Here is a 144,179-nt window from a genome sequence, read left to right as displayed (position 1 = left end):
GCAAATCTGACAGCTTGGTGCTGCAATCCTCAGCTGTCAGTCTGGTTATCAAGAAGAGAGGGGTCCCCATGCCTTTTTCTTTTAATTATTTAAATATATAATTGAAAAAAAAATGACATGGGGTCCCCTCATTTTTGACAACCAGCCTTGCTAAAGCAGACAGCTGGGGGCCGGTATTTTCAGGCTGGTAAGGTGCCATTGATATTGGTACCCCCAGCCTAAAAACAGCAGCCCACAGCCACCCAGATCCAGAAAATGTGCATCTATTAGAAGCACCAATTCTGGGTCTTTGACTGGCTCTTCCCACTTGTCCTGTAGCGGTGGCAAGTGAGGTTCATAATTGTGGGGTTCATGTCACCTTTATATTGTCTGGTGACATCAAGCCCACAGATTAGTAATGGAGAAGTATCTATAAGACACAGTTGTCAGGTACCCCGTACCAGGGGCTCCTTCCATGTCCATAACACTAGGGGCACCCTAGCTCGCCCTACTCCCTGGGATACTTCTGAAGGTGAAGATGCCAGGGCCTCCACCCTTGCCTTATCTCCTGAGTTAGCCCTACATCTGTTCTCTTCCCCCACCCTGGAAAGAGGGGATCAACTGTGCAAAGTTGTACACCAACCTGACAAACAAGACAATGCAAACAAGGGTTAACAGAAAACTCCAGGCATACAAAATATTCACTCACATATAATAGATGAATGCACCAGGGCATGGAGGTAGGGGAAGAAAACAAAATAGAGAAGGATAGGGAATTACCACACATACTAACCAAGCAACAGTCACTGATAACTCCTACAACTCTCCTTCTCAAATGAACGCCTCTCCCTCTGTTATTCATGCAGCAAATGCTAGCTCTGATAAGGAATAGCAACAGAGCCCAGATTATAAAGGGGAAAGGAGTGGCTAACTGAGCTCAGCTGTGAGCTCAGAGATTTCCAACATGGCCAATTAATCCCTGTTCTTCCAGAAGGAATAAACACCATTAAAATGAAGAAGTGCTTCATTCTATTTATTTATTTATATTTATTTATATATATACATGATGCTTATGGAGACTACGATTAATGAATGCATGAACTCCAATATTGCTCGAAACATTAAAAATGTATGGCACTTAGCATGGTTTGATCAAAGAGAACAAAAGCTATCCAACCACGTCAAGGTATACATTTTAATATGAATGGTCCCTAACCACTAAATGTCCTACCTCTTCATGTGATAACCAGGCCCCAATAGACCCTCACAGTATGAGGACCACCACACAACCCCCCAGACAAAATAAGGGCCCCTGCATCCCCCTGTTCAGTATGGAAGCTCCCACTTAGTTTTGGAGTCCCTCACTCAGTATAATGACTCCAACAGCCCCTCACACAGTATTAGGGCCATTCCTAGCCGCTAGACAAAATTAGAACCCCCACAAAAAATGAGATTCCCAATAGCCCCCACACAGAATGAAGGCCCCTACTTAGCACGGGGGCCCTCACTGTCTTCAACTCAGTATGGGAGCTCTCACAGTCCCCAACTTTATATGGTAGTCCTCACAGTCCCCCTTAGTCCCTACCCAGTATTATGGCTCCTACAAGCCCCCCACTCAGTAAAATGGCCCACTTGGTATGACTGAACACCACCAACCTCTCATTCAGGATTATAACCCTCACAGTTACTGCCATAAAAAACAACTAAAAACACTACTCACCTCACCCCGTTATGCCGGCGCCCTGCTCCGTTTGTGCAGTGTCAGTATAGAGGCATCAGCATGGCAGGCACGATATAGTGATGTCATCACGCCTGCAGTGCACAAAATCTCAAACTTACAGGCACAGGCTGAATGGTGGATCAGGAAGCTTTCGACTCACTGATCCACCATTCTATTCAACAGTATCCACATCCTGAGGACGCAGATATCGCTGTAATTGTGATGACAGTGGTCACTTGGGCTGCTGCAATAGACGGTATGTCCCTGCCCTGGGGAAATTACAGTCTCTGATCCAAATTATGGCCGACAGAATTACTCTACAAAGCTACCAAGTAGGCTTCAGAATATTCCTTTTATTCTAGTTTATTCTATTAACTACTATATAATGACACAAGTTTTAATGTGAAAAATAATATTTTTCACAAACCACTTCAAGAGAATTACAACATTAGGAGGTTTAGCAATGTTTTCCACTATGATGTCTGTCTACAATGTGCAATTATAAAAAAGTGTGAAATTCCTAATAATTTTCTCACGCGTACTATATGCTGCTTCAAATTTTACAATTTCATTTTTATTCAAGGAATACATGTGATAAAAAGCATTTTATCAAAAAAATGTGCTTATTAATTTGTCATTTCAATTGTATTGGACTCTTTAACTGTTTTTAGACACATGAAATAAGATAGCAGAATTATTTTTTTCCTGTGTGCTCCTCTGCAGACGAACTACAAACAAATGGAGCATAGTCTGATCCTGCAGTCTTAATCCCTTCTATCTACCCCCTCTTCGTGCTAACCTACGAATAGTAAAAGTCATATGCCAGAGAGTTTGACTGCAGGGTCTAACTACATGGCTTTGCTTGTACTGTAGTCTGTAACCATGGTGACATATAGATCTGTATCAAAGGTATACACCTATACATTTTTTTAGTTACCAATTTGAAAGATACGACAATGGTATTTAACATCTATTGAACATTAAAATGTTGGTTACAAGTATGTAGATATCCTTGGTAGCCAAAGTATGTTTAATAGCAGGGGTTGGGTTTGGTGGTGGTGGATTGGGGGGGGGGGGCACATAGTAAGGTTCAAACAAACCTGTTGTTTGTTCCTTAGCAAAATGGCAGGGACCAACCAAGGATTGCTGTTCACTCTCGAACAGTCCCATAGGTCACATGTACACTCATTGTTAATACCTTATCCCTTAGGTGCCCATACACTATTGATAAAAGATGAATAAACTGGCCAAATTCAAGGTGACCATCTGACCCTCTAATATGTGAAGGGGCCTCACAATTCTACCCTGACTCAATCTTTCGTGATCAGTTTTGAGGTTCCCATACATCTTAGAAGGATTTGTCTTGTTAATTTTCATCATTCAACCTTTTTATCTTTCCTGGAAGATGAGCTGCTATCAGAGGTGCCTCCTTTTTCTCATTGAAAATTATGAATGTGTGACGCCCACCAGGGCCGTGGGGTACTCGGAACCAGGTCGGACAGTTCTTTGGGGAAGTCACGGGGCCGTGACCAGACTCCGTGGCCTTGGGCGTGCAATAAAAATACAAGGAGAGTAGTTATATGGGATTGATTCATGACGCCACCCGTGGTGTTCGGTTAGGGATGGCTGATGCTGCGGTTCAGGTCCACTGGGGCCGATGGTGATGCAGAAAAGATCATACAGTTCCCCACAGGTAGAGCGGGGCCCCAGGGCAGATATAACAGTTGGTTCAGGTGGTGGTGAACGTTGTGGTGAAGATAATAAGCAAGGGATGCAGAAAAGTGCAGTTTTCTTTACCTTTACTACTTGGTAGATGAACATGTAGTCCAGGGTACCAGTTACAGATGACAGCTGGAGTCCGGCTAGCATTTAGGTGCCAGGTGGATTTAGAGGCCTTCCTGCTGCGCTCTATTTTCAGGTCCTTGCTGCCTGTAGCTAGCTGCGGCCCTCTCCTGCGTGTTTGCTTCAAACTGTATGGCAGACAGCACGAGCCTATCATGGGCACTGCCTGTTCACTAGCAGCCCCGGGCTCTTGGTCTGCTGCGGTGCCTCTGGGTGTTTGGTGTGGCCAGGGAGCTTGCAATCCCCTGCCCTCCAGATTCGGCTGTTGGGGGGGTACAGCACCCGCACAGCCAAGGACTCTGGCATTCTTCTTGTCAGTGCTCTGCTCCGGGGTCAGCTCTGACGCAGCTACAATTCCCCAGAGCCCTTGTCTCCGCTTCTCTCACCTCAGACTAACTTCCCACAGACTTTTCTGTCTCCTCCTCCCGACCAGAGAGAGCAGCTGCCCAGAAGTCAGGTCTAGAGCTCCCCCTCCTGGCCTGGAGCAGGAATTGTGATGCATGCTGTGTATTACCTGGCATGGGGACCTCTTCCGGCTTCCAGGCATGACATCACCCTGCAGAGGAAGGCAATGTCACCATGGCAACCGGACTCTGGGGTGCCACAAACGCTCGACCGATGTCTATCTAAGATATATGGCCATCTTTAGTAATCCAAAAGTCCTCTTATTAGCCTTGTATCGGCACAAATTTTACATCAAGTAATAAAATACATGCACATTCCGAATTTTGCCTAAATTACTGTAGCTTCAAAGTTTGGTTTTCTATTGTGAAAAAACTGACATTTCCATATGATGTGCAGTTATGGCATCGGGGTGAGGAGCATGGTAACCACAAGAGGATACTGCTACCTTATAATCTTTTTTCTTATTTTGTGGTTTGTTAAATTACGAGTTTTGCAGTATTTTACTACTTTTCTAACTCTCCGTATTAAATTGGAGCTTTTCATTTTGTTCACTGTCTGAGAGAGATGATGTAATATAATTCCATTTTTCCTTACTATGATGACATATACTGGAAAACCAATAAAACCATTAAAAAGGAATATGTAACAATGTACCAGCAGACAGTGTATTATTAACCCCTTCAATCCTCAAGCCTGTTTTCACCATCATGACCAGACCAAATTTTACACTTGTGACCAGTGTCAATTTACGCAAAAATTAGAAATGGGTGAACCAGGTTCGGCGTCCGTACCGAACACCTACTGTTCGGGCATGGACACCGAACACAGACTTCACCAGTAAGTCCGTGTTACTGTTCTGGTTCAGCTGCCCGAACACCAGGTGTTTGTCACGCTGTCATGTGCATTGTAAGCTCCAATGAGGACAGGGCCAAACATGTTTGTAAAACGCTGTACAATTAATGGCGCCATATAAGTACCGTATATACTCGAGTATAAGCCGACCCGAGTATAAGCCGACCCCCCTAATTTTGCCACAAAAAACTGGGAAAACTTATTGACTCGAGTATAAGCCTAGGGGGAAAAATGCAGCAGGTACCGGTGAATTTCAAAATTAAAAATAGATGCTCCATACCGTTCATTATGGCCCCATAGATGCTCCACATAAAGCTGTGCCACATATAATGCTCTGCACCGTTCATTATGGCCCCATAGATGCTCCACATAAAGCTGTGCCACATATATAATGCTCTGCACCATTGCCCCATAGCTGTGCCATATAGTGCTCTGCACCGTTGCCCCATAGCTGTGCCATATATATAATGCTCTGCACCATTGCCCCATAGCTGTGCCATATAGTGCTCTGCCCCATTGCTGTGCCATATAGTGCTCTGCCCCATAGCTGTGCCATATAGTGCTCTGCCCCACAGCTGTGCCATATAGTGCTCTGCCCCACAGCTGTGCCATATAGTGCTCTGCCCCATAGCTGTGCCATATAGTGCTCTGCCCCATAGCTGTGCCATATAGTGCTCTGCCCCATAGCTGTGCCATATAGTGCTCTGCCCCATAGCTGTGCCATATAGTGCTCTGCCCCATAGCTGTGCCATATAGTGCTCTGCCCCATAGCTGTGCCATATAGTGCTCTGCCCCATAGCTGTGCCATATAGTGCTCTGCCCCATAGCTGTGCCATATAGTGCTCTGCCCCATAGCTGTACCATACAGTGCTCTGCCCCATAGCTGTACCATACAGTGCTCTGCACCGTCCATTATTGCCCCATAGCTGCTGCTGCAATAAAAAAAAATAAAACACATACTCACCTGTCTTGCTTGCAGCTTCTCGGCGCCATCTTCCCGGCGTCTCCCTGCACTGACTGATCAGGCAGAGGGCGGCGCGCACACTATATGCGTCATCGCGCCCTCTGCCTGAACAGTCAGAGCGGAGAGAGAGACGCCGGGAAGATGGCGCGACGCCGGGAAGATGGCGCGACGCCCGGCGTGTGGAACCAGGATAGGTGAATATGCGATACTTACCTGCTCCCGGCGTCCCGCTCCTTCCCCCTGCCTGTCTTCGGTGCCGCAGCCTCTTCCTCTGTCAGCGGTCACCGGCACCGCTGATTAGAGAAATGAATTATGCGGCTCCGCCCCTATGGGGGGTGGAGCAGCCTATTCATTTCTCTAATGAGCGGTCCCACGTGACCGCTCAGGGGAAGAGGCTGCAGCACCCGGAGACCGTGTAACAGGCAGGGGGAGCGCCAGGATCGCCGGGACTAGGTAAGTATATGACAGTGCTCACCCGCCGACCCCACCACCGATCATGACTCGAGTATAAGCCGAGGGGGCACTTTCAGCCCAAAAATTTGGGCTGAAAATCTCGGCTTATACTCGAGTATATACGGTAAGTAAAATAAGTAAACACAACCTCATGCTACCTTCAAATGACATAACAAAAGCTTGCTGACAGATTTACTTTACATGTACTTGTATGTGATATTTAGAGAATATATATTTTTTATTTTAAAGCATATGTCCTGCACAGTAAAAGGATTGTCAAACTGATAAGCATTCAGTCTGTTAGATCATGCAAATATATCACATTTTTAACGTTCTGGCACCTAGATATTGCTGTTTCGTCACAAAAAGAACTAAAAAGAACAAAGACAAAAGCTAAAAGCTAAAAGAACTAAAAGAACAAGACATAGTATATTGTACTATTTTTTTTAGGCAAAATGCCAGGCCCCATAATGGAAACAAGACAGACCTCAGTTATAGTCATTGGATTCTATTGGGCACTGTTTATTCAGGCATCAAATATACAATGTCATTCCATCTCTCCTGTAATCCACCTGTAGCAGCAGAGGTTCCGAGACAAATTACGTGAAGTGGTGGGTGATCTTTTATGTAATGTGACACAGGGCAATAGCCTTGGCGAGGTACTTGTGTTTCATGCCCTGACACGCTATAAGAAAGTGGAGATTCTGGCTGGGTGTGTGGACTTTAAGTATTGGGAACTTTGCCCTTGAAGGCAGCATTGTGCTGGTTACATTTGCTGGCCAGGACCGGATGTTCTATAGTGCAATGAGGGAGACCACCATTTAAAAATAAACTGTCCTTCACTGAACCATAATGTGGGGACGGCTATGTACCGTGGATAGTGGGAGAAAATCTTCATGGACATTTCTCTTAATACATGGAACATTTTTATGCACATTCTTTCTTTGCTTCCTAAATTCACACGATTCTGCCTCAGTTAGTTCCTCTGCCTTCACCACAACGTAGCACAATGATTCAGGAGCTTCCCTTGTTCCCAATAACGACACTACAGTTCAGTAAGTGAGAGTCCTATTTCTCAACCTTTGTTTCCCCATTCTTTTCTCCTTAGTGGAGCTATTTTTGCCACCATGGCCTGTATTTAACTTCACTGCTTGCCAACGCCTTGGGACTACCACACGGGGCACTCTTTTCAGCTCACATTCCATGTTCTGATTCGTCCCGTTACCTCTTCGGCTGGCAAACTCAGGACCGCCCTGCTACACCTCCTGCCCCAGATCCTGTCTCCGGAGAATCACTATTTCCTTCTATCTCTTTTCCTCTTCACTATTCTGAATTATGCTATCCGTTGCCTTGCTCTTCCTCTCACTTCAGAGACACCCACTTTATGTGGCTCTGCTCGCTCGCTGCCGCATGCCGGGCCCTATCTCTGTTTCTGACAGGAAACTGTCTCTGTCCCTTCACTTTATCCCTTCCTACTCTGGGCTAGTACCAACTATTAACCCTATCCGTCCCTATTAATTCCCTGTTGCTGGGCAGAACACAGCATATCACTAATAACACAGATTGTTAAAAATGTCGCACATACAATACATTGCAATTATACACGTCTTACAGGGGAAACATGGGCAATATTTCCACCTTTTTACATCAGCTCAATAAATTCACTTTTACAAAAAGTTCTGGATTCAACAATCATCTATATTTTGAAAGACGTGTCACTTTTTTTGCTTTTGATAAACTGATGCTTCAGTGCTGAGATTGACATGATTTATTATTAGGTACAACTCAAGTCTTTTAGTAGGTAGGCCAGTTTTATTGTAATCATAACTATTGATCTGTCTAATGATACATATTTAAGTTACTTGTTAAATTTAACACTGGTACATCTGTATCTGTATTTGTATTTTCGAGGATGTCACTGAAATGTACTGAATTCAATTACCGTAAATGTACTTACTCTTAAAACCATACTTTCTGTGGTCTTTCAAGATGAAAGGGCATGCAGCCTTTTAATGCGACAAGAATTTGTTCTTAGAAGTTTATTTCTGTTCAGCAGATTTTATATTGTATCTTGTATGTCCTGAGAGAGAATAAACCACATGGAAATGAGTTTTGAACAATTAGCTTTTCTTTAAAATACTTTATCAGGCCACAAAAAAGTTATGACTTCTAATTTCATGTACTACAGTACAAATTAATGTGTTTCTACTACGCAAAGTGTGATTTACAAATCTTCAAAATCACTTCTACATTTGTAATATTCTATTTGATTTTAAGATGTGAGCAGACAGATGAGAAAATAAAACGTCACAATCCAGTTTTGTGCAGCTCAATTCACTGCATTTTCTCTCCTCTGTGTTGATATGATTGAAAATCCTCAACAATTGATATTTTGCAGAGTCCGCACCATAGGTCTGTACAGAAAACGTCCACAGTATGCAGATGAAATACGTTCAAATCTAATCCACAAATCTGGTACTGTAATCGATGGTAGATCTTTCATACACAACTACACACAGAAAATGTGGACTATTTATGTCCATATATAAAAAGATTGAGGTGAGTTCTGTTTGAAAACCTCACGCAATAATGGTGCAGGAGCGCAGAAGTACTCAATCATAAAGTGAACCTTTCATGTCCCAAAATGCTATTAACCTGCAGATATGGGGATACTCTGCAGTATAATAATGTTCTAATCCATGGGGCCAGCCACTGGAAAGCCCAGCTGCCAAGAACAAATTAACTTTTTTTCCTTCTTTCAGCCACGGAGATGCAGCCAGTGTGGTTTCAGTCACCACTCAGTACATAGTGAGCGGCAGCTGTAACCATGCTCTAGCACTGACGGACAGTCGACTACGCTGTGCATCAGTGCAGACCGGCTGTCAGTCCTGGAGTGTGGTTACAGTTGCTGCTCACTGTTTACTTAGTGGTAACGGTACCCGTACTGGCCACAAATCTATCACTGAAAGCCAGAGGCAAAGTTCATTTCATCCAATAATCAGGGTCTTCAGTGCAGCGGCAGCTTCAGATTAACCCCATATCTGCAAATTAATAATGTTTTTTTTTATATGACAGGTTCTCTTAAACTTTACTCCACATAGACTACAAATCATAGTGATTACAAGCAAATGCACTGCTCCCAGTTCTGTCAGAAAGGTTCTGCGAGTTCACAGCCAATGAACTCAGTTCAACTCACTGACATCAGTGTGAGAGCCGTGAGAAAAGATTTAACAGCGCTCACGCTGATGTTAGTGAGCTGGACTAAGTTTAGAAGCTCTGAATTCAGTGGCTCACAAGACATTTCTGATGGTACCGGAAGTGTGTGAACTTTGACGGTGATATCAGTGAGGTGAAAAAAGTTCACCGCGAGGCACTGAACTGACCAAGGATGCACAGCTCAGTGTCTCTGCTGGATGGCAGGCTGTATAGTCGCATCATGCTACCATGCAGCCTGCCATCTGTAGATGTAGCAGAGGTAGACCCATCGCAGGACAAATGGATTATTATCTTCTCGGCTGACCGGTGAGGAATATTGCTGTTTATTATTTTACAGGAAACATTGGCTTCAGTGGACTGGGTGATGCCGTGAGTATGATTTAATTTAGATATAATAAAGGAGTCTGTGTCATTTTTTTAATGAAATTACTTTATTCTGGGTGTGTGTGTTTTTATACAATATCACTATGGGGTTAGTAATGGGGGTATCTTATAGACGCCTCTCCATTACTAACATCTGTGCTTGATGTCAGCTGACAATACAAAGGTGAAATCAACCCCAAGAGGTTGATTTCATTAGTTTTTTTAAATACATTAAAAAAAGTTTCAAAAGTTTACATTCTTTTTAAAATTGCAAAGGATGGATGTTTGAAATTGAAAGTGTTAAGAATACGGCACTACTTTATCTGGCTTCTTACTGATAATGTGAATATACTCTACACCCAATCTTCTTGATGGCCAGCCAAAAATTAAACAAGAAAAAAAATAATTTCGGAATTAAACGTTTGAATTTGTTTCAAGGCATTTTCAGATGCCAGAGCATCTGCAACAGACATATCATGCAATCTACATTATAGAATTGTAGAAGCTTTGTTTATGCTAACATTTATAATATCGTATTCCTTATAGGATAGAACATATGTTGGTCAAGAATAATCAAAATTCCTGTAGAAGGATGACAAGACCATATCCATACTTCACAATAATGTTCCTTTATTATCATTAAAACCTAAACTGTTCTATCTCTTGTGTTACTGTTAACAGAACATAGATACAATTTCAAAATATCATGACTCACAAGTAGGAACAGCTGCAAATATTTATGACCCTCGGATTCACGCTCTGCTAGGAGGGTTGAAAATATTTCGCAATTTGAATTTCCTCCAGCTAAAAAATAAATGTGTCTCCTCTGCACAATCCCAAGACATCTCCTAGGCATGGTTTCAATATAACAGAGAAAACCTTTATAAGGACACAAAGTTGTTACCCTATTGAGTGCCAAATGTTTGATATAAGTGGTGCTTCTGTTCAATTACACATTCTTTAGGCAACTCCCAGAAGAAAAAAGATATGTAGAAAAACTGTAAAATAATAAATTTTTCTAAGAAAGGCTATTTTTTATTTGTATGGCAATGAGAACTACTAAATCTAATTTAAAAACTTTCCTACAGTATTAGTTGACCCCACTTTTTTCTTTACGTTATATGAGTATTATAAGTGACACACATATGGAGTCCATTTTACTGGGCTCAAAAAATGGAATCTGCCTGCCATCTTTTTTTTTAATACCATGAATGGTTGAGTTTGAGCCGCAAAATGGATCAAAATAGAACATACACTGAGTGTAAAGGACTGGGCACAAACATCAATAAAAAAATGGATATGAATGCTAAAACCTGATGTTGGAATGCTCCCGTAATGATGGTCTTCCTACCAGCTTTCTAAAATAGCCAATAGGCCTCCTTTACAAGTGCCCATAAAAACACGTTGGTATGGTACGTTCCGTTTTGACCAACCATGCTTTTTTATCATCAGTGTGTATGTTTTTTTCAATTCATGCGTCCGTGTGCGGAATTCATGTGCCATCCGTGTAACACGTACCGCAATATAATGCATTCAAGAAATTACTGATTTTTAATTGTTAAAAATGTGCAAAGATAATATATTAGATAGATAGATACTAGACAGATAGATAGATAGATAGATACTAGATAGATAGATAGATAGATACTAGATAGATAGATAGATAGATAGATAGATAGATAGATAGATAGATAGATAGATAATTACTTTTAGAGCTTTATATTTAGGCAAATAAATAATTAAATGAAAAAAAATGACATGGGGTCATTTTTTTACATCTGGGTAAGAAAAACAAAAATTATGTCTACAGAATGGGAGGAATAGAACTAACGAACAGCACATATGAAAAAGACTGTAGAGACAGTCAACAGTGTGATGTAGCAGCCAAAAAGGCAAACACAGTACTAGGATGTTTTAAGAGAATCATAGAGTCTAGATCACGTAAAGTAATTATCCCCCTCTACTCCTCCTTGGTCAGGCCTCATCTGGAATTCTATGTTCAGTTCTGGGCACCATATTTTAAAAAAAGACATTGAAAAACTGGACCAAGTTCAAAAAAGAGCTACCAGGATGGTGAGCGAACTGCAAAGTATGTCCTACAAGGAATAGTTAAAGGATCTGGGAATGTTTAGCATGCAAAAAAAGAAAGCTAAGAGGAGGCTTAATTGCGGTCTACAAATATCTGAAGGGATGTCACAGTGTAGGATCATCTGTTGTGAAATTGGATTCTGGGCTCCCCCGGTGGCCACTGGTGGAATTGAACTTGTGTGCATCATCCTCTCTGTTCACCTGTTCCCATCAGGATGTGGGAGTCTCTATATAACCTTGCTCCTCTGTCAGTTTCATGCCGGTCAACAATGTAATCAGAAGCCTTTCTTTGCATGTTCCTGCTACTAGACAACTCCCAGCTAAGTTGGACTTTCGTCCTTGTTTGTTTTTGCATTTTGTTCCAGTTCACAGCTGCTGTTTCGTTACTGTGTCTGGAAAGCTCTTGTGATCTGAAATTGCCACTCTGGTGTTATGAGTTAATACTAGAGTCTTAAAGTAATTTCTGGATGGTGTTTTGATAGGGTTTTCAGCTGACCATGAAAGTGCCCTTTCTGTCTTCCTGCTATCTAGTAAGCGGACCTCGATTTTGCTAAACCTATTTTCATACTACGTTTGTCATTTCATCTAAAATCACCGCCAATATATGTGGGGGCCTCTGTCTGCCTTTTGGGGAAATTTCTCTAGAGGTGAGCCAGGACTGTATTTTCCTCTGCTAGGATTGGTTAGTCCTCCGGCTGGCGCTGGGCGTCTAGGGATAAAACGTAGGCACGCTACCCGGCCACTGTTAATTGTGCGGCAGGTTTAGTTCATGGTCAGTTTAGATTCCATCTTCCAAGAGCTAGTTCTTATATATGCTGGGCTATGTTCTCTCGCCATTGAGAATCATGACAGTTTGACCGGCCAAAAAGGGTTAAATTATTGGCTGAGAAAGGAGAGAAAAAAGAAGTCTGCTGAAAATTTTTTTTTTTTCTCTAGTTCTGAGTGTGCTCATAATTGAATCACTTGCTAGTCTGCCTATACTGCAGCCTTCCTCTCTTTCTCTCCTTCTAATCCTTGAATGGCTCTGTGTTCACCTGTTTGAAATGGATCTTCAGAGTGTAGCTACAGGTTTGAATAATCTCGCCACGAAGGTACAAAATTTGCAAGATTTTGTTGTTCATGCACCTATGTCTGAACCTAGAATTCCTTTGCCTGAATTTTTTTCAGGGAATAGATCTTGCTTTCAAAATTTTAAAAATAATTGCAAATTGTTTTTGTCCCTGAAGTCTCGCTCTGCCGGAGATCCTGCACAGCAGGTCAGGATTGTAATTTCCTTGCTCCGGGGCGACCCTCAAGATTGGGCTTTTGCATTGACACCAGGGGATCCTGCGTTGCTCAATGTGGATGCGTTTTTTCTGGCCTTGGGGTTGCTTTATGAGGAACCTCATTTAGAGCTTCAGGCGGAAAAAGCTTTGATGTCCCTATCTCAGGGGCAAGATGAAGTTGAAATATACTGCCAAAAATTCCGTAAATGGTCTGTGCTTACTCAGTGGAATGAGTGCGCCCTGGCGGCGATTTTCAGAGAAGGTCTCTCTGATGCCATTAAGGATACTATGGTGGGGTTCCCTGTGCCTGCGGGTCTGAATGAGTCCATGACAATGGCTATTCAGATCGATAGGCGTCTGTGGGAGCGCAAACCTGTGCACCATTTGGCGGTGTCTACTGAGAAGACGCCAGAAAATATGCAATGTGATAGAATTCTGTCCAGAAGCGAGCGGCAGAATTTTAGACGAAAAAATGGGTTGTGCTTCTATTGTGGTGATTCAACTCATGTTATATCAGCATGCTCTAAGCGTACTAAGAAGCTTGACAAGTCTGTTTCAATTAGCACTTTACAGTCTAAGTTTATTCTATCTGTGACCCTGATTTGTTCTTTATCATCTATTACCGCGGACGCCTATGTCGACTCTGGCGCCGCTTTGAGTCTTATGGATTGGTCCTTTGCCAAACGCTGTGGGTATGATTTGGAGCCTTTGGAAGCTCCTATACCTCTGAAGGGGATTGACTCCACCCCATTGGCTAGTAATAAACCACAATACTGGACACAAGTAACTATGCGTATTAATCCGGATCACCAGGAGATTATTCGCTTTCTGGTGCTGTATAATCTACATGATGTTTTGGTGCTAGGATTGCCATGGCTGCAATCTCATAACCCAGTCCTCGACTGGAAAGCTATGTCTGTGTTAAGCTGGGGATGTAAAGGGACTCATGGGGACGTACCTTTGGTTTCCATTTCATCATCTATTCCCTCTGAGATTCCTGAATTCTTGTCTGACTATCGTGACGTTTTTGAAGAACCCAAGCTTGGTTCACTACCTCCGCACTGGGAGTGCGATTGTGCCATAGATTTGATCCCGGGTAGTAAATACCCTAAGGGTCGTTTATTTAATCTGTCTGTGCCTGAACACGCTGCTATGCGAGAATATATAAAGGAGTCCTTGGAAAAGGGACATATTCGTCCTTCGTCATCTCCCTTAGGAGCCGGTTTTTTCTTTGTGTCTAAGAAAGATGGCTCTTTGAGGCCGTGTATTGATTATCGGCTTTTGAATAAAATCACGGTTAAATATCAATATCCGTTACCACTGCTGACTGATTTGTTTGCTCGTATAAAGGGGGCCAAGTGGTTCTCTAAGATTGATCTCCGTGGGGCGTATAATTTGGTGCGAATCAAGCAGGGGGATGAGTGGAAAACCGCATTTAATACGCCCGAGGGCCACTTTGAGTATTTGGTGATGCCTTTTGGTCTTTCAAATGCCCCTTCAGTCTTCCAGTCCTTTATGCATGACATTTTCCGCGATTATTTGGATAAATTTATGATTGTGTATCTGGATGATATTCTGATTTTTTCGGATGACTGGGACTCTCATGTCCAGCAGGTCAGGAGGGTTTTTCAGGTTTTGCGGTCTAATTCCTTGTGTGTGAAGGGTTCTAAGTGCGTTTTTGGGGTTCAAAAGATTTCCTTCTTGGGATACATTTTTTCCCCCTCTTCCATCGAGATGGATCCTGTCAAGGTTCAGGCTATTTGTGATTGGACGCAACCCTCTTCTCTTAAGAGTCTTCAGAAATTTTTGGGCTTTGCTAACTTTTATCGTCGATTTATTGCTGGTTTTTCTGATGTTGTTAAACCATTGAGTGATTTGACTAAGAAGGGTGCTGATGTTGCTGATTGGTCCCCTGCTGCTGTGGAGGCCTTTCGGGAGCTTAAGCGCCGCTTTTCTTCCGCCCCTGTGTTGCGTCAGCCTGATGTTGCTCTTCCTTTTCAGGTTGAGGTCGACGCTTCTGAAATCGGAGCTGGGGCGGTGTTGTCGCAGAGAAGTTCCGACTGCCCCGTGATGAGACCTTGTGCTTTTTTTTCCCGTAAATTTTCGCCCGCCGAGCGGAATTATGATATTGGGAATCGGGAGCTTTTGGCCATGAAGTGGGCTTTTGAGGAGTGGCGTCACTGGCTTGAGGGGGCCAGACATCAGGTGGTGGTATTGACTGACCACAAAAATTTAATTTACCTTGAGTCTGCCAGGCGCCTGAATCCTAGACAGGCGCGCTGGTCGTTGTTTTTCTCTCGGTTTAATTTTGTGGTGTCATACCTACCGGGTTCTAAGAATGTTAAGGCGGATGCCCTTTCTAGGAGTTTTGAGCCTGACTCCCCTGGTAATTCTGAGCCCACAGGTATCCTTAAAGATGGAGTGATATTGTCTGCCGTTTCTCCAGACCTGCGGCGGGCCTTGCAGGAGTTTCAGGCGGATAGACCGGATCGTTGCCCACCTGGTAGACTGTTTGTTCCTGATGATTGGACCAGTAGAGTCATCTCTGAGGTTCATTCTTCTGCGTTGGCAGGTCATCCTGGAATCTTTGGTACCAGGGATTTGGTGGCAAGGTCCTTCTGGTGGCCTTCCCTGTCACGAGATGTGCGAGGCTTTGTGCAGTCTTGTGACGTTTGTGCTCGGGCCAAGCCTTGTTGTTCTCGGGCTAGTGGATTGTTGTTGCCCTTGCCTATTCCGAAGAGGCCTTGGACGCACATCTCGATGGATTTTATTTCGGATCTGCCTGTTTCTCAGAAGATGTCTGTCATCTGGGTGGTGTGTGACCGTTTCTCTAAGATGGTCCATTTGGTTCCCTTGCCTAAGTTGCCTTCTTCTTCCGAGTTGGTTCCTCTGTTTTTTCAAAATGTTGTTCGTTTGCATGGTATTCCGGAGAATATCGTTTCTGACAGAGGGACCCAATTCGTGTCTAGATTTTGGCGGGCATTCTGTGCTAGGATGGGCATAGATTTGTCTTTTTCGTCTGCTTTCCATCCTCAGACTAATGGCCAGACCGAGCGGACTAATCAGACCTTGGAGACATATTTGAGGTGTTTTGTGTCTGCGGATCAGGATGATTGGGTTGCTTTTTTGCCATTGGCGGAGTTCGCCCTCAATAATCGGGCCAGCTCTGCCACCTTGGTGTCCCCGTTTTTCTGTAATTCGGGGTTTCATCCTCGATTTTCCTCCGGTGAGGTGGAATCTTCGGATTGTCCTGGAGTGGATGCTGTGGTGGAGAGGTTGCATCAGATTTGGGGGCAGGTAGTGGACAATTTGAAGTTGTCCCAGGAGAAGACTCAGCTTTTTGCCAACCGCCGTCGTCGTGTTGGTCCTCGGCTTTGTGTTGGGGACTTGGTGTGGTTGTCTTCTCGTTTTGTCCCTATGAGGGTTTCTTCTCCTAAGTTTAAGCCTCGGTTCATCGGCCCGTACAAGATATTGGAGATTCTTAACCCTGTGTCCTTCCGTTTGGACCTCCCTGCATCTTTTTCTATTCATAATGTTTTTCATCGGTCATTATTGCGCAGGTATGAGGTACCGGTTGTGCCTTCCGTTGAGCCTCCTGCTCCGGTGTTGGTTGAGGGTGAGTTGGAGTACGTTGTGGAAAAGATCTTAGACTCCCGTGTTTCCAGACGGAAACTCCAGTATCTGGTCAAATGGAAGGGATACGGTCAGGAGGATAATTCTTGGGTGACTGCCTCTGATGTTCATGCCTCCGATCTTGTCCGTGCCTTTCATAGGGCTCATCCTGATCGCCCTGGTGGTTCTGGTGAGGGTTCGGTGCCCCCTCCTTGAGGGGGGGTACTGTTGTGAAATTGGATTCTGGGCTCCCCCGGTGGCCACTGGTGGAATTGAACTTGTGTGCATCATCCTCTCTGTTCACCTGTTCCCATCAGGATGTGGGAGTCTCTATATAACCTTGCTCCTCTGTCAGTTTCATGCCGGTCAACAATGTAATCAGAAGCCTTTCTTTGCATGTTCCTGCTACTAGACAACTCCCAGCTAAGTTGGACTTTCGTCCTTGTTTGTTTTTGCATTTTGTTCCAGTTCACAGCTGCTGTTTCGTTACTGTGTCTGGAAAGCTCTTGTGATCTGAAATTGCCACTCTGGTGTTATGAGTTAATACTAGAGTCTTAAAGTAATTTCTGGATGGTGTTTTGATAGGGTTTTCAGCTGACCATGAAAGTGCCCTTTCTGTCTTCCTGCTATCTAGTAAGCGGACCTCGATTTTGCTAAACCTATTTTCATACTACGTTTGTCATTTCATCTAAAATCACCACCAATATATGTGGGGGCCTCTGTCTGCCTTTTGGGGAAATTTCTCTAGAGGTGAGCCAGGACTGTATTTTCCTCTGCTAGGATTGGTTAGTCCTCCGGCTGGCGCTGGGCGTCTAGGGATAAAACGTAGGCACGCTACCCGGCCACTGTTAATTGTGCGGCAGGTTTAGTTCATGGTCAGTTTAGATTCCATCTTCCAAGAGCTAGTTCTTATATATGCTGGGCTATGTTCTCTCGCCATTGAGAATCATGACAATCATCATTATTTTCATTTGCACATTGAAACACGAGAAGCAATGGAATGAAACTGAAAGGGACAAGATACAGTTTAGATATGATAAAAAATGTTTTGACTGTGAAGGTGATCACTGTGGAACAGGCTGCCATGAGAGGTGGTGAGTTCTCCTTCAATGGAAGTCTTCAAACAGAGGCTGGACAGACATCTGTCTGAGATGGTTTAGTGAATTCAGTACTGCATTGAGGTCCCTTCCAAGTCTAACACTCTATTCTATTATAGTCTACTCTATTTTTTGAAACCAGCAAAGGTAAAGCAGACAGCTGTGAGCTGATATTATCAGGCTGGGAAAGCCCATGGTTATTGGGCCATTCCCAGCCTAAAAACACCATCCCGCAGCCTCCTCAGAAGTGGAAAACAATTATATCTTTACTGCCCATAGCAACCAATCACAGTGCAGCTTTCATTTCTTATACTGGTGAGGTAAAATGAAACATGTGCTATGATTGGATGCTATGGACACCACCACACTCTTTGGAAGTTGGATTAAGAAAATGTTCTCTGCCCACAGAAGCCAATCGCAGAACAGCATACATTAATTTCTAACCAACCTAATGACACCAAAATCATCCACCAAAGGTCACACAAGGGGGTCAAAATATGGTGCAAGAAAAAGTCTATGGAGTCAGTGTTTGTGAAAAAAACTGTACCTGATGGAATTTTTTAAATATTTTAATGAGTGATCGAAAGTATATAAAAATCACTTCTTACTTTTCAAATAATTTCACCCTTGCAGACCTGTGTAGTTGATTTTTTTTTGGGGGGGATAAGTTGCAATTACAAATGAAACCTTTCCTTTTACCATAAATTATACTGAAAAGCTGTAAAAACAATTACAAGTGGAGTGGTGACTAGTGGTAAGTTAATTCTCGTGGTCAGTATTGAGTTGCATAAAACTTTTTGATAGCTTCTATATTGTTTTTGATGGGGAGGCATGGTGAACAAAGAGAAAAAAGAAAACACAGTTCTGGATTTTTTTCTCTTTACATTTTTTTTTACTTTCTGGGTCTAATAGTTTTATATTTTCATCAGACTTTTATTTGCACAGCATTCCCAAATATGCAGATTTTTTTTTTGACTTATTGTATTTATTTCTTTTACATCTTTTTAACACTTGAACATGTGATTGTTTGCACAATGCCCTGTAATACTTTAGTATTGCAGTATTTTTTTTAAATTACTGGTGTCTTACGAAGCCCAGCCACATATGAAGCAAATCCTAACTACTTTACAGCTCCATGATAAGCTTTTGCTGTGTTTCGTAAGTAAAAGTAAGGCTTTAAGAATGTATTTCTCAACTAGTTTACAATGGAAAGACATGTTGGAAACACATGTGTATTCATTTCTACATTTGATGTCTAACAAATTTCTAATGAACTGGCTGCATTCCTGGCAAGAAAACCTATATGTTTTATGTTCATTTGGAAGCAAATATGACTATTACAGAAGCCAACGCTGATCTCATTGACCCCCAAGATTCAACATCAGCCAGAAGACACTTCTAAACCTGGCAACAGTGCATGAAAGTGAATGTGTCAATTATATCATTTTAACTCATGGCTCTAAGACGTACACACATATTTCTATTTTATTTATCTTAGTATTTACCTAAAATTTATATACTTAAGGCTATGTGCACAAGTCAGGATTCTTTGCAGAAATTTCCTGAACAAAACCGGACTTTTTCTGCGGGAAATCCGCATGCGTTTTTTTTGTGTGTTTTTCTCGCATTTTTTAGCCTGTTTTTTGAACGGATTTTTAATGTTTTTTTCCGGAACTTCCCAATGCATTAAATAGCGGGAAATCTGCGAAAAATCCACAAAATTAATGAACATGCTGCGTTTTTTACTGCAATGCATTTTTTCGCTGAAAAAAATGCAACATGTGCACAAAAATTGTGGATTGCTTTCTATTAATAGGATGCTTAACGGATGCATTTTTTCGCGGTTTTATCACGTTTTTATAGCATTTTTATAGCGAGAAAACATGGAAAAATCCGGAACGTGTGCACACAACCTAAATGTTCCCTTTAGGCAAATCTATCTAAGTTGTGTTTCTGATTATTTTGCATCGTTATGCCCCCTGTATTACATTATATGATTGTAACATATTAACCATAAAGTATAGATACACAAATTGCAGGAACCAGACTGGACGGGGGCCCACCACATTGCTTTCCAATTTATATAAGGAAACTTTTCTTTTTTTAACTTAAGGCAAACCAGACCATGAAATACTTTTAATGAAATACATACAATTGCAGCTATATATTTTGATGTTACATTATGAAACAGACTTATACTATAAAAGCAAAATAAAAATTGCTGAAGCATTTACCCCGGCTCTTATTTCCCGTTTACACGTCCGATTTTCTCTTACAAGTGGTATCTGTAGTTTTCATGGATAGCATCTTACCTATCATATTATACGGGGTGTGCATATCTGCGATTTTTTTCCTCTGACCGACTGGTCTGATCAATTCAAAACACCAAAAACCATGGAGTCAAAAAAGTCCATTTAAAATTGTATCATTAATTTATTTAAGAACATTACAAATACAGGTATATAACCAAAAAACATGTATACATATAAAGACAAGGTCAGATAGAAAGACTCAGGAAAAACACCACGAACATGTAAATTTTAATAGAAAAATGCTATCAGTAAAGTGCCAGTTCTTAAGCATTACGTTAGTTCCTAACAAGATGCATTATAGATGCTATTAGTCTGGTTTAGAATATCTTAATAAAAAGCATCATAACTGTTGTGAATTCCGCTCTTGGGCTCCCTCCGGTGGTTGTAAGTGGCACTTTTGTGAGTTCTGCTCTTGGGCTCCCTCCGGTGGTTTTAAGTGGAACTGCTGCTCCTTGGATTTAGCAGTCAGCAGCTGCTTCCACTGATCGTCTATTCTGGCTCGGCTATTTATCCTGGCTCTATCCTTCAGCCAGTGCCAGTTGTCAATGGATCCTGGTTGGATTCACATCTCTCTTGGATTTCCCTGATATTCTGACCAGTTCAGCAAAGATATGTCCTTGCTTTGTTCTTTTGCAGTCCACTTGTTGTGGACTTAATCGTTCAGCACATTCTATGTTTTTTCTAGTCCAGCTTGTCAGTATGGATTTATTCAGTTAAGCTGGAAGCTCTGGGTAGCAGATTTACCCTCCACACCTTTAGTCAGGTGTGGAGATTTTTGTAAACTCTGTGGTGGATTTTTCTAGTTTTTAATACTGACCGCACAGTATTCTGTCCTGTTCTATCTATCTAGCTAGAGTGGCCTCCTTGCTACATCCTGGTTTCATTCTGCGTATGTCATTTCCCTCTCCACTCACAGTCAATATTTGTAGGGAGTGACAGGAACATCCCACAGCTACTTCTAGTGTTGTGTTAAGCTTAGGAACTGTGGTCAGTACAGGTACCACCTCCTCCAGAGCACGTCTCATGTTGCTCCTAAACCACCAGCTCATAACAGTACAACTGGCCAAAAATGAATTAAATGCATCTCAAAAGAAGGAAAAAAAAGTTCTGAGCCATTTTTTTTTCTGCAGTCTGTTTTGTCTTTTCTTCCTCTTAATCTCTGGGTGGTACAGGATTTTGGCGCTGGCATGGATGTTCAGGGTTTGTTTTCTCATGTGGATCAACTTGCTGCAAGAGTACAGAGTATCCAAGATTATGTTGTCCAGACTCCGGCTTTAGAGCCTAAAATTCCTACTCCTGATTTGTTTTTTAGGGACCGATCCAAGTTTTTGAACTTTAAAAATAACTGCAAATTGTTTTTTGCTTTGAAACCCCGTTCCTCTGGTAATCCCATTCAGCAGGTTAAAATTGTCATCTCTCTGCTGCGTGGTGACCCTCAGGACTGGGCATTCTCCCTTGAATCAGGGGATCCGGCATTGCTTAATGTAGACGCATTTTTTCAAGTGCTCGGATTATTGTATTACGAACCTAATTCTGTGGATCATGCAGAAAAAACCTTGTTGGCCCTGTGTCAGGGTTAGGAAGCAGCAGAATTATACTGCCAGAAATTTAGAAAATTATCTGTGCTCACTAAATGGAATGAGGATGCTCTGGCAGCAATTTTCAGAAAGGGTCTTTCTGAAGCCCTTAAAGATGTTATGGTGGGGTTCCCCACACCCGCTGGTTTGAGCGAATCTATGTCTCTAGCCATTCAGATTGATCGGCGCCTGCGCGAGCGCAAAGTTGTGCACCATATGGCAGTGTCCTCTGAGCGGAGTCCTGAGCCTATGCAATGTGATAGGATTTTGACTAGAGCAGAACGGCAGGGATTCAGACGTCAGAATAGGCTGTGTTTTTACTGTGGTGATTCTGCTCATGTTATTTCTGATTGCCCTAAGCGTACTAAGAGGGTCGCTAGGTCTGTTACCATCAGTACTGTACAGCCTAAATTTCTCTTATCTGTGACCCTGATTTGCTCATTATCGTCCTTCTCTGTCATGGCATTTGTGGATTTAGGCGCTGCCCTGAACTTAATGGACTTGGAATTTGCCAGGCGCTGTAGTTTTTCCTTGCAGCCTTTGCAGAGCCCTACTCCTTTGAGGGGCATTGATGCTACACCGTTGGCCAAGAATAAACCTCAGTATTGGACTCAGCTGACAATGTGCATGGCTCCAGCACATCAGGAAGATTGCCGTTTTCTGGTGTTGCATAACTTGTATGATGTTGTTGTACTGGGTTTTCCATGGTTACAGGAACATAATCCGGTGCTGGATTGGAAATCTATGTCTGTGACTAGTTGGGGTTGTCAAGGGGTACATAGTGACATTCCTTTGATGTCAATTTCCTCTTCCCCCTCTTCTGAAGTCCCTGAGTTTTTGTCAGATTTCCAGGATGTATTTGATGAGCCCAAGTCCAGTTCCCTTCCTCCACATAGGGACTGTGATTGTGCTATTAATTTGATTCCTGGCTGTAAGTTCCCTAAGGGCCGACTTTTCAATCTGTCTGTGCCAGAGCATGCCGCCATGTGGAGTTATGTCAAGGAGTCTTTGGAGAAAGGGGCATATTCGGCCGTCTTCGTCACCATTGGGAGCGGGTTTCTTTTTTGTTGCCAAGAAGGATGGCTCCTTGAGACCCTGTATGTTGTGAATTAGACCTTTTGGCTCCCTCTTGTGGTTACTAGTGATATGACTCTGGGATTTTCTTCCCTCAGTTTGTACCCAGCTGGGTCGTTAGTTCAGGGGTGTTGCTATATAAACCTCCTAGAACCTTAGTCCAGTGCCTGGCATCGTTGTAATCAGACACATTCTGTTTGCTCCTATCTGCTGGTCTTGGTTCGTGCAAAATTAAGCTAAGTCCTGCTTCTATGTTTTTTGGGTTATTTGCTTGCTCTCATTTTTGTCCAGCTTGTACTAAATGTGATTCCTGACCTTGCTGGAAGCTCTAGGGGGCTGGTGTTCTCCCCCCGGGCCGTTAGACGGTTCGGGGGTTCTTGAATTTCCAGTGTGGATATTTTTGATAGGATTTTTGCTGACCATATAAGTTATCTTTCTATATTCTGCTATTAGCTAGTGGGCCTCTCTTTGCTAAATACCTAGCTCATTCTTATGTTTGTCTTTTCCTCTTACCTCACCGTTATTATTTGTTGGGGGCTTCTATCCAACTTTTGGGGTATTTTCTCTGGAGGCAAGAAAGGTCTTTCTTTTCCCTTCTAGGGTTAGGTAGTTCTCCGGCTGGCGCGAGACGTCTAGGATCAACGTAGGAACGTTCCCCAGCTGCTGGTATTTGTGGTGCTAGGATTAGATATATGGTCAGCCCAGTTACCACTGCCCTATGAGCTGGTTTTCTGTGTTTGCAGACTTAGCAAATTATTCCTGAGACCCTCTGCCATTGGGGTCATAACAGTATGCCAGGCCAACATTGAATGTTTAATGCATTGCAGAAGTGGGATAATAAGAAAGGAAATTCTGAGTTTTTTTTTTCTTTCCTCTCTTCCTCCCCTTTACCTTTGAGTGGCTTGTGCTTGCTGCAGACATGAATGTCCAGACCTTGATTACAAGTGTAGACCAGCTGGCAGCTCGTGTGCAGGGCATACAAGATTTTGTTACCAGTAGTCCTATGTCTGAACCTAAAATACCTATTCCGGAATTGTTTTCTGGAGACCGATTTAGGTTTAGGAATTTCAAGAATAATTGTAAATTGTTTCTTTCTCTGAGACCCCGTTCATCTGGAGATTCAGCTCAGCAAGTTAAAATTGTTATTTCTTTTTTGCGGGGCGACCCTCAGGATTGGGCTTTCTCGCTAGCGCCAGGAGATCCGGCATTGGCAAATATTGATGCATTTTTTCTGGCGCTCGGATTGCTTTACGAGGAACCCAATCTTGAAATTCAGGCAGAAAAAGCCTTGCTGGCTATTTCTCAGGGTCAGGATGAAGCTGAAGTGTATTGCCTTAAATTTCGGAAGTGGTCCGTGCTTACTCAGTGGAATGAGTGTGCTCTGGCCGCAAATTTCAGAAATGGCCTTTCTGAAGCCATTAAGAATGTGATGGTGGGTTTCCCCATTCCTACAAGTCTGAATGATTCTATGGCACTTGCTATTCAAATTGACCGGCGTTTGCGGGAGCGCAAAACCGCTAATCCTCTGGTGGTGTGGTCTGAACAAACACCTGATTTAATGCAATGTGATAGAATTCAGACTAGAAATGAACGGAAAAATCATAGACGTCAGAATGGGTTGTGTTTTTACTGTGGTGATTCTACACATGTTATATCAGCATGCTCTAAACGCCTAACAAGGGTTGTTAGTCCTGTCGCCATTGGTAATTTGCAACCTAAATTTATTTTGTCTGTGACTTTAATTTGCTCTTTGTCTTCTTACCCTGTTATGGCGTTTGTGGATTCAGGTGCTGCCCTGAGTCTTATGGATCTGTCATTTGCCAAGCGCTGTGGTTTTGTTCTTGAACCGTTAGTAAATCCTATCCCTCTTAGAGGTATTGATGCTACGCCATTGGCGGAAAATAAACCGCAGTTTTGGACGCAGGTGACCATGTGCATGACTCCTGAACATCGGGAGGTGATTCGTTTTCTTGTTCTGCATAAAATGCATGATTTGGTCGTTTTGGGTCTGCCATGGTTACAGACCCACAATCCAGTCTTGGATTGGAAGGCAATGTCTGTGTCAAGTTGGGGCTGTCAGGGAATTCATGCTGATTCCCCGCCGGTGTCTATTGCTTCCTCTACTCCTTCGGAAGTTCCTGAGTATTTGTCTGATTATCAGGATGTATTCAGCGAGTCCAGATCCAGTGCTCTGCCTCCTCATAGGGACTGTGACTGCGCCATAGATTTGATTCCAGGTAGTAAATTTCCTAAGGGAAGATTATTTAATCTGTCTGTACCTGAGCATGCTGCAATGCGTTCGTATATCAAGGATTCTCTGGAGAAGGGGCATATCCGTCCATCCTCTTCCCCTCTTGGTGCGGGATTCTTTTTTGTGGCCAAGAAGGACGGATCTTTGAGACCTTGTATTGACTATCGGCTTCTGAATAAAATCACTGTAAAATTTCAGTATCCTTTGCCTCTGTTGTCGGACTTGTTTGCCCGGATTAAAGGTGCCAAGTGGTTCACCAAGATAGATCTTCGTGGTGCGTACAACCTTGTGCGCATTAAGCAAGGTGATGAATGGAAGACTGCATTTAATACGCTCGAAGGTCATTTTGAGTACTTGGTGATGCCTTTTGGGCTTTCTAATGCTCCCTCAGTGTTTCAGTCCTTTATGCATGATATTTTCCGGAAGTATCTGGATAAATTTATGATTGTTTATCTGGATGATATTCTGGTTTTCTCTGAAGATTGGGACTCACATGTGGAGCAGGTCAGGATGGTGTTTCAGGTTTTGCGTGAGAATGCCTTGTTTGTTAAAGGCTCAAAGTGTCTCTTTGGAGTACAGAAGGTTCCCTTTTTGGGGTTTATTTTTTCCCCTTCTGCTGTGGAGATGGACCCAGTCAAGGTCCGAGCTATTCATGAGTGGACTCAACCCACGTCAGTTAAGAGTCTTCAGAAGTTCTTGGGTTTTGCTAACTTCTACCGTCGTTTTATCGCAAATTTCTCTGGCGTTGTTAAACCTTTGACGGATATGACCAAGAAAGGTTCTGATGTTGCTAACTGGGCTCCTGCAGCCGTGGAGGCGTTCCAGGAGTTGAAGCGCCGGTTTACTTCGGCGCCTGTTTTGTGCCAGCCTGATGTCTCACTTCCCTTTCAGGTCGAGGTGGATGCTTCTGAGATTGGGGCAGGGGCCGTTTTGTCACAGAGAGGCCCTGGTTGCTCGGTAATGAGACCATGTGCTTTCTTCTCTAGGAAGTTTTCGCCTGCTGAGCGGAATTATGATGTTGGCAATCGGGAGTTACTGGCCATGAAGTGGGCATTTGAGGAGTGGCGTCATTGGCTCGAGGGTGCTAAGCATCGTGTGGTGGTCTTGACTGATCACAAAAATTTGATGTATCTCGAGTCTGCTAAACGCCTGAATCCTAGACAGGCCCGCTGGTCATTGTTTTTCTCCCGTTTTGACTTTGTGGTCTCGTATTTACCAGGTTCAAAGAATGTGAAAGCTGATGCTCTTTCAAGGAGCTTTGTGCCTGACTCTCCTGGAGTCACAGAACCTGTTGGTATTCTTAAAGAGGGAGTTATCTTGTCAGCCATTTCTCCTGATTTGCGACGTGTGTTCCAGAGATTTCAGGCTGGTAGACCTGACTCTTGTCCACCTGACAGACTGTTTGTTCCTGATAAGTGGACCAGCAGAGTCATTTCCAAGGTTCATTCCTCGGTGTTGGCAGGTCATCCGGGAATTTTTGGCACCAGAGATCTGGTGGCTAGGTCATTTTGGTGGCCTTCCTTGTCACGGGATGTACGGTCATTTGTGCAGTCCTGTGGGACTTGTGCTCGAGCTAAGCCTTGCTGTTCTCGTGCCAGCAGGTTGCTCTTGCCCTTGCCTGTCCCGAAGAGGCCTTGGACACATATTTCCATGGATTTCATTTCTGATCTCCCGGTGTCTCGGGGTATGTCTGTCATCTGGGTGGTATGTGATCGCTTTTCAAAAATGGTCCATTTGGTGCCTTTGCCTAAGCTGCCTTCCTCTTCCGATCTGGTTCCTGTGTTCCTTCAGAATGTGGTTCGTTTACACGGCATTCCTGAGAATATTGTGTCTGACAGAGGATCCCAGTTCGTTTCCAGGTTCTGGCGATCCTTTTGTGCAAGGATGGGCATTGATTTGTCGTTCTCGTCTGCCTTTCATCCTCAGACTAATGGACAAACTGAGTGAACTAATCAGACTCTGGAGGCTTACTTGAGGTGTTTTGTTTCGGCAGATCAAGATGATTGGGTGACCTTCTTGCCATTGGCTGAGTTTGCCCTTAATAATCGGGCTAGTTCCGCTACTTTGGTGTCGCCATTTTTCTGCAACTCTGGTTTCCATCCTCGTTTTTCCTCGGGACATGTGGAGCCTTCTGACTGCCCTGGGGTGGATTCTGTGGTGGATAGGTTGCAGCTGATCTGGAATCATGTGGTGGACAACTTGAAGTTGTCACAGGAGAAGGCTCAGCGTTTTGCCAACCGCCGCCGCGGTGTGGGTCCCCGACTTCGTGTTGGGGATTTGGTGTGGCTGTCTTCTCGATTTGTTCCTATGAAGGTCTCCTCTCCTAAATTTAAGCCTCGCTTCATCGGTCCTTACAAGATATTGGAAATCCTTAATCCAGTGTCCTTTCGCTTGGATCTTCCGGTTTTGTTTGCCATTCACAACGTGTTCCATAGGTCTTCGTTATGACGCTACGTTGTGCCTGTGGTTCCTTCTGCTGAGCCTCCTGCTCCGGTGTTGGTTGAGGGCAAGTTGGAGTACGTGGTGGAGAAGATCTTGGATTCTCGTCTCTCCAGACGGAGGCTTCAGTATTTGGTCAAGTGGAAGGGCTATGGTCAGGAGGATAATTCCTGGGTGGTTGCCTCTGATGTGCATGCGGCCGATTTAGTTCGTGCCTTTCACGCTGCTCATCCTGATCGCCCTGATGGTCTTGGTGAGGGTTCGGTGACCCCTCCTTAAGGGGGGGGTACTGTTGTGAATTAGACCTTTTGGCTCCCTCTTGTGGTTACTAGTGATATGACTCTGGGATTTTCTTCCCTCAGTTTGTACCCAGCTGGGTCGTTAGTTCAGGGGTGTTGCTATATAAACCTCCTAGAACCTTAGTCCAGTGCCTGGCATCGTTGTAATCAGACACATTCTGTTTGCTCCTATCTGCTGGTCTTGGTTCGTGCAAAATTAAGCTAAGTCCTGCTTCTATGTTTTTTGGGTTATTTGCTTGCTCTCATTTTTGTCCAGCTTGTACTAAATGTGATTCCTGACCTTGCTGGAAGCTCTAGGGGGCTGGTGTTCTTCCCCCGGGCCGTTAGACGGTTCGGGGGTTCTTGAATTTCCAGTGTGGATATTTTTGATAGGATTTTTGCTGACCATATAAGTTATCTTTCTATATTCTGCTATTAGCTAGTGGGCCTCTCTTTGCTAAATACCTAGCTCATTCTTATGTTTGTCTTTTCCTCTTACCTCACCGTTATTATTTGTTGGGGGCTTCTATCCAACTTTTGGGGTATTTTCTCTGGAGGCAAGAAAGGTCTTTCTTTTCCCTTCTAGGGTTAGGTAGTTCTCCGGCTGGCGCGAGACGTCTAGGATCAACGTAGGAACGTTCCCCGGCTGCTGGTATTTGTGGTGCTAGGATTAGATATATGGTCAGCCCAGTTACCACTGCCCTATGAGCTGGTTTTCTGTGTTTGCAGACTTAGCAAATTATTCCTGAGACCCTCTGCCATTGGGGTCATAACACCTGTATTGATTATCGCCTTCTTAATAAGATCACGGTCAAATTCCAATACCCTTTACCTTTGCTTTCTGATTTGTTTGCTCGGATTAAGGGGGCTAGTTGGTTTACTAAGATTGACCTTCGAGGGGCATATAATCTTGTTCGTATTAAACAGGGTGACGAATAGAAAACTGCATTTAATACACCCGAAGGCCATTTTGAATACCTTGTGATGCCTTTCGGGCTTTCTAATGCTCCTTCTGTTTTTCAGTCCTTCATGCATGATATTTTCCGCAATTATCTTGATAAATTCATGATTGTGTATTTGGATGATATTTAGATTTTTTCCGATGATTGGGAGTCTCATGTGAAGCAGGTCAGGATGGTATTCCAGATCCTTCGTGATAATGCTTTATTTGTGAAGGGGTCTAAGTGCCTATTTGGAGTTCAGAAGGTCTCTTTTTTGGGTTTTATTTTTTCTCCCTCGTCTATAGAAATGGATCCTGTTAAGGTCCAAGCCATTCATGACTGGATTCAACCCACATCGGTGAAGAGCCTTCAGAAATTTTTGGGCTTTGCTAATTTTTATCGCCGTTTCATTGCCAACTTTTCCAGTGTGGTTAAGCCCCTGACCGATTTGACGAAGAAAGGCGCTGATGTGACGAATTGGTCCTCTGTGGCTGTTGAGGCCTTTCAGGAGCTTAAACGCCGATTTACTTCTGCCCCTGTGTTGCGTCAGCCGGATGTTTCTCTTCCTTTTCAGGTTGAGGTTGACACTTCTGAGATTGGGGCAGGGGCCGTTTTGTCTCAGAGGAATTCTGATGGTTCATTGATGAAACCGTGTGCCTTTTTTTCCGGAAGGTTTTCGCCTGCGGAGCGCAGTTATGACGTTGGCAATCGGCAGTCGGGCTATGAAGTGGGCATTTGAGGAGTGGCGACATTGGCTTGAGGGAGCCAAGCACCGCGTTGTGGTCTTGACCGATCATAAGAATCTGATTTACCTCGAGTCGGCCAAGCGGCTGAACCCTAGACAGGCTCAATGGTCCCTGTTTTTTTCCCATTTTGATTTTGTGGTCTCGTATCTTCCGGGATCTAAGAATGTTAAGGCTGATGCCCTCTCTAGGAGTTTTTTGCCTGATTCTCCTGGAGTCCTTGAGCCGGTTGGCATTCTTAAAGAAGGGGTGATTCTTTCTGCCATCTCCCCTGATTTACGGCGGGTGCTTCAGGAATTTCAGGCTGATAAACCTGACCGCTGTCCAGTGGGGAAGCTGTTTGTTCCTGATAGATGGACTAGTAAGGTAATTTCTGAGGTTCATTGTTCAGTGTTGGCTGGTCATCCTGGGATTTTTGGTACCAGAGATTTGGTTGCTAGGTCCTTTTGGTGGCCTTCCTTGTCACGGGATGTGCGTTCTTTTGTGCAGTCCTGTGGGACTTGTGCCCGGGCCAAGCCTTGCTGTTCTCGCGCTAGTGGGTTGCTTTTGCCTTTGCCGGTCCCTGAGAGGCCCTGGACGCATATTTCCATGGATTTTATTTCGGATCTTCCTGTTTCCCAGAAGATGTCTGTTATCTGGGTGGTTTGTGACCGGTTCTCTAAAATGGTCCATTTGGTACCTTTGCCTAAATTGCCTTCCTCCTCTGATTTGGTTCCATTGTTTTTTCAGCATGTGGTTCATTTGCATGGCATTCCGGAGAATATTGTGTCTGACAGAGGTTCCCAGTTTGTTTCTAGGTTTTGGCGGGCCTTTTGTGCTAGGATGGGCATTGATTTGTCTTTTTCTTCGGATTTTCATCCTCAGACAAATGGCCAAACTGAGCGAACTAATCAGACCTTGGAAACCTATTTGAGATGCTTTGTGTCTGCTGATCAGGATGATTGGGTGGCTTACTTGCCGTTGGCCGAGTTTGCCCTTAATAATCGGGCTAGTTCGGCTACTTTGGTTTCACCTTTTCTTTTGTAATTTTGGTTTTCATCCTCGTTTTTCTTCGGGGCAGGCTGAGCCTTCTGATTGTCCTGGTGTGGATTCTGTGGTGGACAGGTTACAGCAGATTTGGACTCAAGTGGTAGACAATTTGACGTTGTCTCAGGAAAAGGCTCAACGTTTTGCTAACCGCCGTCGGTGTGTTGGTCCCCGGCTTCGGGTGGGGGATTTAGTCTGGGTATCTTCTCGTCATGTTCTCATGAAGGTTTCTTCCCCTAAGTTCAAGCCTCGGTTTATTGGTCCTTATAAGATTTCTGAGATTATCAATTCGGTGTCTTTTCGTTTGGCCCTTCCAGCCTCTTTTGCCATCCATAATGTTTTCCATAGATCTTTGTTGCGGAGATATGTGGTGCCCGTTGTTCCCTCAGTTGATCCTCGTGCCCCGGTGTTGGTTGAGGGGGAGTTGGAATATGTGGTGGAGAAAATTTTGGATTCTCGTTTTTTGAGGCGGAGGCTTCAGTATCTTGTCAAGTGGAAGGGTTATGGCCAGGAGGATAATTCTTGGGTTGTTGCCTCCGATGTCCATGCCGCCGATTTGGTTTGTGCCTTTCACTTGGCTCGTCCTGATCGGCCTGGGGGCTCTGGTGAGGGTTCGGTGACCCCTCCTCAAGGGGGGTACTGTTGTGAATTCCGCTCTTGGGCTCCCTCCGGTGGTTGTAAGTGGCACTTTTGTGAGTTCTGCTCTTGGGCTCCCTCCGGTGGTTTTAAGTGGAACTGCTGCTCCTTGGATTTAGCAGTCAGCAGCTGCTTCCACTGATCGTCTATTCTGGATCGGCTATTTATCCTGTCTCTATTCTTCAGCCAGTGCCAGTTGTCAATGGTTCCTGGTTGGATTCACATCTCTCTTGGATTTTCCTGATATTCTGACCAGTTCAGCAAAGATAAGTCCTTGCTTTGTTCTTTTGCAGTCCACTTGTTGTGGACTTAATCGTTCAGCACATTCTATGTTTTTTTCTAGTCCAGCTTGTCAGTATGGATTTATTCAGTTAAGCTGGAAGCTCTGGGTAGCAGATTTACCCTCCACACCTTTAGTCAGGTGTGAAGATTTTTGTATACTCTGTGGTGGATTTTTCTAGTTTTTAATACTGACCGCACAGTATTCTGTCCTGTTCTATCTATCTAGCTAGAGTGGCCTCCTTGCTACATCCTGGTTTCATTCTGCGTATGTCATTTCCCTCTCCACTCACAGTCAATATTTGTGGGGGGCTGTCTATCCTTTGGGGATTTTCTCTGAGGCAAGATAGCTTTCCTATTTCTATCTTTAGGGGTAGTTAGCCCTCCGGCTGTGACGAGGTGTCTAGGGAGTGACAGGAACATCCCACGGCTACTTCTAGTGTTGTGTTAAGCTCAGGAACTGCGGTCAGTACAGGTACCACCTCCTCCAGAGCACGTCCCATGTTGCTCCTAAACCACCAGCTCATAACACATAACTGTTCCTAGGTAAGTTCCCCTCCAGTTCAACAATGCATGAAGTCAGGATGAAAAGTAGTAAATCAAGGTTCTTAGCTATGTTTTACCACCATGATGAGCCAGTCAGCAGCCCCAGCGCACTTTTCACAGGGTCTTCTTCGGTAGGCTGATCAAAATCTGATCAGAGTAATCAGTCCGTTATTCTCATACATGGAAAATACTGACACATAAATGAGGCTTTAACCCCTTCACCCCCAAGGGTGGTTTGCACGTTAATGACCGGGCCAATTTTTACAATTCTGACCACTGTCTCTTTATGAGGTTATAACTCTGGAACGCTTCAACAGATCTTGGCGATTCTGACATTGTTTTCTCGTGACATATTGTACTTCATGATAGTGGTAAAATGTCTTTGATATTACCTGCGTTTATTTGCAAAAAAAATGGAAATTTGGCGAAAATTTTGAAAATTTTGCAATTTTCCAACTTTGAATTTTTATGCCCTTAAATCACAGAGATATGTCACACAAAATACTTAATAAGTAACATTTTCTACATGTCTACTTTACATCAGCACAATTTTGGAACCAAAATTTTTTTTTGTTAGGGAGTTATAAGGGTTAAAAGTTGACCAGCAATTTCTCATTTTTACAACACCATTTTTTTTTAGGGACCACATCTCATTTGAAGTCATTTTGAGGGGTCTATATGATAGAAAATACCCAAGTGTGACACCATTCTAAAAACTGCACCCCTCAAGGTGCTCAAAACCATATTCAAAAAGTTTATTAACCCTTCTGGTGCTTCACATGAATTTTTGGAATGTTTAAATAAAAATGAACATTTAACTTTTTTTCACAAAAAATTTACTTCAGCTCCAATTTGTTTTATTTTACCAAGGGTAACAGGAGAAAATGGACCCCAAAAGTTGTTGTACAATTTGTCCTGAGTACGCCGATACCCCATATGTGGGGGTAAACCACTGTTTGGGCGCATGACAGAGCTCGGAAGCGAAGGAGCGCCATTTGACTTTTCAATGCAAAATTGACTGGAATTGAGATGGGACGCCATGTTGCGTTTGGGGAGCCCCTGATGTGCCTAATCATTGAAACCCCCCACAAGTGACACCATTTTGGAAAGTAGACCCCCTAGGGAACTTATCTAGAGGTGTGGTGAGCACTTTGACCCACCAAGTGCTTCACAGAAGTTTATAATGCAGAACCGTAAAAATAAAAAATCATATTTTTTCACAAAAATTATTTTTCGCCCCCAGTTTTTTATTTTTCCAAGGGTAAGAGAAGAAATTGGACCCCAAAAGTTGTTGTACAATTTGTCCTGAGTACGCTGATACCCGATATGTGGGGATAAACCACTGTTTGGGCGCATGGGAGACCTCGGAAGGGAAGGAGCGCCGTTTGACTCTTCAATGCAAAATTGACAGGAATTGAGATGGGACGTCATGTTGCGTTTGGAGAGCCCCTGATGTGCGTAAACATTGAAACCCCCCACAAGTGACACCATTTTGGAAACTAGACCCCCTAAGGAACTTATCTAGAGGTGTTGTGAGCACTTTGACCCACCAAGTGCTTCACAGAAGTTTATAATGCAGAACCGTAAAAATAAAAAATCATATTTTTTCACAAAAATTATCTTTTCACCCCCAATTTTATATTTTCCCAAGGGTAAGAGAAGAAATTGGACCCCAAAAGTTGTTGTACAATTTGTCCTGAGTACGCTGATACCCCATATGTGGGGGTAAACCACTGTTTGGGCGCATGGGAGAGCTCGGAAGGGAAGTAGCACCGTTTGACTTTTCAATGCAAAATTGACAGGAATTGAGATGGGACGCCATGTTGTGTTTGGAGAGCCACTGATGTGCCTAAACATTGAAACCCCCCACAAGTGACACCATTTTGGAAAGTAGACCCCCTAAGGAACTTATCTAGATGTGTTTTGAGCGCTTTGACCCACCAAGGGCTTCACAGAAGTCAATAATGCAGAGCCATAAAAATAAAACAAAAATTTTTTCCCACAAAAATTATTTTTTTAGCCCCCAGTTTTGTATTTTCCCGACGGTAGCAGGAGAAATTGGACCCCAAAATTTGTTGTTCAATTTGTCCTGAGTGCGCTGATACCCCATATGTGGGGGGGAACCACCGTTTGGACGCATGGAAGGGCTTGGAAGTGAAGGAGCGCCATTTGGAATGCAGACTTAGATGGAATGGTCTGCAGGCGTCACATTGCGTTTGTAGAGCCCCTAATGTACCTAAACAGTAGAAACCCCCCACAAGTGACACCATGTTGGAAAGTAGACCCCCTAAGGAACTTATCTAGATGTGTGGTGAGTGCTTTGACCCACCAAGGGCTTCACAGAAGTTTATAATGCAGAGCCGTAAAAATAAAACAAAAATTTTTTCCCACAAAAATTATTTTTCAGCCCCCAGTTTTGTATTTTCCCGAGGGTAACAGGAGAAATTGGACCCCAAAAGTTGTTGTCCAATTTGTCCTGAGTGCGCTGATACCCCATATGTGGGGGGAACCACCGTTTGGACGCATGGAAGGGCTCGGAAGTGAAGGAGCGCCATTTGGAATGCAGACTTAGATGGAATGGTCTGCAGGCGTCACATTGCGTTTGCAGAGCCCCTAATGTACCTAAACAGTAGAAACCCCCCACAAGTGACACCATGTTGGAAAGTAGACCCCCCAAGGAACTTATCTAGATGTGTGGTGAGTGCTTTGACCCACCAAGGGCTTCACAGAAGTTTATAATGCAGAGCCGTAAAAATAAAAAAAAATGTTCCCACAAAAATAATTTTTCAGCCCCCAGTTTTGTATTTTCCCGAGGGTAACAGGAGAAATTGGACCCCAAAAGTTGTTGTCCAATTTGTCCTGAGTGCGCTGATACCCCATATGTGGGGGGAACCACCGTTTGGATGCATGGGAGGGCTCGGAAGGGAAGGAGCGCCATTTGGAATGCAGACTTAGATGGAATGGTCTGCAGGCGTCACATTGCGTTTGCAGAGCCCCTAATGTACCTAAACAGTAGAAGCCCCGCACAAGTGACCCCATTTTGGAAACTAGACCCCCCAAGGAACTTATCTAGATGTGTTGTAAGAACTTTGAACCCCCAAGTGTTTCACTACAGTTTATAACGCAGAGCCGTGAAAATAAAAATTCCTTTTTTTTCCCACAAAAATTATTTTTTAGCCCCCAGTTTTGTATTTTACCAGGGGTAACAGGAGAAATTGGACCCCAAAGGTTGTTGTCCTATTTGTCCTGAGTACGCTGATACCCCATATGTTGGGGAAAACCCCTGTTTGGGCACACGGGAGAGCTCGGAAGGGAAGGAGCACTGTTTTACTTTTTCAACGCAGAATTGGCTGGAATTGAGATCGGACGCCATGTCGCGTTTGGAGAGCCCCTGATGTGCCGAAACAGTGGAAACCCCCCAATTATAACTGAAACCCTAATCCAAACACACCCCTAACCCTAATCCCAACAGTAACCCTAACCACACCTCTAACCCTGACACACCCCTAACCCTAATCCCAACCCTATTCCCAACCGTAAATGTAATCTAAACCCTAACCGTAACTTTAGCCCCAACCCTAACCCTAACTTTAGCCCCAACCCTAACTGTAGCCTTAACCCTAGCCCCAACCCTAGCCCTAACCCTAACCCTAATGGGAAAATGGAAATAAATACATTTTTTTTTATTTTTCCCTAACTAAGGGGGTGATGAAGGGGGGTTTGATTTACTTTTATAGCGAGTTTTTTAGCGGATTTTTATGATTGGCAGCCGTCACACACTGAAAGACGCTTTTTATTGCAAAAAATATTTTTTGCGTTACCACATTTTGAGAGCTATAAATTTTCCATATTTTGGTCCACAGAGTCATTTGAGGTCTTGTTTTTTGCGGGACGAGTTGACGTTTTTATTGGTAACTTTTTGGGCACGTCACATTTTTTGATCGCTTTTTATTCCGATTTTTGTGAGGCAGAATGACCAAAAACCAGCTATTCATGAATTTCTTTTGGGAGAGGCGTTTATACTGTTCCGCGTTTGGTAAAATTGATAAAGCAGTTTTATTCTTCGGGTCAGTACGATTACAGCGATACCTCATTTATATTATTTTTTTATGTTTTGGCGCTTTTATACGATAAAAACTATTTTATGGAAAAAATAATTATTTTTGCATCGCTTTATTCTCAGGACTATAACTTTTTTATTTTTTTGCTGATCATGCTGTATGGCAGCTCGTTATTTGCGGGACAAGATGACGCTTTCAGCAGTACCATGGTTATTTATATCTGTCTTTTTGATCGCGTGTTATTCCACTTTTTGTTCGGCGGTATGATAATAAAGCGTTGTTTTTTGCCTCGTTTTTTTTTTTTTTTCTTACGGTGTTTACTGAAGGGGTTAACTAGTGGGCCAGTTTTATAGGTCGGGTCGTTACGGATGCGGCGATACTAAATATGTGTACTTTTATTGTTTGGGTTTTTTATTTAGATAAAGAAATGTATTTATGGGAATAATATATATATTTTTTTCATTATTTTGGAATATTTTTTTTTATTTTTTTTTACACATTTGGAAAATTTTTTTTTAACTTTTTTACTTTGCCCCAGGGGGGGACAATACAGATCGGTGATCTGCCAGTTTGCATAGCACTCTGACAGATCACCGATCTGAGAGAAGTGCAGGCTGCTTCACAGTGCCTGCTCTGAGCAGGCTTCTGTGAAGCCACCTCCCTCCCTGCAGGACCCGGATCCGCGGCCATCTTGGATCCGGGTCTGGAGCAGGCAGGGAGGGAGGTAAGACACTCGCAGCAACGCGATCACATCGCGTTGCTGCGGGGGGCTCAGGGAGGCCCGCAGGGAGCCCCCTCCCTGCGCGATGCTTCCCTGCACCGCCGGCACATCGCGATCATGTTTGATCGCGGTGTGCCGGGGGTTAATGTGCCGGGAGCGGTCCGTGACCGCTCCTGGCACATAGTGCCGGATGTCAGCTGCGATAGGCAGCTGACACCCGGCCGCGATCGGCCGCGCTCCCCCCGTGAGCGCCGCCGATCGCGCTGGACGTACTATCCCGTCGGTGGTCATACGGGCCCACCCCACCTCGACGGGATAGTACGTCCGATGTCAGAAAGGGGTTAAAGTATGTGCACGCAATGATTTTTCAGACAGATTGTGCCTGAAATCTGCCTGAAAAAGTGTTAAAATATGCTAGAAAAAAATGAACATAAAGAAGTGAGTAAAAGAAAAGGCTAATAGAAATTAACTGACCATTCCTCAGATGGCTTCTAATCAATAGTTTATATGGAAATATCAAAAAAAAAAAATAAGCCAGCGAAAAAGATAAATCTAACAAAAGTACACTAGAAAAAAACGCTTCTGGACTAAAGAAAGACAGAACTGTCTTCTCTTCCTCTGGCAGAGCATAATGGGTACATTAAGATACTAAAGGAGACAGAGGTTGTTTTTTTTTCTTTTTTTAATATTTTCATTATCAAATTGCATAAGTCATAACAGTTTAATGTCTCCACTGATTTTAGTTTTCACACCACTATTTTGGAATATACATATGTTTTTGATTTACCTACATTCAACCTTTATTATTAAGCAGAAATTGTTTATTATCTTTATTTTATGAGACTGTATGGTTATGGCAATAAGAAAACGTATTTTTTATTCTCACACTTCATTATTCTTGTACAATACAAAATTGTTTTTATAAAAAAATTGTGTGATTTGAGAAACATTATTTTTAGAGTGAGCTATACTTTTATTGGCCCCTAGTGATGAGCGAGTATGCTCGTTACTCCAGTTTCTCCGAGCATGCTTGGGTGGTCTCCGAGTATTTCGTTGTGCTCGGAGATTTAGTTTATGTCGACGCAGCTGCATGATTTGCGACTGCTAGACAGCTTGAATATATGTGTGGATTGCACATCAGAGGATAGAGAAATGGGGTCCCTGATCCCCCATGGTACCTTCAGTGTCCCTGCATCCCCCATGAAGTCCTCTGGCTGCTGTCATCTTCTTTTGGGAGAAAATGACGGGCACATGAATAGTGCGCCCGCCAAAATCTGCCGGCCGGCACCCGGCAACAATAGGAAATTTTTCCTATTGGTTCATTTTGATCACTGTAATAAACCCTATCACAGTGATAAAAAATAGTAAATCAAATCACCCCCTTAGTTAGGTAAAAATAATAAAATTATCAATTCCTTGAATATCTGTTGTATCCCTTTCCTGTTTTATGCAGTTCAACTACCCTTTCCCATAGATCCATTGACAATTCTTTTGCTTTCCCCATTACTCACAATATACAAATGTCAGTGGCTGGATGAAAGATGCAAGAGTCTGTCTGGATCCCAGAAAATCACTCAGCTTTTATGCACACACACTGATTACAAGCAAACAGGTCACAGGTGAGGATATTACCTTTAGTAGCCATTCAAACCCATTTGTGTCAACTTCTCTGCATGTTATCAGGCCAAAATCACCAGGGTATATGAATTTTTGATCAGGGTCATTTGCATATTTTGGGTTGTCATTATGATTTAAAAAGAGAAAACACAGTAGTTTGACAATAAATGGCTTCACCCAACCACTAACCATGAGTGGAGAAAAAGTTTTGGTGTTATCATTCACATTCTCTGAAAAAAGGCCAAGAAAGTAAAAATTCTGCCGGGGTATGTAAACTTTTGAGCACAACTGTATACTCACCTGTCTGCCGATAATCCACAATGCTGATGTTCCATGAAGAGCACTACCTCTGCTACATCTGGCTGCATTGATGAGTGGTGCCATCAGTAATGTTATCACTCAGCTTGGCCACCAGCTCACAGTGAGCTGAGCGTGAGAGTGTGGATGCGTGTGACCAGCGGTGGTGTCATTAAGGTAGGTTGTCATCGGTCACACGCAGCCGCTTTCTCATGCTCAGCTCAGTGTTATCTGGCTGTCTTGCTGAGCAGTAACATTACTGATGTCACTGCTCAGCAATGCAATAAGATGTAGCAGAGTTGGGTCTCATCATGGGACATCAGCATTATGGGTTATCGGCAGACAGGTGAGGATTACTTTTATTTTTTATTTTCATGTTAATAAAAGGGAAAAATAAGGGATTTGTCTTGGAGTGTTTGTTCAATTAAGTGACATTTTTCTATGTGTGTGGAGCGCCCCCACACCGCCGCAGGGCCGAGGGGTACCCGGAGCCGGGCCTCTGGGATCTCAGTCCTGGGGTTGTCACGGTGGCTAGACCCGGTCCGTGGCCCTGTCTGTCAGTGGGGGACGTCCGGTGAAATAAGTGGTGTTGTAACGGTGCAGTTGTGGGGTGCAGGTCGCGATAAATAACAAGGACACCAGGTTGCAGTCTCTTTACCTCTTTACTGAAGATCTCTGAGTCCTCAATCCAGAATACGGCTCACCAGGCTGCGCAAGTCCGGCCGGTCCAATGACACTTCCAGAGTTCTCTTCACAGGAGGAAATCTGTGCCTTCCCCCTAGCGCTATGTGTTGTAGTCCTTCCCTGCTGTGCTTACGGAAAGTACCCCACAACTGTTGTGTCTGTTTCTGATGTTCCCTCACAACTCGACTAGATGATGTTCTGCTAATCCTCCGTCCCTCCCTGAGGTTCGGGTAGGAACGGCACCCGTTTGACAGGTAGGCCTGGAGTTCTTCCGGGACCCTAGAGACGCCCCTCTCCCACAATTGCCTCCCAAGACTTCATAGGTGATTTGAGTTAGACAGCCCGCCTGAGACTGACTGCCCTGCCGCTGTTTGGAGTATTGCTTGAAGCTGAATGTTATTCTACTCCCTCAGCGTTCCGGCCACCGGTAGTGCGCCTCAGTAGGATGTTGCTTCGGTCTTACAGCACGACTCCTACTGGTATTTCTCCTTTGCGTGATCCCGTTTCTCACTCAGCACAATCTATCTCTCTGCTAATCCTTTCTTGGGCACCGCCGCTACCCGGAGCAGGCACGGTCCCATTACATTCGTTCTCGTTGCCAAGCCTCTGTCAGGATCCCACCCCTGACAGAGACCCTACTGTATCTTCCCCTACAACACCCTCTGCCACAAGGTGTTGCCTGGTTCCAACCCAGTCAGCTTTCTGATCTAACTTCCTGCCTGACCCCCAGTTTACCCACTATGGTGGGGAGTGGCCTAATGAATAGCACCCTTAGCTCCCCCCGGAGACCCGGCTGTGAAATGTATTGGTGTCTGTGATACCTGATCAGATGAACTCCTTCAGTGCCATCGGACGCACCATAGCTCCCCATAGTGGCGGAGCCACAGTACTGCAACGACCAGGACTCTGGGGCGCTGCATTTGCCATTGTTAATATTCACTACGTGGTTAGTAATAAGGGTGTCTAATATACATAATATACAACTCTCCATTACAAACCCCTGGGCTTGATGTGACCAGACATTACAAAGCTGACATCAACTCCAAAACCATTACCCCAGTTGCCAACGCACCAGGGCAGGTGGGAAGAGCTGAGGTTCAGTGCCATAGTTGGTGCATCGAATGGATGCGCCATTACTTGGGTGGATGGAAGCTGATGTTATTATTCTGGAATATCCATGGCCCCTTCTCAGCCTATTAATATCATCCTGCAGCTTTCTGTTTAGAGTTTGTTGCTTATCAAAAATAAGGGGGTCTTCATGCCATTTTTTTAAATTAATTAATTAAACAAATATTTTTTTAAAACAGCATAGGGTCCTGACCTTATTTGATAACCAGCCATTGCTTAATTCTAGGGTGCCAACCTCTGTGGTCAGGCAGTGACAAATCAAGGTCAAGTTAGGGATTTTTCAAGTCTGTAAAAGAACCTCTGGTGGGTAGGCTTAATATCTCCCCTGGTTTGTTCATTCCCAAGAAAGTGTTAGGGCTCAGTCATAACAAGTAATTAAGTAGAACAGAGCCAAATTGTAATAAGAAGTAAATTGCAATATTGATTGTTTTTGCAAGCACTATGCAAATATACCAAACTTAGATTAAATAACCTGTCACGGCGCCACCTGCCGCCACTCCTGCCTCCGCACCTGCCCCTCACTCTGCTCACCGACATACTTACCTGTCCCGGTGCGCTCAAGCAGTGTGCGAGCGCCTACCGGTCTCTTCTTCTCCAGACTCGCCGCCGGTCCCTGGCTCTCGTCGGGTGCACGTGTGCACCTCTCACTCTAACTCCACGCACACTTCCTCTCTCTGGTCTGCAGATGCCCCTTTCCTCCTCTCTAGACCCTGGAGGATCTTTACCCAGAAGTTCTGCAGCACACAGTCTATTTAAGGTGACTCCTTCCTCTGCTCCATGCCTGATTGTCATTTGCTTTTTCATGTGACCCAGGTCCCTCCTTGCCCTGTGACTTTGCCATAGCCAGTCTGTCCTGTGTCTCCGCCATAGCCAGTCTGTCCTGTGTCTCCGCCATAGCCAGTCCGTCCTGTGTCTCCGCCTTAGCCAGTCCGTCCTGTGTCTCCACCATAGCCAGTCCATCCTGTGTCTCCACCATAGCCAGTCCGTCCTGTGTCTCCGCCATAGCCAGTCCGTCCTGTGTCTCCTCCTTAGCCAGTCTGTCCTGTGTCTCCACCATAGCCAGTCCGTCCTGTGTCTCCACCATAGCCAGTCCGTCCTGTGTCTCCGCCATAGCCAGTCCTTCCTGTGTCTCCACCTTAGCCTGTCTGTCCAGTGTCTCCATCTTAGTCTGCCTGTCCTGTGTCCTCGCCGATCCAGCTTCCTTTCTGCTCCTACGTTCTGTCCCCGTGCATCAGCTTCTGCGGCAGTAGTCTCCCTTGGACCTGCCCCTAATGCTCCCTGTATAGGGGGTGGTCCACCAGGCCAGCTCACCCTAGGGAGGTTCATTGTCATGGTTCTGCGGGCTCACTTTAGGAGTTCCAAAAGATCTTACTTAACCCTTTAATAAACCACTCTCAGTTGACCATTTCTCAGCATAAGCCTAACGTTTACATGAATCCCTTTGCAATATTAGATTATCTACTTTTGTGTTGCTTACTTTGCAGAGTTTATTATCACCTTCAAAAAAATTATAATCTGCTCTGTATGCACTCTACAAGGGCCCAATACTGACCTCTGTGGCACACCACTGTTATCTGTGAGCCAATCCGAGTGTGCTCCATTACTAACCACCTTCTGTTTCCTACCACTGAGCCAGTTGTTAACCCAGTTCTGCATATTTTCCCCTAGTTCCATTGCTCTCATTTTATTTATTAATATTTTATGCGGCACCATATCAAACCCCTTTGAAAAGTACAGATAGAGGACATCCACAGTGTTACTCTGGACCAATCTGTAACCTCATAGAAGCTGAGGTCATCAAAGCAAAAGGTGGCTACTTTGAAGAACCTAGAATATAAGACATAATTTCAGTTGTTTCACACCTTTTTGTTAAGTATATAATTCCACATGTGTTAATTCATAGTTTTGATGCCTTCAGTGTGAATGTACAATTTTCATAGTCATGAAAATACATAAAAATCTTTAAATGAGAAGGTGTGTCCAAACTTTTGGTCTGTACTATATATAACTGAATAGGTATGTAGCCACATACACACGTGGTCAAAATTGTTAGTACAACTCGTTTAATGACAGAAAAACCCACAATGGTCACAGAAATAACTTGAATCTGACACAAGCAATAATAAATGAAAGATCTACAAAAATGAACAAATGAAAGTCACACATTGCTTTTCAACCTTGCTTCCATAGAATTTAAAAAAATAAAACTCATGAAATAGGCCTAGACAGAAATGATGGTACCCTTAACTTAATATTTTGTTGCACAACTTTTTGAGGCTATCACTGCAATCAAATGATTCCTGTAACTATTAATGAGACTTTTGCACCTCTCCACAGGTATTTTGTCCCACTCCTCAAGAGCAAACTGCTCCAGTTGTCTCGTATTTGAAGGTTGCCTTTTCCAAACGGCAAGTTTCAGCTCTTTCCTCAGCTGAGTTTTCATGTACAGAGAAACACATAACTCGGATACCAAATGGAGTGAGGGCCCTGCTCACAAGCTTATAATCTATTAGGAAATAGTGGAGACACGAAAGGTAAGTGATAAAAAGTGCTTGTATTATAAAGTCCAGCCATAATATACTACATAGGGTAGGCACATAACGCTGCATGAACCGGTCACAAGCCAGTATGTGTACAGCACAAGCACATAGGGCTACTAAGTGAATGGAGCATGTGTGGACAAATTCTAAGAGGGTCATGATGTTGAACAAAATTCTGTATGGTCAAAACAGGGATGCCTAGATAAGTGAGGTGGGGCAATAGGCCAGCCTAAAGAAATGGGTTTTTAGGGCTCGCTTAAAACTGTGGGTACTGGGAAAAACTGTGGGTACTGGGAATCGGAGCAGAATGCGAGAAGTCTTGGGAAACTGGAATGGGAGGTTCAGATTATTGAGGATTTTAGTTTTAAGTCATCGGCCACATAAAGGACATGGATAAGGTGGTAGATTGAGATGAGGGAGGAGATGTATGGTGGTGCTGAATCCTGGGGCGTGAAAGTGATATGTTTATATTGAACTCCGTTGTGGATAGGCAATCAGTAAAACAACTCGCACTTCACAGAAGCATTGGTGTAAAAGTTGGAAAGGATTATGATCCTGGCTACTGCATTCAGGTTGGATTGAAGAGGGGAGAGTTTAGTAAGAGGGAAACCGATTAGTAGAGAGTGGCAATAGTACAGACGAGAATGACTACAGTAAGAGTTTTTGCCGAGTCAAAGGTAAGAAAATGTTGTATTCTAGAGATGTTTGATGTTGGTGACATGAGCAAGTGAGTGATCGGATTTAAGGGGGTGAAAGAAATATCTGAATCAAATTTGACACCAAGATCGCGAGCATGTTGCTGGGGAGTAATGGTGGAGCCACACACAGAAACAGAAATATCGGACATTAGTAGATTAGTGTGAGGTAAGTAGCATAAGTTTTTGACTAGATTCAGTGTTAGATAGAGGGAATACATAATGTTAGAGACAGCAGAAACACAAACACTGGTATTCTGTAGTAATAAAGAGGTGATGTGAGGAGACAATGTGTATAATTGGGTGTCATCAGAATGGCGATCGTACTGAAAACTGAATCTACTGATTGTTTGTCTAGGACTATTTGTAGGCCTAGGACTGAACCTCAAGGAACCCTGACAGTAAGGGGAAGAAGAAAGAAAGAGGATTACCCACCCTTTTTTAATGTAAAAATAGCTGCAAAGTAACAATACTCATCTCTTCTTCATCAGACCCAACTCCTTTCATCCTAGTAGAATCATAGAATGATAGAGTTGAAAGGGACCTCCTGGGTCATCTGGTCCAACCCCCTGCTCAAAACAGGATTCTCTAAATCATTCCAGACAGATGTCTGTCCAGCCTGTTTGAAAACTTCCATGGAAGGAGAATTCACCACCTCTCGTGGCAGCCTGTTCCACTCATTGATCACCCTAATTGTCAAAAAGTTTTTTCTAATATCTAATCTGTGTTTCCTCCCATTCAGTTTCATCCCATTACTTCTAGTCTTTCCTTGTGCAGATGAGAATAAAGATGATCCTTCTACAATGTGACAGCCTTTGAGATATTTGTAGACAACTATTAAGTCTCCTCTCAGTCTTCTTTTTTGCAAGCTAAACATTCCCAAATACTGCAACCGTTCCTCATAGGACATGGTTTGCAGACCGGTCACCATTCTGGTCATTCTTCTCTGAACTTGCTCCAGTTTCTTGATGTCTTTTTTAAAATGTGGTGTGTTATGAACTGGTGGTTTAGGAGCAACATGGGACGAGCTCTGGAGGAGGTGGTACCTGTACTAACCGCAGTTCCTGAGCTTATCACAACACTAGAAGTAGCCGTGGGATGTTCCTGTCACTCCCTAGACACCTCGTCACAGCCGGAGGACTAACTACCCCTAAAGATGGAAACAGGAAAGCTATCTTGCCTCAGAGAAAATCCCCAAAGGAAAGGCAGCCCCCCACAAATATTGACTGTGAGTGGAGAGGGAAATGACATACGCAGAATGAAATCAGAATGTAGCAAAGGAGGCCAGTCTAGCTAGATAGATAGAACAGGACAGAATACTGTGCGGTCAGTATAAAAAACTAGAAAAATCCACCACAGAGTTTACAAAAATCTCCACACATGACTAAAGGTGTGGAGGGTCAATCTGCTTCCCAGAGCTTCCAGCTTAACTGAATAAATCCATATTGACAAGCTGGACAAGAAAAAACATAGAAAGAGCTGAACGATTAAGTCCACAATATGTGGACAGCAAAAGAACAAGCAAGGACTTATCTTTGCTGAACTGGTCAGAATATCAGGGAAATCCAAGAGAGATGTGAATCCAACCAGGAACCATTGACAACTGGCCCAGGCTGAAGGATAGAGCCAGGATAAATAGCTGAGCCAGAAAGACGGTCAGTGGAAGCAGCTGCTGACTGCTAAATCCAAGGAGCAGCAGTTTCACTCAAAACCACCGGAGGGAGCCCAAAAGCAGAACTCACAAAAGTGCCACTTACAACCACTGGAGGGAGCCTAAGAGCGGAATTCACAACAGTACCCCCCCTTGAGGAGGGGTCACCGAACCCTCACCAGAGCCCCCAGGCCGATCAGGGCGAGCCAAGTGAAAGGCACGAACCAAATCGGCGGCATGGACATCGGAGGCAACAACCCAAGAATTATCCTCCTGGCCATAACCCTTCCACTTGACAAGATACTGAAGCCTCCGCCTCGAAAAACGAGAATCCAAAATTTTCTCTACCACATATTCCAACTCCCCCTCAACCAACACCGGGGCACGAGGATCAACCGAGGGAACAACGGGCACCACATATCTCCGCAACAAAGATCTATGGAAAACATTATGGATGGCAAAAGAGGCTGGAAGAGCCAAACGAAAAGACACCGGATTGATAATCTCAGAAATCTTATAAGGACCAATAAACCGAGGCTTGAACTTAGGGGAAGAAACCTTCATAGGAACATGATGAGAAGATAACCAGACAAAATCCCCCACCCGAAGCTGGGGACCAACACACCGACGGCGGTTAGCAAAACGTTGAGCCTTTTCCTGAGACAACGTCAAATTGTCTACCACATGAGTCCAAATCTGCTGCAACCTGTCCACCACAGAATCCACACCTGGACAATCAGAAGGCTCAACCTGCCCCGAAGAAAAACGAGGATGAAAACCAAAATTTCAAAAGAAAGGCGAAACCAAAGTAGCCGAACTAGCCCGATTATTAAGGGCAAACTCGGCCAATGGCAAGAAAGCCACCCAATCATCCTGATCAGCAGACACAAAGCATCTCAAATAGGTTTCCAAGGTCTGATTAGTTCGCTCAGTTTGGCCATTTGTCTGATGCTGGAACGCCAAAGAAAAAGACAAATCAATGCCCATCCTAGCACAAAAGGCCCGCCAAAACCTAGAAACAAACTGGGAACCTCTGTCAGACACAATATTCTCCGGAATGTCATGCAAAGGAACCACATGCTGAAAAAACAATGGAACCAAATCAGAGGAGGAAGGCAATTTAGGCAAAGGTACCAAATGGACCATTTTATAGAACTGGTCACAAACCACCCAGATAACAGACATCTTCTGGGAAACAGGAAGATCCGAAATAAAATCCATGGAAATATGCGTCCAGGGCCTCTCAGGGACCGGCAAAGGCAAAAGCAACCCACTAGCACGGGAACAGCAAGGCTTGGCCCGGGCACAAGTCCCACAGGACTGCACAAAAGAACGCACATCCCGCGACAAGGAAGGCCACCAAAAGGACCTAGCAACCAAATCTCTGGTACCAAAAATCCCAGGATGACCAGCCAACACTGAACAATGAACCTCAGAAATTACCTTACTAGTCCATCTATCAGGAACAAACAGCTTCCCCACTGGACAGCGGTCAGGTTTATCAGTCTGAAATTCCAGAATCACCCGCCGCAAATCAGGGGAGATGGCAGAAAGAATCACCCCTTCCTTAAGAATGCCAACCGGCTCAAGGACTCCAGGAGAATCAGGCAAAAAACTCCTAGAGAGGGCATCAGTCTTAACATTCCTAGATCCCGGAAGATACAAGACCACAAAATCCAAATGGGAGAAAAACAGGGACCATCGAGCCTGTCTAGAGTTCAGCCGCTTGGCCGACTCGAGGTAAATCAGATTCTTATGATCGGTCAAGACCACAACGCGGTGCTTGGCTCCCTCAAGCCAATGTCGCCACTCCTCAAATGCCCACTTCATAGCCAACAACTCCCGATTGCCAACGTCATAATTGCGCTCCGCAGGCGAAAACTTTCTGGAAAAAAAGGCACACGGTTTCATCAAAAAACCATCAGAATTCCTCTGAGACAAAACAGCCCCTGCCCCAATCTCAGAAGCGTCGTTATTAAGAAGGCGATAATCAATACAGGGTCTTAAGGAGCCATCCTTCTTGGCAACAAAAAAGAATCCCGCTCCCAATGGTGACGAAGACGGCCGAATATGCCCCTTTTCCAAAGACTCCTTGACATAACTCCGCATGGCGGCATGCTCTGGCACAGACAGATTGAAAAGTCGGCCCTTAGGGAACTTACAGCCAGGAATCAAATTAATAGCACAATCACAGTCCCTATGTGGAGGAAGGGAACTGGACTTGGGCTCATCAAATACATCCTGGAAATCCGACAAAAACTCAGGGACTTCAGAAGAGGGGGAAGAGGAAATTGACATCAAAGGAACTTCACAATGTATTAAATTTCTGGCAGTATAATTCTGCCGCTTCCTGACCCTGACATAGGACCAACAAGGTTTTTTCTGCATGATCCACAGAATTAGGTTCGTCATACAATAATCCGAATGCTTGAAAAAATGCATCTACATTAAGCAATGCCGGATTCCCTGGTTCAAGGGAGAATGCCCAGTCCTGAGGGTCACCACGCAGCAGAGAGATGACAATCTTAACCTGCTGAATGGGATCACCAGAGGAACGGGGTTTCAAAGCAAAAAACAATTTGCAGTTATTTTTAAAGTTCAAAAACTTAGATCTGTCCCCAAAAAACAAATCAGGAGTAGGAATTTTAGGCTCTAAAGCCAGAGTCTGGACAACATAATCTTGGATACTCTGTACTCTTGCAGCAAGTTGATCCACACGAGAAAACAAACCCTGAACATCCATGCCAGCGCCAAAATCCTGAACCACCCAGAGATTAAGAGGAGAAAAAAGACAAAACAGAGTGCAAAAAAAAATGGTTCAGAACTTTTTTTTCCTTCTTTTGAGATGCATTTAATTCATTTTTGGCCAGTTGTACTGTTATGAACTGGTGGTTTAGGAGCAACATGGGACGAGCTCTGGAGGAGGTGGTACCTGTACTAACCGCGGCTCCTGAGCTTATCTCAACACTAGAAGTAGCCGTGGGATGTTCCTGTCACTCCCTAGACACCTCGTCACAGCTGGAGGACTAACTACCCCTAAAGATGGAAACAGGAAAGCTATCTTGCCTCAGAGAAAATCCCCAAAGGAAAGGCAGCCCCCCACAAATATTGACTGTGAGTGGAGAGGGAAATGACATACGCAGAATGAAATCAGAATGTAGCAAAGGAGGCCAGTCTAGCTAGATAGATAGAACAGGACAGAATACTGTGCAGTCAGTATAAAAAACTAGAAAAATCCACCACAGAGTTTACAAAAATCTCCACACATGACTAAAGGTGTGGAGGGTCAATCTGCTTCCCAGAGCTTCCAGCTTAACTGAATAAATCCATATTGACAAGCTGGACAAGAAAAACCATAGAAAGAGCTGAATATCAGGGAAATCCAAGCAGAGATGTGAATCCAACCAGGAACCATTGACAACTGGCCCAGGCTGAAGGATAGAGCCAGGATAAATAGCCGAGCCAGAAAGACGGTCAGTGGAAGCAGCTGCTGACTGCTAAATCCAAGGAGCAGCAGTTTCACTCAAAACCACCGGAGGGAGCCCAAAAGCAGAACTCACAAAAGTGCCACTTACAACCACCGGAGGGAGCCCAATAGCGGAATTCACAACAGTACCCCCCCTTGAGGAGGGGTCACCGAACCCTCACCAGAGCCCCCAGGCCGATCAGGGCGAGCCAAGTGAAAGGCACGAACCAAATCGGCGGCATGGACATCGGAGGCAACAACCCAAGAATTATCCTCCTGGCCATAACCCTTCCACTTGACAAGATACTGAAGCCTCCGCCTCGAAAAACGAGAATCCAAAATTTTCTCTACCACATATTCCAACTCCCCCTCAACCAACACCGGGGCAGGAGGATCAACCGAGGGAACAACGGGCACCACATATCTCCGCAACAAAGATCTATGGAAAACATTATGGATGGCAAAAGAGGCTGGAAGAGCCAAACGAAAAGACACCGGATTGATAATCTCAGAAATCTTATAAGGACCAATAAACCGAGGCTTGAACTTAGGGGAAGAAACCTTCATAGGAACATGATGAGAAGATAACCAGACAAAATCCCCCACCCGAAGCTGGGGACCAACACACCGACGGCGGTTAGCAAAACGTTGAGCCTTTTCCTGAGACAACGTCAAATTGTCTACCACATGAGTCCAAATCTGCTGCAACCTGTCCACCACAGAATCCACACCTGGACAATCAGAAGGCTCAACCTGCCCCGAAGAAAAACGAGGATGAAAACCAAAATTTCAAAAGAAAGGCAAAACCAAAGTAGCCGAACTAGCCCGATTATTAAGGGCAAACTCGGCCAATGGCAAGAAAGCCACCCAATCATCCTGATCAGCAGACACAAAGCATCTCAAATAGGTTTCCAAGGTCTGATTAGTTCGCTCAGTTTGGCCATTTGTCTGAGGCTGGAACGCCAAAGAAAAAGACAAATCAATGCCCATCCTAGCACAAAAGGCCCGCCAAAACCTAGAAACAAACTGGGAACCTCTGTCAGACACAATTTTCTCCGGAATGTCATGCAAAGGAACCACATGCTGAAAAAACAATGGAACCAAATCAGAGGAGGAAGGCAATTTAGGCAAAGGTACCAAATGGACCATTTTAGAGAACTGGTCACAAACCACCCAGATAACAGACATCTTCTGGGAAACAGGAAGATCCGAAATAAAATCCATGGAAATATGCGTCCAGGGCCTCTCAGGGACCGGCAAAGGCAAAAGCAACCCACTAGCGCGGGAACAGCAAGGCTTGGCCCGGGCACAAGTCCCACAGGACTGCACAAAAGAACGCACATCCCGCGACAAGGAAGGCCACCAAAAGGACCTAGCAACCAAATCTCTGGTACCAAAAATCCCAGGATGACCAGCCAACACTGAACAATGAACCTCAGAAATTACCTTACTAGTCCATCTATCAGGAACAAACAGCTTCCCCACTGGACAGCGGTCAGGTTTATCAGTCTGAAATTCCAGAATCACCCGCCGCAAATCAGGGGAGATGGCAGAAAGAATCACCCCTTCCTTAAGAATGCCAACCGGCTCAAGGACTCCAGGAGAATCAGGCAAAAACTCCTAGAGAGGGCATCAGCCTTAACATTCCTAGATCCCGGAAGATACAAGACCACAAAATCAAAACGGGAGAAAAACAGGGACCATCGAGCCTGTCTAGAGTTCAGCCGCTTGGCCGACTCGAGGTAAATCAGATTCTTATGATCGGTCAAGACCACAACGCGGTGCTTGGCTCCCTCAAGCCAATGTCGCCACTCCTCAAATGCCCACTTCATAGCCAACAACTCCCGATTGCCAACGTCATAATTGCGCTCCGCAGGCGAAAACTTTCTGGAAAAAAAGGCACACGGTTTCATCAAAAAACCATCAGAATTCCTCTGAGACAAAACAGCCCCTGCCCCAATCTCAGAAGCGTCGTTATTAAGAAGGCGATAATCAATACAGGGTCTCAAGGAGCCATCCTTCTTGGCAACAAAAAAGAATCCCGCTCCCAATGGTGACGAAGACAGCCGAATATGCCCCTTTTCCAAAGACTCCTTGACATAACTCCGCATGGCGGCATGCTCTGGCACAGACAGATTGAAAAGTCGGCCCTTAGGGAACTTACAGCCAGGAATCAAATTAATAGCACAATCACAGTCCCTATGTGGAGGAAGGGAACTGGACTTGGGCTCATCAAATACATCCTGGAAATCCGACAAAAACTCAGGGACTTCAGAAGAGGGGGAAGAGGAAATTGACATCAAAGGAACGTCACAATGTATTAAATTTCTGGCAGTATAATTCTGCCGCTTCCTGACCCTGACATAGGACCAACAAGGTTTTTTCTGCATGATCCACAGAATTAGGTTCGTCATACAATAATCCGAATGCTTGAAAAAATGCATCTACATTAAGCAATGCCAGATTCCCTGGTTCAAGGGAGAATGCCCAGTCCTGAGGGTCACCACGCAGCAGAGAGATGACAATCTTAACCTGCTGAATGGGATCACCAGAGGAACGGGGTTTCAAAGCAAAAAACAATTTGCAGTTATTTTTAAAGTTCAAAAACTTAGATCTGTCCCCAAAAAACAAATCAGGAGTAGGAATTTTAGGCTCTAAAGCCGGAGTCTGGACAACATAATCTTGGATACTCTGTACTCTTGCAGCAAGTTGATCCACACGAGAAAACAAACCCTGAACATCCATGCCAGCGCCAAAATCCTGAACCACCCAGAGATTAAGAGGAGAAAAAAGACAAAACAGAGTGCAAAAAAAAATGGTTCAGAACTTTTTTTTCCTTCTTTTGAGATGCATTTAATTCATTTTTGGCCAGTTGTACTGTTATGAACTGGTGGTTTAGGAGCAACAAAGGAAAGGCAGCCCCCACACAAATATTGACTGTGAGTGGAGAGGGAAATGACATACGCAGAATGAAATCAGAATGTAGCAAAGGAGGCCAGTCTAGCTAGATAGATAGAACAGGACAGAATACTGTGCAGTCAGTATAAAAAACTAGAAAAATCCACCACAGAGTTTACAAAAATCTCCACACATGACTAAAGGTGTGGAGGGTCAATCTGCTTCCCAGAGCTTCCAGCTTAACTGAATAAATCCATATTGACAAGCTGGACAAGAAAAACCATAGAAAGAGCTGAATATCAGGGAAATCCAAGCAGAGATGTAAATCCAACCAGGAACCATTGACAACTGGCCCAGGCTGAAGGATAGAGCCAGGATAAATAGCCGAGCCAGAAAGACGGTCAGTGGAAGCAGCTGCTGACTGCTAAATCCAAGGAGCAGCAGTTTCACTCAAAACCACCGGAGGGAGCCCAAAAGCAGAACTCACAAAAGTGCCACTTACAACCACCGGAGGGAGCCCAATAGCGGAATTCACAACAGTACCCCCCCTTGAGGAGGGGTCACCGAACCCTCACCAGAGCCCCCAGGCCGATCAGGGCGAGCCAAGTGAAAGGCACGAACCAAATCGGCGGCATGGACATCGGAGGCAACAACCCAAGAATTATCCTCCTGGCCATAACCCTTCCACTTGACAAGATACTGAAGCCTCCGCCTCAAAAAACGAGAATCCAAAATTTTCTCTACCACATATTCCAACTCCCCCTCAACCAACACCGGGGCAGGAGGATCAACCGAGGGAACAACGGGCACCACATATCTCTGCAACAAAGATCTATGGAAAACATTATGGATGGCAAAAGAGGCTGGAAGAGCCAAACGAAAAGACACCGGATTGATAATCTCAGAAATCTTATAAGGACCAATAAACCGAGGCTTGAACTTAGGGGAAGAAACCTTCATAGGAACATGACGAGAAGATAACCAGACAAAATCCCCCACCCGAAGCTGGGGACCAACACACCGACGGCGGTTAGCAAAACGTTGAGCCTTTTCCTGAGACAACATCAAATTGTCTACCACATGAGTCCAAATCTGCTGGAACCTGTCCACCACAGAATCCACACCTGGACAATCAGAAGGCTCAACCTGCCCCGAAGAAAAACGAGGATGAAAACCAAAATTTCAAAAGAAAGGCAAAACCAAAGTAGCCGAACTAGCCCGATTATTAAGGGCAAACTCGGCCAATGGCAAGAAAGCCACCCAATCATCCTGATCAGCAGACACAAAGCATCTCAAATAGGTTTCCAAGGTCTGATTAGTTCGCTCAGTTTGGCCATTTGTCTGAGGCTGGAACGCCAAAGAAAAAGACAAATCAATGCCCATCCTAGCACAAAAGGCCCGCCAAAACCTAGAAACAAACTGGGAACCTCTGTCAGACACAATATTCTCCGGAATGTCATGCAAAGGAACCACATGCTGAAAAAACAATGGAACCAAATCAGAGGAGGAAGGCAATTTAGGCAAAGGTACCAAATGGACCATTTTAGAGAACTGGTCACAAACCACCCAGATAACAGACATCTTCTGGGAAACAGGAAGATCCGAAATAAAATCCATGGAAATATGCGTCCAGGGCCTCTCAGGGACCGGCAAAGGCAAAAGCAACCCACTAGCGCGGGAACAGCAAGGCTTGGCCCGGGCACAAGTTCCACAGGACTGCACAAAAGAACGCACATCCCGCGACAAGGAAGGCCACCAAAAGGACCTAGCAACCAAATCTGGTACCAAAAATCCCAGGATGACCAGCCAACACTGAACAATGAACCTCAGAAATTACCTTACTAGTCCATCTATCAGGAACAAACAGCTTCCCCACTGGACAGCGGTCAGGTTTATCAGTCTGAAATTCCAGAATCACCCGCCGCAAATCAGGGGAGATGGCAGAAAGAATCACCCCTTCCTTAAGAATGCCAACCGGCTCAAGGACTCCAGGAGAATCAGGCAAAAACTCCTAGAGAGGGCATCAGCCTTAAAGGGAACCTGTCACCACGTTTTTGGAAGATGGGATAAAAATAGCGTTAAATAGGGGCAGAGGTGGGCGTTACATTAGTGTGTGTGTTATGCGTTTATTACCCACCTAAGTTGCCGAAATAACTTTGCAAAGTCTCCGTTTTCGCCTGTCAATCAGGCTGGTCAGGTCACATGGGCGTGGTGTCTTCACCCAGATTTGGCGTAGTTTTCCGTTGGTGGCGTAGTGGTGTGCGCATGCCCAAAGTCCGGAATCCTCTTCCAGGGGATTTAAAATAGCGCGGTGTTCGTTATTGCATTGGTGATCGGTGGGCGCGGCCATCTTCCTTTGGCCGCGCGTGCGCAGAAGCGGCGCTCTGCTGGCCGCGGCTTCAGGAAAATGGCCGCGGGATGCCGCGCGTGCGCAGATGGATATCGCGGCGGCCATTTTCCTGAAGCCGCGGCCAGCAGAGCGCCGCTTCTGCGCACGCGCGGCCAAAGGAAGATGGCCGCGCCCACCGATCACCAATGCAATAACGAACACCGCGCTATTTTAAATCCCCTGGAAGAGGATTCCGGACTTTGGGCATGCGCACACCACTACGCCACCAACGGAAAACTACGCCAAATCTGGGGGAAGACAACGCCCATGCGACCTTACCAGCCTGATTGACAGGCGAAAACGGAGACTTTGCAAAGTTATTTCGGCAACTTAGGTGGGTAATAAACGCATAACAAACACACTAATGTAACGCCCACCTCTGCCCCTATTTAACGCTATTTTTATCCCATCTTCCAAAAACGTGGTGACAGGTTCCCTTTAACATTCCTAGATCCCGGAAGATACAAGACCACAAAATCAAAACGGGAGAAAAACAGGGACCATCGAGCCTGTCTAGAGTTCAGCCGCTTGGCCGACTCGAGGTAAATCAGATTCTTATGATCGGTCAAGACCACAACGCGGTGCTTGGCTCCCTCAAGCCAATGTCGCCACTCCTCAAATGCCCACTTCATAGCCAACAACTCCCGATTGCCAACGTCATAATTGCGCTCCGCAGGCGAAAACTTTCTGGAAAAAAAGGCACACGGTTTCATCAAAAAACCATCAGAATTCCTCTGAGACAAAACAGCCCCTGCCCCAATCTCAGAAGCGTCGTTATTAAGAAGGCGATAATCAATACAGGGTCTCAAGGAGCCATCCTTCTTGGCAACAAAAAAGAATCCCGCTCCCAATGGTGACGAAGACGGCCGAATATGCCCCTTTTCCAAAGACTCCTTGACATAACTCCGCATGGCGGCATGCTCTGGCACAGACAGATTGAAAAGTCGGCCCTTAGGGAACTTACAGCCAGGAATCAAATTAATAGCACAATCACAGTCCCTATGTGGAGGAAGGGAACTGGACTTGGGCTCATCAAATACATCCTGGAAATCCGACAAAAACTCAGGGACTTCAGAAGAGGGGGAAGAGGAAATTGACATCAAAGGAACGTCACAATGTATTAAATTTCTGGCAGTATAATTCTGCCGCTTCCTGACCCTGACATAGGACCAACAAGGTTTTTTCTGCATGATCCACAGAATTAGGTTCGTCATACAATAATCCGAATGCTTGAAAAAATGCATCTACATTAAGCAATGCCAGATTCCCTGGTTCAAGGGAGAATGCCCAGTCCTGAGGGTCACCACGCAGCAGAGAGATGACAATCTTAACCTGCTGAATGGGATCACCAGAGGAACGGGGTTTCAAAGCAAAAAACAATTTGCAGTTATTTTTAAAGTTCAAAAACTTAGATCTGTCCCCAAAAAACAAATCAGGAGTAGGAATTTTAGGCTCTAAAGCCGGAGTCTGGACAACATAATCTTGGATACTCTGTACTCTTGCAGCAAGTTGATCCACACGAGAAAACAAACCCTGAACATCCATGCCAGCGCCAAAATCCTGAACCACCCAGAGATTAAGAGGAGAAAAAAGACAAAACAGAGTGCAAAAAAAAATGGTTCAGAACTTTTTTTTCCTTCTTTTGAGATGCATTTAATTCATTTTTGGCCAGTTGTACTGTTATGAACTGGTGGTTTAGGAGCAACATGGGACGAGCTCTGGAGGAGGTGGTACCTGTACTAACCGCGGCTCCTGAGCTTATCTCAACACTAGAAGTAGCCGTGGGATGTTCCTGTCACTCCCTAGACACCTCGTCACAGCTGGAGGACTAACTACCCCTAAAGATGGAAACAGGAAAGCTATCTTGCCTCAGAGAAAATCCCCAAAGGAAAGGCAGCCCCCCACAAATATTGACTGTGAGTGGAGAGGGAAATGACATACGCAGAATGAAATCAGAATGTAGCAAAGGAGGCCAGTCTAGCTAGATAGATAGAACAGGACAGAATACTGTGCAGTCAGTATAAAAAACTAGAAAAATCCACCACAGAGTTTACAAAAATCTCCACACATGACTAAAGGTGTGGAGGGTCAATCTGCTTCCCAGAGCTTCCAGCTTAACTGAATAAATCCATATTGACAAGCTGGACAAGAAAAACCATAGAAAGAGCTGAATATCAGGGAAATCCAACCAGGAACCATTGACAACTGGCCCAGGCTGAAGGATAGAGCCAGGATAAATAGCCGAGCCAGAAAGACGATCAGTGGAAGCAGCTGCTGACTGCTAAATCCAAGGAGCAGCAGTTCCACTCAAAACCACCGGAGGGAGCCCAAGAGCAGAACTCACAAAAGTGCCACTTACAACCACCGGAGGGAGCCCAAGAGCGGAATTCACAACAGTGGTGCCCAAAACTGGACATAGTATTCCAGGTGAGGTCTGACCAAAAAGGAGTAGAGGGCAATAATGACTTTGCGTGATCTAGACTGTATGCTTCTGTTAATACATCCCAGAATTGCATTTGCCTTTTTTGCTGCTGCATCACACTGTTGACTCTTGTTCAGTTTATGATCTATTAGTATATCCAAGTCTTTTTCACATGTGCTGTTGCTTAGCCCTATGCCTCTCATTCTGTAAATGTTTTTTTTCATTTTTATTGCCCAGATGTAGTACTTTCTGTTGGTTGCTGTCCCCTGCTCCAGTTTATTTATAACTTTTTGAATCCTCTCTTTCTCTTCTCTAGTATTAGCTATCCCTCCTAGCTTTGTGTCATCAGCAAATTTAATTAGTGTACCCTCAATTTCATCATCTAAATCATTGATAAAGATGTTGAACAATACAGGGCCCAGGAGAGAACCCTGTGGTACCCCACTTGAGACATTCTTCCAACTGGATGTGCAGCCATTTACGACCACTCTTTGGGTCCAATCACTAAGCCAGTTATGAATCCACCTAACAGTTGCCTTGTCCATTCCATACTTAGTCATTTTTTCAATAAGGATGGTGTGAGATACTTTGTCAAATGCTTTGCTGAAGTAAAGATATACTATATCTACAGCATTTCCCTGATCCACCCAGTCAGTGATTCTGTCATAGAAGGAAATTAAGTTAGTCTGACAAGACTTATTAGTTACAAACCCATGCTTACTCTGGATAATCACTTCATTCTTATCCAGGTACTTACATACATGTTGTTTAATAATTTGTTCAAAGATCTTTCCTGGTATGGAAGTCAGACTCACCGGCCTATAGTTTCCTGGGTCGACCTTATCCTCCTTTTGGAAGAAGATACACAGTGGAGAGAAGCAGAACGCCAGGGACAGACACCGGAATGTGAGTATGTACTGTTTGTTTTTTTTACGTTAACGCTGGTAACCAGGGTAAACATCGGGTTACTAAGCGCGGCCCTGCGCTTAGTAACCCGATGTTTACCCTGGTTACCCGGGGACTTCGGCATCGCTACAGCGCCGTGATTGCAAAGTGTGACCGCAGTCTACGACGCTGGAGCGATAATCATACGACGCTGCGACGTCACGGATCGTGGCGTCGCAGCGATGGAAATTTCACTGTGTGACGGTACCCTAACATACAATGCGACACCTCCTCCTCGTGTATCAAGTCTGTTTCTTGCAAATAAGTTGTATCCTTCTAGTCTTGTATACCAATCATGTGTATCGTCCCACCAAGTTTCAGTGATTCCAATGACATCATATTTCTTCTCCTCTGTTAGTAGTTCCACTTCTCCTTGTTTGTTGCCCATGCTTTGTGCATTTGTATACAAACATTTTAGTTTGTGATTGGTTTCTCTTCCTCCAATATTTTTATTATTTCGATTTCTTTGTCTTTGCTCTTCCTTTCCACTTCTAATAGCAGAGGTCTCAATAGTAGTTGTCAGGTGTATGGCTTTTTCTGGCCTTTTGCTTCCCTTCCCACATTGTTCTAGTTTAAAGCTCTCCTAATAAGTGTAGCAAGGCAACTTCTAAATACATGTTTTCCAGTCTTCATAAGGTGCACCCCATCTCTAGCAAGCAGTCCATCATATAGGTCATTCACTCCGTGATCCAGAAATCCAAATGCTTGCTGATGGCACCATCGACGTAGCCAGTTGTTCACCTGCAGAATCTTATTCCACCAGCATATTTCTCTTGAGGTTATATCTGGTCAGCAGATAGCGGCCTCTGTTCCTCTCAACAGGGAATCCCCCATGAAAACAACTCTCCGTTTCTTCTTCACAACATTTTTCTTTCTCCATGCAGGAGGACTCTGAGGGCATGCAAAGTTGTTCTTTGTAGGTAAAGTCTTATCTTGATGTATTTCTTCATTGTTCTCCTGCATGAGAGCCTGGTACTGGTTCCTGAGCAGTATGGGTGCTGACTGTCTCCCGATCCTCCTGCTTCTCTGGGTCATATGCTTCCATTCCTCTGTTTCTTCACGTGCACTTCGAATTTCTTCTCTTTCTGTAACATGAAGAGGTAATTCTTCTCTGTCTAAGAACTCTTCACATAACTTAATGGTTTTCAATGTAGCTAATCTCTCTTCTAGATTTTGCAACTTTTCCTCCAACAGGGACGCAAGCTTGCATTTCTGGCATGTGAAGTTTGGCTTCTCCACTGGTAAGTCTGTGAATATGTAGCAAGATATGCAGCTCACCAAATGGCTCCTGGTCTCTCCATGTTCTTACTGTTAAATAAATATTAAAGCGGTGAAAAACCTGTCAAAATTTGCGTTCCGCCAGGCACGTGGTTTACCGATGTCCTCCTTTCAGCTGCAACGGCCAAAATCCAGTGTTCTTTGAGCTCGTGGGGACTCTTCACTTATCCCAGAAGGCACTGGAAATATGCAAATTCTCTCCTCAGGACTTCCCCTGGTTTGCCAATGTCCTCCTTTCAGCTGCAACGGCCAAATTCTCTCCTCAGGACTCTTCCCCTGGTTTTGTTCTCATGGTCTTTGCTTACGAACAATGACGTAACTTCATTTCATTCTGGTGGTCCTTATGGTCTTTGTTTAAAAGAGGCTAGCATGTGGCCACTACAGTCAATTAGTGACCACAGCGATCATGTTTAGATATGTTGGTATCTCCACTCCCACCACTGAACATTAATGCCAGTAGTGTGGCTCGTGACTTTTATGGTCACTGATTAGAACATGTCAGTCGCTTGTGAACTAAAACCCATAAAACTACTTGAGAAATAACATTGTATTTGTGGGGCAAAGAAGAAATGAATATGGATTTTTTCATTTTTTTTCTAACATTTGCTGCTGCTTTATAAAATCATTGTAAAAGTTGGTTAGCCCCGTTTAACCGATGCAAAAAGGAAGCTTCATTTAAATTTTTGCCCTCTCAACTCCTGGCACGCTCCTTGGTTCGTGGTGACAGATCTCTGAACAAATCATAATATATCCATTTTTATTTATTCTGAAATCTTGAATACTTTTGTAAAAAAATAAAATAAAAAAGCTTAAACGTACATTGTATATAATATGCAGTACTTTATACTGAATCTACCTACCATCTCATCCAGAAAACTATTGCAAAACATTTTTTCTCTTCTTGTTGCATTCTAAACATTCCTGAACTTTTAGATTCCTAATGAAACCCACTTCAAGGCAAAAGGGCTGCTACCTCAGAACAGCGAATGTCTCTAGATACGATCACCACCTGCTCCCTTGGGACCATCAGGAAAGATGGAAAATGAACAGCGCTGATAACATGTATACTGGGTAAGTCACGTATAAATAATAATTACTAACACATCAATGCTGAGTACAGTAGATACTGATTAGTTCTACTCTCGGTAAAATATGGAAAATGTGATATATTGCATGTCATAGTGGAAAATGTATGAGGCATCCATTATTAGAGGGAAAAGTAACAACATCACAACGTTAATTTCTCCTACTGTCATCTCCGTGTCTCTGCATCACGTCACTGATAATACTGGTAGTACTTGAACAGACATGATAATGACCTGCTTTCTGATAACGCTCTATGTGTACATAACGTGTTCTTGTCAACCTGCCTGGAGCTCATCTTCAGGCTTCATAATAAGAACCACTCAAGATCACAGATTTGTAACATGGAAATTACAGTCGCTGTGTTCTGCACCATGTTTAGACGTGTCTTTGGGTTATTTAGAATTATGACTTATTGTTGCTGGGAATCTGTTGCTCCTACTCCATAAATGACAGAGGTCAGGGTATATCAAATCACAATCAAAGCTAAAGCCATGATCCAGTTTTAAATTACCCCTTCCCCTCCACAACCCACTCAACAAATAAAAATCTGACTCAGGTTTAGGATTATGGGCATAGTCTTTAATTTACACTGATAACAAGGAGCTCATAGCCTATGATGAAGGCTAAGATTTCAGTCTCAAGAGCACATGCAAAGTATCGATTTACATATCAAGTTTACAGCATGTCAGTGAGGAACGCTTCCAGATTATGATTTCAATATTTTATTCCCTTTATTTCGGCAACTTTTCTTTTTTGGAGTGATACATTCTTTCTCTTTTGTAAGTCAGTCTTTAGGGTAGGCTAATATTAAAGGGAACTTATCACCAGGAATAACACTGTTAACCAGTAGATATGCGGTTCCCCTGCAGGTTAACAACGTTATGACTCTACTCTGCCTGCACACAGCTGAATGTAGCGGGGAGAAAATGATCATAATTCTCCCCACCAGCATTCGGTATTCAGTCATGGAGGTGGAGATGGCTCCCGTTCAGTCACCGCTGTGAGTGTTTAGAGCGGCCACTGTAACCGCGCCCCCAACCCTGACTGACATTAGAATAAAGATCATTTTCTCCCTGCTGCATTAGTCTGCATGCTGGCACCGGGCAGAGTCACATCGCTGTTAACCTGCAGATTAACCCCATATCTGCTGGTTAACAGCGTTATTCCTGGTGACAGGTTCCCTTTAAGTCTATACTAGTGATATCACATAGATCGGGGGTGGACAACCTGAGGGCCACATTGTCAAATCAAAATAACTTTATGGGCCTCAATATTACCAAAGTATTACCTTCTGAGACATTTTATTGCACATTGAAATAATGTAGAAATATAGAATAGGTGCTGGTCCCATTTATAGGGCCCCCACCTATCAGGAAAGTAGATGTACCCTTCTCATGGGTTTGCAGCCCAGAAAGGAAGAGACCATGCATTTCAGCTCTCCAGATGCTGAAATGAAACAGTCAAGCTTTTCCTTTCTTCTTTCTTCTGGAAGCACAAGGCTGAGGAGGATGAAGTCGTCAATGTAGCTGGGGCACTGGCTACACCTTGGAAAGGGTGGTTAGCATGGCAGAAATGTAGAAAAGCTTATTCAGTACTCCGAAAAATCCAGCACCACCTGATATGATCCCTATTTTGGTACAGTACAAACAGATCTTTTTTGTTACGGTACAAAAATAAATAAAAATAATAAATAAATATAAACCACTCACTTATCCTGCTCATGCGCTGGAAAGTGAGTGATTTGCATTTTCACCTGGGAGTCGTCCGGCGGTAACTTGGTGGTGATCCGTGCTTAGTCAGCAACCAATTGTGCAAGTTCTCCCACTTAAAAGGATGAGAGAGGCCTGCAATTGACATAATAGGTAGACCACAACTATGAGAGTCAAAATGAGAAAACAAATCCAGAAAATCACCTTGTCTGATTTTGCAAGATTTATTTTGCAAAATATGGTGGAAAATAAGTATTTGGTCACGTAAAAATATGCAAGATTTCTGGCTCTCACAGACCTGTAACTTCTTTATCAAGAGGTTCCTCTGTCTTCCACTCATTACCTGTAGCAATGGCACCTGTTTGAATTTGTTATCAGTATAAAAGACACCTGTCCACAACCTCAAACAGTCACACTCCAAACTCCACTATGGTGAAGACCAAAGAGCTGTCGAAGGACACCAGAAATAAAATTATAGCCCTGCACCAGGCTGGGAAGACTGAATCTGCAATAGGCAAGCAGCTTGGTGTGATGAAATTAACTGTGGGAGCAATAATAAGAAGATGGAAGACATACAAGACCACTGATAATTTCCATCGATCTGTGGCTCCACACAAGATCTCACCCTGTGAGGTCAAAATTATCACAAAAACGATGAGCAAAAATCCCAGAACCACACGGAGGGACCTAATGAATTACCTACATAGAGCTGGGGCCACCGTAACAAAGGTTACCATCAGTAACACACTACGCTGACAGGGACTCAGATCCTGCAGTGCCAGACGTGTCCCCCTGTTTAAGCCAGTACATATCCGGGCTTGTCTGAAGTTTGTTAGAGAGCATTTGGATTGTCCAGAAGAGTATTGGGAGAATGTCATATAGTCTGATGAAACCAAAGTAGAACTGTTTGGTAGAGACAAAACTCATCGTGTTTGGAGGAGACAGAATGCTGAGTTGCAATGAACACCATACCTACTGTGAAGCATGGGGGTGGCAACATCATGCTTTGGGGCTGTTTCTTTGCAAAGGGACCAGGACGACTGATCCGTGTACATGAATGAATGGGGCCATGTATCGTGAGATATTGAGTGCAAACCTCCTTCCATCAGCAGGGGCATTGAAGATGAAACATGGATGGGTCTTTCAGCATGATAATTATCCCAAGCACACTGTCAGGGCAATGAATCAGTGGCTTTGTAAGAAACATATGAAGGTCCTGGAGTGGCCTAGCCAGCCTCAAGATCTCAGCCTCATAGAAAACCTTTGGAAGGAGTTGAAAGTCTGTGTTGCCCGGCAACAGGCCCAAAACATCACCTCTCTAGAGGAGATCTGCATGGAGGAATGGACCAACATACCACCAACAGTGTGTGCCAACCTTGTGAAGACTTACAGGAAACGTTTGACCACTGTCATTGCCAACAAAGGATATATAGCAAAATATTGATATGAACTTTTGTTAATGACCAAATACTTATTTTCTACCATATTTTGCAAAATAAATCTTGCAAAATCAGACAAGGTGATTTTCTGGATTTGTTTTCTCATTTTGACTCTCATAGTTGTGGTCTACCTATGATGTCAATCTATCATCTCTATCATCTTTTTAAGTGGGAAAACTTGCACAATTGGTCGCTGACTAAATAGTTTTTTGCCCCACTGTGTATATATATATGTATATATATATATATATATATATATATATCTGTGTAGCCATAAAAGTAGGGGGACCCAGACATATTTCTTGCACAGAGGCCTCAAGCTGTCAGTGTCCTCCTGGAGGTATGCCCTTCTGTCACTACGCCTTGTGTCGTATTAGGACCTTTGATACGGGGCTCCGTAATTTCTATGTAAGCCTGTTAGGGTTCGAGTTCCCGCCTCTGCACAGGGGGAATCTCGGGCCATCTCCGCTGCGGTCTTCTCCTGCCGCAGTGGAGGCTGCTCAGCGGAGACGTCGGTCTCAGCATCTCGCTCAATCTGACTCTGTGAGGAGGATTACTGCTGCTCTTCCAGCTTCCACTATTGTTGTCAGTGCTGGGCAGCGGCGAGCAGACGCTTTTGGGACTAAGTCTTGCTTTTCTCCTTCTGAGCATGCCCAGGGTAAGATCTCTCATTGGAGATCGAGGGTCACATGCTTGGATACTGCAGCAAGGTCCTGAAGGTGCTCAGGCTTTGGGCAGCTTCTCATTGGTCCTTCTTTGAAGGTCCTGTTCGGGCAGCAGCTATAAAAGGCTGGCATGGCCGCACGGCCATGCGCTAGTGTCTTTCTAAATGATGTGCTTTGCGCCAGTGTGGTCATGTGTGATTGTGTTCAGGGACCCAGCTGAAATAAGCCCCTAGAATGCTGGCACCTCCGGCGAGGAGTTTGTGTGTCTGTGTACATTCAGGGACCTGGCTGAAATAAGCCCCTAGAATGCTGGCACCTCCGGCGAGGAGTTTTGTGTGCATGCATGACCACTGACTGCTCTCTCTTGGGTAGTTAGCCTGTGCTCCTGTGAAGTTAACAGGGCGCAGAGCTTTGCTTTCACGGCTGCTCTGTGAGTTAACCGAGCTAGGCAATACAGCCATATTGTGCTGCCATTTGTCTAGCAGCAGGTTCTCCTGCACGGTGGACCCCAGGCTGCGAACGCACCAATAACAATAAAAACTATTTTCCTCGGTGCATTCCGCTAGCCCTAACAGTACACTAGCGCCAGGGTCTGGCTAGTAAATGGCGGACGATCAGCGTTTACAGCGGTACGTCCAGCAGCTGGAGGGAAGGTTGGCAGCTCTAGAGCGTACAACCTCAGCTGTGGACGTCACTGCTGTCGCTGTTCAGGCTGCAAGTGCAGCTGCAGCCAGTTTGTCCGCAACCACCCCTGCTCCGACTATATCCCATCTCCCGCTTCCAGACAAGTTTTCTGGTGACAGTAAACTATGTCTCGGATTCGTGAGCCAGTGCTCCATACATCTCGAGCTCCTGGCTGCACGTTTTCCTTTGGAACGGGCGAGAGTGGGATTCATTTTGTCTCTTTTGTCGGGCAGGGCATTGGAGTGGGCAACGCCGCTTTGGGAGCGCAATGATCGTGTCGTGCAGAGTGCTCCTCTCTTCCTGGACGCTCTGAGGCAGGTCTTTTTAGGACCCCGTGTCACTCATGATACCGCGCTCCAATTGTTGGCAATTTCTCAGGGTTCGTCCATGGTCAGCCAGTTTGCCATTCAATTCCGGACTCTAGCCTCTGAGTTAGAATGGCCGGATAAAGTCCTTATTCCGGTGTATTGGAAAGGACTGGCTGATCATGTAAAGGACGCTTTGGCCACCAGGGAGATTCCCGCCACACTGGAGGAGCTCATTACAATTTCTACCCACATCGACCTCCGTTTTAACGAGCGGAGGTTGGAGCGGACCCAGTGTAGGCAGAGGTTTCGGCTGGCTCCCACCTTCACCAGACCTCTAGAATCTCCCGTCCTGGCGTCCGACTCCCATGAGGCCATGGAGGTTTCTCGAGTGGGACCTAAGTCTCAGACCGTTCGAGTACTTGTGGTGTGTAGAAATTGTTAGCAACTGGGACATTATGCTAACAAGTGTCCACAGCGGTCGGGTAAACGATCACGTCTAGTGACTATAGGAGGAGGTTCACTGGACAAAGTGGCCTTTTCCTCCAAGTTGTCCTTTAAAGGGACAATTCTGTTGGACTCATTCACTCTTGCAGTTGACCTTTGTGTGTATTCAGGAGCTGAGGGAAATTTCATGTCCTCTACTTTTGCTCTGTGCCACAATGTACCTGTGGTGATGCTCTCTAAACCAGTAACTGTTAGAGTGGTGAATGGGTCGACACTTCCATTACAAATCACACACCAGACTGTCCCTTTCACATTAGCCATGTCCCAATCCCACCAGGAGATTATTTCCCTTCTTGTTCTTCCCGAGGGAATGGATGAGATTTTGCTGGGAATACCCTGGCTCCATTTTCACTCTCCACATATTGAGTGGTCCTCTGGGAGGATATTGGGTTGGAGTGAGTCTTGTAAGGGCAGATGTGTGAAAGAGTGCGTTCTGGTTTCCACCACTGAGATACCCGCAGATCTGTCTTCTCTTCACGAATGCTATCGGTCCTATGCAGACGTTTTCTCCAAGAGGGCTGCTGAGACCCTTCCACCTCACCGTCCCTATGACTGTCCTATAGATCTCTTGCCTGGAGCAGAACCTCCTAGGGGACGTGTCTATCCCCTCTCTCTCCCGGAGACTGAGGATATGTCCCTATACATCCAGGAGAACTTGGCAAGAGGGTTCATTAGGAAGTCAGTGTCACCGGCAGGGGCGGGGTTCTTTTTCTTCCAGAAGAAGAACGGAGAGTTACGTCCTTGCATAGACTACAGGGGTCTTAACGCCATCACCATTAAGAATAAATACCCGCTGCCCTTGATTTCTGAGCTTTTTGATAGGCTACGGGGAGCAAGGGTATTTACCAAATTAGATCTGAGGGGCGCATATAACCTGATTCGCATCCGTGAGGGGGACGAATGGAAGACGGCGTTTAACACCAGAGATGGGCACTATGAATATCTAGTGATGCCCTTCGGGCTCTGTAATGCCCCAGCCGTTTTCCAAGACTTTGTCAACAACATTTTCCAGGATATGCTCTCCACCTCGGTTATAGTCTATCTGGATGATATTCTCATCTTTTCTCCTGATATTGACTCCCACAGGAGAGATGTTGGCAGAGTCTTCGACCTCTTACGGGCAAATTCCCTGTATGCTAAGTTGGAGAAGTGTATGTTTGAGCAGGAGTCTTTACCTTTCCTGGGCTATATCATCTCAGCCTAGGGATTGGCTATGGATCCTGCCAAACTACAAGCTGTGATGGACTGGCAAGAACCTCATTCTCTTAAAGCGGTGCAGCGCTTTATGGGGTTCATTAATTATTACCGCCAGTTCATTCCCCACTTCTCAACTTTAGTAGCTCCCTTGGTAGCCCTCACCAAGAAGGGAGCAAATCCCAAATTGTGGTCAGAAGAGGTCTCCAGGGCCTTTTCTTCTATCAAGTCTCATTTTGACAGCGCTCCCATTCTACATCGTCCCGATGTAGATAAGCCGTTTATCATGGAGGTGGATGCTTTATCCGTTGGTGCAGGAGCAGTCCTTTTCCAAAAAGATGCTCAAGGTCAGAAGCATCTTTGCTTCTTTTTCTCCAAGACCTTTACACCAGCGGAGAAGAATTATTCCATCGGGGACAGACAGTTGCTAGCAATGAAGTTGGCTTTCTCTGAGTGGAGACATCTCTTGGAGGGGGCTCGTTTTCCCTTTCAAGTCTTCACGGACCACAAAAATGTATTATATTTGCAAACAGCTCAGCGGCTAAATTCTCACCAGGCCAGATGGTCCTTGTTCTTCTCCCGGTTCCATTTCACCCTCCATTTTCTCGCTGGGGAGAAGAACATTCGTGCTGATGCCCTTTCTCGCTCTGTTGTGTCAACTGAGGAGGAGGAAGGAGAGCCTCGGCTTATTGACCCTTCCGAGAGTCTGACACCCGTAGCTCCGGTGTTGCTAGAGTCTGTGCCTCCGGGCAAGACTTTTGTGCCCATTAATTTGCGACCGGAGGTTCTCTTTTGGGCTCATTCGTCCAGGGTGGGTGGACACTTTGGGACAAAGAGGACGTCTGAGCTGTTGGTGAGAACGTACTGGTGGCCACATATGGTCCGTGTTGTCAGATATTATATTCAGGCGTGTGTCTCCTGCGCCAAAAATAAGTCTCCTCGACAACGGCCAGCTGGGTTACTCTATCCCTTGCCGGTGGCAGACAGGCCCTGGGAAATGGTCGGGATGGACTTTGTGGTGGGTTTGCCAAAGTCTCGTGGCTGTACCATCATTTGGTTTATCACTGATCATTTCTCAAAAATGGTGCATTTGGTGCCGCTACCACGGTTACCTTCTGCACGGGCTTTGGCAGCGTTGTTCATAAAACACATCTTCCGCTTACACGGTATGCCGGACAAAATTGTCAGTGACCGGGGTCCCCAGTTTGCATCTCGGTTCTGGAGAGAGCTTTGTCGTCTTCTCAGCATTGAGTTAAATCTCTCTTCCGCATATCATCCCGAGATAAATGGATTGGAAGAGAGGGCCAACCAGACCTTGGTCACATATCTGCGACATTTTGTCTCTGCCAGGCATGATGACTGGGCATCCTTGCTACCGTGGGCGGAGTTTGCGCTGAACAATGCTGTAGCCGACTCCACTGGTCAAACCCCATTCCTCCTCAACTGTGGTCAGCATCCGCGGGTACCTGTGCCAATGCCCGTGTCTTCCGCCGACTCCAGGGTGGCAGACTGGGCTGTGGAGGCACGGGATATTTGGGACCGCACTCAGGATGCCATTCGGGCCTCCAAGGAGAGAATGAGGTCTTCCTCTGATGCACATCGGTGCCCCGCTCCGACCTTTGCTCCTGGTGACTTGGTGTGGCTCTCCGCCCGTAACATCAGGCTGCGTGTTGAGTCCACTAAGTTTGCACCTCGCTACTTGGGTCCTTTCAAGGTCCTCGAACAGGTTAACCCTGTGGTCTATCGTTTAGCCCTTCCACCACGCCTGGGTATCACCGACACCTTTCATGTGTCCCTCTTGAAACCCGTACACATGTCCCGGTTTTCCTAGTCATCTGCTGGGACATCGGGTTCATCTACGGACGATTACGAGGTGAACGCTATTTTGGGGTGCAAGGTGGTACGTGGCTAAAAGCTTTATTTGGTGGACTGAAAGGGTTATGGTCCTGAGGACAGGTCTTGGGAGCCTGCTGAGCACATTAGGTGTTGTGGATTCTGTTTGCGGGCTCCCTCTGGTGGTTACTGCTGGTACTGGGTGACTTTGGTGGGTTGCGGCCTTTGGTTTCCATCTGTCCATCAGAGGCTGGGTGTTTCCTATTTTACCTGGCCTCTCTGTCATTTCCCTTGCCGGCTAACAATGTGTTCAGATGTGCTCTGTTTGGTTCCTGCCTACCTGCTCCCAGATCTTTCAGGATAAGCTAAGTGCTGATTTTCAGTTGTTTGGTTTTTTGTCCAGCTTGCTTAGAATGTCTCTTTGTTAGCTGGTTGCTCTAGTGGACTGAGGTTCTCCCCATGTGCCATGAGTTGGCACATGGGTTCTTGTAATCTCAGGATGGTTTTTTTGATTAAGGTTTTTTGCTGACCGCTCAGTCCCCTTTTGTGTCATTCTGCTTTCTAGTTTTCAGCAGGCCTCTATTTGCTAAAGCTATATACATCATCTCTATGTATGTGCCTTCCTCTCATTTCACCGTCAATACATGTGGGGGGCAACTATATCTTTGGGGTTAATTCCTCTGGAGGCAAGTGAGGTCTTTGTTTTCTCTGCAGTACTAGTTAGCTCTTAGGCTGGTGCGTGGCGTCTAGAACCAACGTAGGCACGCTCCCTGGCTATCTCTAGTTGCGTTTGTCAGGCGTAGGGCAGCGGTCAGCCCAGGTTCCATCACCCTAGAGCTCGTCCGATATTTATTATACTTTGCTTATCCTGTGCTATCCCTAGCCATTGGGGATTCATGACAGTATAGCCGGCCCACAAAGTGTTAATTGTTTGGGCTGAAGCAGGAGGAAAAGAAGTATTCAAGGAAAATTTTTTATTTTTTTTTCCCTTCAGAGTTTTGCTGCCTAGCCCTTAATTGCTGTCTAGCTGCTTCTTACCTCCTCTTAACCCTTGAATGGCTCTGATCTTAGCTGTTTATCATGGATGTCCAGAGTTTGGCTTCCAGCCTGAGTAATCTCGCGGCAAAGGTTCAAAACATACAGGATTTCGTTGTTCACACTCCCATGTCTGAACCTAGAATTCCTATTCCAGAGTTTTTTTCTGGAGATAGATCTACCTTCCTGAATTTCAGGAACAATTGTAAATTGTTTCTCTCTTTGAAATCTCGCTCCTCTGGAGACCCTGCTCAACAGGTCAAGATTGTTATATCGTTCCTACGGGGCGACCCTCAGAATTGGGCATTTGCATTGGCACCAGGGGATCCTGCATTGCTCAGTGTGGATGCGTTTTTTCTGGCATTGGGATTGCTCTATGAGGAACCTAACCTAGAGATTCAGGCTGAAAAGGCTTTATTGGCCCTCTCTCAGGGGCATGATGAAGCGGAAATATATTGTCAGAAATTTCAGAAATGGTCGGTGCTTACTCAGTGGAATGAGTGCGCCCTGGCTGCAAACTTCAGAAATGGTCTTTCTGGGGCCATTAAGGATATTATGGTGGGGTTCCCTGCGCCTACAGGTCTGAATGAGTCTATGGCTATGGCCATTCAGATTGATCGGCGTTTACGGGAGCGCAAACCCGTGCACCAGTTGGCGGTGTCTTCTGAACAGGCACCTGAGACTATGCAATGTGATAGAATTCAGTCCAGAAGTGAACGGCAAAATTATAGGCGGAAAAATGGTTTGTGTTTTTATTGTGGTGATTCAGCTCATGTTATATCAGCATGCTCTAAACGCACAAAAAGGGTTGATAAATCTTTTGCCATTGATACTCTGCAGTCTAAGTTCATTTTGTCTGTGACTCTGATTTTTTCACTGTCTTCCATTTCCGTCGATGCCTATGTGGATTCAGGCGCTGCCCTGAGTCATATGGATTGGTCATTTGCTAAACGCTGCGGTTTTAGTCTAGAGCCTCTGGAAGTTCCTATTCCTCTGAAAGGAATTGATTCTACACCATTGGCTATGAATAAACCGCAGTATTGGACACAAGTGACCATGCGCATGACTCCCGTTCATCAGGAGGTGATTCGCTTCCTTGTACTGTATAATTTACATGATGTACTAGTGCTTGGTCTGCCATGGTTACAAACTCATAATCCTGTCCTGGACTGGAAAACAATGTCTGTGCTAAGCTGGGGATGTCACGGGGTTCATGATGATGCACCTCCGATTTCTATAGCTTCATCTACTCCTTCAGAGATCCCTGCGTTTTTGTCGGATTATAGGGATGTTTTTGAGGAGCCTAAGTTCAATTCGCTCCCTCCCCATAGAGAGTGTGACTGTGCTATAGAATTGATTCCTGGCAGTAAGTTCCCTAAGGGTCGTTTATTTAATCTGTCACTGCCAGAGCATACTGCTATGCGGAATTATATTAAGGAGTCCTTGGAAAAGGGACATATTCGTCCATCTTCGTCCCCTCTGGGAGCAGGTTTTTTTTTTCGTGGCAAAAAAAGATGGTTCCCTGAGGCCTTGTATAGATTATCGCCTTCTGAATAAGATTACAGTCAAATACCAGTATCCATTGCCATTATTTACTGATTTGTTTGCTCGCATTAAGGGGGCTAGGTGGTTCACTAAAATAGATCTTCGTGGTGCGTATAATCTGGTGCGGATAAAACAGGGTGATGAGTGGAAAACCGCATTTAATACGCCTGAGGGCCATTTTGAGTATTTGGTAATGCCTTTTGGACTCTCCAATGCTCCGTCAGTCTTTCAGTCCTTTATGCACAATATTTTCCGTGAATATCTGGATAAGTTTATGATTGTGTATTTGGATGATATTTTGGTGTTTTCTGATGACTGGGAGTCTCATGTTCTACAGGTCAGGAAGGTGTTTCAGGTTTTGCGGGCCAATTCTCTGTTTGTGAAGGGCTCAAAGTGTCTCTTCGGAGTCCAGAAGATTTCTTTTTTGGGGTACATTTTTTCTCCTTCTACTATTGAGATGGATCCCGTTAAGGTTCAGGCTATTTGTGACTGGACACAACCTACATCTGTTAAGAGCCTTCAGAAGTTCTTGGGGTTTGCTAATTTTTATCGTCGGTTCATTGCTAATTTTTCCAGTATTGTTAAACCTTTGACTGATTTGACTAAAAAGGGTGCTGATGTTGCTGATTGGTCTCCTGCGGCCGTGGAGGCCTTTCGGGAACTTAAGCGCCGGTTTTCTTCTGCTCCTGTGTTGTGTCAACCAGATGTTTCACTTCCTTTCCAGGTGGAGGTTGATGCTTCCGAGATTGGAGCAGGGGGCGGTTTTGTCACAGAGAAGTTCTAATGGCTCGGTGATGAAGCCATGTGCTTTCTTCTCTAGAAAATTCTCGCCCGCCGAGCGCAATTATGATGTGGGTAATCGGGAGCTTTTGGCCATGAAGTGGGCATTTGAGGAGTGGCGTCATTGGCTTGAGGGTGCTAAACATCGCGTGGTGGTCTTGACTGATCACAAGAATCTCATTTACCTTGAGTCTGCCAGGCGTTTGAATCCTAGACAGGCTCGTTGGTCGTTATTTTTTTCTCGTTTCAATTTCGTGGTTTCATACCTGCCAGGTTCAAAGAATGTGAAGGCAGATGCTCTTTCCAGGAGTTTTGTGCCTGACTCTCCTGGAGACACTGGGCCTGCTGGTATCCTTAGGGATGGAGTAATATTGTCCGCCGTATCCCCAGACTTGCGACGCGCATTGCAGGAGTTTCAGGTGGATAAACCGGATCGATGTCCACCAGAAAGACTGTTTGTTCCGGATGATTGGACCAGTAGAGTCATCTCCGAGGTCCATTCTTCTGTGTTGGCTGGTCATCCTGGAATATTTGGTACAAGAGACTTGGTGGCCAGGTCTTTTTGGTGGCCTTCCTTGTCTAGGGATGTGCGTACCTTTGTGCAGTCTTGTGAAGTGTGTGCTCGAGCTAAGCCTTGCTGTTCACGGGCTAGTGGGTTGTTGTTATCCTTGCCCATCTCGAAGAGGCCTTGGATGCACATTTCCATGGATTTTATTTCTGATCTCCCGGTTTCACAGAAAATGTCCGTTATCTGGGTTGTGTGTGACCGCTTTTCTAAGATGGTTCATTTGGTGCCCTTGCCTAAGTTGCCCTCCTCCTCTGAGTTGGTTCCTTTGTTTTTTCAGAACGTGGTTCGTTTGCATGGGATTCCGGAGAATATCGTTTCTGACAGGGGATCCCAGTTTGTGTCTAGATTTTGGCGGACGTTTTGTGCCAAGATGGGCATTGATTTGTCTTTCTCGTCCGCATTCCATCCTCAGACGAATGGCCAGACGGAGCGAACTAATCAGACCTTGGAAACTTATTTGAGGTGTTTTGTTTCTGCTGATCAGGATGACTGGGTTGCTTTTTTGCCACTGGCCGAATTTGCTCTTAATAATCGGGCTAGTTCGGCCACGTTGGTCTCTCCTTTTTTTTTGTAATTCGGGGTTTCATCCTCGTTTTTCCTCTGGTCAGGTGGAGTCTTCGGATTGTCCTGGAGTGGACGTGGTGGTGGACAGGCTACATCACATTTGGAATCAGGTGGTGGACAATTTGAAGTTATCTCAGGAGAAGACTCAGCAGTTTGCTAATCGCCGTCGCCGCGTGGGTCCCCGACTTCTTGTTGGGGACTTGGTGTGGTTGTCTTCTCGTTTTGTCCCTATGAAGGTCTCTTCTCCTAAGTTCAAGCCTCGGTTCATCGGTCCTTATAGGATCTCGGAGATTCTTAACCCTGTATCTTTCCGTTTGGATCTCCCAGCATCGTTCGCTATTCATAATGTGTTCCATCGGTCGTTGTTGTGGAGGTATGAGGTGCCTGTTGTTCCTTCGGTCGAGCCTCCTGCTCCGGTGCTGGTGGAGGGAGAATTGGAGTATGTTGTTGAAAAGATCTTGGATTCTCGTGTTTCCAGATGCAAACTCCAGTATTTGGTTAAGTGGAAGGGTTATGGTCAGGAGGACAATTCCTGGGTGGTCGCCTCCGATGTTCATGCGACTGATTTGGTCCGCGCCTTCCACAGAGCTCACCCTGATCGCCCTGGGGGTTCTCGTGAGGGTTCGGTGACCCCTCCTCAAGGGGGGGGTACTGTTGTGGATTCTGTTTGCGGGCTCCCTCTGGTGGTTACTGCTGGTACTGGGTGACTTTGGTGGGTTGCGGCCTTTGGTTTCCATCTGTCCATCAGAGGCTGGGTGTTTCCTATTTTACCTGGCCTCTCTGTCATTTCCCTTGCCGGCTAACAATGTATTCAGATGTGCTCTGTTTGGTTCCTGCCTACCTGCTCCCAGATCTTTCAGGATAAGCTAAGTGCTGATTTTCAGTTGTTTGGTTTTTTATCCAGCTTGCTTAGAATGTCTCTTTGTTAGCTGGTTGCTCTAGTGGACTGAGGTTCTCCCCATGTGCCATGAGTTGGCACATGGGTTCTTGTAATCTCAGGATGGTTTTTTTGATTAGGGTTTTTTGCTGACCGCTCAGTCCCCTTTTGTGTCATTCTGCTTTCTAGTTTTCAGCGGGCCTCTATTTGCTAAAGCTATATACATCATCTCTATGTATGTGCCTTCCTCTCATTTCACCGTCAATACATGTGGGGGGCAACTATATCTTTGGGGTTAATTCCTCTGGAGGCAAGTGAGGTCTTTGTTTTCTCTGCAGTACTAGTTAGCTCTTAGGCTGGTGCGTGGCGTCTAGAACCAACGTAGGCACGCTCCCTGGCTATCTCTAGTTGCGTTTGTCAGGCGTAGGGCAGCGGTCAGCCCAGGTTCCATCACCCTAGAGCTCGTCCGATATTTATTATACTTTGCTTATCCTGTGCTATCCCTAGCCATTGGGGATTCATGACAATTAGGGCTCCGCAGCTCACTGCTGCCTTCGAGCGTAGCGAGGCCCAAGGATGGGGGGTAATGTTAGGGTTCGAGTTCCCGCCTCTGCACAGGGGGAATCTCAGGCCATCTCCGCTGCGGTCTCCCATTCTTCTCCTGCCGCAGTGGAGGCTGCTCAGCGGAGACGTCGGTGTCAGCATCTCGTTCAATCTGACTCTGTGAGGAGGATTACTGCTGCTCTTCCAGCTTCCGCTATTGTAGTCAGTGCTGGGCAGCGGCGAGCAGACGCTTTTGGGACTAAGTCTTGCTTTTCTCCTTCTGAGCATGCCCAGGGTAAGATCTCTCATTGGAGATCGAGGGTCACATGCTTGGATACTGCAGCAAGGTCCTGAAGGTGCTCAGGCTTTGCGGCAGCTTCTCATTGGTCCTTCTTTGAAGGTCCTGTTCGGGCAGCAGCTATTAAAGGCTCGCATGGCCGCATGGCCATGTGCTAATGTCTTTCTAAATTATGTGCTTTGCGCCAGTGTGGTCATGTGTGATTGTGTTCAGGGACCCGGCTGAAATAAGCCCCTAGAATGCTGGCACCTCCGGCGAGGAGTTTGTGTGTCTGTGTACATTCAGAAACCTGGCTGAAATAAGCCCCTAGAATGCTGGCACCTCTGGCGAGGAGTTTTGTGTGCATGCATGACCACTGACTGCTCTCTCTTGGGTAGTTAGCCTGTGCTCCTGTGAAGTTAACAGGGTGCAGAGCTTTGCTTTCACGGCTGCTCTGTGAGTTAACCGAGCTAGCCAATACCGCCATATTGTGCTGCCATTTGTCTAGCAGCAGGTTCTCCTGCACGGTGGACCCCAGGCTGCGAACGCACCAATAACAATAAAAACTATTTTCCTCGGTGCGTTCCGCTAGCCCTAACAATGCCTCTGCACAGAATACTTATTATAAGGAGGAAAAATGGAGGGATGATATTATTATAAGGGAGCATACTGGTAGGTTGTTAACATTATAGGGAAAACACAGGAGGCATTAATTTTATAAGAAATCATGGGGTGGAGAGTTATTATAAGGAAGTACAGGGTCATTATTATCATAAGGGGTCAAGGGGGATTATTATTAAAGAAGGCACATGGGAGATTATATTATTATAAGGAGTCACAGGGGGACATTACTTCTATAGAATGCTGTATAACTAAGGAAACATACGAGAGCATTAGTACTTTAATGAAAGTCAGAGGAATCATTATTGCCAGTAAGAATAGCTATGGCATTACATTGACTCTCAGGCAATCATCACATGGTTAGTGGCTGTGTAACAAGCACCAAAGAAGTGGGGATTCACGTTTTACACTCAGCACTGCCCTTTACTCGCCGAGTATCAAGCACATCCGAGTACCGTGATTCTCAAGTGATAACTAGTGTTGAGAGATACCTTCCGATATGCAAAGGTATCAGTATCGGATTGGATCGGCCGATACCCAAAAAATATCAGATATCGCCGATACAGATACCCGATACCAATGCATATCAATGGGACACAAAATATCGGAATGGTTCCCAGGGTCTGAAGGAGAGGAAACTCTCCTTCAGGCCCTGGGATCCATATTCATGTATAAAATAAAGAATAAAAATAAAAAATATTGATATACTCACCCCTCGGACGGCCCCTGCCTCTCACCGGTCCAAGCGTCTGCCTCCGTTCCTAAGAATGCAGAGTGAAGGACCTTCGATGACTTCGCGGCTTGTGATTGGTCGCGTGACCGCTCATGTGACCGCTCACGCGACCAATCACAAGCCGCGACATCATCGCAGGTCCTACACTCACTGCATTCTTAGGAACGGAGGCTGCCGGTTACATCGCTAAGGTCCAGGGTCCGCCAGAGGGGTGAGTATATCCATATTTTTTATTTTTATTCTTTATTTTTTACATGAATATGGATCCCAGGGCCTGAAGGAGAGTCTCCTCTCCTCCAGACCCTGGGAACCATACACTGGGAACTTCCGATTCCGATTTCCGATATCACAAAAATATCGGAACTCTGTATCGGAATTCCGATACAGCAAATATCGGCCGATACCCGATACTTGCTGTATCGGAATGCTCAACACTAGTGATAACCGAACATCACTGAGCACGTTCGCTGTGCAGAAAAAAACAGTGCAAAACATGGACACATGGGGATAGATTTTGCACATCCTCAACCAGACATAATGGAAAAATATGAAAACCCTGCTGATCTTTCATTTACATGATGCTTACGTTGTGAAAAAAAAAAAAAGATTTTCTCAGCTCATTTTACTACTTTAATGTATACAATAACATTTGCAGGAGAAGAAGCGCATACATAATATTTTTGAGTATGATTCCTGAGGAGCAGGTTGGGATCCTGATCATTTTAATACAAAATTTGAGTCTTACAAAATCCAAATCAGTTTTCTCTCACTTTTTACATTTCTCACCTATGTCCCCCATATCCTTTTTTATTCTTTGACCCTTGTTACCGGTATTCCTGTCCTTAAAGCCACTACTTGTAAAAGTCTTATTTTTAAGCAAAAGTCTACTGCTATTTTTTTTCAATATCCTGAAATATCTGTTTAGTTCTTTGGAACTCTTTTTATGCCAGTACCTTCCAATATTTATTTTATGAGAATAATAAATTATCTCCAAAAATAGAGATATCAGGAGAAATGTACTTGTGAGGACACAAAAAAACTATAATGACCAGGGATAGTTTTGAGCTCTGTTTTAGGTTTTTCATCAAAGTTCTTGGATTCCAAGGTACAACGCTGAAAGTTATTTTTTGTCCAGTAGTCTACAAGTTTCCAGTTTGGCAGTACAGAACATTCTACATTATAATACATTCACAGCACATTGATTTCTCCTATACAGATTAATGTGCACCTCAACTGAAAGCCAAAATGATTGAAATCCATTTCTCATGAATGTGATTCAGTGTTACACTTATTCCCCTGTTGTGGTGGGTGTCCAGTAACTGCTACCAGGTGTTATCTTACATTTATGTTTACAGAAGCTATCTGTATTTTCATTCAGATATTTTTATTCAATGTTCTGCAGAAATTTATGAATAATGTTTTCTCTGATAATGTTTTGCAAAGAGGGAAAATTATAATAATAACAATTAATAAATATAATTTTTACAACATACAGCGACTGTGAGACTCATTTATCAATACCACCCAGCAGAAAAAATGCGCCTTATTATCCATCTCAGACAACTGCTCAAAAATGAAAGATGGACTGTGATTGGTGAAAGAAGGACAGTTTTAATATTCGACAAATGAGACCCATTAACTTCTTAATGGACAATGGTGTACAAGTATGTAATGGAATGCCTGTAAGAACCTGTATCAAATAAACCTGTGATTTTGCCTGTTTAACCCCTTAGATGGAATAGTATTAGCAACCAAAACATTTAAGCGGTTAGGGGTTAGGCTACCTCTGTAACCCCATAGGCCACCATGGTAAATGTAAAGTAAAGTAAAATAGAATTCCAGAAGTTCCAAAAAATCACATAAGACGTGATAAAAAGGTCATATATTTACCTCACAGGTCACGAAAATAAACCCTTCCAAAGTCACATTGACTGAAAAGTTAAAAAGTGTCTGTGACCATGGTTGCAAAAAGTTTGTTTTCTTGTTACTGCAAACTGATTTTATTATGCAAAGCTTGGAAAACAAAAAATATAAATTGTGTTGACCCACAGAATAAACTTGACATGTCATATCAGAAATGCTATTTTGTTATTATTGCCTGCCACCAAAATATTGATAAAAAATTTATCAAAACTTATATGTACCCCATAATGGTGTAATTGAAAACCACAGCTAATGCAGCAAAAATAAAATAGCAAAAAATAAATATGTAAATTTTGGAATTGATCAGAATGACCTGCAGAAAAAGGATAATGTATTATACAGTGTCAAGTAAAAGATTGGACACACCTGGTCAAAATTACTGTTATTGTGAACAGTTAAGCAAGTTGAAGACGAATGATCTCTAAAAAGCTCAAAGTTAAAGATGACACATTTCCATTATATTTTAGGCTTAAAAATATATTTTCATCTTTTACATTTTAAAAATTACATAAAGGAAAACGGGCAAAGACAAAAGTTTGTGCATCCTTAGAGATTTGTGTGCTCAAAAATCTTTGACCAAAGTTTCAAACCTTAGTTAGCTTGTTAGGGTTATGGCTTGTTAACTATCATAGTTAGGAAAGGCCAAGTGATGCAATTTTTTTTAGCTTTATAAAAACCCAGCCTCCTCTAACCTTGTGCAAAAAAACAGCAGCCATAGGTTCCTCTAAGCAGCTGCCAGCACTCTGAAAATAAAAATGGTGGAGACCCACAAAACAGGAGAAGGCTATAAAAAGATAGCAAAGGGTATTCAAGTTACCCTTTTCTCAGTTAAAAATGTGATTTAGAAATGTCAGTTAACAGGAACATTGGAGGTCAAGATAAGTTCTGGAAGATCTAGCAAAAGAGCTCCTGGTAGGATTGCTAGAGGAGAGGCAAAGCAGAACTCCTGCTTGACTACAAAAGACCTTCATAAAGATTTGTAAGTATAAAAGTGGGAAACAGAGCGCACATTATAGTGATACTTTACGGAGGGAGAGTAGGAGAGTGCTAGTTATACTCAGAGTTGTGACAGGCATAACTCCCATGTAGGCATAAAGAAAAATAGCTCATGATGCCCATGGCTGGAGTATAAATCCTCCAGGAGATATTGGATCCAGTTGGTCTGCACTGCTGAAGTGAATCAATTCTTCAGAATAGATGAGGAAAAGGCTTTTATTTACAATGCGGATCAACACCGTACTGGTGTCTTGTTCAAGTGAAAGAAGAAACACGTTGTGAATAAAAGCCTGTTTTGCTCATCATCCATTAACAAAGATTTAGCAGACTCTGGAGTTGTGGTACATTGCCACCTGCACAAATATGGCCTTCATGAAAGAGTTATCAGAAGAAAAACTCTACTTTATCCTTACCATAAAATTCAGCACCAAAAGTATGCAAAAGAACATCTACACAAACTTGATCCATTTTGGAAACAAGTCCTGTAGACTGATGAGGCTAAAATAGAATTCTTTAGCCATCAAAGATATGTGTGGAGATAAAAGGGCACAGAATTTCAGGAAAAGAACATCTCGCCAACCATTAAGCATGGGGGTGGATCAATCATGCTTTGGGGTTGTGTTGCAGCCAATGGCACAGGGAATATTTCACGAGAAATAGTAGAGGGAAGAATGGAATAAATTACATTTCAACTAATTCTTGATGCAAACATAACACCATCTGTAAAACAGCTGAAGTTGAAAAGAGGATGGTTCTACAAATGGGTAATGATCCTAAATAGCGATGAGCGAATATACCTGTTACGCGAGATTTCTCGAGCATGCTTGGGGGTCCTCTGAGTATTTTTTAGTGCTCGGAGATTTAGTTTTTCTTGCTGCAGCTGAATGATTTACATCTGTTAGCCAGTATAAGTACATGTGAGGGTTGCCTAGCAACCAGGCATCCCCCACACGTACTTATGCTGGCTAAAGGATGTAAATCATTCAGCTGCGGCAAGAAAAACTAAATCTCCGAGCACTAAAAAATACTCGGAGGACCCCAGAGCATGCTCGAGAAATCTCGAGTAACGAGTATATTCGCTCATCACTAATCCTAAACACACATCAAAATCCACAATAGACTACCTGAAAAGGCACAATGGCCCTCACAATCCCATGATCAGAACATCATTGAAAATCTGTGGCTAGATCTCAAAATTGCAGTGCAAGCAAGATGACCCAGGAATTTCACAGAAAGACTCTTGTCTGTCATGATTCTCAATGGCGAGAGAACATAGCCCAGCATATATGAGAACTAGCTCTTGGAAGATGGAAACTATACTGACCATGAACTAAACCTGCCGCACAACTAGAAGTGGCCGGGTAGCATGCCTACGTTTTTTTATCCCTAGATGCCCAGCGCCAGCCGGAGAACTACCTAATCCTAGCAGAGGAAAAGACAGTCCTGACTCACCTCTAGAGAAATTTTCCCAAAAGGCAGACAGAGGCCCCCACATATATTGGCGGTGATTTTAGATGAAATGACAAACGTAGTAGGAAAATAGGTTTAGCAAAAATCGAGGTCCGCTTACTAGATAGCAAGAAGACAGAAAGGGCACTTTCATGGTCAGCAGAAAACCCTATCAAAACACCATCCAGAAATTACTTTAAGACTCTAGCATTAACTCATAACACCAGAGTGGCAATTTCCGCTCACAAGAGCTTTCCAGACACAGTAACGAAACAGCAGCTGTGAACAGGAACAAAATGCAAAAACACACAAGGACAAAAGTCCAACTTAGCTGGGAGTTGTCTAGTAGCAGGAACATGCACAGAAAGGCTTCTGATTACATTGTTGACCGGCATGAAACTGACAGAGGAGCAAGGTTATATAGCGACTCCCACATCCTGATAGGAGCAGGTGAACAGAGGGGATGATGCACACAAGTACAATTCCACAAGTGGCCACCGGGGGAGCCCAGAATCCAATTTCACAACAGTACCCCCCCCTCAAGGAGGGGGCACCGAACCCTCACCAGAACCACCAGGGCGATCAGGATGAGCCCTATGAAAGGCACGGACAAGATCGGAGGCATGAACATCAGAGGCAGTGACCCAAGAATTATCCTCCTGACCGTATCCCTTCCATTTGACCAGATACTGGAGTTTCCGTCTGGAAACACGAGAGTCCAAGATCTTTTCCACAACGTACTCCAACTCACCCTCAACCAACACCGGAGCAGGAGGCTCAACGGAAGGCACAGCCGGTACCTCATACCTGCGCAACAATGACCGATGAAAAACATTATGAATCGAAAAGGATGCAGGGAGGTCCAAACGGAAGGACACAGGGTTAAGAATCTCCAATATCTTGTACGGGCCGATGAACCGAGGCTTAAACTTAGGAGAAGAAACCCTCATAGGGACAAAACGAGAAGACAACCACACCAAGTCCCCAACACAAAGCCGAGGACCAACACGACGACGGCGGTTGGCAAAAAGCTGAGTCTTCTCCTGGGACAACTTCAAATTGTCCACCACCTGCCCCCAAATCTGATGCAACCTCTCCACCACAGCATCCACTCCAGGACAATCCGAAGATTCCACTTGACCGGAGGAAAATCGAGGATGAAACCCCGAATTACAGAAAAATGGGGACACCAAGGTGGCAGAGCTGGCCCGATTATTGAGGGCGAACTCCGCCAAAGGCAAAAAAGCAACCCAATCATCCTGATCCGCAGACACAAAACACCTCAAATATGTCTCCAAGGTCTGATTAGTCCGCTCGGTCTGGCCATTAGTCTGAGGATGGAAAGCAGACGAAAAAGACAAATCTATGCCCATCCTAGCACAGAATGCCCGCCAAAATCTAGACACGAATTGGGTCCCTCTGTCAGAAACGATATTCTCCGGAATACCATGCAAACGAACAACATTTTGAAAAAACAGAGGAACCAACTCGGAAGAAGAACGCAACTTAGGCAAGGGAACCAGATGGACCATCTTAGAGAAACGGTCACACACCACCCAGATGACAGACATCTTATGAGAAACAGGCAGATCCGAAATAAAATCCATCGAGATGTGCGTCCAAGGCCTCTTCGGGATAGGCAAGGGTAACAACAATCCACTAGCCCGAGAACAACAAGGCTTGGCCCGAGCACAAATGTCACAAGACTGCACAAAGCCTCGCACATCTCGTGACAGGGAAGGCCACCAGAAGGACCTTGCCACCAAATCCCTGGTACCAAAGATTCCAGGATGACCTGCCAACGCAGAAGAATGAACCTCAGAGATGACTCTACTGGTCCAATCATCAGGAACAAACAGTCTACCAGGTGGGCAACGATCAGGTCTATCCGCCTGAAACTCCTGCAAGGCCCGCCGCAGGTCTGGAGAAACGGCAGACAATATCACTCCATCTTTAAGGATACCTGTGGGCTCAGAATTACCAGGGGAGTCAGGCTCAAAACTCCTAGAAAGGGCATCCGCCTTAACATTCTTAGAACCCGGTAGGTAAGACACCACAAAATTAAACCGAGAGAAAAACAACGACCAGCGCGCCTGTCTAGGATTCAGGCGCCTGGCAGACTCAAGGTAAATTAAATTTTTGTGGTCAGTCAATACCACCACCTGATGTCTGGCCCCCTCAAGCCAGTGACGCCACTCCTTCCACTGAGTAAGCACAGACCATTTGCGGAATTTTTGGCAGTATATTTCAGCTTCATCTTGCCCCTGAGACAAGGACATCAAGGCCTTTTCCGCCTGAAGCTCTAAATGAGGTTCCTCATAAAGCAACCCCAAGGCCAGAAAAAACGCATCCACATTGAGCAACGCAGGATCCCCTGGTGCCAATGCAAAAGCCCAGTCTTGAGGGTCGCCCCGGAGCAAGGAAATTACAATCCTGACCTGCTGTGCAGGGTCTCCGGCAGAGCGAGACTTCAGGGACAAAAACAATTTGCAATTATTTTTAAAATTTTGAAAGTGAGATCTATTCCCCGAGAAGAATTCAGGCAAAGGAATTCTAGGCTCAGACATAGGTGCATGAACAACAAAATCTTGCAAATTTTGTACCTTTGTGGCGAGATTATTCAAACCTGTAGCTACACTCTGAAGATCCATTTGAAACAGGTGAACACAGAGCCATTCAAGGACAAGAAGGAGAGAAAGAGAGGAAGGCCGCAGCACAGGCAGACCAGCAAGTGATTCAATCAAGAGCACACTCAGAACTAGAGGGAAAAAAAAAAAAATTGTAGCAGACTTCTTTTTTCTCTCCTTTCTCAGCCAGTAATTTAACCCTTTTTTTTGGCCGGTCAAACTGTCATGATTCTCAATGGCGAGAGAACATAGCCCAGCATATATGAGAACTAGCTCTTGGAAGATGGAAACTATACTGACCATGAACTAAACCTGCCGCACAACTAGAAGTGGCCGGGTAGCATGCCTACGTTTTTTTATCCCTAGATGCCCAGCGCCAGCCGGAGAACTACCTAATCCTAGCAGAGGAAAAGACAGTCCTGACTCACCTCTAGAGAAATTTTCCCAAAAGGCAGACAGAGGCCCCCACATATATTGGCGGTGATTTTAGATGAAATGACAAACGTAGTAGGAAAATAGGTTTAGCAAAAATCGAGGTCCGCTTACTAGATAGCAAGAAGACAGAAAGGGCACTTTCATGGTCAGCAGAAAACCCTATCAAAACACCATCCAGAAATTACTTTAAGACTCTAGCATTAACTCATAACACCAGAGTGGCAATTTCCGCTCACAAGAGCTTTCCAGACACAGTAACGAAACAGCAGCTGTGAACAGGAACAAAATGCAAAAACACACAAGGACAAAAGTCCAACTTAGCTGGGAGTTGTCTAGTAGCAGGAACATGCACAGAAAGGCTTCTGATTACATTGTTGACCGGCATGAAACTGACAGAGGAGCAAGGTTATATAGCGACTCCCACATCCTGATAGGAGCAGGTGAACAGAGGGGATGATGCACACAAGTACAATTCCACAAGTGGCCACCGGGGGAGCCCAGAATCCAATTTCACAACAGTACCCCCCCCTCAAGGAGGGGGCACCGAACCCTCACCAGAACCACCAGGGCGATCAGGATGAGCCCTATGAAAGGCACGGACAAGATCGGAGGCATGAACATCAGAGGCAGTGACCCAAGAATTATCCTCCTGACCGTATCCCTTCCATTTGACCAGATACTGGAGTTTCCGTCTGGAAACACGAGAGTCCAAGATCTTTTCCACAACGTACTCCAACTCACCCTCAACCAACACCGGAGCAGGAGGCTCAACGGAAGGCACAGCCGGTACCTCATACCTGCGCAACAATGACCGATGAAAAACATTATGAATCGAAAAGGATGCAGGGAGGTCCAAACGGAAGGACACAGGGTTAAGAATCTCCAATATCTTGTACGGGCCGATGAACCGAGGCTTAAACTTAGGAGAAGAAACCCTCATAGGGACAAAACGAGAAGACAACCACACCAAGTCCCCAACACAAAGCCGAGGACCAACACGACGACGGCGGTTGGCAAAAAGCTGAGTCTTCTCCTGGGACAACTTCAAATTGTCCACCACCTGCCCCCAAATCTGATGCAACCTCTCCACCACAGCATCCACTCCAGGACAATCCGAAGATTCCACTTGACCGGAGGAAAATCGAGGATGAAACCCCGAATTACAGAAAAATGGGGACACCAAGGTGGCAGAGCTGGCCCGATTATTGAGGGCGAACTCCGCCAAAGGCAAAAAAGCAACCCAATCATCCTGATCCGCAGACACAAAACACCTCAAATATGTCTCCAAGGTCTGATTAGTCCGCTCGGTCTGGCCATTAGTCTGAGGATGGAAAGCAGACGAAAAAGACAAATCTATGCCCATCCTAGCACAGAATGCCCGCCAAAATCTAGACACGAATTGGGTCCCTCTGTCAGAAACGATATTCTCCGGAATACCATGCAAACGAACAACATTTTGAAAAAACAGAGGAACCAACTCGGAAGAAGAACGCAACTTAGGCAAGGGAACCAGATGGACCATCTTAGAGAAACGGTCACACACCACCCAGATGACAGACATCTTATGAGAAACAGGCAGATCCGAAATAAAATCCATCGAGATGTGCGTCCAAGGCCTCTTCGGGATAGGCAAGGGTAACAACAATCCACTAGCCCGAGAACAACAAGGCTTGGCCCGAGCACAAATGTCACAAGACTGCACAAAGCCTCGCACATCTCGTGACAGGGAAGGCCACCAGAAGGACCTTGCCACCAAATCCCTGGTACCAAAGATTCCAGGATGACCTGCCAACGCAGAAGAATGAACCTCAGAGATGACTCTACTGGTCCAATCATCAGGAACAAACAGTCTACCAGGTGGGCAACGATCAGGTCTATCCGCCTGAAACTCCTGCAAGGCCCGCCGCAGGTCTGGAGAAACGGCAGACAATATCACTCCATCTTTAAGGATACCTGTGGGCTCAGAATTACCAGGGGAGTCAGGCTCAAAACTCCTAGAAAGGGCATCCGCCTTAACATTCTTAGAACCCGGTAGGTAAGACACCACAAAATTAAACCGAGAGAAAAACAACGACCAGCGCGCCTGTCTAGGATTCAGGCGCCTGGCAGACTCAAGGTAAATTAAATTTTTGTGGTCAGTCAATACCACCACCTGATGTCTGGCCCCCTCAAGCCAGTGACGCCACTCCTTCCACTGAGTAAGCACAGACCATTTGCGGAATTTTTGGCAGTATATTTCAGCTTCATCTTGCCCCTGAGACAAGGACATCAAGGCCTTTTCCGCCTGAAGCTCTAAATGAGGTTCCTCATAAAGCAACCCCAAGGCCAGAAAAAACGCATCCACATTGAGCAACGCAGGATCCCCTGGTGCCAATGCAAAAGCCCAGTCTTGAGGGTCGCCCCGGAGCAAGGAAATTACAATCCTGACCTGCTGTGCAGGGTCTCCGGCAGAGCGAGACTTCAGGGACAAAAACAATTTGCAATTATTTTTAAAATTTTGAAAGTGAGATCTATTCCCCGAGAAGAATTCAGGCAAAGGAATTCTAGGCTCAGACATAGGTGCATGAACAACAAAATCTTGCAAATTTTGTACCTTTGTGGCGAGATTATTCAAACCTGTAGCTACACTCTGAAGATCCATTTGAAACAGGTGAACACAGAGCCATTCAAGGACAAGAAGGAGAGAAAGAGAGGAAGGCCGCAGCACAGGCAGACCAGCAAGTGATTCAATCAAGAGCACACTCAGAACTAGAGGGAAAAAAAAAAAAAAAAAAAATTGTAGCAGACTTCTTTTTTCTCTCCTTTCTCAGCCAGTAATTTAACCCTTTTTTTTGGCCGGTCAAACTGTCATGATTCTCAATGGCGAGAGAACATAGCCCAGCATATATGAGAACTAGCTCTTGGAAGATGGAAACTATACTGACCATGAACTAAACCTGCCGCACAACTAGAAGTGGCCGGGTAGCATGCCTACGTTTTTTTATCCCTAGATGCCCAGCGCCAGCCGGAGAACTACCTAATCCTAGCAGAGGAAAAGACAGTCCTGACTCACCTCTAGAGAAATTTTCCCAAAAGGCAGACAGAGGCCCCCACATATATTGGCGGTGATTTTAGATGAAATGACAAACGTAGTAGGAAAATAGGTTTAGCAAAAATCGAGGTCCGCTTACTAGATAGCAAGAAGACAGAAAGGGCACTTTCATGGTCAGCAGAAAACCCTATCAAAACACCATCCAGAAATTACTTTAAGACTCTAGCATTAACTCATAACAGCAGAGTGGCAATTTCCGCTCACAAGAGCTTTCCAGACACAGTAACGAAACAGCAGCTGTGAACAGGAACAAAATGCAAAAACACACAAGGACAAAAGTCCAACTTAGCTGGGAGTTGTCTAGTAGCAGGAACATGCACAGAAAGGCTTCTGATTACATTGTTGACCGGCATGAAACTGACAGAGGAGCAAGGTTATATAGCGACTCCCACATCCTGATAGGAGCAGGTGAACAGAGGGGATGATGCACACAAGTACAATTCCACAAGTGGCCACCGGGGGAGCCCAGAATCCAATTTCACAACAGTACCCCCCCCTCAAGGAGGGGGCACCGAACCCTCACCAGAACCACCAGGGCGATCAGGATGAGCCCTATGAAAGGCACGGACAAGATCGGAGGCATGAACATCAGAGGCAGTGACCCAAGAATTATCCTCCTGACCGTATCCCTTCCATTTGACCAGATACTGGAGTTTCCGTCTGGAAACACGAGAGTCCAAGATCTTTTCCACAACGTACTCCAACTCACCCTCAACCAACACCGGAGCAGGAGGCTCAACGGAAGGCACAGCCGGTACCTCATACCTGCGCAACAATGACCGATGAAAAACATTATGAATCGAAAAGGATGCAGGGAGGTCCAAACGGAAGGACACAGGGTTAAGAATCTCCAATATCTTGTACGGGCCGATGAACCGAGGCTTAAACTTAGGAGAAGAAACCCTCATAGGGACAAAACGAGAAGACAACCACACCAAGTCCCCAACACAAAGCCGAGGACCAACACGACGACGGCGGTTGGCAAAAAGCTGAGTCTTCTCCTGGGACAACTTCAAATTGTCCACCACCTGCCCCCAAATCTGATGCAACCTCTCCACCACAGCATCCACTCCAGGACAATCCGAAGATTCCACTTGACCGGAGGAAAATCGAGGATGAAACCCCGAATTACAGAAAAATGGGGACACCAAGGTGGCAGAGCTGGCCCGATTATTGAGGGCGAACTCCGCCAAAGGCAAAAAAGCAACCCAATCATCCTGATCCGCAGACACAAAACACCTCAAATATGTCTCCAAGGTCTGATTAGTCCGCTCGGTCTGGCCATTAGTCTGAGGATGGAAAGCAGACGAAAAAGACAAATCTATGCCCATCCTAGCACAGAATGCCCGCCAAAATCTAGACACGAATTGGGTCCCTCTGTCAGAAACGATATTCTCCGGAATACCATGCAAACGAACAACATTTTGAAAAAACAGAGGAACCAACTCGGAAGAAGAAGGCAACTTAGGCAAGGGAACCAGATGGACCATCTTAGAGAAACGGTCACACACCACCCAGATGACAGACATCTTATGAGAAACAGGCAGATCCGAAATAAAATCCATCGAGATGTGCATCCAAGGCCTCTTCGGGATAGGCAAGGGTAACAACAATCCACTAGCCCGAGAACAACAAGGCTTGGCCCGAGCACAAATGTCACAAGACTGCACAAAGCCTCGCACATCTCGTGACAGGGAAGGCCACCAGAAGGACCTTGCCACCAAATCCCTGGTACCAAAGATTCCAGGATGACCTGCCAACGCAGAAGAATGAACCTCAGAGATGACTCTACTGGTCCAATCATCAGGAACAAACAGTCTACCAGGTGGGCAACGATCAGGTCTATCCGCCTGAAACTCCTGCAAGGCCCGCCGCAGGTCTGGAGAAACGGCAGACAATATCACTCCATCTTTAAGGATACCTGTGGGCTCAGAATTACCAGGGGAGTCAGGCTCAAAACTCCTAGAAAGGGCATCCGCCTTAACATTCTTAGAACCCGGTAGGTAAGACACCACAAAATTAAACCGAGAGAAAAACAACGACCAGCGCGCCTGTCTAGGATTCAGGCGCCTGGCAGACTCAAGGTAAATTAAATTTTTGTGGTCAGTCAATACCACCACCTGATGTCTGGCCCCCTCAAGCCAGTGACGCCACTCCTTCCACTGAGTAAGCACAGACCATTTGCGGAATTTTTGGCAGTATATTTCAGCTTCATCTTGCCCCTGAGACAAGGACATCAAGGCCTTTTCCGCCTGAAGCTCTAAATGAGGTTCCTCATAAAGCAACCCCAAGGCCAGAAAAAACGCATCCACATTGAGCAACGCAGGATCCCCTGGTGCCAATGCAAAAGCCCAGTCTTGAGGGTCGCCCCGGAGCAAGGAAATTACAATCCTGACCTGCTGTGCAGGGTCTCCGGCAGAGCGAGACTTCAGGGACAAAAACAATTTGCAATTATTTTTAAAATTTTGAAAGTGAGATCTATTCCCCGAGAAGAATTCAGGCAAAGGAATTCTAGGCTCAGACATAGGTGCATGAACAACAAAATCTTGCAAATTTTGTACCTTTGTGGCGAGATTATTCAAACCTGTAGCTACACTCTGAAGATCCATTTGAAACAGGTGAACACAGAGCCATTCAAGGACAAGAAGGAGAGAAAGAGAGGAAGGCCGCAGCACAGGCAGACCAGCAAGTGATTCAATCAAGAGCACACTCAGAACTAGAGGGAAAAAAAAAAAAAAAAAAAATTGTAGCAGACTTCTTTTTTCTCTCCTTTCTCAGCCAGTAATTTAACCCTTTTTTTTGGCCGGTCAAACTGTCATGATTCTCAATGGCGAGAGAACATAGCCCAGCATATATGAGAACTAGCTCTTGGAAGATGGAAACTATACTGACCATGAACTAAACCTGCCGCACAACTAGAAGTGGCCGGGTAGCATGCCTACGTTTTTTTATCCCTAGATGCCCAGCGCCAGCCGGAGAACTACCTAATCCTAGCAGAGGAAAAGACAGTCCTGACTCACCTCTAGAGAAATTTTCCCAAAAGGCAGACAGAGGCCCCCACATATATTGGCGGTGATTTTAGATGAAATGACAAACGTAGTAGGAAAATAGGTTTAGCAAAAATCGAGGTCCGCTTACTAGATAGCAAGAAGACAGAAAGGGCACTTTCATGGTCAGCAGAAAACCCTATCAAAACACCATCCAGAAATTACTTTAAGACTCTAGCATTAACTCATAACACCAGAGTGGCAATTTCCGCTCACAAGAGCTTTCCAGACACAGTAACGAAACAGCAGCTGTGAACAGGAACAAAATGCAAAAACACACAAGGACAAAAGTCCAACTTAGCTGGGAGTTGTCTAGTAGCAGGAACATGCACAGAAAGGCTTCTGATTACATTGTTGACCGGCATGAAACTGACAGAGGAGCAAGGTTATATAGCGACTCCCACATCCTGATAGGAGCAGGTGAACAGAGGGGATGATGCACACAAGTACAATTCCACAAGTGGCCACCGGGGGAGCCCAGAATCCAATTTCACAACACTTGTCTGGCTACAAAAAGAGTTTACAAGCTGTGATACTTTCAAAAGGCGGTGCAACTAGCTGCTAACCACGCAAAGTACCCAAACTTTTGCATCTGCCCATTTTCCTTTTTATTTTTAAAATGTAAAAGATTATTTTTTTCCCCTAAAATACAAAGGAAGTGTGTCATCTTTAACTTTAGGCCTTTTAGAGATCATTTCATCTTCAAATTGTTCACAATAACAGTCATTTTGACCTGGAATGCCCAAACTTTTACATGCCTTGGGGTCTACAAGGATATCCACCCAAACTCCACCCATCTGCGGGGCTGGCCAGCTTTAACCCATTAATTAGCCTATGCCTGCAATGCTACTTTTACCTTCCCTACACATTTGCATTAGGAGGCTTTAATCATGCATTAATAGTGATATTATGCATTGACACATAAAAAATTCAGTATATCACATCAATAAAAACATGTTCAGGCAATGTTTCTTCTTCTACCAAACTCATCCACAGCCAGGCACCTCTAACATGTAATTCTCCATTGGATTCCCAGGAATGCTCGGCAGATGATCTTAGTGTTTGTATGAGAGAGTGGGGAGAGATGGATCTCTGCCTGAAAATAAACTTGTATTGTTTTTATTTACTGGCATAAAACTTGTCTTGACCATATGCTGTTCACATGTTAGCAGATTGTGAGAGTGTGTCATAGCCCTCTCGTATCATAGTACACAAATGTGTGAGCAGTCTGCAGATCAGAAGCAGTCCACTATCAGGAGAGGTTTTCACCCCCTCAATATGACCAAGGCAATCAGTGTCGGACTGGGGTGCCAAGGGCCCACCAGTAAACAACTCCAGGCCCCCCCGCTACATGCAAATGTGACAATATCCTAAATCTCAAATTTATATAACAATGAGCTGGGTAGACTGTTAAATCAATAAGATGCCGCCTTTGTCTGTACATAGTGATTCAAGTATATAGTACCAAGTCCTGCTCATATAAGAAGGTGGTGGTCAGTTCTTAAATAGGGGCCCACCGGAGGATTCCCCTGTTCTCCTGTGGTCCAATCTAAGCTTGAATATAAGGCTCCATTCACTAACATCAACATTGTCTTCATGGCAGTGTTTTTCCAATAGGTTAGCTAAGTTGCCCCGCATTTTCAAAATAACATAAATAGCTAATGAAAATTTCACAAATATGAAGTTTGGAAATCCCTTGATTATACTGATAGTACAGGTCCTTCTCAAAAAATTAGCATATAGTGTTAAATTTCATTATTTACCATAATGTAATGATTACAATTAAACTTTCATATATTATAGATTCATTATCCACCAACTGAAATTTGTCAGGTCTTTTATTGTTTTAATACTGATGATTTTGGCCTACAACTCCTGATAACCCAAAAAACCTGTCTCAATAAATTAGCATATCAAGAAAAGGTTCTCTAAACGACCTATTACCCTAATCTTCTGAATCAACTAATTAACTCTAAACACATGCAAAAGATACCTGAGGCTTTTAAAAACTCCCTGCCTGGTTCATTACTCAAAACCCCCATCATGGGTAAGACTAGCGACCTGACAGATGTAAAGAAGGCCATCATTGACACCCTCAAGCAAGAGGGTAAGACCCAGAAAGAAATTTCTCAACAAATAGGCTGTTCCCAGAGTGCTGTATCAAGGCACCTCAATGGTAAGTCTGTTGGAAGGAAACAATGTGGCAGAAAACGCTGTACAACGAGAAGAGGTGACCGGACCCTGAGGAAGATTGTGGAGAAGGACCGATTCCAGACCTTGGGGAACCTGAGGAAGCAGTGGACTGAGTCTGGTGTGGAAACATCCAGAGCCACCGTGCACAGGCGTGTGCAGGAAATGGGCTACAGGTGCCGCATTCCCCAGGTAAAGCAGCAACTGGACTGTTGCTAAGTGGTCCCAAGTACTTTTTTCTGATGAAAGCAAATTTTGCATGTCATTCGGAAATCAAGGTGCCAGAGTCTGGAGGAAGACTGGGGAGAAGGAAATGCCAAAATGCCTGAAGTCCAGTGTCAAGTACCCACAGTCAGTGATGGTGTGGGGTGCCATGTCAGCTGCTGGTGTTGGTCCACTGTGTTTCATCAAGGGCAGGGTCAATGCAGCTAGCTATCAGGAGATTTTGGAGCACTTCATGCTTCCATCGGCTGAAATGCTTTATGGAGATGAAGATTTCATTTTTCAGCACGACCTGGCACCTGCTCACAGTGCCAAAACCACTGGTAAATGGTTTACTGACCATGGTATTACTGTGCTCAATTGGCCTGCCAACTCTCCTGACCTGAACCCCATAGAGAATCTGTGGGATATTGTGAAGAGAAAGTTGAGAGACGCAAGACCCAACACTCTGGATGAGCTTAAGGCCGCTATTGAAGCATCCTGGGCCTCCATAACATCTCAGCAGTGTCACAGGCTGATTGCCTCCATGCCACGCCGCATTGAAGCAGTCATTTCTGCCAAAGGATTCCCGACCAAGTATTGAGTGCATAACTGAACATTATTATTTGATGGTTTTTTTGTTTGTTATTAAAAAACACTTTTATTTGATTGGACGGGTGAAATATGCTAATTTATTGAGACAGGTTTTTTGGGTTATCAGGAGTTGTATGCCAAAATCATCAGTATTAAAACAATAAAAGACCTGACAAATTTCAGTTGGTGGATAATGAATCTATAATATATGAAAGTTTAATTGTAATCATTACATTATGGTAAATAATGAAATTTAACACTATATGCTAATTTTTTGAGAAGGACCTGTACATGTTTTAACTCACTAAATATCCTTGTACAATTGCTTACTCCAGAAATTGAGGAAAATGAGTCATAGATTTATGGAAGTGTCTTTTTAACTGGTTTTCCTAGCACAGAACTTCCTCAGACATCTGGCTTTGCTGCAAAAAGCATCTGGTAACTTCATGGACTGATAATTCTGTCCAGAAATGTGGTGAACACTCTTCTGGAGTCTGCACCTAACACTTGGAAGAAGCACCTGAGCAATCATTATAGACGAGACCCATGTGGCTATGTATTTCACTAAAAACATAGGAATTCTCTGGAACAGAAAAAAAGTAAATTTCAGTATCTCAACAATTCTTGCATCCATCATAAACAAAGAATATGGAGCCTAAACAATCCACATCTATTATAATCAATTTTTATTTTAATAGACTAATTTAATTTATTTTGAGCATTTGAAAGAGTTTCCATCTTTTACCATTTACAAGTGCAGCCAATTTTTTTTTTGCATTTTTGTTTTGCTTTCCCCTTCCTAGAAAGGCCATAATTTTTATTCCATTGTCATATCCGTAAGACGACTTTTGTTTGCATGACAATTTGTAGTTTAGTGTTCTCTTTACCATATTATGTGCTGAAAAACAAGAAAAGAATATGACAAAATACAATTCCAGGTTAGTTTTTACAGGTGTCCATTGTGTGTCAAAAATCACCTGGCAACTTTATTTGGCAGGTCAATTTGATATAATTTTATCTCTAATAATCCTGAGGGTTAGTCAGCCTGGATTGGATGAAAAGTAAAAAAATTATTTTAAATTCTTAGAAAACAAAAGGGACAGTGCTAGGAGGAACTCTAGAGGCTCGCAAAGTTTTCATCATTAAGCACTACACTTCTACTACACAACAAGGAGTTTAAAAGAGAGAAACCGATCCCTCTTTCACTCCATCGACTTCCTGCAATGCAAAAGTGGGGAGCCAATCTTGCTATGATTATGGCAAGATCAAAGTCTAATACTGTTTAATCTGACAATTTGGATATTGGAACTGATATATGTTTTAAGTATTTAAAACATATTTTATCAAATAAATCCTATAGTTTCTATCATATAATTGTCTAAGGTCCACTTCCGTCTGTTTGTCAGTCTGTAATGGAAATCCCGCGTCGCTGATTGGTTGCGGCCTGCTGGGCATGACTAATCAGTGACAGGCCCAGTCCAGCCGTGATTTGGCCCCTCCCTACTCCCCTCCACTCAGTGCCCCTCCATATTTCCGTCCAGTCAGTGCACCGTCCATACTCCCCTCCAGTCAGCACCCACATAGGGTTCAGAAGTCCGTTAAATGGACTGCGTTACACCGCGGCATAACGCGGTGTAACGCAGTCCGTTAACGGTGCCATTAACCCTGTGTGACCAATGTTTTTACTATTGATGCTGCCTATGCAGCATCAATAGTAAAATCATATAAAATAATATAATGTTAAAAATAATAAAAAAAACAAAAAACATTATATTCTCACCTTTCGTCATCCACACCAGCCTTTCCCTCTCTTCATGATGCTCTGGTCCCAAGAATGCATTGCGGCAATGACTCGTGATGGCGTAGCGGTCTCGCAAGACCACTACATCATCACGTGTTATTGCCGCAAGGCATTACTGGGAATGGAGTGTCACTACGAGCGTAAAGGCCTGGGCTGGATCCGGGGCCGCCGGAAGGTGAGTAAATAACTAATTTTTATTTTAATTTTTTTTTAACAGGGATATGGTGCCCACATTGCTATATATGGGCTGTGTTAGATACTGCGTGGGCTGTGTTAGATACTGCATGGGCTGTGTTATATACTACCTCGCTGTGCTATATACTACGTGGGCTGTGCTTTATCCTACGTGGCTGTGCAATATACTATGTGGCTGTGTTTCACACTATGTGGCTGTGTTATATACTACGTGGCCTGTGTTATATACTGCATGGGCTGTGCTATATACTGCGCGGGCTGTGATATATACTATGTGGGCTGTGTTATATACGGCGTGGCCTGTGCTATATACTATGTTGCTCTGCAATATACTATGTAGCTGTGCAATATACTACGTGGCTGTGTTATATACTACGTGGCCTGTGTTATGTACTGCGTGGGCTGTGCTCTATACTACGTGGGCTGCGTAATATACTGCGTGGGCTGTGTAATATACTGCGTAGGCTGTGCTATATACTACGTGGGCTGCGCTATATACTACGTGGCTGTGCTATATACTACGTGGCCGGCCGCGAACAATCAGCGACAGAATCCTGTGTATTCATTGCATTATTCTGAAATCTTCATAAATAAACTACATACATATTCTAGAATACCCGATGCCTTAGAATCGGACCTCCATCTAGTAATCTTATAAAAAACAACTATCCAAATAAACACACACATACATGGTATCTGTAACGAGTACGACCAATGCAATAAAACTGCAGCATTATTTATTCTGCATGGTGAATGCAGCAAGAAAAAAATGTAGAAAAAATTATGGCAGAATTGCTATTATTTCTTATCCCGTTTCACAAAAAATTAAACATAAAAATTACCAAATTGTCATTCTAAACCCCAAAAGAGAATCAATAAAAGTGACAGTATGTTTTACAAAAAAACTCAAGCCTTCCCACAAATTTAAAAAAATTAAAATTTGTCACTCTCAAAACATAGTGTAAAATTTTCTTGTGCAAACGTAGTAAACAAAGTTATAAAGTGGGCGTCACTGTAATCATATTGACCCATCCTATCAATCTGTATTTTATTTATTCCACACAGTGAACGTCAAAAATAATAATAAAAAAAGTGATCAAAAAGTCATTTGCAATCCAAAATGGAATAATGAAAATAACATCTTATCATGCAAAAAAATAAGCCCTGATGTGTCAAACTAACGTACAAAAAGTAAAAAAATATATAAATTAAACTACATAAATTTGATATCACCATAAATGTGCTGACCCACAGAATAAAGTTAACACTTTATTTGTGCAACAAAAGAAAAGTATAACATTTAAAATGTCAAAAAACAACCATGGCATTGCTGTGTTTTATATTTCTTCAAATAAAAGATAGATATTATATTGCATGCATCACAAAATCTTTCTATAGGCCAGTATAATTCAACCTTCAAAAACAATTACTCATACAGTTATAGTCGATATAAAAATCCACAAACCCCTGTTAAAATGTAAGGGTGTGGACTGTATTGCTCTGTTCCTGCCCCTGAAAACAACAATCGCATAATATAGATAATGTCATGCGCTTTATATCTGTACTCTATGAAGAGCCCGGCGTTGCCCAGGCATAGTAACTAACTGTTAGTTATAGCACCTCACTTCTCTCATTTTCCCATCACGCCTCTCATTTTCCCCCACACCTCATTTTCCCCCTCACACCTCATTTTCCCCCTCACACCTGTCTTTTTTCACTATTTTCCCCTCACTCCTCTCGCACTCACACCTCTTCATTTTCACTTCACACCTCTTATTTCCCCTCAGTATATACCTGTATGTCATCTCCTCCTGTATATAGTATATACCTGTATGTCATCCCCCTGTATATAGTATATACCTGTATGTCACCTCCTGTATATAGTATATACCTGTGTGTCATCTCCCCTGTATATAGTATATACCTGTATGTCATCTTCCCTGTATATAGAATATACCTGTATGTCATCTCCTGTATATACCTGTATGTCACCTCCCCTGTATATAGTATATACCTGTAAGTCATCTCCCCTGTATATAGTATATACCTGTATGTGTTAGGAGTTGAGTTTCCTTTGCTGCACAGGGGGAATCTCGATCCGTGTCTGTTGTGGTCTCCCATTCTCCATCGGCCGCAGTGGAGCCTGCTCAGCGGAGACGTCGGTCCCAGCATCTCACTGAGTCTGATTCTGTGCAAAGGGTTATTGCTGCCTCTCCAGGCTCTGCTATTGTACCCTGCACTGATCTGCGGCGAACAGGCTTTTCTGGGACTAAGTCCTGCTTTGCACACACTGAGCAAGCCCAGGGAAAGATCTCTCAGTGGAGATCAAGGGTCACATGTTCAGGAACTGCAGCCAAATCTATTGGTCTTTCTAGGAAGGTCCTGTAGGTACGCAGGCTCTGTAGCAGTCTCTCATTGGTCCTCTTTAGGAAGGTCTTGTATGTGCTGCAGCTATTTAAGGCTCGCATGGCCGCACGGCCATGCGCTAGTATCTTCTAAAGTTACATGCTTTGCGCCACTGTGGTCATATGCGTGAATGTGTTCAGGGACCTGGCTGAAATAAGCCCCTAGAATGCTGGCACCTCCGGCGAGGAGATTTTGTATGAGAGTATTCAGGGACCCGGCTGAAATAAGCCCCTAGAATGCTGGCCCCTCCGGCGAGGAGTGTTGTGTGCATGCATAACCACTGACTGCTCTCTTCTGGGTAGTTAGCCTGTGTCTCTGTGAGAGTTAACAGGGCACAGAGCTTTGCTTTCTCGGCCACTCTGTGAAGCTAACAGAGTTGGTTAATACCGCCATATTGTGCTGCCATTCACTTTGCGGCAGGATATTTCCTGCACGGTGGATCCTGGGTTGCGAACGCACCAATCACATCAATAAATATATTCGGTGCATTCCGCAAACCCTAACAGTATACTAGCACCAAGATCTGGCTAAGTAATGGCGGACGAACAGCGATTGCAGGGGTACATCCAGCTGCTGGAGGGCCGGTTGGCATCTCTCGAGCGTGCAACCTCGGCGGTGGATGTTACCGCAATTGCTGTTCAGGCTGCTAGCGTGGCTGCAGCAGCTTTACCCACTGCCACCTCTGTTCCGACCTTATCCCACCTTCCGTTGCCTGAAAAATTCTCTGGGGACAGTAAGTCCTGTAGGGGATTCGTGAGCCAGTGCGGTATACATCTCGAGCTCCTGGCTGCACCTTTTCCCACAGAGCGGCAAAGGTGGGATTTGTAATTTCTCTCCTGTCGGACAGAGCTTTGGAGTGGGCTACGCCGCTGTGGGAGCGCAACGATCATGTGGTGCAGAGTGTTTCTCGGTTTCTGGGCACTCTGAAGCAGGTCTTCATAGGACCTCAAGTCACCCATGATACGGCGCTCCAACTGCTGGCATTGACTCAGGGTTCGACCATGGTCAGCCAATTTGCCATTCTCTTCCGGACTTTAGCGTCTGAGTTGGAGTGGTCAGATAAAACCCTCATCCCAGTATTTTGGAGGGGGCTGGCTGACCATGTGAACGATGCTTTGGCCACTAGGGAGATTCCCACTACACTGGAGGAGCTCATATCTATATCAACTCGAATAGACCTTCGTTTTCACGAGTGAAGGTTGGAGCGAGCCCAGTGTAAGCAGAGGCTTCGGCTGGCTCCCACCTTCGCCGGACCTTTGGAATCTCCGGTCCAGGTGCCGAGTCACATGAGGCCATAGAGGGGTCGCGAGCGGGGTCTAAGTCCCAGGCCGCTCATGCCCTTAAGGTCTGTCATGTTTGCCGGCAGTCCGGACATCTTGACTCCAAGTGTCCGCAGCGGTCGAGGAAACGTCAGCGTCTAGTGGCAGTTGGAGGAGGTACATTAGACACGGTGACGTTTACCTCAAAATTGTCCTTCAAGGGGACAATTACGATAGGCCCATCCACTCTTATGGTAGAGCTTTGTGTGGACTCTGGGGCGGAGGGTAATTTTATGTCATCCGCTTTCGCTCAGCGACACGCAATACCCCTGGTGATGCTCGCCAAGCCAATAACCATTCGAGTGGTAAATGGGTCGACACTACCTTCACAGATTACACACCAAACCATCCCTTTCACTCTTTCCGTATCTCCATCACATCAGGAGATTATTTCTCTTTTGGTACTTCCTGAGGGAGTTGATGAGGTCCTGTTGGGGATACCCTGGCTTCGTTTTCATTCTCCTCATATAGAGTGGTCCTCAGGGAAAATTTTGGGATGGAGTAAATCCTGTGAGGGTAGATGTCAGAGGGTGTGCATTCAGGTTGCTACAACTGAGGTACCCGCAGATCTTTCCTCTCTCCCCAAGCACTATTGGCCTTATGCGGACGTGTTCTCCAAAAGGGCTGTGGGGACCCTTCCGCCTCACCGCCCCTATGACTGTCCTATCGATCTCTTGCCTGGTGCTGAGCCTCCTTGGGGTCGAGTCTATCCGTTATCTCTCCTGGAGACGGAGGCAATGCCTCAGTATATCCAAGAGAATCTGGCAAGAGGTTTTATAAGGAAGTCAGTGTCACCTGCAGGGGCTGGGTTTTTCTTCGTGCAGAAGAAGAGTGGAGAATTACGTCCATGCATTGACTACAGAGGTCTTAACGCCATCACCGTTAAAAACAAGTACCCACTACCCCTGATATCTGAGCTCTTTGATAGGCTACGGGGAGCAAGGGTATTTACTAAATTAGATCTGCGGGGTGCTTATAACCTGATTCGCATCCGTGAGGGGGACGAGTGGAAGACGGCTTTTAACACCAGGGATGGGCACTATGAATATCTGGTGATGCCCTTCGGGCTCTGTAATGCCCCAGCCGTTTTCCAAGACTTTGTGAATGACATCTTCCGGGAGATGCTCCCCACCTCGGTCGTAGTTTATCTGGATGATATTCTCATCTACTCTCCAGATATTGACTCCCACCGGAGAGATGTTCGCAAAGTCTTCGACCTCTTACGGGCAAACTCCCTCTATGCCAAGTTGGAGAAGTGTGTGTTTGAGCAGGAGTCCTTGCCATTCCTTGGTTATATCATCTCTGCCCAGGGTTTGGCTACGGATCCTGTCAAACTGCAGGCTGTGATGGACTGGCAGGAACCCCATTCACTTAAAGCGGTGCAGTGCTTTATGGGGTTCATCAATTACTATCGCCAGTTCATCCCACACTTTTCAACTTTGGTAGCTCCCTTGGTTGCCCTCACCAAGAAGGGAGCAAATCCCAAGTTGTGGTCAGAGGATGTCTCCAAGGCATTCCTTTCGATTAAGTCACACTTCGCTAGCGCTCCTATTCTACATCGCCCCGATGTAGATAAGCCATTTGTAATGGAGGTGGATGCCTCATCCATTGGTGCTGGAGCAGTCCTTTTCCAAAAGGATGCTCAAGGTCGGAAGCATCCTAGCTTCTTCTTCTCCAAGACCTTCACACCAGCGGAGAGGAATTATTCCATCGGGGACAGGGAGTTGCTAGCAATGAAGTTGGCTTTTTCTGAGTGGAGACACCTCTTGGAGGGAGCTCGCTTTCCCTTCCAAGTATTCACCGACCACAAAAACTTGGTGTACATACAGACGGCCCAGCGGCTGAATTCTCGCCAGGCCAGATGGTCCCTGTTCTTCTCCCGGTTCCATTTTACTCTCCATTTTCTCTCTGGGGAGAAGAACATTCGTGCCAACGCTCTCTCTCGCTCTGTAGTGTCATCTGAGGAGGAGGATGAGGAGCCTCGGCTTATTGTCCCCTCTGAGAACCTGAAAACTGTGGCTCCGGTTTCGCTAGAGTCCGTGCCCCCGGGCAAGACTTTTGTACCAGCGAATTTGCGACCGGAGGTTCTCTCTTGGGCTCACTCGTCCAGAGTGGGTGGACATTTTGGAACCAAGAGGACATCTGAGCTTTTGGCGAGGACGTACTGGTGGCCGCATATGGCCCGTGATGTCGGGGACTATATTCGGGCATGTGTCTCCTGCGCCCAGAATCGGTCTTCACGGCAACGGCCTGCTGGGTTACTTTACCCCATGCCGGTGGCATACAGGCCCTGGGAGATGGTCGGGATGGACTTTGTGGTGGGTTTGCCCAAGTCTCGCGGCTGTACCATCATTTGGGTCATCACCGATCATTTCTCGAAAATGGTGCATTTGGTGCCGCTACCACGGTTACCTTCTGCACGGGCCTTGGTGGCGTTGTTCATTAAACATATTTCCCGCTTACATGGAATGCCTGATAAAGTTGTCAGCGACCGGGGTCCCCAGTTTGCGTCTCGGTTTTGGAGAGAGCTCTGCCGTTTACTCAGCATAGAGCTGAATCTCTCCTCTGCATATCATCCCGAGACGAATGGGTTGGTAGAGAGAACCAATCAGACTCTGGTGACATACTTACGATATTTTGTCTCTGCTAGGCAGGATGACTGGGCATCTTTGCTACCTTGGGCGGAATTTGCCTTGACCAACGCCGTAGCCAATTCCACTGGTCAGACTCCTTTTCTCCTTAATTACGGCCAGCATCAGCGTGTCATCCACCGATTCTAGGGTGGCAGACTGGGCAGTGGAAGCACGTGACATCTGGGACAGCACACAGGATGCCATCCGGGCCTCCAAGGAGAGACTGAGGGTCTCGGCTGATACACACCGGCCCCCGCTCCGACCTTTGCTCCTGGCAACTTAGTGTGGCTCTCCGCCCGTAACATCAGGCTGCGAGTCGAGTCCACTAAGTTTTCGCCTCGCTACATTGGCCCGTTCAAGTTTCTGGAACAGGTGAACCCTGTGGTCTACCGTTTGGCTATTCCTCCACGCCTTGTTATCACCGATACCTTTCCCTCTTAAAGCCCGTTCATTTGTCCCGGTTTTCTGAGTCATCTGCCGGGACATCGGGTTGATCCACGGATGAGTTTGAGGTGAATGCTATCATGGGGTGCAAGGTGGTACGTGGCAAGAAATTTTATCTGGTGGACTGGATGGGTCACGGTCCAGAGGATAGAACCTGGGAGCCTTTGGAGCACATTTGGGCTCTGCTGCTCATTGCGGCTTTTGAGCGAAGCGAGGCTCAAGGAGGGGGGCCCTAGGAGGGGGGTAATGTTAGGAGTCGAGTTTTCTCTGCTGCACAGGGGGAATATCGATCCGTGTCTGCTGTGGTCTCCCATTCTCCATCGGCCGCAGTGGAGCCTGCTCAGTGGAGACGTCGGTCCCAGCGTCTCACTGAGTCTGATTCTGTGCAAAGGGTTATTGCTGCCTCTCCAGGCTCTGCTATTGTACCCTGCACTGATCTGTGGCGAACAGGCTTTTCTGGGACTAAGTCCTGCTTTGCACACACTGAGCATGCCCAGGGAAAGATCTCTCAGTGGAGATCAAGGGTCACAAGTTCAGGTACTGCAGCCAAATCTATTGGTCTTTCTAGGAAGGTCCTGTAGGTACGCAGGCTCTGTAGCAGTCTCTTATTGGTCCTCTTTAGGAAGGTCTTGTACATGCTGCAGCTATTTAAGGCTCGCATGGCCGCACGGCCATGCGCTAGTATCTTCTAAAGTTACATGCTTTGCGCCACTGTGGTCATATGCGTGAATGTGTTCAGGGACCCGGCTGAAATAAGTCCCTAGAATGCTGGCCCCTCCGGCGAGGAGTGTTGTGTGCATGCATGACCACTGACTGCTCTCTTCTGGGTAGTTAGCCTGTGTCTCTGTGAGAGTTAACAGGGCACAGAGCTTTGCTTTCTCGGCCACTCTGTGAAGCTAACAGAGTTGGTTAATACCGCCATATTGTGCCGCCATTGACTTAGCGGCAGGATATTTCCTGCACGGTGGATCCTGGGTTGCGAACGCACCAATCACATCAATAAATATATTCGGTGTGTTCCGCAAACCCTAACAGTATGTCATCTCCTCCTGTATATAATATATAGCTGTATGTCATCTCTTCCTGTATATAGTATATAAATGTATGTCATCTCCCCTGTATATAGTATATACCTGCATGTCATCTCCTCGTGTATATAGTATATACGTGTATATCATCTCCCCTGTATATTGTATATACCTGTATGCCATCTCCTCCTGGCTGTCAATTTGCCTCCAACACTTTTCCTTTCACTTTTTTCCCATTATGTAGATAGGGGCAAAATTGTTTGGTGAATTGGAACGCGCGGGGTTAAAATTTCGCCTCACAACATAGCCTATGACGCTCTCGGGGTCCAGACGTGTGACTGTGCAAAATTTTGTGGCTGTAGCTGCGACGGTGCAGATGCCAATCCCGGACATACACACACACACATTCACACACACATTCAGCTTTATATATTAGATAGTATCATGCGAAATGTGAACTATGAACTGTGACATGGGATAGTATAAGTGCTGGTAATATAGTAATGTGAAGTATAATATGCAGTATAGGACAAGCAATAGTGTACAGTTTAAGGATGGAACAGAAGATAAGGACAATAGATTTAGTATATACTTTTATAGACTGAACATTATGGCTTGGGAACCAACAAAAGATACCCAATATTAAGCTTGGGATCCTAGGCAAAGACACCCACCCTCAGGCTTCGGAACCTGCGATAAAGAGACCACCCGAGGCTCGCCTTGCACGGCTATTGGCCATGGCTCCTAGGTGATGGGGCTGCCAATTCTCGATAGACAGCATTATTACAATTCTTAATAGGATTATAATACCAATTCTTAGGGAATTGGTTGTGGTATAACCACCATGGACCAACGCAAGGGTTTGAATAGTGCAGTTACCATTCATTGCGTATTAATAAATAACACCATGTTCAGTGGCATTTTTCATTTCTTAAACTGAGAGACTCCAAAAAAAAACCCAATGATCCTTGTAGAGAAAAATGTGCTCTTTCTAATGATATCAGAATTAATATATTTTAGGGGTACCCTTTTTGAGAAATTTGACCTAAAAATAGGTAAAATTCGTTTTTTTTAAGTTTTTCATCATATGTGGGTGTGAATATTTCCACAAATACATATGCTTTGACCGTGATATTGCAGCAATGCAAAGTCATGTAGATGTTTGGTGTACAGGGCAAAGCACCAGTTACTATTGGTTTTTGGTCTTGAGTTATATATGGGCAAAGTTTGGCATAAATTTTATGCGACGCGTTTTTCAAGCTACTTTGACACAAAATTGCGGCCGAAATATTGTTTTGTTATAGCCGGTAATAATTTTATCGTGTTAAGCAGCAAAAGTTGAGCTAGTATGCCAAATTTCAGCATCATAGCCAGTATAGAACTCTAATGGCTATGTGCCAAAGTTTGCAAAATCCTCTTAGCTGAAGCCACAGGCTTGGTGGAACCTCCAGTGAAAGGTCAACAGTGCCCAATGTATTTGAGATCTGGCCCTAAAAATTTACAGAACCTCTTTTCAAACATACATGTACATCCTTATAAATTTTCAGCAAAATCGGAGAAAGTCGAGTGGGGACCACTGGTCCACTTGACATGGAATGACCCTATAGTGGAAATATATATGGTTAGGGTACTGACCCCCCAAGAAGAGGGGGAAATGGTACTCGAAGCGGTAATCAGAGAGCCGTGCGTTATCTTACCCGACTGTGGTGCTGCAGACGCGGACTCCACCGCCCGTCTGTAATGTGCGGTCAGACTGCCCCATAAAAAGCACATGGAGGGGGCAGAGAGTGTGCGGATGCCGAAAACCGGAAGTGGGCGGGACACAATGATCACTGCTGTGTGTTGGTAGCGGATGTGACGTTTCCAACATGAAGGTGCGCTCCACAGGCATACTGGGTGGGTTCTACCCATACAAACAATGCGGACGCTGTTTACTCCGTGTGAAGACCGGCCATACATGGCCTGAACATTGCTGAGGGGTCATCCAATATATAATTGTAAAAGGCCGCTCTATATCATAAGTTGAATTGTACTATTAACATATAGGGATGGAAAAATAAGAGAGATACATAAAGACCTATACTATCATCATAATGCAGGCAGTGCAGGGAATACCATAGTAGATCTAGTGTGACAATAATGGAGGATGACATGGATTCATACACAGTGCAGTGTGGTGAAGACATAGAAAGTGCTCGTGAACAATCGTGTCCAAGGATTAATATAGGTGACTCTGAGGGAACAGAGAGAGCATAGTTAGTAATTATGGCAACAAAATACAATATAATGCAGACATGATCTATATAAATGCTAACAAATCATACTCTCTATTTAACCCCTTAGGGGTGAGTGTCTCCAGAGTGTGTATCCAGTATGCTTCCTGTTTTTTTAAAAGAGAGACCCTATCACCACCCCGTCTGGGTGGGGGGACAAAATCAATGACCTGATATTTCAATTGGGAGACTGAATGACCTTGTGAATGGAAATGATATAGGATGGGCAAAAGAAGGTTTTTACAGTGGATAGTCAATTTGTGCTTTGAGATTCTGTCTCGTATAGGTTGTGTGGTCTCCCCAACATAAAGTAAGCCACAAGGGCACTTGATAAGATACACTACAAAGGATGCCTCACATGTGTAGTATTCCCTGATTTGATAGCTTTTACCCGATTGAGGAAGGTAGAAAATATTGCCTTTTTGTACATTGCTACACCGAGCACAATGCAAACAGGGAAAGGTTCCCATTTTAGGTTTAGACAGAAACAGTGATCTCTTAGTTTGTGTGGGGCCGATGTCAGCTTTGACTAGACTTTCCCTAAGATTAGGGGGTCTTTTAAAGCATGGTAAGAATGGGACTTTAAATTTCAGGATATTGGGGTAAGCTGTTGTTAATAAGGGCCAATGTTTCCTGATGTTTTTATGAAGAATGAATGAGAATGGATGATACGTGTGTACAAACGGTATCCTTCTGTTATGGTTAGTATTGTGGATTCTGGGTGGAGGATTCAGTTGTTCGTTTAGTACTAAGGCAGGGTACCCTCTATTGAGGAATTTGGACATCATATCACGCAAACGCTGTCCACGTGTCTCGCTATTTGAAACAATGCGATTGACAAGTTGGAATTGTGATCTAGGTATGGAGCGTTTAATTGAGAGTGGATGAAAGCTCTCATAGTGCAAGATACTATTCCTATCAGTGGGCTTGATATGAAGGTCAGTGATTAGATGACCTTCAGAATCCTTGATGACAATTGTGTCCAGGAAGCTGACTGAACTTACATCATGAGTCATGGTAAATTTTATACCAGGCCAGGAATCATTAAGGACTGTAAAAAAGAGTTTGAGGGACTCCAACGAGCCCCCCCATAGGCAAAATACATCGTCAATGTAACGAGTCCACAGTAGGACATTAGAAATGAAGAGGGGATGTTTGTAAATCACTGATTCCTCAAAATGTGCCATGTAGGCATTAGTGTAAGGGGGCGCTACGTTGGAGCCCATAGCGGTCCCCCTGGTCTGGAGAAAGAAATTATCCTGGAAAAGAAAAAAGTTATTAAACAGTACCAGTGTAAGAAGATCTATACATAGGTTCATTTGATCCATTTCCATACCGGTAGACGTTAAAAGGTGGTGTACTGAATTGATTCCCTCAATGTGGGGGATCGAAGTATATAAGTCTTTAACGTCCATAGTAACCAAGATGGTGTTAGGTGGTACAGTGTTAAGTTGCTGAATAGTACTAAGAAAAGCCCCAGTGTCAAGGAGAAAAGAAGGTGTTTTTTGAATTATTGGGGTAAAAAAATTTTCCAAGAAAATTGATATAGGTGATAAAATTGATTCAGCAGAGGCCATTATGGGCCTCCCGGGAGGGTTCTTTAAATCCTTATGGATTTTAGGTAGGGTATAGAATACTGGTGTGACCGGGTTCTTTTTCCTAAGGAAATCCATGGTTTTGGTGTCCAAGACTCCAAGATGGGAATATTTCAATAAAATAACTTCTATTTTATTACGGATATCATGGGTGGGGTCCCTGGTGAGTCTGCAATAAATGGATGTATCTGCAAATTGTCTGGTGACTTTGGATAGATAGCTAGATCTATCCATGACTACGAGGGCACCCCCCTTGTCTGCCGGTTTAATGATAAGGTTACTGTCCCTCTGGAGTGTCCTAAGTGCCTGTTGTTCAACTACAGATAAATTTGATGGAAAGAAAAGTCTCCGTTTCTCAATATCATCACAAATGGTATGGAAATAATTTTGTATTAAATTAATAAACGTCTCTACCGCATGTGACCCATGGGGTGGTCGGAAACAACTTTTGTTCTACAATCCCAAGTTCATAATAGAAAGGGTGTTACAGACTGTAACAGGATCGGAGTCCTGGATAGGAGTGGTGGAGAAATGGACCTTTAGTCTCAGGAGACGGAAAAATCGTTGTAGATCCATCTCCAATTCAAATGTTTTACATTTGTAGGAGGGACAGAACGAGAGGCCCTTCTGTAGGACATTTATTTCAGGAATACCCAGGGATCTTGATGATATATTGACTACAAAAGATTCCCTTGTTGTCGAGAAGTGACAGCGCACTGGGACTGGGAGACAGTTTTCCTGTAAAGTGCCAGAGTGTAACCGGACACCAGCTTGGTCGTTACTATCGCTCTTGGTCACTTTAAAAAAATGTCAGCTTCTTTAATTTTAAAAAAAAATTATATCAAGAAGAATCATTTAACAACATTTTTTCACCTTTGACATCTCCCACAATCTGTACAAATCCATTAAGAAACAAATCATTTTGAGGGGAGAATTCAATTTTTTTTTTAAACTAAAGTAGTGTGGTTGCATTAGTGTGAACACCCTCTTATAATTGGGGATGTTGTTTTGTTCAGGATTAGCCAAACATATTTAAACACATGCCACCATCATTTAAAGGGATTCTGATTACCGCTATACAAAGTTTAGCTGTTCTAGTAGGATTATCCAGACATTTTCTTTGTTGCACTTTAGAGCAAATCCGTTGTCCAAAAGGGTACACATTTTTTTCCACGTCATAAGATATACCATTGAACTCTGTGAACGTGGTCATCAAGAAGTGGCTTAAATTTGGCACAAGAGTGATATTACCTAGAACTAGGCAAAACATTTATAAAATGACAAGAAGAAATTAGTCATGGAAGCTGCTAAGAGTTCTATAATAATATTAAAGGAACTGCAGGAATTTATGGCGAGTTTTGGCTGTATACTGTATGTTGTGTCTTTAAGGACTAGGAAATTCTTCATTTTTACGCTTTCATTCTTTCCTTGCCATTTTTCAAGAGCATAACTTGTATATCTTTCCATTGATATAGCAGTATGAGAGCTTGTGTCTTGTGGGATGAGTTGTAGTTTTGAACGGCACCATTCTTTATACCACGCAATATACTGAAAAACAGCAAAAAATGATGATGAAAAAAAAATTCAGTTCCAACATTTTTTTCATTGGGGGGTTGTTAACGGCGTTTATTGTATAGTAACAATGAACTGGAAAAGGGGTTGTCCATGTCAGTCCTAAAGTATATACACTGCTCAAAGAAATAAAGGGAACACTTAAACAACAGAATATAACTCCAAGTAAATTAAACTTCTGTGAAATCAAACTGTCCACTTAGGCTTCTTTCACACTTCCGTCGGTACGGGGCCATCACAAAGCGTCGGTGCAACGTACCGACGGACAGTGGTGATTTTCTGCACAACGTGGGCAGTGGACGCAGTGTTTCAACGCGTCCGCTGCCCATAATAAACTCCCAGGGAGGAGGGGGTGGAATTACGGCCGGGCATGCGCAGTTTAAAATGCAGGACACGACATATACGAAAAAACTTTCCTTTGAACATTTTTTTCGCTGCGACGGTCTGCCAAATACCGACGCATCCAGTGCACGACGGACGCGACGTGTGGCCATACGTCGCGATCCGTCAGTAATACAAGTCTATGGGAAAAAAACGCATCCTGCGGACACATTTGCAGGATGCGTTTTTTCCCAAAACGATGCAATGTGACGGATCTAAAAAGAGGGAAGTGTGAAAGTAGCCTTAGGAAGCAACACTGTTTGACAATCAATTTCACATGTTGTTGTGCAAATAGAATAGACAACAGATAGAAATTATTGGCAATTATCCAGACACACTCAATAAAGGAGTGGTTCTGCAGGTGGGGACCACTGACCACATCTCAGTACCAATGCTTTCTGGATGATGTTTTGGTCACTTTTGAATGTTGGTTGTGCTTTCACACTCGTGGTAGCATGAAACGGACTCTACAACCCACACAAGTGGCTCAGGTAGTGCAGCTCATCCAGGATGGCACATCAATGTAAGCTGTGGCAAGAAGGTTTGCTGTGTCTGTCAGCATAGTGTCCAGGGGTTGGAGGCGCTACCAGGAGTCAGGCCACCACACCAGGAGAAGTGGAGGGGCCATAGGAGGGCAACCATTCAGCAGCAGGACCGCTACCTCAGCCTTTGTGCAAGGAGGAACAGGAGGGGCACTGGCAGAGCCCTGCAAAATGACCTCCAGCAGGCCACAAATGTGCATGTGTCTGCACAAAACTCAATTTCCATGATCTGTGTGCACACTCACAACTCAAGACTCCATTGCTAAAGAAAAAAGCATTCAACAGGGTCCCACTTACCCATAAATTCAGGCTTTGAAGAGAGGTATTCACATCTACCCAGAAATTCAGACTTCAGTCTTAGAGAGGTATTCACACTAGACACGTAGGACCCAGCAGATCTGAGACCGTCTTGTCATCGGGTGCTAGACATGCAAGAATTGGCCAAATTATGTGCTAAGTATCTCAGTTTTTTCCTAGTATCCAGAATCAGTATTGCTCTTCATATTTCATATATTTCATAGTGACTTGCTTTAGCACTACAGAGTGCAACATTTTTTGTTTATTGTATATGGAGGTAGCGGCTTCTAGTATGCACCTGTTCACAGTAGCTTGGAAGTGCCAGTCAGTCTTTTGTCATTTGTATATTAGCTCTCTGACCGAGCACTCCGCCCTCCAGCATGTGATGGATTTTGATTGCAATAGGGTCCTACATTCCCCATAAATTCAGGCTTTGAAGAGAGGTATTCACATCTCCCCTGGAATTCAGACTTCAGTCTTAGAGAAGTATTCACACTAGACACGTAGGACCCAGCAGATCTGAGATCACCTTGTTGTTGGCTTGTGGGCATGCATGAATTGGCCAAATTGTGTGCTAAGCATCTCAGCTTTTTCCTAGTATCCAGAAGCAGTATTGCTATTCATATTTGTCATGATCCAGACCGGGTTTTTAGTCCTGTTTTCCCTTTTTCCCAGCCTGGCCATGTCAAGAGTTAACCTTTCCCAGCCTCAGTCTGGTTTCAGGTTGGCTGTTTATCGCCGCTGCTTCCTGGAGGCGATGTCAGTTATACTTTTTGCCTAGGGCTGCTGCAGCTGACTCCAATTGCTCTGATTTGTCCTGCCGCGTTTGCTGTCTGAACCCGTGTCTCTGTTTTCCCCTATTCCTATCTTGACTCAATGTTTCCCTTTAGTGTACTGATTCTGCGGTGTTGCTAGCAGTGTGTCAAGAGTGACAAAAGAGGGTTGCATTGACAATCCAACACAATGGGCAGCACTTTGAACACATTTTATAAGTGGTCATAAACTTGTAAAAAACTCATGAAAGAATAAAGTTACATTAAAACCAAGCACACCATTGTTTTTCTTGTGAAATTCTCAATAAGTTTGATGTGTCACATGTCCCTCTTCCCATTGGAAAAAATAAAGTTGGGTCCAAAAAGGCCAACTTCAAAATGGCCGCCATGGTCACCACCCATCTTGAAAACTTTCCCCCTTCCATATACTAATGTACCACAAACAGGAAGTTGATATTACCAACCATTCCCATTTTATTTAGGTGTAGCCATATAAATGGCCCACCCTGTATAATAATAATTAGTGCCATGCATGTGTAGCTTACTGTACATGTATTAAACTAATAAATAAATAAATGAAAAAAATGACATGGGGTCCCCCCCACTTTTGATGACCAGCCAAGATAAAGTAGACAGCTGTGGCTTTATCAGGCAGAGCAGGTTCCTGGTTATTGGGCCTTTCCCAGCCTAAAAATACCAGCCCACGGCCACCCCAGAATTGGCACATCATGTTAGATACACCAATTCTGGCACTTTGCCTGGCTCTTACCGATTGCACTGGTGTGTTGGCAATTGGGGTAATGGTAGTTGGGTTTGATGACAGCTGTGATTTGTCAAAAACCACAGCTGACGTCAAACCCTGGGGTTAGTAATCGAGTAATAAATTGGTGAACAAGGGAGTATCCATTGTTTTTATTTCTATCTTTTTATTTCTTTCAGGTATCCTTTTCTGGACTACTTCAGATTTGTTTGATTACTTCAGACCTTCATGGAATTTTTTTAATTCTTTTTTTTAAATTGGTGAATGAGTCTTTATTCAAATAAAGGTTTTTTTTTTTTCTGCGTGTGAGCCTTTATTTTTTATTACTGGATTAGTAATGGAGGTGACTGATAAACACCCCTCTATTACTAACCCCAGGTAGTTTTTGCAAAGCACAGCTGGCATAAACCCCAACTACCATTGCACAGATTTGCCACTAAACCAGGTCAATCGGGAAGAGCCAGGCAAAGAATTGGAGGTGACTGCGGGCTTGTATTTTTAGGCTGAGAAGGGCCCAATAACCAAGGATCTTGCGAGCCTGACAATATAAGTCAGCAGCTGTCTGCTTTACCTTGGCTGGTTATCAAAAAAAGGGGGGACCCCCATGTCATTTTTGTTAATTACACCCAGATTAAGATCACATACATAGATGCACTTACAACACATGTGCTTTTTTTAACTGCAGATTTACCTCATCTAATGCAAGTCTATGGGAAAAATTTAGCACAGAAGACTGTGTGTTCCCGCAAGAGAAATTGACATGCAGCGGCTCGGGAACCTGCTCCACAGGTGAGTTTACGTAGCGCAAAAAAACCACAGTGGCAATGGGATTTCTATTAATCCCATCCATTGTGATTGTCCAGAAGGCTAGCATTACTGATCATGGGCACGTAACCTTACTAATGACTACCGGTGGGTGTAGTTTTATTTCCTCCTCTACTATAAAATCTACTGTAGTCATAGGCGATGAGGAAATACAGGAGACATGGTCTGTCTATTAAGGGGTTGAGGAGGCATTTTTTCCTTTTTTTATTTTCTCTTATATAGAAGTCATTATACAGGAAATCATGTTTCCTAACATTTTTTCCTGTAAAATCCATTTTCTCTTCGGTTCTGTGTGTTTTATTGTCAGTCCTTAAAAGCGGAGTAATACTCTGATAACATTTTTGCCAGCAGCGACCTAAGAGAGATACATCCAGGTGTTTTTGCCAAGCAGTTCCCATTCCATTTCAGTGCTGTTTTCATCCATTTAAGTGATTTTCCTTCCCCACCCCAGCCCTCGTGTTAGGGTCTTCTGGAAAAATGCTTGCGTTTCTCATTGACTTCCATTATATTTGGTACTTGAGTCGAGCCCCTCTGAGAGTCTGACCAGCTCGAATTCAGTACTGAGTACTTGAGCATTTTAGTGCTTGATCATCACTTGTGCTGTCAAGTTGCATTTTCTGAGACTGATAACTCTGATGAACTTGTCTTCTGAAACAGTGATAATTCATGAGAGCCAATTTCATCACTGCTGTAGATGGTTTTTATGACTGCATTTGAGGCTACCTTGAAGATTCTAAGCAATACTCTGTCTTCCCTAATTTTCATGTTTGTCTGTGGTCTCTAACATCATGTCCTCCCTCTACCTGAAACTAAATCTCTCCAAAACGGAACTTCTTGTGTTTCTTCCTTCTACTAGCCTCACTCTACCCAACATCGAAATTACCCTGGAGGGTTCAACCATAACTCCCAAGCCGCATGCCCGCTGTTTTGGGGTCATATTCGACTCCGAACTTTCCTTTACTCCCTATATCCGATCACTCACTCGCTCTTGTCACCTGCATCTTAAAAACATCTCCAGAATCCGACCTTTTCTCACCGTTGAAACTGCTAAGACTCTTACTGTCGCTCTTATTCATTCTCGTCTGGACTACTGCAACTCTCTTCTGATCGGTCTCCCTCTTACCAAACTTTCTCCTCTCCAATCCATCTTGAATGCTGCAGCCAGAGTCATATTTCTGTCCAGCCACTTCACCGATGCCTTCATCTTGTGCCAGTCATTACACTGGCTACCCATTCGCTACAGGGTCCAGTATAAACACTCATCTCTCTCACCCACAAAGCTCTCCACAGTTCTGCACCACCTTATATCTCCTCTCTCATCTCTGTCTATCGCTCTACACGTGCCCTCCGTTCTACAAACGACCCAAGACTAACATCCCCTGTAACCCAAACCTCACACCTCCGTCTCCAAAACTTCACTCGTGCTGCGCCAGCTCTCTGGAATGCACTTCCCCAGATGATCAGACTGATACCTAGCCCCAACCTATTCAAGCGCGCTTTGAAAACCCATCTCTTTAAACAAGCCTACCACATCAACTACTCAGTAAACTAACTTTGTCCTGTTCCCTCCTTCCAAATATTACTCTGTATCTGCACCCTACTATTCATCTGTCTCCACACCCTCCATGCACATGATAACTGCACTTGATACTTGACTATTGCACTTAACCACACGGGCTGATGACCGGATCATGCAGCTTTGTATAAAAATCCCTATGTATTATAATTGCCAGACCTGAAATAACAAGCACTTTTCACCTATTGTGTCCCCCCCATTTCTTTGTAGATTGTAAGCTGTTTAAATTGTCTTAACTCGTACCGAATTTATTGTTTGTACATGTCCCCGCTTAATTGTAAAGTGCTGCGGAATATGTTGGCGCTATATAAATAAAAATTATTATTATTATTATGTTTGAAAGTAAATATGGACTGTTGTTTCTCTTTACTTAGAGGTCGTTCTGACAAAGAATGTATACTTCGTGAGTAGTGTTGAGCGATACCGTCCGATACTTGAAAGTATCGGTATCGGAAAGTATCGGCCGATACCGGCAAAGTATCGGATCCAATCCGATACCGATACCCGATACCAATACAAGTCAATGGGACTCAAGTATCGGTCGGTATTCCTGATGGTTCCCAGTGTCTGAAGGAGAGGAAACTCTCCTTCAGGCCCTGGGATCCATATAAATGTGTAAAATAAAGAATTAAAATAAAAAATATTGCTATACTCACCTCTCCGACGCAGCCTGGACCTCAGCGAGGGAACCGGCAGCGTTGTTTGTTTAAAATTTGCGCGTTTACTTGGTTACGTGAAGTCCCGGCTTGTGATTGGTCACGGCGGCCATGTTGCCGGGACGCGGACCAATCACAGCAAGCCGTGACGAAATTTCGTCACGGCTTGCTGTGATTGGTCCGCGTCCCGGCAACATGGCCGCCGTGACCAATCACAAGCCGTGACGTCACGGGAGGCTGGACACGCGCGCATTTTAAAATGCGCGCTTTTCCTTCCTCCCGGCTTGTGATTGGTTGCGCCGCGGTCAACCAATCACAAGCCGTGATGTCACGGGAGGCTGGACACGCGCACATTTTAAAATGCGCGCGTGTCCAGCCTCCAGTGACGTCCCGGCTTGTGATTGGTCACGGCGGCCATGTTGCCGGGACGCGGACCAATCACAGCAAGCCATGACGTAATTTCGTCACGGCTTGCTGTGATTGGTCCGCGTCCCGGCAACATGGCCGCCGTGACCAATCACAAGCCGTGACGTCACGGGAGGCTGGACACGCGCGCATTTTAAAATGCGCGCTTTTCCTTCCTCCCGGCTTGTGATTGGTTGCTCCGCGGTCAACCAATCACAAGCCGTGATGTCACGGGAGGCTGGACACGCGCACATTTTAAAATGCGCGCGTGTCCAGCCTCCAGTGACGTCCCGGCTTGTGATTGGTCACGGCGGCCATGTTGCCGGGACGCGGACCAATCACAGCAAGCCGTGACGTAATTTCATCACGGCTTGCTGTGATTGGTCCGCGTCCCGGCAACATGGCCGCCGTGACCAATCACAAGCCGGGACTTCACGTAACCAAGTAAACGCGCGAATTTTAAACAAACAACGCTGCCGGTTCCCTCGCTGAGGTCCAGGCTGCGTCGGAGAGGTGAGTATAGCAATATTTTTTATTTTAATTCTCTCTTTTACACATTATTACATTAATGTTGTTGCCATACCCGATACCCGATACCACAAAAGTATCGGATCTCGGTATCGGAATGCTCAACACTATTCGTGAGGAAAGGTTGAACTTGATGGACCTGAATCATTTTTCAGCCTATATAACTAGAGTATATGTGTTCTTGCCTTATTCTGGTTTAGAACAGTCATGTCATAGGTCTCATCTCTGTATGTGTATTATCACTGCCTCTGAAAACATACTTGATAGTCACAAAAACTTTCTGAACGCCGGTGCTTCCTCAAATGAACTCTTGCCAAGGCACACTTGTTCATTGGAAGCCATTCTAGGTAAATGTCTGATGAATCTGATTGAAAGTATACCATGAGGATGGTGGTGGTTTATAACTCACATTTGAGTTAAAGGAGAGTACTTTGCTCATTGTTTACATATGTGTTTCTTCATGGTTTTGCTGCCTTCAGCTTGAATCTACAATAAACGTATTCTGATAAGAACAAAGAAAACCACTGCACCAACAGGTGTGTCCAAACTTTTATTGTACATATATCAACTATTTAATCTTACAATTTCCATCATACAGTTGCCAAATTCAGCCTTTGAATGTTGGATTTTAATAATATATATAAGTTAGAGAATTTCTAGTGTTGGGTCATTTGAGTTTTAGTTGCTTAAAGACACAAATATTGTGCACCGTGTACAGTACAGATTGTATTTTCTTTATGCACCAAGTTTAACACTCAATAAAAGAAGTTTCCGATATGATTTGCATGTTTGTATACAAGACTGCCAGGAGGGGTTCATTCATTAAGCCTTTACTCCTCATGACTCCAGCCTGTCTGACATAAAGCAACACTTTATATATCACTGGAGTTTTTGTCATGATTTGGAACTTGCAAAGAACAAAAACCTTCCATTTCACTCCAGCAAAGTATACCTCACTCACTACAGTAAAGGACTGTAAAACTGCAAATCTGGCTGCAGTTCTAAAATAATATCTCAGTGGCCACGTGATACTTTCCATAATAGCAACTACAAAGGACATCCTATTCATTACAAATCTATTACACTGCATTCTCACAAAAGTTGTAAAATTTCCCACACATTTTTACCAACTTTTAAAAGGCATCTGTCTGTAGGATTTACCCTTCTAATCTGTCTACATGGGCATGCAGGTCATAGAAAGATGAATAAAATAATACCTTAATATCTACGATCAAATTTCTTATTCCAGATAAATCAATGTTTTGCTTATATGTAAATCAGCTGTTAAGATCTATGGACCGAACATAGGTTTGCCTGAGAATCTGCTTCCAGAGCTTATTTAAAAAAAAGGGGGGCATTACTAGTGTGGTATGTAACGTCTGACACTTTGCTTTCATAATTACACACAGCTAAGTAGTGAGATAAGCATTAACACGGTACAGTTTAAGTGAACTTTGTATAATTACAAACACATTTGCATCTACAGTTATCCTCTCATAATGCTGTTACTGTATGCTTTGCTGCAGAGCTGTGAACAGTACAGCAGAGGTGAACATTGTCTTATTGCAAACACACAAACACAATTACAAACACAATTGCAGTTGTCCTCCACAGTGCTTCAGCTGTCATCTCACAGACAGCCAGTGTGTGTGTGTATGTGTGTGTCTGTGGAGGTAGAGGTGGTGGGTAGGGGCAGTACAGCAAATCTGACAGCACAGTGAGAGGAAAACTGCAAATGTGTTTGTAATGAGAAAATGTTTATGTCATGCAGCTGCAGTGCAGTACAGCACAACCTCCACCAGGGGGAGCTTGATAGGGAAGCAAGACAGCACACACTGAGCAGCAGAACAGACTCCACCAAGTGGTGAGAGAGTAGTTAGAAAAGCCTAGTCAGAGCACAAGATAGCACGACAATACAAACGGATTTAGACAGAATGGATAGTCAGGATGTAGCAAGAGATCAGTAAACCAGGACGGGCAAAATACGGTACAATATGGACAAACCGAAACGGAGTCAATAGCCAAGCCAGGAGGTCAGAACCGGAGAATCAAGCAGATCAACAAACAGAGAAACGCTGGGAAAGGGCAGACAGAAGGAGATAACAGACACAGGACAAGTCAGGGTTCACAGCAGGACAAATCAAGGGCTTCCAGAGTCAGATTCACACGCCGAAGGCAGAACTATAGCTGACACCACCCTCAGGATACCTGGAAGCTAAATGGCAAACCTGAGCCCAGAATGAGGCAGAGCAAAGTTAACCCTTGACATGATCCGCCCGGAGAAAGAGCAAACAGGACTAAACTCTAGAATGGATCATGACAGTTCACTTCTGTTGCACTGTGTTAGCTCTGCTGAAGGGGCGGACATATTATTATTGCAAACTTTGCAGCCAAACAAAAGGCAAGGAGGCCTGTTATGATCCTAGTGGCTTAGGATCACAAATCTAACCAGCTAAGTAGAAAATAATAGGACGAGCTCTGGGGATGTGGTAACTGGACTAACCGCAAACCTGATCCTAACCGCACACACTGTAGGCAGCCGTGGAACGTTTCCTGAAATCCTAGACGTCTCTTCACGGCCTGAGAAACTGACTACCCCTAAAGAGAAAGTAAAGACCTCACTTGCCTCAGAGAAATCCCCCAGAGATATAGATACCCCCCACAAATAATAACGGTGAGTTAAGAGGAAAAGACAAACGCAGAGATGAAACAGGTTAAGCAAATGAGACCTGCTAACGCTAGATAGCAGAAAATAGCAAGGGATCTGTGCGGTCAGTAAAAAACCCTATGCAAAAATATCCACGCAGAGAATGCGAGAACCCCCACACCAACTAACGATGTGGGGGAAGCAACTCAGCACCCCAGAGCACCAGCAAGCAGGGAAATCACATATTAGCAAGCTGGACAAAAACTCATCATATACTAGGAAACATCTTGAACACAGATGAGCAAAAATAAGCAAACAGAACTTAGCTTCTCTTGGAGAGACTGATAACGGATGTAGCCAGGAGCAATCAGAATAGCACTGAATACAACGGCAACAGGCAAGGAATGAAGGACCAGGTGGATTAAATAGGAAACCTAACTAGCAGATGACGAGACAGCTGATCCTGCCAGAAACCTGCAAAATAACAAAAAGAGCCACCAGGAGGAGCCCAAAGAGAGAACTCACACAGTACCACTCATGACCACAGGAGGGAGCCCGGATACAGAGTTCACAACAGTACCCCCCCCTTGAGGAGGGGTCACCGAACCCTCACCAGAACCCCCAGGGCGATCAGGGTGAGCCACATGGAAGGCACGAACCAAATCGGCCACATGAACATCAGAGGCGACAACCCAGGAATTATCCTCCTGACCATAGCCCTTCCACTTAACCAAATACTGAAGCCTCCGTCTTGAAATACGAGAATCCAAGATCTTCTCCACCACGTATTCCAATTCTCCCTCAACCAGCACCGGAGCAGGAGGCTCAACAGAAGGAACCACAGGCACCACATACCTCCGCAACAAAGACCTATGGAACACATTATGGATGGTAAACGATGCCGGGAGGTCCAAGCGAAATGACACAGCGTTGAGGATTTCCAAAATTTTATAAGGACCGATAAAACGAGGTTTAAATTTAGGAGAAGAAACCTTCATAGGAACATAACGAGAAGACAACCACACCAAATCCCCCACATGAAGTCGGGGACCCACACAGCGATGACGGTTAGCAAAGCGCTGAGCCTTCTCTTGTGACAACATCAAATTGTCCACCACATGGTTCCAAATCTGCTGCAACCTATCCACCACAGAATCCACCCCAGGACAGTCAGAAGACTCAACCTGACCCGAGGAAAAACGAGGATGAAAACCAGAATTACAAAAAAAAGGCGAAACCAAAGTAGCCGAACTAGCCCGATTATTAAGGGCAAACTCGGCCAATGGCAAAAAAGTCACCCAATCATCCTGGTCAGCAGAAACAAAACATCTCAAATAAGTTTCCAAGGTCTGGTTAGTTCGCTCGGTTTGGCCATTCATCTGAGGATGGAAGGCAGACGAAAAAGACAAATCAATGCCCATCTTAGCACAAAAGGACCGCCAAAATCTGGACACAAACTGGGATCCTCTGTCAGACACAATGTTTTCAGGGATGCCGTGCAGACGAACCACATTCTGAAAAAATAACGGAACCAAATCTCTGGTACCAAAAATCCCAGGATGACCCGCCAACACTGAAGAATGGACCTCGGAAATAACTCTGCTGGTCCATCTATCTGGGACAAACAGTCTCTCTGATGGACAACGGTCAGGTCTATCCACCTGAAATTCCTGTAACACCCGTCGCAAATCTGGGGAAATGGCAGACAAAATTACCCCCTCTTTGAGGATACCAACCGGTTCAGAAACTCCAGGGGAGTCAGGCACAAAACTCCTAGAAAGAGCATCAGCCTTCACGTTCTTCGAACCAGGAAGGTACGAGACCACGAAATCGAAACGTGAGAAAAACAACGACCAACGAGCCTGTCTAGGATTCAACCGCTTGGCCGACTCAAGATAAATCAAATTTTTATGATCAGTCAAGACCATCACATGATGCTTTTCTCCCTCTAGCCAGTGTCGCCACTCTTCAAATGCCCACTTTATTGCCAACAACTCCCGATTACCAACATCATAATTTCGTTCAGCCGGCGAAAATTTTCTTGAAAAGAAGGCACATGGCTTCATCACAGAGCAATCAGAGCTTCTCTGTGACAAAACAGCCCCTGCTCCAATTTCAGAAGCATCAACCTCGACCTGGAAGGGAAGAGAGACATCTGGCTGACATAAAACTGGAGCCGAAGAAAACCGGCGCTTCAGCTCCTGAAAGGCCTCAACGGCCGCAGGAGACCAGTTAGTCACATCAGAACCCTTCTTGGTCAAATCCATCAAAGGTTTAACCACACCAGAAAAATTAGCAATGAAGCGATGGTAAAAATTAGCAAAACCCAAGAACTTCTGAAGACTCTTAACTGATGTAGGTTGAGTCCAATCATGAATAGCCTGGACCTTGACTGGGTCCATCTCAATAGAAGAAGGAGAAAAAATAAAGCCCAAAAAGGAAACTTTCTGGACTCCGAAGAGACATTTGGAACCCTTCACAAACAAGGCATTGGCACGCAGGACCTGAAATACCATCCTGACCTGCTTCACATGGGATTCCCAATCATCTGAAAAGACCAAAATATCATCCAGATACACAATCATAAATTTATCCAGATATTCTCGGAAGATATCGTGCATGAAGGACTGAAACACAGAAGGGGCATTAGAAAGTCCAAAAGGCATCACCAAGTACTCAAAATGGCCTTCGGGGGTATTAAATGCTGTTTTCCATTCATCGCCCTGTTTTATACGCACAAGATTATACGCACTGCGAAGATCTATCTTGGTGAACCAACTAGACCCCCTAATCCGAGCAAACAGATCAGACAACAATGGCAAGGGATACTGGAATTTGACCGTGATTTTATTTAGAAGGCGATAATCTATACAGGGTCTCAACGAACCATCCTTCTTGGCCACAAAAAAGAATCCCGCACCAAGAGGGGACGAGGAGGGGCGAATATGTCCCTTCTCCAAAGACTCCTTTACATAGCTCCGCATAGCGGCATGCTCTGGTACAGACAAATTAAACAGTCGTCCCTTAGGGAACTTACTACCAGGAATCAAATTTATAGCACAATCACAATCCCTATGAGGAGGTAGGGCACTGGATTTGGGCTCATCAAATACATCCTGGTAGTCCGACAAAAACTCAGGGACTTCAGAAGGAGTAGAGGAAGCAATTGATACCAAGGGAGCATCGCTGTCATGGTTCCCAATGGCAGGGGAACGTCAAAACACAAAAATAACGGACGAGCTTTGGGTGATGGAATCTCGAGCTGACCGTGAGCTAAATCTACCACACAACTAATAGCAGCCAGGGAGCATACCTACGATTATCCCTAGATGCCACGCGCCAGCCGGAGGACTAACTACTCCTGGTAGAGGAAGAAACAGACCTGGCTTACCTCTAGTGAAATACCCCAAAGATGATAGAAGCCCCCCACATATAATAACGGTGAGTTCAGAGGAAACTACATACACAGTATGAAAGTAGATTTAGCAAAGAGAGGTCCACTTACTAGATAGCAGAAGGATACAAAAGAGGACTTCACGGTCAACTGAAAACCCTTTCAAAAAACCATCCTGAAATTACTTTAAGACTCCTGTGTCAACTCATGACACAGGAGTGGCAATTTCAGCCCACAAGAGCTTCCAGCTACAGAGAATAACAAAACTGCAAACTGGACAAAGATACAAAAACAAAAGGACAAAAGTCCACTTAGCTGATCAGCAGACTAGTAGCAGGAACATGCAACCGAAGGCTCTGGTTACAATGATGACCGGCAAGGAAATGACTGGAGAGCAAGGCTAAATAGGAAACTCCCAAACACTGATGGGAGCAGGTGAACTGAGACCGCAAAGCACACACAAGTCATCAGTACCACCAGCAACCACCAGGGGAGCCCAAAAGCGGATTCACAACAGTACCCCCCCCCTTAAGGAGGGGGCACCGAACCCTCACGAGAACCACCAGGGCGATCTGGATGAGCCCTATGAAAGGCACGAACCAAATCCGAGGCATGAACATCAGAGGCAGTTACCCAAGAATTATCTTCTTGACCATAGCCCTTCCATTTAACCAGATATTGAAGTCTCCGTCTGGAAATACGGGAGTCCAGGATCTTCTCTACAACGTACTCCAATTCACCCTCAACCAGCACAGGAGCAGGAAGTTCAGTAGAAGGAACCACCGGTACCTCATACCTCCGCAACAACGACCGATGGAATACATTATGGATAGCGAAAGATGCCGGGAGGTCCAAACGAAAGGACACAGGGTTAAGAATCTCCAAAATCCTATAAGGACCGATGAACCGAGGCTTAAACTTAGGAGAAGAAACCCTCATAGGGACAAAACGGGAAGACAACCACACCAAGTCCCCAACACGAAGGCGAGGACCAACACGATGACGGCGGTTAGCAAACTGCTGAGTCCTCTCCTGGGACAACTTCAAATTGTCCACCACTTGTCCCCAAATCCGATGCAACCGATCCACCACAGCATCCACTCCCGGACAATCCGAAGATTCCACCTGACCAGATGAAAAACGAGGGTGAAACCCTGAATTGCAAAAGAAAGGGGAAACCAAAGTGGCAGAACTAGCCCGATTATTAAGAGCAAATTCTGCCAACGGCAAAAAGGCAACCCAGTCATCCTGATCCGCAGACACAAAACACCTCAAATAAGTCTCCAAAGTTTGATTAGTTCGCTCCGTCTGGCCATTAGTCTGAGGATGGAATGCAGACGAAAAAGACAAATCAATGCCCAACCTGGCACAGAATGCCCGCCAAAATCAAGACACGAACTGGGTTCCCCTGTCAGAAACGATGTTTTCCGGAATACCATGCAAGCGAACCACATTTTGAAAAAATAGAGGGACCAATTCAGATGAGGAAGGCAACTTAGGCAAAGGTACCAAATGAACCATTTTAGAAAAACGGTCACACACCACCCAGATGACAGACATTTTCTGAGAAACAGGGAGATCAGAAATAAAGTCCATAGAGATGTGCGTCCAAGGCCTCTTCGGGATAGGCAAGGGCAACAATAACCCACTAGCCCTAGAACAACAAGGCTTAGCCCGAGCTCAAACATCACAAGACTGCACAAAAACACGCACATCTCGAGACAGGGAAGGCCACCAGAAGGACCTAGCCACCAAATCTCTGGTACCAAAAATTCCAGGATGACCTGCCAGCGTAGAAAAATGAACTTCCGAGATGACTCTACTGGTCCAATCATCAGGAACAAACAGTCTACCAGGCGGACAACGATCAGGTCTATCCGCCTGAAATTCTTGCAAAGCACGTCGCAGGTCTGGGGAGACAGCAGACAAAACCACCCCATCCTTAAGGATACCAGCAGGTTCAGAATCCCCAGGAGAGTCAGGCTCAAAACTCCTAGAAAGAGCATCTGCCTTCACATTTTTAGAACCCGGTAGGTATGAGACCACAAAATTAAACCGAGAGAAAAACAACGACCAGCGTGCCTGTCTAGGATTCAGGCGCCTGGCCGACTCTAGATAAATCAGATTCTTGTGATCAGTCAAAACCACCACCTGATGTCTGGCACCCTCAAGCCAATGACGCCACTCCTCAAACGCCCAATTCATGGCCAAAAGCTCCCGATCACCAACATCATAGTTCCGCTCGGCGGCCAAAAATTTTCGAGAAAAGAACGCACAAGGTCTCATCACTGAGCAGTCAGAACTTTTCTGCGACAAAACCGCCCCTGCTCCGATCTCGGAAGCATCGACCTCAACCTGAAAGGGAAGAGAAACATCAGGCTGGCGCAACACAGGGGCAGACGAAGAGTGGCGCTTAAGCTCCCGAAAGGCCTCCACAGCAGCAGGGGACCAATCGGCAACATCAGCACCCCTTTTAGTCAAATCAGTCAAAGGCTTAACAACGCCAGAAAACCCAGTTATAAATCGACGATAAAAATTAGCAAAGCCCAAGAATTTCTGAAGACTCTTAAGAGAAGTAGGCTGCGTCCAGTCACAAATAGCCCGAACCTTGACAGGGTCCATCTCAATAGAAGAAGGGGAAAAAATGTACCCCAAAAAAGAAATCTTTTGAACCCCAAAAACACACTTTGAACCCTTTACACACAAAGAACTAGCCCGCAAAACCTGAAAAACCCTCCTGACCTGTTGAACATGAGACTCCCAGTCATCAGAAAAAAATCAAAATATCATCCAAATACACAATCATAAATTTATCCAAATATTCACGGAAAATATCATGCATAAAGGACTGAAAGACTGAAGGTGCATTAGAAAGGCCGAAAGGCATTACTAAATACTCAAAATGGCCCTCAGGCATATTAAATGCGGTTTTCCACTCATCCCCCTGCTTAATTCGCACCAAATTATACGCCCCACGAAGATCAATCTTAGAGAACCACTTAGCCCCCCTTATGCAAGCAAACAAATCAGTCAGCAAGGGCAACGGATACTGATATTTGACTGTAATTTTATTCAGGAGTCAATAATCAATACAAGGCCTCAGAGAGCCATCTTTTTTAGACACAAAGAAAAAACCGGCTCCTAAAGGAGATGAAGAAGGACGAATATGTCCCTTTTCCAGGGACTCCTTGATATACTCTCGCATAGCAGTATGTTCAGGTACAGATAAATTAAACAAACGACCCTTTGGAAATTTACTGCCAGGAATCAGATCTATGGCGCAATCACAATCTCTGTGGGGAGGGAGTGAACCAATTTTAGGCTCCTCAAAAACATCACGATAATCAGACAAAAATGCCAGAATCTCAGAGGGAGTAGATGATGAAATGGAAACCAAAGGTACATCCCCATGAGCCCCCCGACATCCCCAGCTTATCACAGACATTGTTTTCCAGTCAAGGACTGGGTTATGAGCTTGTAACCATGGTAATCCAAGCACTAAAACATCATGTAAATTGTACAACACAAGGAAGCGAATCACCTCCTGATGGTCTGGAGTCATACGCATAGTCACTTGTGTCCAGTATTGTGGTCTATTACTAGCCAATGGTGTAGAATCAATACCCTTCAGAGGTATAGGGACTTCCAGAGGCTCTAAATCAAACCCACAGCGCCTGGCAAAGGACCAATCCATAAGACTCAGGGCGGCGCCAGAGTCCACATAGGCATCCACGGTAATAACTGATAATGAACAAATCAAGGTTACAGACAGAATAAATTTAGACTGTAAAATGCCAATTGAAATAGACTTGTCAACCTTCTTTGTGCGTTTAGAGCATGCTGATATAACATGAGCAGAATCACCACAATAGAAGCATAACCCATTTTTACGCCTATAATTCTGCCGCTCGCTTCTGGACAGAGTTCTGTCACATTGCATATTCTCTGGCATCTTTTCAGAAGATACCGCCAAATGGTGCACAGGCTTGCGCTCCCGCAAACGCCGATCAATCTGAATAGCCATTGTCATGGACTCATTCAGACCTGTAGGCGCAGGGAACCCGACCATAACATCTTTAACGGCATCAGAGAGGCCCTCTCTGAAATTTGCCGCTAGGGCGCACTCATTCCACTGAGTAAGCACAGACCATCTACGAAATTTTTGGCAGTATATCTCAGCTTCATCTTGCCCTTGAGATAGGGCTATCAAAGCTTTTTCAGCTTGAATCTCCAAATTAGGTTCCTCATAAAGCAACCCTAAAGCCAGAAAAAACGCATCCACATTGAGCAACGCAGGATCCCCTGGTGTCAATGAAAATGCCCAATTTTGAGGGTCACCTCGCAGGAAAGAAATTACAATCTTAACCTGCTGGACAGGATCTCCAGAGGAGTGAGGTCAGAGAGAAAGGAATAATTTACAATTATATTTGAAATTCAGAAACCGAGATCTATCTCCGGAAAACACCTCTGGTGTAGGAATTTTAGGTTCAGACATAGGAGTATGTATAACAAAATCTTGTAAATTTTGAACCTTAGTAGCAAGATTATTTAAACCTGCAGCCAAACTCTGAGGATCCATCTTTAAACAGGTGAGATCAGAGCCATTCAAGGATTAGAAGGAGAGAAAGGCAAAGGCTGTAATTAGAGCTGAAATACAACTGATCCAACTATGGAGCAAGCATAGGGGAGAAAAAAAAAAATCTGCAGACTTCTTTTTCTCTCCTTTCTTCTGCCAATAACTTTAACACATGGCCGGTCATACTGTCATGGTTCCCAATGGCAGGGGAACGTCAAAACACAAAAATAACGGACGAGCTCTGGGTGATGGAATCTCGAGCTGACCGTGAGCTAAATCTACCACACAACTAATAGCAGCCAGGGAGCATACCTACGATTATCCCTAGATGCCACGCGCCAGCCGGAGGACTAACTACTCCTGGTAGAGGAAGAAACAGACCTGGCTTACCTCTAGTGAAATACCCCAAAGATGATAGAAGCCCCCCACATATAATAACGGTGAGTTCAGAGGAAACTACATACACAGTATGAAAGTAGATTTAGCAAAGAGAGGTCCACTTACTAGATAGCAGAAGGATACAAAAGAGGACTTCACGGTCAACTGAAAACCCTTTCAAAAAACCATCCTGAAATTACTTTAAGACTCCTGTGTCAACTCATGACACAGGAGTGGCAATTTCAGCCCACAAGAGCTTCCAGCTACAGAGAATAACAAAACTGCAAACTGGACAAAGATACAAAAACAAAAGGACAAAAGTCCACTTAGCTGATCAGCAGACTAGTAGCAGGAACATGCAACCGAAGGCTCTGGTTACAATGATGACCGGCAAGGAAATGACTGGAGAGCAAGGCTAAATAGGAAACTCCCAAACACTGATGGGAGCAGGTGAACTGAGACCGCAAAGCACACACAAGTCATCAGTACCACCAGCAACCACCAGGGGAGCCCAAAAGCGGATTCACAACACATCGCCATGAATTCCCTGGCAACCCCAACTCAACACAGACATAGCTTTCCAATCCAGGACTGGATTACGAGCCTGCAACCATGGCAGACCCAACACGACAACGTCATGCAAATTATATAACACAAGAAAGCGAATCACCTCCTGATGTGCAGGAGTCATACACATGGTCACTTGAGTCCAGTATTGAGGTTTATTCTTGGCCAATGGTGTAGCATCAATTCCCTTCAATGGAATAGGGAACTGTAATGGCTCAAGGATAAAACCACAGCGCTTGGCAAATGACAAATCCATCAGATTCAGGGCGGCACCTGAATCTACAAAAGCCATAACTGAGTAGGATGACAGAGAGCAAATCAAAGTAACAGACAAAATGAATTTAGGCTGTACAGTACCAATGGTGACAGATCTAGCAAAGTTTTTTGTGCGCTTAGAGCATGCAGAGATAACATGAGCTGAATCACCACAGTAAAAGCACAACCCATTCTGACGTCTATGATTTTGCCGTTCAATTCTGGTCAGAATCCTATCACATTGCATAGACTCAGGTTTCTGTTCAGAAAACACCGCCAGATGGTGCGCAGGTTTGCGCTCCCGCAAACGCCGATCAATCTGAATGGCCAAAGCCATTGACTCATTCAGACTCGCAGGCGTGGGGAACCCCACCATAACATTCTTAATGGCTTCAGAAAGACCTTCTCTGAAATTTGCAGCCAGGGCACACTCATTCCATTGAGTAAGCACCGACCATTTCCGAAATTTTTGACAATACACCTCAGCTTCATCCTGACCCTGAGAGAGAAGCAGGACAGACTGCAGAGCAGAAAAAAAAATTGAACTCAGGATTTCTCTTATCCCACTTTTGCGATGCATTTAACACTTTTGGCCTGTTGCACTGTTATGATCCAAGTGGCTTAGGATCACAAATCTAACCAGCTAAGTAGAAAATAATAGGACGAGCTCTGGGGATGTGGTAACTGGACTAACCGCAAACCTGATCCTAACCGCACACACTATAAGCAGCCGTGGAACGTTTCCTGAAATCCTAGACGTCTCTTCACAGCCTGAGAAACTGACTACCCCTAAAGAGAAAGTAAAGACCTCACTTGCCTCAGAGAAATCCCCCAGAGATATAGATGCCCCCCACAAATAATAGCGGTGAGTTAAGAGGAAAAGACAAACGCAGAGATGAAACAGCTTAAGCAAATGAGGCCCGCTAACGCTAGATAGCAGAAAATAGCAAGGGATCTGTGCGGTCAGTAAAAAACCCTATGCAAAAATATCCACGCAGAGAATGCGAGAACCCCCACACCAACTAACGATGTGGGGGGAGCAACTCAGCACTCCAGAGCACCAGCAAGCAGGGAAATCACATATTAGCAAGCTGGACAAAAACTCATCATATACTAGGAAACATCTTGAACACAGATGAGCAAAAATAAGCAAACAGAACTTAGCTTCTCTTGGAGAGACTGATAACGGATGTAGACAGGAGCAATCAGAATAGCACTGAATACAACGGCAACAGGCAAGGAATGAAGGACCAGGTGGATTAAATAGGAAACCTAACTAGCAGATGACGAGACAGCTGATCCTGCCAGAAACCTGCAAAATAACAAAAAGAGCCACCAGGAGGAGCCCAAAGAGAGAACTCACACAGTACCACTCATGACCACAGGAGGGAGCCCGGAAACAGAGTTCACAACAGAGGCCAACTTCCTCCAGCACAGCAAGTTTAGTTGTGCAGAATGAAGAGCTATTGAATGGCTAAGGGCCCATATACTGTATTTTCACAGAGCCCTCTTCTGTCTGTGTCCGCCGATGATCTGCTTCACTCTGTTAGTTCTGAACTCACCGCAGAGATGAACACCCAAAGATAGAAAAGGCCAAGTCCAATGTGGCTGATAATTGTCTAAAAAATAGTCTGTAATGTTCTGCTTTGTTTTCTTCAGCTCCAGCAGTTCTTCAAAAGTAAGCCAATAACAAGATGTCCCACAGCTTGGAAATCCAGTGATTAGCTACAATCATCAGGAGAATTTGGCAGAAAATGTTTAATTCTATAGTAGCTCCATGGTAACTGCAGCATTACATAGTGCACATTGAAGTCAACCAAGTTCCCAAAGTGAGATGCTTTTTATAGTTGTTTCTTTTTTGCCCCACCCCCCATCAAAACAAAAGAGACTATCTGACATTTTACCTCCTAGGAAAAGATTGATGCTAGACATGATCAAATCTTTTCAATTTCAAATTCACCAGGTTCAATCACTCAAAAAATCAGATTTGCAACTGATAAATTCACTGTCAATCCCAGATACTCCAATTCTCCCATTAAAGATGTTTATAACAGTCTGAGGTCTCCAATACAACTCCTTTCAATCTCTTTAACGCAATCACAGTCTTAGTAATGTTGAAGTGATATTATAACAATAGAAGCAGTGGGTAACCTGGCAGTAACCAGCAGCCCGTTAATAAACACAGTGAACTGACAAAATTTTTGTTTTCTTTTTCATTCATTTTTTATAATTAACAAAAAATTATTGTTCTTAGTCATTTGTCATCCGTCAGGCTGTTGAGTGTAGAACACTGACTCATTCTGATGGTGTCACTGTCAGAGGTAACATCATCCTATTGTGACTGGGAAGAGTAATGTGCCATTTATTCCATAACTAGACTTCAATATTCACAGCAAAATAGACAAATGACAAGTTTATGCTTTGTTGAATTTATTTTTACTTTGGCAAGTTTTATCAGATTATGTCCCCAACGTCTATCCTTTGTTTTCAAAGAGAAATTTGTTTAAAGAGAAAAAGGGGGCTTCAAATCTCTCCTGGAGTAAAAATAAAATCTCCAAAGCATGAATGCATCATTTATCAATTTTTGTGCTGGAAACATAAAAGTCTACATTAGTGGGCGATTTCCCTTTTCCCATTCACTCGTTATAGATTTAGTGCATGCTTGTTTTACTGATATATATACAGCTCTGGCAAAAATTAAGAGACCACCACATCAAAACCCTGTCATGGGCAGCCCAATCTCTATACCTGCAATCCATTGAAAACCTCTGGAATGTAATCAAGAGGATGATGGATAGTCACAAGCCATCCAACAAAGAAGAACTGCTTACATTTTTGCGCTAAAAGCAGTGTGAAAGACTGGTGGAAAGCATGCCAAGACGCATCAAAGCTATGATTAAAAATCATGGTTATTCCACTAAATATTGATTTCTGAACTCTTCTTGAGTTAAAACATTAGTATTGTTGTTTCTAAATGATTATGAACTTGTTTTCGTTTGATTATTTCATTATTTGAGGTCTGAAAGCACTGGGTTTTATTTTTTTTTTATTTTGACCATTTTTCTTTGTCAGAAAAAAAAATAAAAAATGTATTGCTTGGAAATTCGGAGACATGTTGTCAGAAGTTTATAGACTAAAACACCAATTTACATTTTACTCAAAAATATACCTATGAAGAGAAAAATCAGACAAACTGAACATTTTGCAGTGGTCTCTTAATTTTTGCAAGAGCTGTATATACAGTAATGCCTGCCATTTGCTTCCTATTAATATGCTTGTCAAAAGTAAAGGTAAATTAATGTCATGCTAGAAATTAATTTACAGCCAGCTGATTCGGGGTATTTTCCCCAAATTAGTGTAGAGCAGAATCTGGCTGGCTGAGAGCAATATCATTGAGATAACATGGTCCAAAGAGAAGTGATAATTAGAAAATGACTCATGGTTTTGTGTTACATGCATTTTAAAAAAACATTGGCAATGAGTTTTTTCTTCATATCATGACTTTTATTAAAAAACAAGATTTGCAATCTTTCAATTTTCCCAGTAGCTGCTAGAGCTATGTTAGACATACGCTTACTGTGTTTTCAAGAAGAGTTTTGAACAATGCTCTTTATCATCAGGATACTGTCACACAAATATTTTTTCTGTCTGAAGGTTGTCTGTGTAAAGAAAATACCTCACACAGACAGTGCTTGTGCAGCGCCTCAGAGTCCTGGTCATTGCAGTAATGTCGCTCTCCCACCAGGGGGAGTGATATTACGTCTGATGGTACTAAAGGAGTTCACCTGATCACGTATCACAAGACACACACTACACTTCACACTCCAGTCCACCAGGGGGAGCCTTGCTTCTATCTATTAGGGCACTCCTCACACACGGGTAAAACTGGTGGGTTGGATAGGAAGTTAGAGAGAAGCTACCTGGGTTCGACCCAGAGAGGACCTGTCAGGCAGACAGGGGGAGAAGGAGGAACATCTGAGCTGCAGACAGAGGGTCCCTGTCAGGGGTGGGATCCTGACAGAGGCCAAGCACGAGATAGAGCGTTACGGAGCTGCGCCTGCACCCATTGCAGCAGCATCCTATGAAAGGACAAGAAGCAAAGGGTATTGTGGAGAGTGAGAAACGAAGTCACAGCACAAGGAGATAATACCGGGAGGAGACCTGCCCCAAGATCGGCAGCCTCCTTCTGAGGCGCGTAGCCAGTGGCTGGAACACCGAGGGAGTAATTGACTCTACGTATTACTCCAGAAATCGTCAGGACAGTTAATTCCAAGTTGGCTGCCCAACCTTAATACCTAAGAAGACACGGAGGCAAAATTGTGGGAGAGGGGCGACGCTAGGGTCCCTATAAAATAGCTCCAGGCCTACCCCGTCATACGGGTTGTCCTATCCATACCATCTGGGGGACAGAGAGAGATCAGAAACATCCACGAAAGTTGTGAGGACTATCCCGTGGTGCTCAGCAGGGAGGTACTACAACACACAGGCGCAAGTAGGAAGGCTACTGATTTCCACCTGATTAAGAAAACTCTGGATGTGCCTTCAGACCGGCCGGACTCTGCCTGCCCTGTGAACAGTACTCTAGACTGTGGACGTCGAAGCCTTCAGTAAAAGGTAAAGAGACTGCAACCTTTGTGTCCTTGTTATTTACTGCGCCTTACATCGTCCACCATCACCACCTACACATCTGGGAAGCCCTGGGGATCTACTTCACCTGTGGGAAGGTATACCATCTAGCTGCCATTCCATCACCCCAGCGGACCCCTTAACAGCGTCGGTCACCCTGACCGAGTACCACAGGTGGCGTCACGAACACCAGACAAACTATCCCTTTAATTTGTGCGCCCCTCAAAGGGCCACGGACCGGATCGGGCCACCGTGACATCCCCAGAATCGTGAGAGAGAGAGATAGACCCGGTACCGAGTACCCCATTGCCCTACTCCGTGGGGGCGCTGCACTTGGACCAATGATATTCAATTACAGTAGGCTGTTCAGATGACAATTTTTTTCACATGGACCAAATATCTCGGTGGAGTCCAAGGTTGATAAGAAAAATCAGTTTTCATGCAGATCATCCGTATCACATCTGATTTTTATTGATCAATGCAATTATTAACACAGGAAAATGTGAAAATTGTATTAACTGCTAATGTAAAAACATAATATGGATGTAAAAAAACAGACATACAGTATGAGCAGGACACAGAATATGGATGGCATATAGATGACAATGGCAATAAAAAATCATCCATTTTTTGATTGCTAATCAGACACTTTTTTTATGTTCATATTAACCTCAGAGGCAAGATTACAAAGAAAGGTAACACCTCTATACACAGCTGATAACACAGGATAATACGATCACAACACGCAATGGAATAGCTAGCCTTGGTCCTCCTCCCTTATCAATAACTTTATAGACACTCATTAGACACTTCACTACAAAAGATTGAGTAGCATTCTGTTCATTGTGGCAATGTACATATGTTGTTTCCTGAAACAACAGAAAGTTAAAGTCTAAAAACGTCAGTTTGAAAATTGCAATTTTATTTTTAATACAGATTGTGAAAAAAATTACAAAAAACACTTAGACACAAAAATACGATTTAAATAATAACCTATTTTGTAATCATAACTTCATTTTAAACAGACCAGAAGGTAATTTTGCTCTTTAAAGGCTCCTACATTCATTTATAGGAATGCTACCTCTTTGAGCATTGCTTGTAAGACTTCATCCTAAGCTGGTCTCTTTAAGGAGATCAATTGCGTCTCCCATGTCTCTCCATCCAAATGAATTAAGAAGGTCTCTCTCTATTACTTGCCTAAACACAGTATATCAAAATCAGTTTCCTAAGCCAGATTATTCCTTTAAGAATAATTTCGACTTAATGGTCAAATTTCAGCACAAAAATACATTTTTCATTTGTTCACCAGAAGAAAAAAAAACTTTAAACGAGGCTGTGCGGCTGGAAGAGCGCCGTTTGCTGCAAAAATAGTAGATGAAGGTTCTTTTATTGGCCAATATAGTATTTGTTTGTGGTCACACAGGGCATAAAAAGAAGCCAGGATGGCATAGAAATACGTTATCTCCTAAAAAAACATTTATCTACCATTTCTGCAGCAAGATACGATCTTACAGCTGCGCAGCCGATTTTAAAGTGTTTTTTTCCTTATACTGAACTTTTGGGTGTGTCCTTCCACCCACGAGGCAGAAGCAGTTAGACCTTTTAAATCAGGTGTTATCATGCTATCCTCTAGGTGAGCCTCACCATATTTTTTACTTTTTATTCTCTTCTAATAGTGTCAACCTATTTTATGTGCGCTTTCCCTCACAGCTTTTTTAGCATTTTTTATTTGTTATAGCATTTAAAATGCTTTATATCTAGGACTGTTACACTATGACCTTTACTAAGATGTTTCCTAAATTTCTGTTTTGGCCAATCCTAGCTTCTCAATTTTTGGTTATTCCAATAGTTTGAAATCATGAACAAATACCGTACTTAAAATATGTTCATTTGATGACTCTCTTGGCTTCATCCTTTACTTAGCGCCAATGCATAATGCATTTTAGTTATTATAAGTAGAAAAGTAGACTACAATATAAATCATATGACAAGGGTGGTAAACTGAAGAATTCTTTCTTACCTTTCCAATGTGCTTCAGGTTTTCATTTTAATATTTATAATCTACAATGCTGAGAAATGCAATGTTTCAATTATATATAATTTCCTTATGATTATATATATTTAAAGTATCAAGACATATTAAGTGTGCTCGAAATGATATCATGTTCAACAGTAAAACAATCAGTAATGAATATCTTTTCCATAGATAACTACTTCAATTGGATTAACATGCAAACATTATTATGAAGATCCAGCTCATGTATTGCGATGATATCATGTATAATTACTAAGGAAATCCATATTCTTTCCCAAAGCCACAAGCTTTAGTAATTAGGAAGGCTTTATTCTAAGAGAAGATAGGAGAGGCCAAATGAACCAAACTGTTTTATGGGAAACTCCATCTAATTTCTGTGTAATTGATACAATGTACTTTAAAATGTGTTCTTATGATCTTGCGTAGAAGAAAATATTTATATAACATGACCTATGTTCCCTAGATAAAAACTGGATCATACTTTATTAATTCCTCCTAAACTTCACAGTATAAAAAAAATGAGCTGACACCACATGGTGACAATCAGTGATATAGAATAGGTGAAAAAGGCTTGCAATAAAACCTGAGACTATGAACACATGGATTCCTTCTATGACGGGTGATTGGGTGGTGGTGAGCCACTAATGAAATGTAGGATGTAGTGGCTCTAGGTGGTTGAAAAACGAGAAAATGTCACTAAAATACTAAGTGGGACATTCTACCCCTCTATTGGGGTCCGATATTAATTATTAATATACAACTTAATGAAGCCTTATCTGTTCCTTATACTATATACTGAGACAAAATCATGTATCAATATAGAATATTTATTACACAAAAGTACAGTACAGTCTATTACATACTGAACATATATGTATACCGAAGCTGGTAATTGATACTACAACACAGTAATATCACATATTCAAACCCACAATTACCTATAATATACCACCCACATTACCTAATCACATTTATCCAATAAGCAGCTGTCACTATCCATGTTTGGATCTGTGGCAGATCTGGTTTTCCACTGATTAAAACCTTTTTTCCTTTCTGGTCATCAGGGGTTAATGCAGTTTTCCCCCCCGGTGGCCGCTGGTGTTATTGCATTGTTTTACTGCTGGGTCAGCTGATGTTTGTGACCACTCCCACCATCCTTCATAAGGTCACGTGGTGCATCAGCTGACTGTTGGTTATACAGGTCCTTCTGGAGATCAACCAAGCACGTGGAAGGAGTTTTCTGAGTGCAGTGGTTCTTCTGCTGAATATTCATAACTGGTGCATTACTCTGCTGTACTGTGCATTGCAGCAGAGAAAGCTAAGTGTTGTTTGCTTATACCTTGTTTGTCTAAACTTTCCCTTTGTGTTTTATTAGTGCAGCGGTGGGACCAGTGCTCTCACTAGCCAATTCTCTACCCCGGGATAGATGCAGGGCGAGCGAGGGCTAAGGTATCCTGCTCAACGACACGGTTGAAAGAACCGGTATAGGGACGTCAGGAAGATTAGGGCACATCCTTAGGAGAGTGCAGGAGGTGTCCATTTCCCCGATCTCTATCGCAGGGCCCACCGTTGTTATTGTGTCCCCGGTGTTTCCTTGTGAGTTCCGCCGTTTTGTGACCGACCACCCACTGGGCCGTGTCACGCTTGGACAGTCACTTCGTGACAGCAGCCCTCTCGTATAACATTATTAACTCCATTTTCTGACATGGGGCAAAATAGTACGCTGATGTCGGTCTCTCCGTTTGGTGCGGGTTCCGGCGCTGAGTCCGCATCTTTCCGGGCACATGTCCGCTGATATATACAGCCGACATGTGCCCGCAACAGACACGGGTGGAATCGTGATCCACCCGCGCCTTTTAACTAATGAACTGCCACTGTCAATTTGTGACAGTGGCATTTAACTAGTGTTTACTGGAAGTGTGTCATAAATCCCGCCAATCGATGACCTCGTCACATGATCGTGAGTCACAGATGGGTTGGCATGAAAATCAGAGGTCTGAAGTAGACCTCTATGTGTTATGGAAATATTTGGGTTGGATAAATATATCCCTGTGTGTGCTGCGGCCGCTCCCAATTGGACTGAGTATTTTGAGCGCTCATCAAGAATGGACTGTACACAACTGTGACAGAACAACATTCCATCAATACTGATACTTTATTGTACATACATAGTTTTATGATAGCAGATAGAAAGGAGTGGTTAGGGGTTGTCAGGGGTGGTTAGTTAATTACCATATTGTCTAGCTCCTCTGTCATTGGTTATCTAAACATATATGGAATATTTTGATTAATGCTCATATGACTGCTGACCAAGCAAGTAAACTTGAGTTCTGTATGTAGGACAGAGTTGAGACATCTGACACTGTTGGTCTGCCGTTTCAGCAAGATTCAGCTATATTCTAGGCATTATTTCAGACATCTGACCCGAGTTCCTGTTTTTAAGATGGAAAAACCCCATACAATCTGTCTGGCTTATATCAGTTTGTCAGCCATTTTAAACCATTGATTATAATGTATATATTAGCTGTGAGCATATAAGTATATATTTGATTATAGAGGAGTATACATGCAAGTGAGATCTACATGATATATATATTTCTATCACAAGCCCCCCTTAGATATCACTTGCCCTAATCCTAGCCTCCTGTCCCAAAGCGCTGCAACTCTTTTGTGCTGTCGGTGAACTGACACAAGCCTAACGCCTGTGCCCCACCCCGTACAGACTTTTCGCAAATGGGCGGTCAGGAGATCTGTCCCTAACGGGGGTTGGTTGCAATCAGTCTCTTAGTCAATAGCATGTGTAGTGAGCGATGTGTAGTCTTTATCAGGTAGGTCATCTTTCCGGTCAGGCTGCAACATCATTCTGGCTTGGGTGTCATCTTCAGGTAGGGGAGCTTTCTTGCCATGCGATGAGCGGATCAAAGTGGGTCTTCCCTCCAGTTTCACAGAGTTTGGTGTCATCAGCAGCACTTGAGCAGGACCATCAAATCTGGGATCGAGTGGTGTTCTCCTTACAAACTTTTTCACCAACACCCAGTCTCCTGGCTTCTAGGAGTGCATACCGGACACTGAATCTGAATCTGGCAATGAACAAAAAAACTCGAGAATGGATATTAGCAAGTTTCTTGGTGAGTTCAATTACATAAGCAGACAAAGTATCATATTGCATAATCAGCTGCTGAGGGAAAGGATACCCCTAACCTGGGACTAGACACAAACAAAATTTCATATGGTAACAGCTTTTCTGGGCCTCTGGGAGTATGCCTAACACTGAGTAGTGTGATTGGGAGTGTGTAGGCCTAAGTCTGACCCTACTGCTGACTAGATCTCTCGTGTGAGATTTGCTGTGAATGCGGGTCCCTGGTCACTCTCTATCACTTCTGGGACCCCATAGCTGCATATCTCGTCTCTGAGAGTAGCTTCTTTGCAGTAGTCTTTGCTGACTGGTTCTTCACTGGGAAAGCTTCTGGCTGTCATCCTGAGAACATGTCCACGGCCACAAGGGCATATTCGAATCCTCCACTTGGCGGCATCTTGATGTGGTCTATCTGGATCCTCTGGAAGGGGGTACAGTGGTCTGGCAAGTTGATGTGTGGGAACTTTCTTCATTCTTGCAGGGTTGCATTTGCCACAGGTCAGACAGCTGTTTATGAACTTGGCTGTTAGGGTGGAGATTTCTGGAGCGAACCAGTAAGCACCAATCGGATCATTCATCTGTGTCTTTAATCTGTGTGTGGGCCCATGTGCCAACTGGACCACCATAGGGTACATGCTTCGGGGTAAACAGGGTTTGTAGTCCATTGAGTATACCCTTCCTTCTTCATGTGTTGCTCACTTTTGCATCCAGCATTCCTTCTTGTCCTTTGGGGCTTGCTCTTGCAGCTTTTTTGAGCAGATCCCAGGATGTCATCTTGTCAGGTTTCCTGTCTTCAGCCGTCCTGTAGTAGCCGTCTGGCTCTACGACCTCTTCCACTTGTCCATATTGTCTTCCCTTGACTGTTTCTTTGGCTGCCATATCCGCCATGTTGTTGCCTCGTGCCCCTACTGTGTTCAGTTTTCCATGCGCTATGACTTTTAGTATTGTCACCACTTTTGGAAGTTGAAGTGTGTTCAGCAGGTCCTTAATGGCTCCATGATGCTTCACGGTTGTTCCGCTTGCTGTGAGGAAGTCCCTTGCAGCCCAGATGGGTCCGAAGTCGTGTGCTATGCCATGCAAGTACCTTGAATCGGTATACATTTTCTCAGTCTTGTCTTCTGCCATCTGGTAGGCCTTCATCAGCGCTATCAGTTCTGCTTCCTGGGCTGACAGACTGGGCGGCAGACTTCTGGACCACAGGATCTCTTGATTGCTGGTCGCTGCACCTCCTGTGTGGAATCTTCCTTCATCATCTGCAAATCTGGAGCCATCCACATAGAGGATCAACTCTGGGTTGGTCAGTGGCTCTTCTGCCACCTTGGATAGTCCTGCTGTTTCCAGTTGCATGATGCTGAAGCAATCATGGTCATCCGTCCGGAGCAAATTCAGATCCCTGCAGAAGGTATCATGCAGATTCTGATCAGACTTTTTATCTGAAGGTCCATATCTGTATCCCCCCTTGGGAGTGGGAGTAGAGTGGACGGGTTGAGGACTGTGCATCTGGAGATGGTGACATTGTCGGGCAGGAGTAGAGAGCACTGGAGGCGAAGATGCCTGGCGGTGGAGGGATGTTTTGGCTGGGTTTGGTTGAGGATTGCTGAGATGTCATGCAGAGCCAGGATTTCCAATGGTTTTTCCACTGATGTCAGTAGTCCTGTCCAGGAGGGCGTGTGCTGCAACTGCTGCTCTCATGCGGGAGGAAGAGGCTCCCCTTGCAACTGGATCCAGGCAAGCTGAAAAGTAGTCCGAAAGTCTCTGCTTTCCCCCCTGAAGCTGCGTCAGGACTCCAGTAGCAAGGCCTTCTCTTCTCATCAAGTAGAGACGGAATGGCTTCTCATAGTCGGATAGGCCTAGTGCTGGCAGAGACTACAGAGCCTTTTAACTTCTTGAACGAACTGAAGGCCACATCTGTCTGGAGGAACGGGGTCACGCTGACGTATTCACACAGAGGCTGCATTAGGACGGAAGCATCAGGGATCCAGGCTCTGCAATTACGAAACTAGACCAAGGAAGGCCTGTAGCACCTTTTGAGTTGTTGGAGGAACCATCTTCTCTACTGTGGTCTTCCGGTCATCTGTCAGGTATTTCACCTGGTGAGCAATACAGTGTCTCTGGAACGTAACTCGCTTCAGACACCACTGGACTGTTCTTTGAGATCTTGCAGTGCTGCTCCGACAGGTAGAGTAGGAGATACACGGAAATGGGCTTTATACGTGTCAAAGTCAATTGCACAAAGGAGTAGATCGTCCACGTATTGTAGCAGGGTTACTTCTGCATTTTCTGCGACCCAGTTGGTGAGGACTGTGGACATGGCTTTGGTGAACTGTGGAGGGCTGTTCTGGGCCCACTGTGGCATCACTGTCCATGTGTGGTGTCCCCCCTGGTGCATTAAGGCAAACAGGGACTGGTCTTCCAGATGAAGGGGAACACTGGAGAAAACATTAGCCAGGTCGGTCACTGTGAACACTTTTGCTGTGGCAGGCACATTTGAGAGCAGAGTGTGCGGATTCGGCATAATTGCAGTTTCAAACACCGTGGCGTCATTCACAGCTCTCATATACCATTCTGAACTTGGCTGGCTCTCCTTTTACAGTCTTTTTCTTGACGGGGAAAAGCGGGGTATTGCAAGGCGATGTCCAAGGAACAATGATTCCTATTTCCAGGTAGACCTTCAGTTGGTCAGAGGCAGCTTGACTCTAGGCCTGGCCTGGGCCTTACGAGGGCATGGGGTATCTGGCTTGAGTGACACCCGTACTGGGGCAACTTGAGGTTTTCTCATGTGCTGGCATCCCTTAGACCATAGACTTTCTGGTACTACATCCAGTACCTCCTTGGGTAGGCCTCATCGATTGTTTAATGTTCTTGTAGGGCTGCCAGCATGACTCTTCTCGGGTCAGGGGTGGAGAAAGTGTCACTGTCCCATCTTCCTGGAACACTGTGGTTGCCTTCAGCTTCTGCAGTAGGTTCGCTCCCAGCAGGTTGAGTGGCAGGTCCTTTACACCACAAACTGGGACAGGATAGAGTGTCCTGGCTGAGTGCACATGCTCAGTGGCTTTGTAAGCTGAGAATGTCTGACTTGACCATCAATGCCCATGCGAGACACAGAGGATTCTGATAGGCAGGTGGGATCAGCGGGCTCCACAGGTGTCATCACACTTCTGGCTGCACCACTTTGGATCTGACAACGCCATCCACTTTAAGGGTAATTTGAGGTATTGGTCCTGCAGATGAAGTTTTACATGTCAGGAGCGTAGTGTCTTGCAAACCTGGCTTGCTTGCCCCTGTCTTTTGGATGGGGTACTTCACTGCTTTCTGCACTTCTTCCTTGACCTGTTTCTCTGGACCAACTCTTGGGTTGCATGGGTCCAGTCTCTTCGGGGGCGTGGGTGCTTTGCACTGGTTCTGGTAATGGACAAACTTGCCACAGATGTAACACTTGACACTTTTTCTGTCTTTGTAGGGTGGTTGCGCTTCCAGGTCAGTGGTCACCATGAGAGGGGCTGTCTTCTGCACCCCTGGTTGGGACTCAATCCCTTTGGCTACTGTGGACAACAGCATGATGGGTACTGCAGCGGCAGCGGGGTCCGGCCTGCTGATTGAAGCTGCGGTGGTAAGACGGGGCCTGCAGGTGCATTCGTGGCGAGGCCCGGGGTGCCATGAGACCGGCGGCTGCATCCAACCCAAGGTCTTGGGGCATTACAGGGGCTGTGGCTGCATCTGCCATCACTTCTTCCTCCTGCTCCGACATAGCTTCTCCCCTTTGCTAACCTTATTGAGGTCGGTGTCTCCTCCCTGGAGTCTGCAGCGGTTCTTCCGGTGTGTTGATCGGCACTTTGCAGAGTCTTCACCTCTGGCTCCCCTTCCAGCGTTCTCAGCAGCACGGCACCCGTTTCCTTCTTCGCGCTCTTTGTGGTGCTATAATAGCGGCAGTTTTGGTGACAATCGGCAATAAACAGTCTCCTAGGCGCACATAAAACATTTTGCTGGGTCAGTCCACTGCTATTGACCTGTTCTCAGGCCTAGCCACTATCAGTGGTTTCCTGATTGGCTGTCTCAGTCCATGCACAAAGACCTGTGCCAACATTTGCCTGTGTATCTGGTCTTGAATGGTGAAGCCCAAGTCTTGGAATATTTGCATTACTCTGCCATGAAACTTCTTTACAGACTCTGTCTTATCTTGGCTCATGTCATGTAAGCTGAGGGCCTGTCCGGCCAGCCTGCCTTTGGCCCACTCTCTGAGTTGTTCAATTAGCTGTGGCCCTGACTCCCAAGCGTGTACGTATGATTCTGCTAGAAGTTTGAATTGTTCCTTCATGATTGGCCAGAGTGCATCACCTGCTTCTATTTTCATTCATGGCCCAGAGATCACTCCAGGTGGCTGCATATTTTCACTGGCTCTGCTACATTCTTCGGTAAAATGGCATGGGATGCATCCCTGGGTCTGGAAGATTGTCACCTGACTTGAAGTGCAGTGCACATAGTGTAATGGTGGTGCCTCTATCTGCCCTTGCATTCTTGGTGCCTGTGGGTTTCCTTTCTAGTACTGGACAGCATGTATGATGTTCCCTCTTCATCTTCATCAGAGGAATAATTGTGATAGCTTGTACTGGGGTCGTACACTGACTGATATTGGACTTAGAAGTTGCTTTTTTATGTGAGGATGTCTCCCCCTTGCTGAAGCTATGATGGATTAGGCTTATAGTTTCATGTTGGTGTGAATGTAGGCAGCTCTGACCGGTGCTGAAGCTGTACATTATCAATGCATGGTGATATCAAAGTTCATGTAAAACCTTAAGGGTTACAATATTGTTGACTGTGAAATGAGGTAACGGAGGATCTGTCAGTGAGCTCGTTCTGATATCATTCCTCCCCCTCTGCACCCAGGGCTGAGCTGTCTGCTGCCTGATGTGTCTGGGGCTGCCCACTGTAGGGGGGGGCTTTCACCTTCTTTCCCCGATATCACAAATGGCAATGTCTGGTTTGTGCCAGGGGCATAGAGGGAAACCTTGTGCTGTAAGCACCATATTGTTTGAATTGGGCGTTGGCCCAGCCGGCAAAGAAGAGGAAAAAAGAGGAAGAAGAAGGAGGAGGGGTTGATGAGTGAGACAAAGGAATAGTAGGAGGGGAGACAGAATGTGGACAAGAGGGAGGAGAAGATGGGAGGTGTGTAAGAGAGAGAGAGGGCGAGGAGAGGTGGGTGTGGAGAAGGAAAAGGAGGAGGAGAAAGGTGTGGTGGGGGAGTGGAGAAGGAGGGAGGAGAAGATGGAGGGTATGGAGGAGAGAGATAAGGAGGAGAATAGAGGAGTGGAGAGAGAGAAAAGTGTTGGAGAAAGAGGAGAGCAGGAGAGAAAAATGAGGAGAAAAAGAGTGACAAAGAAAAAAGGAGGATAGAGGAGAACAACAAGAATAATAGAGAGGAGCAATTATGCCTTCTCCCTGTAGGGAGAGACGGGGCGCACCACATACTGTGCAAAAATAACTACCTATACCATGGATTCTGCTAAAAGCAGACTGCGCAGATCCAATATTTCCCATCTTATACCCACAAAAAATCACTTCCTGGTTTGCTCACATAACTTTCTGTACCACCTAAACGATGTAAGCTCTGCTGCCACTTCATACCATGTATTAGTATTCAGCAATCTAACATCAGCTAACTTCCCTTATTTTCCCTTTCTACGTCATGCCACTCCGCAGCTTGAAGTCTGCCATTCTAATGAATTTCACGTACTTTATACCTTCCAAAAATCTTCACATACTTAACACCTTCGTGTTCTGCCACTAACTAGGGGCTGTTTTCTCATTAGGAAGTAAAAAGACTTTCCTGTTGCTCGGCCACTTTATTCCCCATGGCAAAAGCAAAAAAAATGAAAAACACACAAAAATGAAAAAAACAGTGCTAAAAAAATGGAAAAAAACTTCTAAAAATGAGTATATAAAACTCTAAGAAAAACCCAAAACGATAAGAAAAACCGTCAAAAACTTAGTTCATAATTAAAAACTCAAAATTTTGATTCAAAAGGAAGGAAAAAAAACTTTTTCCCCAAAAAAAGTAAAAAGGTAAAGAGATTGAAGATTGAGGAAAACTTAATTAAAAAACTTTAAAATGCCGCAAAAAGAAAAAGACCCTTTAAGAGAGTAAAAAAAAATTAAAAATTAAAACGGCTTTTCTCTTCTCCCTTTTTTTTCTCTCTAGAATCTCTGTGCTCAAATACAGTCAGAGAAACACTTCCCCTTTTCGTTCCGTATGCTATTGCAATCAATGTCACTAAAATCACGTATCTGAAAACACGTATGTCGCATCAAAAATGATAGATACAATTTGTTTCACTTCACAAATAGCTACACATAGCCGGCATTGCAGCTGAAAACAGTCAGGAAAAAAAAACAGATGTGACAGTGTGATTTACAATGCATCTCTGCTCGTAGCTGAAAAAAGAGGAAGTTCAAGAGAGAGGAAAAGAAAAAAAAACCCCAAAACTTTCTCTTACTATTTCATGCTTCTTAAAGAAGCAACACTTGACAGACAGAAACAGATAGACAATCCGAGAGATGCCCTTTTAAATTCTGTGACACGTGCAGGTTGCGCTGGGAACAGACTACTGCCAATCGCACTGGACGCACCTGCGCCCGGGCTGCCTGAGTGAGTGAGGAGCACAACAAGCGGGAAATCTACCACCCCGGTCCGGACGTCCTTACTGGATCGCCGGCACTACGGGAATCTGCAGTAGCCCTCTAAGTTATCACTACCCGTGCCTGGATCATGGGACCACCTGCCCCGGAACTCTACCTGTTCCTCCTATGCACGGGAATCCTGCAATAACTTATCGAGCGATTTGACCTCCTGCGGTCTGTTACCCAGCAACCAAAAACAAAAGTCACTTTTTCCTTCTTCTCTCGGATTTTACACAAACACATAACACATACACGGCACACAGCAGACACCTCCCAGGGTTTGGATTCGTGGCTACGGATTTTTTACACTACCTGGGAATTGGTGACCACACCTGACCGGCAAGAGGCATAGACAAGGACTGGGCACAGGGGACTTTCAGGTAAGATGATAACATTTTCTTACCTTACTTATGGAGCTGCGCAGTCTCCGCCCGTGAACCAAGGCCGTGGCAACACCTCCTTCTTTCCGGTCAGTAGTGGGTCCCCGTGTGCGTTTCATCCTTGCCCCACGTTGGGCGCCATTATGTTATGGAAATATTTGGGTTCGATAAATATATCCCTGTGTGTGCTGCGGCCGCTCCCAATTGGACTGAGTATTTTGAGCGCTCATCAAGAATGGACTGTACACAACTGTGACAGAACAACATTCCATCAATACTGATACTTTATTGTACATACATAGTTTTATGATAGCAGATAGAAAGGAGTGGTTAGGGGTTGTCAGGGGTGGTTAGTTAATTACCATATTGTCTAGCTCCTCTGTCATTGGTTATCTAAACATATATGGAATATTGTGATTAATGCTCATATGACTGCTGACCAAGCAAGTAAACTTGAGTTCTGTATGTAGGACAGAGTTGAGACATCTGACACTGTTGGTCTGCCGTTTCAGCAAGATTCAGCTATATTCTAGGCATTATTTCAGACATCTGACCCGAGTTCCTGTTTTTAAGATGGAAAAACCCCATACAATCTGTCTGGCTTATATCAGTTTGTCAGCCATTTTAAACCATTGATTATAATGTATATATTAGCTGTGAGCATATAAGTATATATTTGATTATAGAGGAGTATACATGCAAGTGAGATCTACATGATATATATATTTCTATCACATATGGTTGTCATTGCTGGATTGCTATGAGCGCCACCTGGTGACCACAGAAAAGTTCCAAAATAAAAGTCTCTTTAATGTTCAGCGTACTTACAAAGTAGAAAACAAAAAGTTATCATCCGGATTGCAGCCGGGAAACAAGATAGTCCGCAACAGGACCTGTTGCCATGGGCGACTGCACCACTGTGTATGCTGAGGGGGCCAGACCTTTTGGCTCCGCTTTGGCTCTGTGTTGCTTTGCCCAGGCTGAGGCTATGGCATTGCCATCTGCTCTGCACGATTGCAGAAACCAAACTGACACACCCAACCCTTTCCTGCAGTTTTTTTTTTTACAAGGAACCTGTGGCCTTAGGCCACATGGAAAAGACGGCAAGGAAGGAAATGGACTGCCCCACTACCATCCTGTAGTCCGTTTCAAAAATAAAAGCCCAGAGCAGGTTTTCCTAAATCTGCCTTGTACAAATAGCTCACGAAAGACCAACACTCACTTTTATATAAT

At 44.5% G+C, this 144,179-nt stretch overlaps 1 long non-coding RNA gene across 1 annotated transcript; it reads left to right on the top strand.

Moving 5' to 3' along the window:
* The first annotated feature begins 59,474 nt into the window (after window positions 1–59,474).
* Window positions 59,475–114,802, top strand: LOC143818533 (uncharacterized). The gene is made up of 3 exons (XR_013224590.1): window positions 59,475–59,821; window positions 110,973–111,076; window positions 114,757–114,802. It is a non-coding gene; the product is annotated as an uncharacterized LOC143818533 (long non-coding RNA).
* Window positions 114,803–144,179: the final 29,377 nt, after the last annotated feature.

The sequence above is a fragment of the Ranitomeya variabilis genome, chromosome 3, assembly GCF_051348905.1.
Source record: "Ranitomeya variabilis isolate aRanVar5 chromosome 3, aRanVar5.hap1, whole genome shotgun sequence".
NCBI lineage: Eukaryota > Metazoa > Chordata > Amphibia > Anura > Dendrobatidae > Ranitomeya > Ranitomeya variabilis.
The sequence above is the reverse complement of the archived record's forward strand: the minus strand, read 5'-3'. Positions and strand labels throughout refer to the sequence as shown.